We start from the raw sequence: 131,937 nt of genomic DNA on the forward strand, positions 1-131,937 counted from the left end.
AAAAACATCCATCGACTATTACCCTTTGCTTCCTGTCACTGAACCCATTTTGGATCCAATTTGCCACTTGCTGTTGGATCTCATGGGCTCTTACTTTTCTGACCAGTATGCCATGTGAGACTATGTCAAAAGCCTTGCTAAAATCCATGTAGGCTACATGCCCTCGTCGACCCTCTTGTACCACCTCAATAAATTCAATCGGAAAATGATATTGTGTATAACAGATGTATTTGTGTTCGTGATGACTTCCTCCTACTACCCTCCCACAAATCAAATGTCCTCCCTTCCTCTCTTGAAGACACTGGCTTGTGTTGGTGCAGTGTTCCATCGGCTTCACTTTGATACATCTTCCAAGATGCTATTTTTCATGTGAAAGCTGACAGCAATGCAGCAAATTTCCTGGGTGGTTGTCCTGATTGGCTGCCATAACTTCGGTGGAAGGTCAGCGGATACCTCGTCCAGGGTCCGTCCGGGTTTCCATCAATCTTCCATCAATCTTCCGCTCAAGTCACAGTGGATGAGGGAATTTCCAGCTCAAAGGCCGGCTATCTGATCCCTGGATCATCAAAGTCAGAAATTAATCTGTCCTCATATAATGTCTACCATGGAGACTTTCCAGAGAGAGTAAGAACTTTAGCTAATTTTCCCGCTCCCTAATCCAAAAGTATTGAGGCATATTATAGTACTTCCACTGCCTTGGCTAAGATCACCTACAGAATATTAAACCTGAGACCTTCCTGGTCTGATTATTCAGTTCCACACCAGGCATTATATTTACCAATTCAACCCTTGCAGGAGCTATTGCGGAGCAATAATTAATATTTAGAGATTGTACTGCAACAGTGTTTATATTTGCAACATAGCTAGCCTGTAATCCATAAGAGCGTTCTGGTCTGAAACTCCATGGTATAATAAACTATTGTGCAGCACCATATTTCTACTAAAGTGAACTTGCTAATGTAACAAATCCTGCATGTCACAGTCATAGAGTCATTTACAGCAGAGAAGGAGGCCATTCGGCCCATCGAACCCATGCTGGCTCTCCCCGGAGCAACCCAGTCGGTCCCACACCCCCACTCGATCCCCATAGCCCTGCAAGTTTATTTTCTTTAAGTGCCCATCCAATTTCTTTTTGAAATCATTTCTTATCTCTGCTTCCACCACCCTTGCGGGCAGCGAGTTCCAGGCCGCTGCATAAAAATGTATTTCCTCATGTTCCACTTACATCTCTTGCACAAAACCCTCAATCTGTGTCCCCGAGTCCTTGTACCATCAATTGATGGGAACAATTTTTCCTTGTCTAATTTTTCTAAGCCTGTTATAATCTTGTACACCTTTATCAAACTTCCCCTCAATCTCCTTTGCTCCAGGAAGAACGATCCCAGCTTTTCCAACCTAACCTTGTATTTGATGGTTTCTACAGCTGGAATATTCACATGTACAGGAAGATTTCTCCAGGTATAGAGCTGGAACTGTATTAGGACCTTTGTGTATTGGGAGGTTTTCTAGTTATCGAGCTAGCAGTGTTAGAATCAGTGCATAGTGGGTGGTTTCTACTGGTGAAAATTAGCATTATAACAGGGTCATTGTGTGTGGGAGGATAATCCTGGTGTAGCGCAGATACTATACTAGATCTGCTGTGTAGTGGGAGGATAACCCCGGTGTAGAGCTGATATTGTAACAGGGCCTGTCTGTGTAGTAGAGATTTCTACTGCTGCAGAGCTGGTATTGTTATGAGGCTTGTGACAAAGTCATTTCTCTCAGTCTAGAGCCAATGCTTTACCCTATTCAACACATACTCAGTGGCTTCTTTTTGACTTGTTGACTTCTTTATTTCTAACTCACTCAAAACACAACCTTAATGTTGAGCCTGGAAGCTGGTTTAACCAGTTAAGTGATGATTGTTAGACTCCCAAAGCTACACAGAACATAATGATCCCAGTATTTATTCATTCTAATCTGTTTTTTTAATCTGTTAACCTGTTTTTTGCGAAGATCATTAAGGCAGTATAAAGGGTCTGTCTGTGCTGGATAAGGCTGGCAGTATACGAGGTCTAGTTTTATGTGTGTGAGATCGTTCTCCTCCCTTCCTCCTGGCAGCTTGCCAGATTTTATTTACAATAGTGGCTGAATTTCTATGGAACATTGATATTGCTACTATTAGAATTTAAAGGGATAATTTCCTTTCAGTCAACTTAGACATCATGTGAGGAAGTATTTACTTTGGAAAAGACCAGGGATCTGCCACAAGACTCATGCTGCTTAAGAGATTCCCTTACGATGCCCCTCACCCCTTTTAAAGAAATCAGCATGGATACACTTTGGATGCCACGACACACAGTTTTATTCATCAGTGGCTGCCCAAACTATGACCCTGGACACCAACAACTGTGTGATGGATATGGGATCTGTCACGTCATGTTGTAAGATATTTCAATATCGTATCTTTTCAATTAAATTGTAATTATGACAGGGCATTAGGATCTAAAATTGGAGCCATGGCTGCTGTTTCTAAGATAGTCCTTATCCTTTGTCTTAAGGCCTGTAAGTAAAGTGAATGTGTAAAGGCTGGATAAGGCAAATGTGAGCTAATTGACTGTGAATGCTCAAGCCATTAAAAGAGGTATCAGATCAGATTTAATTCCAATGTCTTTATCTGTATCCTGACCTAGTAAGCAACTCACTCAAGATAGCATTCTATTTCTCATCTGCTTGTGCTGGCCAAAATAATTCATATTGTATTACCAGGCAGTGAGGAAAGGATTTTTGGATTTCCTCTACGACATTTGTCTATTGTTTTTCATCTGAACAAGAACAATAATAATTTGTAAATATAATTCCTTTAACATAGATTAACATCCCAAGTATTTCATGACTGTCAATAGAGGAGAAAATCTACAAAAGGCCAGAATTGAAGGAGCAGAGAACTTGAGGTGGTGGGTAGTACGGCTATAGATAGTTACAGAAATAGATAAGGGGAAAGGCCATGTAGGGATGAGAATTTCAAATTGGAGGCATCAGGAGACTGAGAGTCAATGTAGGTCAGCGAGGACAGCGCTAATGGGTGAGCAAATGGGACTAGAGATAACGCTAATCCATTTTAGAAGTTTCCGTTCATAGGAGGTGCAGGTCTACCAATCGGAATTGCACTGTTGCTGTCAGCAGGAATAAAGAGGCTGGAACTGTGACCCCCCTTGAATTTATGTGGTTTCATGGATACAAGAAAATGTGCGTGTGAGGTTTTTCACTGCCTAACTTCCTGACCTGAATTTCTCTTTCCCAAAGGGCCACCTAAAACTTCTCCTTCACCATCTGCCATATGTAAATGGTGATGAGGGGGCAGAGTTTTGGTCTTTTGCTACAATGGAAGAGTGGCACTGACCCAGGGAAACAATTATACCAGCCCTACAAGGAAAGTACTTTGTAGCAGTCTCCTCTACTTCCACCCAGCCCACATTTTTCTAATTTGTAGGTCTGAGTCCTTACCACTGGGGCTACTGATATTCTAGGTGATTCTGCACCTTTACCTGCCTGGCCACCTCTTCTGCTGCAGCAGGACTTGGTGGCCAGACAATGGTGGGCTGCAGATGGAATTCCTGCCACAGAGGCTGTTGCCAACATGAACGAGGATTCTCCTTCCAGCTGCAGGGTTCTAGGAATGCCAGATTCAGTGTCCTAGATCAGGGTTCATGTGATCTGCCCAATGAGCAGTGGGAAATCTTGGCCAGAATTGTAACACGTGGAGCCATAATTATTTGCAGTACACATGCACATCCAACAATTCTACTGGATGGGCATCGGCTGTTTTAGCTGGCTTCAACCTGCCTTAACCTCAGTGATCTCTGGCTACACATAAATCTTTCTGTTCCTTGATTTTAAAATTAAAGCCAGGAATGAAATCAAGAAGCATTTTTTCACACAAAGGGTAGTAGAAATCTAGAATTGTCTTCCCCAAAAGGCTATGGATGCTGGACTTTAGGACTGAGATTGAGTGTTTTTTTGGTTGATAAAGAGTATCAAATGATATGGTGCAAAAGTGGATAAATGGGATTGATGTACAGAGCAGCCATGATCTAGCTAATTGAATGGTAAAACAGGCTCAAGAGGTTAAATGGTCTACTCCTGGTTTAATGTTCCGCACAATGGAATCTACTGCTGGAATACTAAACTGATGCCAGGGATAAAGGATTTAAGCTCCAAGGAGAGACTTAAGATGCTTTTATACTGGCATTTATTTGGGTCAGATTCTGGGAAACTGGCAACTGTGAGCCAATTGATTAAGTCAGTGGCATAGTGGTAATGTCACTAAACTCGTAATCCAGAAACCCAGGCTAATAGCCTGGGGACACGGGTTTAAATCCCACCATGGCAGCTGGTGGAATTTAAATTAAATTAATTCAATTGGTTAATAAAAATCTAGAATTGAAAGATAGTCTCAGTAATGGTGCCACGAAACTATCATTGATTATTGCAAAAACTCACCTAGCTCACCAATTTCCTTCAGGAGAGGAAATCTGCCGTCCTTACCTGGTCTGGCCTATGTGTGACTCCAGACCCACAGCAATGTGGTTGACTCTTAACTGCCCCCTGAAATGACCATTCAGTGGTTAAGGGCAATTAGAGATGGGCAACACATGCTGGCCTTGCCAGTGATGTTCACATCCTGTGAAAGAATAAAAAAACAAGAAAAAGCATAGTTGTTATATTTTAATTTTTGGGAATGGCCAGATGGCCTTCACTGATCATTTTCAGTCCTATGTTCTATGTTCCTCCTAAAAACGATCATTTGTCAGCACAGGTAACCATTAACAGGTAAATCAAAAGTTTCCATTTAACAAGCTACTGGAGTAACTTTCTTATCAGTGTTAAGAGTGGGGAACCATTGTATTTGGTTAGTAGAAATGTAATTAATAGTATTGTTGCAAACTTCTGTGAGAACTATAAACCCCTCTCTCCAATGGAGATGGACAGCAGTAACACGACTAATGCATAAAATATATTTGCCTAGCTACACCCTGCACCATGTATCAGGAATTGCATCCTGAAAATAAGGAAATCAGTTTGAATTTAACAGCCTCATTATATCTCATTAAGCTGTATAAAAAGGTGTCTCAACACAGAAAATCAGCCAAAGAGCAGTTTATTATCTCTCAGCATTGCACAATACATCCACAGACCCTGGAATAGTAGCTGTGCTTAACCCTTTCTAATGCTAATACTCCATTCTCACCTTAAAATTGGGAAGACTCATTTGCCACACTTCTTGTGCATTAATCCCTTTACAGGTCATTATACAGAATCTGCTTTTTTGTTGTTCAATGATTTTTTTTATAAATAACTTTCTCTACTCAGCGTGAGTTGTGTGCTTAACAGTATCTATACTCCAGGGTCTTCTACTGTTTAGACAGCAGCTTACGATGGACTCCTAACTGATATGTGTAAAGCCCAATTTGGATTTCATTTGAGAACCAAATATAAAAGAATACAAGACTATATGGAAAGAGAAATTGTCTCACACCCGTTAATCATTAAAAAGTGCTGACCTCAGGGTTAGGCAGCCATCATGCTCAACCTTTATTTTATTTTTACAGAGCATTTGCATATATCCTATATTTTTTACAGCAATCACAAAGCGATGCCACAGACATCTCAACAATTTTCCTCTATATAACACCTCCTTTAGCTAGGCACGTTTCACGATGAGAGCTGAGCAGAATGGGACTGGGATCTGTACTAATGCTTTGTCTTTCAACACACCATTAACATATTGTTTGCAATACAAACAAGAAATGCTGGAACCATTCAGCAGGTCTGGCAGCATCTGTGGAAAGAGAAGCAGAGTTAACGTTTCGGGTCAGTGACCCTTCTTCGGAGCATATTGTTTGCCTTTGCTCCATGACCTTCTGGTCAGCTATTCTGTGACCTTGTCCTATCTACAGCTTCTCCTTTGTTATCTCTTGCCCCACCCCCGCTTTACTTGCTTAAAACTTTTCACACTTCTAATATCTGCTAGTTCTGAAGAAGGGTCATTGACCTGAAACGTTAACTCTGCTTCTCTCTCCACAGATGCTGCCAGACCTGCTGAGTATTTCCAGCATTTCTTGTTTTTATTTATTAATAGGGGCATAGAACAGAAAAGCAAGGAGGTTATGTTAAACTTGTATAGAACACTGGTTCAGCCTCAACTAGAGTATTGCATCCAGTTCTAGGCACTGCACTTTAAGAAAGATGTGAAGGCATTAGAGAGAGTGTAGAAAAGATTCATGAGAATGGTTCCAGGGATACATAGATAGATTGGGGAAGTTGGGACGGTTTTTCTTGGAGAAGAGAAGGTTGCGAGGAGATTTGATAGAGGTATTCAAAATCATGAGGGTCTGGTCAGAATAGAAAGGGAAAAACTGCTCCCATTGGTGGAAGGATCGAGAACCAGAGGACACAGATTTGAGGTAATTGTCAAAAGAAGCAAAAGCTTTTTCATGCAGCAAGTGATTAGGGTCTGGAATGCACTGCCTGAGAGTGTGGTGGAGGCAGGTTCAATTGAGGCTTTCAAGAGAGAATTTGATTGTTATCTGAAAAGGAGGAATGTACAGGGCTAAGGGGAGAAGGCAGGGGTGTGTCACTAGGTAAATTGCTCCTTCGGAGAGCCAGTGTAGACACAACGGGCCAAATGGCCTCCTTCTGTGCTTCGACAGTTCTGTGATTCTGTGATACTATCTTCCTGTAAAGACACCAATTTCAAGTCTTTGGCAAATGTTGCAGCAGAACCAGCCACTTTGCTGGTGCCAGGTTTGACTCCTCTTCCCCCACACCCAGTGAGCACCTCGGCAATGCTTTCCTGGCATAGATGCCTGCCAAAAATGTGCAAATTGCTGTACCCCAGAAAAATCAGCAGGGGCAGGCTGGAAGGTCACTGAGGGGGTCAGAATTCCCACTCTGCTGTAGTTGCAGTAGTGGTACTGAATTGTGCTGTTTCTGGGCCAGTGACTTTTAGTAACATGAAGTCTGATTGCAGATATGTTAGTGAAGAAGGCACTCTATAGTCTAGCTTAATATGTCACTGAATTGTAGGTTATTAATTTTCTGTACAAAATGCTCCCTTCAGATTGTTGGATCAACTTGTTACTTTTGATTTTTGGTATGTGATCATTCAATTGGATCTATTTACAGGAAACTAGAAGTTGTTTCCAATCACACTGAACTGAGTTCTGTATCTTATCAAACCAGAGACAAAGAGGGTCACACAGTAGAGGAAGGCAGGTAATGCATTTTGAAATACAAACAGAATATTCATTAGAAGTGGCCAGATTTCTACTGGAAAATCAAAGCATTTATTACTGCCTGCAATGTTATTTTGTTTATTCATGGGATGTGAGCATTGCTGGCAAGGCCAGCATTAATTGCCCATCCCCAATTGCCCTTGAGAAGGCAGTGGTGGACCACATTCTTGAACCACTGTAGTCCATGTGGTGCAGGGACACCAACAGTACTGTTAGGAAGGGAGTTCCAGGATTTTGACCCAGTGACAGCGAAGGAACAGCGATGTAGTTCCAAGTCAGGATGGTGTGTGGCTTGGAGGGGAACTTGCAGGTGATAGTGTTCCTATGCATCTGCTGTCCTTGGTTTTTCTAGGTGGTAGAAGTCATGGGTTTGGAAGGTGCTGTCGAAGAAGACTCAGTGAGTTGCTACAGTGCAGCCTGTACCTTGTGCTGGTAGTAAAAGGAGTGAATGTTAAAGGTGGTGGATGGGGTGCCGATCAAACGGGCTGCTGAGTCCTGGATGGTGCCAGTTTCTTGAGTGTTGTTGGAACTGCACTCATCCAGCAAGACAGTATTCCATCACACTCCTGACTTGTACCTTGTACATGGTGGACAGACTTTGGGGAATCAGGAGATGAGTTATTCACAGCAGAAGTCCCACCTCTGACCTGCTCTTTTAGCCATAATATATATATAGCTGGTCCAGTTAAGTTTCTGGTCAATGGTGAACCCCAGGATGTTGATGCTGGGGCTTCAGCAATGGTAATGTCATTGAACATGAGATGGTTAGGTTCGCTCTTGTTGAAGATGGTCATTGCCTGGCACTTCTGTGGCGTGAATGTTACTTGCCACTTATCAGCCCAAGCCTGGATATTGTCCAGGTCTTGCTGCATTTCTGCACGGACTGCTTTAATAACGGAGGAATGACGAATGGCACTGAACATTGTGCAATCATCAGTGAACATCCCCACTTCAGACCTTATGCTAGAGGGAAGGTCATTGATGAAGCAGCTAAAGATGGTTGGGCCTAGGACACTATCCTGAGGAACTCCTGCAGTGATGTCCTGGAGCTGAGATTATTGGTGTCCAACAACCACAACCATCTGCCTTTGCGCTAGGTATGACTCCGACCAGTGGAGAGTTTTCCCCCTGATTCCCATTGGCTTCAATTCTGCTAAGGCTCCTTGATGTCAAACGTTGTCTTGATGTCAATGGTAGTCACTCTCACCTCACCTCTTGAATTCAGAATTTTCTCCTCAGATTAAAACAGTGTGCCTTTAAAACAAGAGAGAGAAGCTTCTGGATTTCTGAAGCACAGTGTGCCAGCTGCACTTGTTACCTAGAGCACAGCAGAAGAGAGAGGGCACATAGTATAATGTTTTGATTTGACTGTGTGTAAAACTGACAAAAACTGGTCTGAACCAGACTCTCCAGTGAGGGGTGCTACTGAAGGAAAGAGCTGTCTATTTGCTCTCAGCAGAAATTCTACAAGGAGCTACAGACCATGTTAATTGCCTAAGGAGAATATAAGGCTTTATTTAAAGAGACCATTTGTATTGCTGAAGGTAGCAAAACTCATTTTCTTTACTTCCAAGCAGGAAGTAATTGCTTCAAGATTGAATCTCTCTTGACTGATTGACTGATTCGCTGGTGGTCTTGATGCCTGATGCAGCCAAAGTGTTTTGAATGCCTGTCTATTGAAGGACTATTTCATCAAATCCGTGTGAAGACTCAGAGAGGCATTTGATTATTTCCACACTAGGATACCTCATCCATCGGGAACGTAACCCATAAAGACTTATTTATTTATTCTTAAGAAACGGCTATTTTTTTTAAACACTACTTTTAAAACCATTTAATTGTTAGTTTTGAGTGTTTGTGTGTGAATGGGGAAGTTAGGTTAAAATAAGAAGTTATAAGGTCTTTAGACATGGGTGTTTAAGATTTAATTAAAAAAAAAATAAATAGTTAATTTATTGTTTTCTAAAGAGACCTGGTTTAGTCTGTTTTATTCTGGAGTTACTAGAGTGTTTAATTTGGCTGTTTACCGGTTGGGTGGGAAAACTTTAATAATATACTGCAACTTGTGGAATGCTAGGACTGAATTGACAGTGTGTTGCTCCCAACTTGGTAATATTGATATATTAATTGGGCGGCTCCTCCGGTATAAGAATCAGATTAACTGGGGGGCTTGCGTTTGGAATCATATTAATTGCTTGTCTCTGGGATAACATATAAATTGGGGTCTTGCATCTGGCATCATATTAATTGCTCTCGTGTCTGGGATCATATCAATTGGAGACTCGATTGTCGTAATCCAAATCTTACATCAATGACAAAAAAAATAAAAGGAATCAGGTTTCTTGGATAATGAGGTACAGTCTATATCATCAGAATGGCATTGGCAGTTGCAGCAGAGTTTCTGGGAAAGGAGAATGTTTCCCTCAGTGACTTGATAACTTTAGCTAAGAATAAACTAAAAGAATTGGTGGCAAAATTGGGATTAGAATTGAAATCAGGTGCCAAAAAAGCAGAGATATTTGATGTAATAGTCCACCATTTAAAATAAGAAGAGGAAGAAGAAGATAGTAAGTTAGAGAGTGATGCAGTGGAATTGTCTAGAATTCAGTTGGAAATGAAAAAGCTTGAGCAGGAGCAAGAAATGCATAAACTTAGACTTCAACAGGAAACAGAAAAAGAAATAGCAATAAGGAAACTTGAAATGGAAAAAGAGGAAAAGGAAAAAGAGAGAGAATTACAGAGAGAAAGTGAAAGAGACAAAGGAGAATTTCACAGTGGCGCAGTGGTTAGCACTGCAGCCTCACAGCTCCGGTGACCCGGGTTCAATTCTGGGTACTGCCATGTGCAGAGTTTGCAAGTTCTCCCTGTGACCGTGTGGGTTTTCACCGGGTGCTCTGGTTTCCTCCCACAGCCAAAGACTTGCAGGTTGATAGGTAAATTGGCCATTATAAATTGCCCCTAGTATAGGTAGGGGAATTGTGGGGATGTGGTAGGAATATGGGATTAATGTAGGATTAGTATAAATGGGTGGTTGATGGTTGGCACAGACTCAGTGGGCTGAAGGGCCTGTTTCAATGCTGTATCTCTAAATAAGTTGATGGAACTAAGACAAAGGGGTAGTCTTGACTCCAGGCAAAATTCTGGTTAGGAAGAATGTGAGTTCAGTGAAGGACCCAGCAAAAGTTGTTTATATTTATTCAAGCTCTTCCTAAGTTTGAGGAAAGGGACATAGAGGCATTTTCATATCTTTTGAAAAATTAGCCAAACAGATGAAATGGCCGAAGGAAAACTGGACACTACTTATGTAAAGCAGCTTGATAGGCAGAGCTCATGAAGTTTATGCCATGCTTCCTGAAGAGGCTTCTGCAGATTATGAGATGGCAAAAAAGACTATTCTCACTGCGTATGAGTTAGTCCCTGAAGTTTACCATCAGAAGTTTCGGAACTTATGGAGATTGGCTAGGCAGACATATGTAGAATTTGAGAGGGTGAAGCAAATTAATTTTGACCGTTGGATACAGGCATTAAAGATAAAAACCACATATGAGAACTTTGAGAGTTGATCCTCTTGGAAGAGTTTAAAAATTCCATTCCTTCAGTAGTGAGAACTCATGTTGATACCAATATTCCATGGACAGATGCATCTGCGACAGGTAGATTGGTAAGGGTGAGGTCAAGTAGGTTTTTCCCTCTTTGTTAGTTCTCTCACCACCTGCTGCAGGCTCAGTCTGGCAGATATGTCTTTCAAGACTTGGCCAGTTCTGTTAATAGTGGTGCTACCAAGCCACTCTTGATAATGGACCAAATCTAGAATATATTTTGTGCTCTTGCTACCATCAGTGCTTCTTCCAAGTGCTGTTTTACTGATTCATAGCTGAAGTAGGACAGTACGTGGTAATCAGAAGGAGGTTTCTTTGCCCATGTTTGATCTGATGCCATGAGACATTATGGGGTCTGAAGTCAATCTTGAGGACTCCCAGAGCCACACCCTTCCGATTGTATACTACTGTGCCATGCCAACACCTCTGGTGGGTCTGTCCTTCTGGTGGGGAGTGGAGGGATAGAGATGGGGGAGGGGGAAGGGGGAGGGGTGAGGGGGAGAGGGGTAAGGGTGAGGGGGGTGATGGAGGGAGTGGGGGAAGGGTGAGCGGGAGAGGGGGACGGGGGTATTGGAGGGGTAGGGGTAGGGGAGGGGGTGGGGGAGGTGGAGGGAGTGTGGGGGAGAGGGAGGGGGTTAGTGGGGAAGAGAGCAAAAGGGAAGGTGTTTGATAGGGCAGATAGCAGGAGAGATTAAATAACAAAACTGTCCTGGGACAAAGACAAAGAGTGTGTTAATGCTTGTGTTAGTTCAGAGAGAGTGTTAATAGCAGAATAGTGAACAGCTCTGTCTACATGAAAAACAGGCACATGGTTAAAAGATAAAACAAAATTAAATTAGAAATATAAAAATATATTTTAAAAAGTGCCAGTCATGCTCTGAGGTTATTGAACTCAATGTTCAGTCTGCAAGGCTGTAGAGTGCCTAATCGAAATATCAGGTGCTACTCCTCGAGCTTGTGTTAATGTTCACTGGAACAGGCCAAAGACAGAAATGTGGGCATGAGAGCAGCGGGGGTGGATGGGGGAGGGTGGTGGTGTTGAAATGGCAAGCAACCGGAAGCTCGGGGTTATGTTTTCAGACTGAGTGGAGGTGTTCCGCAAAGTGGTCACCCAGTCTGTGTTTGGTCTCCTCAATGTAGAGGCAACCACATTGAGAGCAGTGAATACAGTCTACTAAATTGAAGGAAGTACAAGCAAATTGCTGCTTCACCTGGAAAGAGTGTTTGGGGCCTTGGATGGTGAGGAGAGAGGAGGTAACAGGGCAGGTATTATACCTCCTGCGAGTCTATGGGAAGGTGCCGTGGGAAGGGGACAAGGTGTCGGGAGTGATGGAGGAGTGGGCCAGGGTGTCATGGAGGGAACGATCCCTTCAGAATGCTGACAGGAGAGGGGAAGGGAAGATGTGTTTGGTGGTGCCATCACGCTGGACATGGCGGAAATGGTGAAGGATGATCCTTTGGATGTGAAGGTTGGTGGGATGGAAAGTGAGGACAAGGGGAACCCTGTCGCGGTTCTGGGAGGGAGGGGAAGGGGTGAAGGCAGAAGTACAGGAAATGGGTCAGACACGGTCAAAGGCCCTGTCAACTACATTGGGTGAAATCCTCGGTTGAGGAAAAAGGAAGATATATCAGAAGCGCTGTTGTGGAAGGTTGCATCATCAGAACAGATGCGTCAGAGACAGAGAAACTTGGAGAATGGAATGGAGTCCTTACAGGAAACAGGGTGTAAGTATAGTCAAGGTACCCATGGGAGTCAGTGGGCTTATCATGAATATTATTAGACAGCCTATCCCCAGAGATGGAGACAGAGAAGTTGAGGAAGGGAAGGGAAGTGTCAGAAATAGACCCCATGTAAAGGTGAGAGAAGGGTAGAAATTGGAAGCAAGGTTTTCCAGTTTGGGGTGACAGCAGGATGCAGCCTGATACAATCATCAATAAACCAGAAAAAGAGGTGAGGGAGAGGGCCTGAGTAGGACTGCAACAAGGAATGTTCGACATATCCCACAAAAAGACAGGTGTAACTAGGACCCATGCAGGTACTCATAGCAACACCTTTTATTTGAAGGAAGCGAGTGGAGTTAAAGGAGAAGTTGTTTTATGTAAGAACAACGTCAGCCAGATGGAGGAGGGTGGTGGTGGATGGGGACTGGTTGGGCCTCTGTTCAAGGAAGAAGCGGAGAGCCCTCAGACCATCCTTGTGGGGGATGGAGGTGTAGACAGATTGGACATCCATAGTGAAGAGGAGGTGGTTAGGAACAGGAAACTGTTTATCAAAATGATGTAGGGTGTCCGAAGAGTCAGGGATGTAGGTAGAAAGAGACTGGACTAGGGGAGAAAAGATAGAGTCAAGATAGGAAGGAATAAGTTCAGTGGGGCAGGAACAAGCTGAAATGATGGGACTACCAGGACAATGCTGCTTGTGGATTTTGGGAAGGAGGTAGAAGCAGGCTGTCTGGGGTTGTGGGACTATGAGGTTGGAAGCTGTAGATGGAAGATCTCCGGAGGAGATGAGGTCAGTGACAGTCCTGGAGACAGTAGCTTGATGTTCGGTGGTGGGGTCATGGTGCAGGGGGAGGGGGGAAGAAGTGTCTGAGAGTTGGCGCTCAGCCTTTGCAAGGTAGAGAGGTCAGTATGCCAGACAACAACAACACCGCCCTTGTCAGCAGGTTTGATCACAACGTTGGGGATAGACCTGAGAGAACGGAGTGCATAAAGTGCGGGGGGAGAGAGGTTAGAGTGAGTGAGGGGAGTGGAGAAATTGAGACAGCCGGTGTCATGCCGACAGTTTTCAATGAAAAGATCAAGAGTGGGTAACAGGCCAGAGGGAGGGGTCCAGGTGGAGGGAAAATACTGGAGGCGGGTGAAAGGGTCTGCTGGTCGGGGGGAGGATTCCTGGTCAAGGAAGTGAGCCTGGAGGTGAAGACGACGGAAGAAGAGCTCAACGTCATGCCGAGTGCAAAATTCATTGAGGTGGGGGTGTAAGGTGATAAAACTGAGTCCTTTGTTAAGTACAGATCGTTCAGCGTCAGAGATGGGAAGGTCAGAGGGTATTGTGAATACACGCCAAGGGGTTAGATTAGGAGAAGGGATGGGGTCAGAGGGAAGTGAAAGGGAAGAAGGATCTGGAGGGGCGTTGGTACCCTGCTGGAGCTTGCGTTCCTTAACACCTGAAAGGAAGAGAAAAAGTTTTTTGTTAATGCATCAGATAAGACAAAGGATGAAATGAAACTGGGGAGCAGAACAGCTTTGAGATAAGGCGAAGCGGTGCTTCTGGAGAGAGAGGTCGAGTGTGTACATGTGGCGGCGCATGGCACTGAGTATGGATCTCAGGATGCGGTAAGAGCAGCAGTCCAAGGAACCTGGAATCCTGGGTGGATTCAAAACATGAAGGATAGAATTTCAGTTGGAATCCATGTGGTATAAGTCGGAGCCAGAGACAGTCACTGAGAAAGGAAATGTGGCTGTGAAGACAAGTTTTGGTAGACACCTTATCAAACACCAGGAGCGAAATAGAAAGCAATGAAGGTGAGCAAGGTAAAAGACCAAAGGAAATCCCAGTGGAGAGAAGAGCAGAACTTCTTCAAGGTAAGCATTCCTGGAAGAGAAGTGACAGTGAATTAAACACGAAGATAAAAGCAAAATACTGCAGATGCTGGAAATCTGAAATAAAAACAGAAAGTGCTGGAAATACTCAGCAGGCCAGGCAACATCTGTGGAGAGAGAAGCAGAGTTAACATTTCAGGTCTGTGACCTTTCAGGTAAGAAAATAATTAAGTTTTAAGCAAGTGAAGGGGGGGGGGGGGGGGGAGGCGCATTGGTGGGGCAGAGAACAAAAGGGAAGGTGTGTGATAGAGCAGAGGGCAGGAGGGATTAAATAACAAAGCTGTCCTGGGACAAAAGCAAAGAGAGAGTTAATGCTTGTGGTGAAAGACAACAGAAAATGTTGGAAATATAAAGCATGTCAGTAAACATCTGGCAGAGAATGACAAGTTAATATTTCAGCAGAGAAGAGACTCTTTGCAAATTCTTATGAAAGGTCCCTCCTAGACTTCTCTTTAGGATGCTAACTGACCTCTATGTGCTTCCAGCAGTTTTGATGTTAATTTCAGATTTACAGCATTCGTCCTTTTCTTTCTCCAGATCATGCTTTGTAAGAAATGACGAGACAATAATTTCAGTAGTCGTTCTGTAATTCTGCTGCTAAAAGTAACAAACCAAATGTCAACGGATTGAATATGTTTCTGTTCACTCAACACTAGTATTTCCTCTGTCCCAGACTCCGGTAGTGCCAACCCACCCAACCCAAAGACCCCTGTAGAGTTCAGACTTCCTTCCACAGGGCCAGCTCCAGTGCAGGTTAAAATAGTTAGTCACTGTTGGTTGTTTCTATGACTATTTCCTGTGCAAATCCCTTCCTGTACACTAAGACACTATACTGACAAATCAATTTTCCACAGTCTGAGTAAGTCATCACTGCTTTTTCGCAATCTGGAAATTCATCTATTTTACTAGCATCATACTCCATGTGTAGGTAGCGTAGGCTATACTGCTATTAACAGATATAATCACCACCATATCAATGTATTATTTGGTTCCATGCTATGGTGTATAAGACAAAAACCTTAAAACATGTCGAGAGCAGCTTGACTGGAAATCTCTGGAACTGTCAGCAGTGTAATGGTTAAGCTGTCTGCTATAAATTACATAATTAACTGCACCAAAAAACAAATTAGAGGAGATTCAAAGAAGTCACAGGAGCACTTAATCTATCCCTTCCCATCCAGTCTTGAAGCAACAGGGAGGGAATGCTATGTTATTCTGTTACTCAAATGATAAAGTAATGCAGACGGCATGATAATTATTATGCCAATGATGTACTTATATGAACCTTTAATGATATATTAGTGTAATGCCACACTGATGTATTGTGGCTTACACATGAGAAGTGTCACACTGATGCATTGCTCCAGCTCTTGAAGATTGATGATTTCAGGTATTGTTATGGAAAACATTGAAGAGTTATTTAGTTGGCAATACAACTAGTTAAGGCCATAAAAAGGAGGCTTAGAATACAAAAGCAAGATTTTGAACTTGGATAATACCTTACTTAGGCTTCAGTTGCAATATTATGTACAATTTTGTGCATCACATTGTCGAAAGAATATAAAAGCAATGGAAAAAGTGATCTGAATAAGGTTTGCAACTATGATCATAGGAACATAGGAATTGTTAGATGACAAAAACAAGGTTCTTCTAGTTCATTGTCTGCCATTCTGGTAGTCACATAATACGAATGTAGATGAGTTGTTAACTAATCATGACAATAATTCTTTATCAATTAGTTTACAACAGACACACACACAAAGCGAAGAAATCCTCAATGGTGGAAAGCTTTGGGAACCATAGATCCAAAGTCACCTGTTCCTCCCAAGCATGCCACACTTAGCACGTCATGTCTCAAAACTTAGATACTGTCCCCCAAAATATATTGCCTGAACGAAATCTATCTAATTTGTATTTCAGCTAATAAATACTACCCACTTCCACCATTTCCCTAGGAGCCTGTTCCACAGATGTACCCTCATTCACTGAAATAAGTGTTTCTGTAGATTAGTTTTGAATTTACTCTTCAAACGCAAGCTGTGTCCTCTTGTTCTACTGTTCTGGTGAAACAGCTTGTCATGGTCAAAATTATCTAGGTTCCTTTTGAATCCTAAAAAGCAGAAATCGTATGACCTCACAGCCATCTCCTTTCCAGTGAGAACACGGCCAATTTAGCACCACCCATCCCTCAATCATTCTGGTTGCTCTCTTTCTGTATCCTTTCATTAAAGAGAAACTTGAGAAGTTAGGGTTATGTCCACTGGGCTGAGAAGTTTAAGGGGGTGAGCTAATAGACATCTTCAAGCTTATGCAGTGTTATGATAGAGGTAAGTAAATTCTAGATTGTTCCCATTGGTCATCAAGGTGGCAATGAATGGGCATAGATTTAAGATAATCACAAAAGGAGTTAAAGGAGAAATTAATTTTTTTACATAGATGAATGTTAGAATGTTGTGGAAGCAGAGTCCATAAATTATTTTAAAAAGGCAATAGATGGTTGTTTGAACAGAGGAATATTAAAGGGAATGGGAAGCAAGTAGGAGATTGGGATTAAAACACATGGATTAGGCGAAGAAAAACTCTGCCACAGACTTGATGAATCAAATAGCCTATTTCTGTGCTCTGATTCTCTGTACAATTCACTGCAAGCAAATTAATCCCCAAAAACTGTACAAATATCTAATTAGGAATGGGAATGAAGGTCATAGGGATAAATATGGATAGCGATAACAAAATACACCACTGAACACTCTGTCCTTGTGCTGCTGGGACCAAGAAGATACCATCTGCAGACAGCAATATACAAACGTGAAAGAGTGGAGATGTGCTGATGAGTGGATTGCTTGGCCAGGGGCTGGAGCTTCTCCAGAACTTTCCATTAGAAGGAAAGAATTAGTAAAATAGAGACCATAATAATTGTAGCAAGAGAATTGGATCTGTACAACATCCTGCGATGAATCCTTTGAATTTCTTACTGTAATGAGGTAAATTTTCCTTTACAAATGGGTGTAAAATTTCAATGGAATTGAAAATTGGGCAGTTTCTGTGTAACAGGCGGTCGATCAGCAACATCAGTTTTATGCCTGGGCGCTAAGTTGAAAATCTACCCCAAAGCAATAGAATTTTTGTTTTTCCTAAGTACCTCAATTTTGCATAAAATGTCCGGGAATCAGTGAGAATGTTGAATGAAGACTTGCCCCAATGCTGGGATAAAGTTATATACAGTGCGTAAAAAGAATGGACTTAACTAGTCCAACATCCTTTCCTTGTCATGCATTTGTTAAAAAAAGCTTTTGTTATTAATAGACCAATAATTCTAGGCGAGGTGGGATGGTGGCAATGATTTAAAAGAAATGTCTTATTTTAGTTGAGCAATGACTCAGGGATGAGATGATATTTTGGCAGTGTAACAGTTCCAGAGATGGTTGTTATTTTAGTGATGTTCCGGACAGAGCTGAGAAAGGTAGCACTAATTTCTACTGCAAGTTCTATACTCGTGAATCACCCTGCTTCTCTAAGCACAAGTGACGCTTTTCCTCTTTGCTTTCTCAGTACAGAAACGCGGTCTAGAGAAAGGGGAAACGAAGACGCCTGAGAGAAGATGGAAATAGGTCTTATTCCCAAAGAAGTCTGCCTGAAAGGGATCACTTTTATTCGACTTCATTGAAGAAATTGCCCCAAAGTGAGACAGTTGGGCGCAGAGAGCTTCAGTAATAAGTTTGCAGCAAAGTCTACTTGTGGGAACTCCGGGATTTTATAACGGCAGTCGTTTCCAACCCCTGGATTTGCTCCCAACATTTTATAACGAAAAAGATGATTTTCTTCCAGCTGTATTGGTTGGTGTTTCCTTTTCCTATAACAGGTAAGACTTCCAGAGTCACTGAAAGAAAATTTCGTTTGTTTTTTTGTCAAGGAAATATATTTTTATCACATTCTTCCTGTAAAAAAAAAGTCTAATTATGTATCCGGAACGTATTTTAATTTAAAAAGGGGTTTTAAATATTCTACATGTATAATTCTCTTCCATCGCCCCCAGGTCTATTGTCAAAGTTGGCTGGGTGTTTGGATAAAACTCTTACAATTTGAAGATTAAAATATTCTAACAGTTTCTACATAGAGCTCTCACTCCCCAAACAGGAGTTTTCTTAATCACCGCAAGAGATTATAGGTACAGAAAACTGGGGGAGCAAGATGTAAGATAAATTTTATTCACAAGTGTTTCGTCTGGGAAAAAAAAAATTGGGCAGACTATGCATGCGAGTTCCCCCCACCCCGCTCCCCCGTCCAAGCATTAGTTCTGTAAATGTACAGATTTTTTGGACTGTGCCAGAGTAGACACCCATAGAGGAATGCACCCCCTGGAGGAAAAGGCCTTGATACTGCAGCCTCAGTGCGACATGTGCACTCTGCTCCAATAGCATGTGGGCATTTCTTTTTACTCCTGCTGAGTGATAGTTGTCCTTTGTCCACACTGGTTCGATAAAGCACAACTAGTGTAGATGCTAGCTGCATAGTTTGGAGACTATTTTGATCACCAACTTGCTGGCGCATGTCTGCCGATTTGGATAGCAGATGTCCACTTGCAGCAAACATGACCAAAGTGTCAACTGAGAGAAAATAAATGAGGAAGCAGTGCCTAATTCAGAAATAGTTTGTATTCGGAGGAAGCCCGTAAGAAGAATCCAGGATGAAGATTTGGAATTAGGGAGAATTAGGCTATTCAGAAAAAATATGATCCTTTTTTAAAAAATTGCATTTAGGTAGCACTTTTCATGACCTCTGGACATTCCTAAGTCCTTTACAGCCAATGAAGTACTTTGAAACTGTAGTTACTGTTGTAATGTAGGAAACACAGGAGCCAATTTGCACACAGCAACTCCCACAAACAGCATGGTGATAATGACCAAATTATCTGTTTTTAATGATGTTGATTGAGGGATAAATATTTGTCAGGACCCTGGGGACAATTTCCTGACTCTTTTTTGAAATATTGCCGTGGGATTTTTGAAGTCCACCTTAGAGAGCAGACAGGGCTTCCATTTAATGTCTCAACTAAAAGGCAGCACCTCCACAGTGCAGCACTCCCTCACTACTGCACTGGATTGTCAGTCCAGACTTTATGTGTTCAAGTCTCTGGAGTGGGACTTGAATCCACCGAGGCAAGAGTGCTACCAACTGAGCCATGGCTCTCTCACAAGGATCATTTCCACATAAAAAATGTCTGCAAATTGTTAGGGGAGGGTAGGTTGTACAGTTAAATCAGTTTAAGATGAAACCTTCACAGGATAGGACACAGAATGATGCTGTCCAGTATAGACACTTACTGCCGAAATGATATTTTCAAAGTTAAAGATGCCACATAAGTGCAAGTTGTTTTTGTGGAAAAAGTCTTACATTAAATAGTGATAGAATTTAATGAGAAAGCATTAATAAACTGGGCGTGTTTAGTATTCCTACTGTACAAAAATAGATTACTGAACATCAGTGACAAGTGAGTAATAAAGTTCTTATCTTAGCTTGTTAAGACCTCATAAACATTACTAAGGTGCCATCTGATTGATCCACAATCAAAGTGAAAAGTGAGTATTTTACTCCAAGTGATTTGGGATTATTGAGTTGAATGAACGGAAATATATTTAAGCAATATCACAAATATCGTGAGCAGGTTATGGCTCCACTCTTTTGGCCAGAAACAAACCCTGGGATGAAGCATTCTCTGTGGGAAAAGGGAAAAAAAAATCAAACAATAGATAAAAACATGTTGATGAACCTAGTTAGCAAACTCATGAGTGTTGTCCCTGTTTAAAAAGCATTGTCGTATGTTGATATTTCTGAAGGTTAAGTGAATGCTGAAGGTACAAGATTTATTTGTTATGATATTTTGGGGTCATGACCACCACCCCCCTCCCCCCCCCCCCCCATCCCCCGAAAAAGTTGATTTTGATTCTCTGCTTTCCAGCATTTTGCAGAAGTACTTTTAAAAATTGAGCAATTACATTATCGTACTGGATATTTATTTCTTTAGAGATACAGCACTGAAATAGGCTCTTCGGCCCACCAAGTCTGTGCCACCCAACAACCACCCATTTATACTAACCCTACAGTAATCCCATATTCCCTACCATCTACATACACTAGGGGCAACTTACAACAGCCAATTTATCTATCACCTGCAAGTCTTTGGCTGTGGGGGGAAACTGGAGTACCCGGCGAAAACCCACGCAGACACAAGGAGAACTTGCAAACTCTGCACAGACAGTACCCAGAATCGAACCCGGGTCCCTGGAGCTGTGAGGCTGCAGTGCTAACCACTGCACCACTGTGCCGCTCTGTGTTGTTGCCTTGAAGACCCATAACCACCCCACTGGTTAATCTGCACTGGTACATGAACACGATAGCCCTGAAACTATTTCAATTAATACAGGCTTCAAAATGTTTCCTGACAGCATTTTCACACAGAAAACCGCACTATAACTGTCCATGAATTCAGTCCATCAGCCTCTAAGCTATTCTTTCCACTTCACTCACCCACTTGAGTGGTTGCATTTGTTTTGATGAGACCCTGGTATAGCTAGGTTTCAAACTATAACTTAAGGCTTTAAACACCATCATCTAATAACCAACTTTAATTTATTATTCATTGTGAGTCCAGGTCCATTACAATTAAACTCAAAAATGGTCCTAATTTTGTCTACCAGGTATATTCACAAAAAAATACATTTGCTTGTACCAGTTACTGCTGTGAATACACTTTTAAGTATTTCGCCATGAATATGTATATTTATTTCTTGAACTGAGCATGTCCATCACACTCCCAAGAGTCATACTTAAAAGTATAATATTTAGTTATTGGAGATGCAAAATAATCTTAATAAAAGAAAGAAAGCCAGCCATTTCATGTCAGATTCCTCTACCTGAAGCCACAAATTCACAATTGATGTTAGCAGTTGACAAGTAAGTACCTACATTTGCCTAATTAGACCACTTTCCCATGGGAAATACTTGCGCAGTGGCTTTAAAGGAACAGACCAGGCAGAACAGAACTGCAATTTAGCAGCTAATTAGCACAACTGATACTTCATTCAAAGTATCAAGTTTTATACTCGCACCAATACCCTCAATTCAGGACTTCACCTCCACTATGCCACTATGCTGATGCTTGGCCCTGGAAAACCACACTACAGGCTGGTTAGTGACTTTTGATTTAGTACCTGAAGTCCAATGTCACCTTAGAAGTCTAGCAAAGAGAGTGTTCATGCCAGTGTGGCAGATGAATGACTATAGTAGTGCTTGAACTCATCTGCTCTGTACAAAAGACCTATTCTCCAACCAATCTGACCAAAACTGATGGGATCATGGGCTGGAGGTCACCAGCCTGGCAAAACTATTGGGATTGTGTTCCAAGCAGTTGCTGCATCTCACACACACAAATAGTAATTAATATATTAAGAACCAGAGGCAACATGAGGAAACAATTTTTCCTTTAAACGCAGCAGGTTTTTTGTGATCTGGAATGCACTGCCTGAAAGGGTGGTGGAAGAAGATTCAATAGTAACATTCAAAAAAGAGAATTGGAAAAATGCTTGAAGGGAAGAAAATGACAGGGCTATGGGGAAAGAGCAGGGGAGTGGGATTAATTGGATAGCTCTACCAAAGAGGCAGCACAGGCATGATGGGCTGAATGGCCTCCTTCTGTGCTGTGTCATTCTATGATTCTATGATTATAGCAAAGGCACAAGTCCAATGCTCATGCCTTTGGTTCTGTTGGGTTTTCAGAAGTGAATTCAGACCATTATTTCCATGAAAGGGTTAAAATATTCCTGAAACTTCAACCTTGCAGTACTTGCCCGATAAAAGCATTAACAAAGACAGATGATGTAAGCTAGATTGCACTTTTATCGCGCAATAAAATGATTCCCTTTATGTGCAATAAAACACTGTTAAATAAAAGAAATTGTGGCTCGGTGTAGAATGCCAATTATTCATGAGAACTTAAAAGATAAAAGGAATCAGAAGTAAGATTTCATTTTTCATATCTACTGCATGATTAGTTGTTCATTTTTTAAAAATATCTTACAAAAAACTATATATAAAATATGCATTTTAATAAAAGTCTTGCATATGCACACACTCCTTGTCAGTGTTACATGTTTTCTATCAGGCTTTTTTGACACTGTCATTTTGATCACACTATTGCTGTCACAGTTAAATTTTCCTTTTGATTTCAGTTGAGGTGATGAATGATTATTGTTTAATCTGCTGTACTGAACTAGGTGGACTTTTGGTGTCATTCTTTCCTGATACTTATCTCTGATTGGCTGGAGGGGGTCATGTTATATTATGGTCCCTCATGACACAATTCCCAAGTCTGTCAGGCCCGTCATTTCCTCACTGCCCTGACTGCTCCCCATTTCTCCCATAATCCTCCACCCCCACACTACTGCCACAGGCAGCCCTATTGAAATTTGGAGCCAATCTATAATCTCCAACCCCTCCAAACACACACACACACACACACTCTTCAGGTGTACCCCCATCTGACTCCTCTCCTTCCCCCTCTCCTTCCATTTGCTGCAGCCTCTGTCCAACTCTGTTGAATTTTCAGGCCTCAGACTAGCTAGACTATCTTTAAGACCTCCAACCTTTTGCCAACTACCTTTTCCCTACTATCCTCCACCCCCACCTACATTGTCAGAGTTCCAAGATGGCCTTACCCCACGTAATGTGACCCAGCCACACAGACTCTGGAGGCAGCCTTTAACCTTGCTGAACCCACCCTGGCCCCCAGGGTGGACTTTTTACATGACAAAGTGTTGACCCTGCACTTCAAAAGCCCTGTTCCTGACCATAACTGGAAGCCAGCTTCAAATACAGAAGCAGAATTTCCTAAATGGATTCTTAATGGCTTTGGGTAGCCCTTGGTAATTACAGTGCTTCCAGTTTAAGTAACTAGGGCTTTCTCCAAAGTTGAGGGGAATCCACCGAGAGAATGTCATCCCTACAGTTCAAAAATTGGCTTGCGGCTGGGGCCAGGGCAGGGGCAGAATCCCTTAATGGCTTCCACCCAACTTTGGGTAAGCTCCTGCTTTTTAAACTTCAAATGCATTAAGTAACAGGCACCATCAAACCGGAAACCAGAGGGGAATTAAAGACTTATGGCTTTCATTTACTTTCGCCCTCCTCACTCCTGCTCTCAAACTCTGGCCAGGATGACCAAGCCTTCCTTCATTCATTGCTCCTATCTCACCCTTCGACTTTCATTACTGCCTGTTACTGTCTCTCACCTTGAGGGCCCCATACATTCCATCCTTTTCACTCTTTCCTACCACCTGAAAACCCTTCCCTTGCCACCACAATACTGCCAGACTCCAGCACCTCCCAAATAATATCAAACCCTCAATCACATACAATTCTACCAAACTCATGGCCATTCCCCAGTGCCCCTACCCCAATTCTACCAAACCCAATAACATTCTCCAGGAATATCCAAGCTTATGACACATGCAATATTCTTCCTTGAACTCTCTCCCACCTCCCCACAATTGCTATCCAATGACTATCGACTGCAAATATCTTGCTACCATCTTCCTGTGTATCCTGTGCTTTAAAAATGATGAGATACACATTAAATGCGTAGGTGACAAATAATATAATTAAGACTATTTATAAGTTTCATGGAATGATATTCAGACTTGGTAAATTTGATGCCCAAAGTATTATGCAAGGAAAACAGAATGTCACCCAATCAATGATTCTGGTAATACATTATATGTTACATGTCACAAACCTCAGTTACCAGATAGCAACAGGTGGAAATTGATTTTGGCTCATTTTTATAGGGACCAGAGATCCTGTGCTCATCCAAAATTGGTGCTTGGGCCTTACTTTAATAACATGCACAAGCTGCCAGCATCAGCCCTCAAGCTGGCAGGAGGAAAAGAAAGGGAGGGGGTGATCTTATTCCAGCAGCGGTCCTCAGGTGTGGGGCGTCGCTGGAAGAGCACTCCAGTTCATCCCAGCTCCATAGGATAGTAAATAAAAGTGAAAATAGTAACTTTGACTGCAGCAATCCCACTAAAACCTCAACAGGCCCAACGACTGCTCCATTCAACACTGACTAATGTTGCTGAGGGGTCTTTAAGTAGATGTCAAGCCCCTCATTAACATATGCCAGGAACCTAATACCTGTTTAAGGCAGTTGCCTTGGATGCCTGAAAATTATCCAAGGCGAATATGATTTTGGATGTATTTCAATCATCCTTAGGGTGCAGAGTATAGCTATGTGAATTTGGTCATCTTTGCCCTCATTTTTCACCCAGAAAATGGGCACAATGAGGACCAATTTCTAACCTCATATCTTCTGACTCACCATGGAAAATACCATGGAAGATCTGAGAGTATATGTATGTTTGTCTGTATCCCATGTCTGTGTGCACTTCCTGTCTACAAAAACCTCACATCCCCTTAAAAATTCTGCTGTCCACATTTCTGATTGAAACTATCTGCGTAAATTTACCATGCTTTAATTATACCCTTCTGTCTGTGGTGGGACTATAGTGTCACAAGTTTTGTGTCTCCAGCTTCTCAGCCTGTTCTGCAGAGAAACACCTAAGTTCCAACCTACTCTACTTCTCTGCTTGCCAAATTACTTTAAGTTTTGATATATTTTTTTAAAACTTTAAAATCAAATAAAATCAAGGAATTATGCAACATAACAGAATGTATGACTTTAAAATGAGAACTGAATTGCATGTGTTCTTGTCTCCCCATGTGAAATGCCATGGGAACTTCACTAGTGTGTTTATATCTATATATAATATACACCTGTTCTATCTACCTCCAAGAATTTATAACTACAACCCTCCAATAACTCTGCATACCCCCAAATCTGGCCTCTTGTGCATCCTTGATTTCCTTCAACCCTGCATCGGCAATCATACCTTCAACTAAGCCCTAAGCTGTGCAATTCCGTCTGTCAACCTCTCCTCTACCTCTCTCTCCTTTTTTGACACTTCTCACTCAAAATCTACCTCTTTGACTAAGCTTTTGGTCACCTGCCCTAATGTCTCTTTCTTGGATCAGTGCTATTTTGTTTATTTATTTACAATCCAATGAAATATTTTGGTGCATTTTATGACATGAAAGGTGTGACATGCAGTTCCTTATGTATAATATGTGACAACTCTTACACTTGTTCATGTTTAATCTGTTAAAAATCTTACATGTGTTTATATATGCAATATGTTAATCTTCCTGTCAACCATTTCCACTCTAATTTTGTGTGGGAGAAATCCATTCATGTAGCACTGCTGCACAGACTCAAATCGATTTCCTGTGTCAGGCAGTGCCACAGGTGCCACAGGTAGCTAGAAGCAATGCTAGGTGAACAACTTCTCCCCCTTTATGTCCACATTTACAATGGAACAAACAACTGAAAATGCTGGAAATCTGAAACAAAATTAGAAAATGCTGGAAAAGCAGGTTAGTTCATATCGGTGGAGTGAGCAGACAAGTTCATATTTCAGCTGTGGTTCTATCTTCAGAAGAGTCCACACCTGTCACATATATTTTATTGGGTCCTGTTGGGCAAAATATTTAGGAGGAAAACCTTACCTGAAGAGAAGCAGCCTGCTGTCCATATTCTGTAAATGCTGTCTCATGACGGCAACGAATGGAGGTGGGATATGGTTTACAATTTGAGACAGCCCATTCATTCATTCACTGGTCACTGTCTAGCTGCTGCAGGAACAAATGAATGAATTCATGGTGCCGCACTGCAACTTTCAGATGTGTTAGGGTATCAAAGGCAATGCACTGGTATATCCATGGCTGGGATCATTGTCATCAGCTGCTACACGCGTAGACAATCACATCGCCAAGGCATTGATTAGCAGCCAGTAAATGTCTTCCCCGCTGGCTGGATTGCTTTTAGAATGGAATATAAGAGCCGCACTTCAGCCATTGAAGTTCACATATAGATGTTTGTAGGCCACTCCTGACCATGAGTAGGTACTCATAAAGTTATTCAGAAACAGGAAGTGTAGCAAGGAATTTGGGCAGCCCAGGGAAGGGGTAGTGGTGGCAAATATTACACCCTTTTCAAAAAAGAGTGAAAGGGATAATGCAGGTAACAATAGACAAGTTAGCCTCACATCAGAAATAGGAAATCTGTTAGAAACCATAAGAAGGGATAACAGTACCAAGCACTTCAAAAGGCATGAGCTGAACAGGAGCCGTCAATGGATTTGTAAACGGCATTCATTCTCCACTCATTTAATTGAATTCTTTCTGTATGTTAGTGAACAAATAGACAAAGGGAATGGAATGGATGTGATGTATTTTGTAAGTTAAAAAAAAAGCAGCACATAAGACATTTGTTTCAAAGATTAAAGCCCATGCTATTAAAGGTAAAGTTGAGGTTTGGCTAAAGGGATGACAGAAGGATTGACAACAGAGATTGGAAGTAAAAGATGTTTCTCCTATTAACGAGATAAAGCTGGTAGTGAGCCCAGGGTTCTGTGTTGGGTTCACTCTTGTTCTCTGTATAAATAAATAATTTGGATGGTCAGGTAGGGAATAATACCAAAATTTTCTGATGATAAGTTAGGGGGTGGGAAAATGCAGGAAACTGCAGGATTACATGAAAAACTCAGAAAAAATAGGAATATGTGTACCCTGGAAGATGAAGAGTAGAGAATTTGAGGGGTGCAGATAGGTGGTTCTTTAAATGGGGAATTGCAGGTGGAAAATGTCTTTAAAAAAAGGGCAAATTGGATTCTGGTTCTATGTGCGGGGCACTCAATATAGAAACAAGAAAGTGATGATGAATTCGTGTCGGACATTGATTAGTCACGCTTGAAGTACTGTTTGGCATTTTGAACATTTTGTGGAAAAGCTGCAGTGTGGATTCATTAGGGATGAGAGAATTTAGTTATGATGAGACAGATGGAAAAACTGGAGCTGCGTTCACCAGAGCAGTGAAGGTTAAAGGAAGATCTAACAGTCGTGTTCCAAAATGCTGGAAGGATAAATCATGAGTGAATATTTCCACTGGTTGGTGAATTAGTAACGAGCTGGTGTAGGATTAATTTCAAATGCAATGAGGTTGAGGTTTGAACACATGCTATCGCATTGAGAGTCATGGGGGAGCAATTGTTTTGCGTATCTTTCTGGCCCAGCATCAGAAACGCCAAATAGGTGTCCCAATAGAGTTCCCAACTCTGGTGGAAAATTTTCCTGGTGGTTTCATTACATGACTTCACAACGCAACTGTTGCTCTGAGTCAAAGTCTTTTTTCCCCCATTGCCAGTATTTTTATAACTACGAAACAAAAGTGTTCAAAGAACATGAAAATGCGCACAATTCTTTTTAATGCCCCTTTGATTTCTTTCCTGTGTTCCTTGCAGCAGTGTCCAGAAAATTAACCTTTAATACTTGAGGACTCCAGGACAATCCTGGAGGGTTGACAACCCAATGTTCTGGTGCAGCTCATCATTGGGATCTTACAAATTCCAGCCAGCTCCAACCCTAAGCAGCCCTCAGACAGATGCTGGGGTGGGGTTGGGGGTGGAATTAAAGGATAAACTGAGGGGGCAAGCCCCGATTTTTAGGGTAATGTGCAGTATTTTTGTGGAACTACAAGGCGCACCCTGGCCCCTTCTGAAGGCACTAAAATATAACTTTGAAGAGGTTTTGTGGCTGTTTTTTGCAGCGCTTCCTTTAAAGAACACTGACAAGTGCTCCCTTCAGCTCCATTGTAGCTTTGAAGATCAATGCCTGCACCCGTTCAGCCCCTTCCTCTCCTGATCACTGCGCTCCCTCTTCCAGCCAACCCTCCCACCACCCTCCCTCCCCCAACCTTCCTTCCCCAATCCAGAACCTACCTGAGGGTCACTGCTGGCAAATCAGAGACTTGAAATTGAAACAGTCCTTCCCAGTGAGATGCCTGAGGATGCCCAGCAGCAGTCTGCAGCTCTCTGCTTGCGTGTAAATGAAGCCCAAAACCCAATATTGGGTGGGCCTCACATCTACCCATTCCAGTGCAGGGATCATACTGCCAGTGCAAACAAATTTCAAGGCTGATATTTTAGCCCAGAGCTGTGACTCTAAATTGTTATTGGGCAATTGTTATTGCACTGTGCCTAATTTCCCCAGGCTGCTTCAGTATCATTGAGTATTAATACAATATTTGTCTTTAGTTCCAGCATTTTCTTTAAACAATTGAAACAAAAGAACAAATTTTAAAACTTCATTGAAGCAAATTTATATTGAGTTTTTTTTAAAGGCAGGCTTTGTCCATGTGTCTATGTGGGAGAGAATGAGATCAATGTTAGAATTCCAATGACACCTTCTGTAGCTTTTGTTTTCTGTTCTATTTACCTCATATGAAGAGCGAGACTTCAAGAAAACATTTGACTATTAAAACCAACTAATTATCAAGTTGTGTTTTGTTGTCAGTTCGAAAATCCTTACAATACCTGAGACAGAGGGGTAGAGCTTGACTTTGTGTAAGCAGGTGACAGCAAGTCAGTATCTCGCTTTAGATCGCTCCCCATTTTTACTTCCACTGAAGTTGCGACTTGCTATCACCCATTTTGCACTATCACTCAAAGTCAAGATTTACCCGAGAGTGAGCAAAAGAGAGGGATAGTGGGGAAGAGAAATGAAAAGAAAATAAATTAAGTTTTGAAAGCAAGCAAGTGTCTCTTTGAGGGAAATGAAGGGAGGACAAAGAGAGGGAAACAAGTTGACATTGATGGGTGCCTATCCTTCGCCACTCACTCTGGGGGGCAATAATGGATGAAGGATTACGGGTTGAAGGTGAAGCTAGTGACAGCAGAGCAAGAAGGAAGGATAGGATGCAGGATTGAACAGGTAATTCAAAGGGGAGAAGGTAGTGTTAGTGTTGGGAATGAGGAGGTGGTGGGAAGGTGAAGGGGTGGGAGACCTGATGGGATCGAGGGGGTGAGGAGAAGTGTTACTAACTGCAGAAAGGGTTGGAAAGAGATCCACTGAGATCATGTTTTTGCCACAGCTCCCACCGTTAAGAATATTTTTAAATTGTTTTAATATACAACGAAGACAGAACAGTTAATGTTGACAGACTGATTTAGGATCATGGATCTTATCTTTTCATCATAATGACACTGAGATAACATTGGAGAAAGATGAAACTTTAGACAATGGAACAGGATATGTGTTCATAAGGTTGTGTGTGTTCAGCAATCTCTATAATGACCTAAGGGTCATCAACTTCCCAACAAAGTTAGACTCTGCAGGAATTTGACAATGTATGCTTATTTTCGATATGCGTAAGTGAGATATAAAGCAAATAGTTAGGAACATTAGCTACCTTCAAGCAGCTACTACGAATGGCCTAGATAGTCAATCACTCCCAAATCCTGTGAAGCCATTTACATGTAATTTTCTAGTTGTGTGCTGTTCTGTAAGGAGTCTGAAGATGGATGTTTTGAGACAACAATAATTGAAATTAATCGTCAGACATTTGTTAGCAAGTTTCTTCCTTTCATGAATCTGTGATTAAAGGGATCAGGATTATTCAATACACACCCCAAATGCAGCCTGCAACCATTGATCACTCCTTTCTTTATGCACAACCTTGTATAATCCAGAATTGGATTCTGGTTGCAGTTCCTTCCACAGCAAAATCAGAACAAGCCCAAAGCTTCTGTCCTGTTCTAGGGAGTGAAGAACTGCTCAACACCCCTGCCAAGTGCAATTCTGTTTCAAAAGGACCACTTAGCAGCATCCCTCCCCCAACCCTCGCTAAATCATGGGACCTCTGTTTTTTGAAGACCCACTCACTTTCTCCATCCTCCCTCACCCCAGCCCCATTGAGCTGATTCTTGATGCTTCAGTTTGCTGCTTACTGGCAACACTCCCCCCCACCCACTCTCCTCTGCTTTCCCACTCCCCACCTCTCCCTTCACCGCACACACCTCCTCATCTCCTCTTCCCTTCCTCTTCTCCACCACAACCATAGAACCATAGAAAAATTACAGCACAGAAGGAGGCCATTCAGCCTGTCGTGTCCATGCCAGCCGAAAAAACTGGCCACCCAATCCCACCTTCCAGCACCTGGACCATAGTCTTGCCGGTTACAGCACTTCAGGTGCATGTCCAGGTACTTTTTAAAAGAATTGAGTGTTTCTGCCTCCATCACCGTTCCTGGCAGTGAATTCCAGACACCCACCACCCTCTGGGTGAAAAATTATTTCCTCATGTCCCCTCTAATCCTTCCACCAATCACCTTAAATCTGTGTCCCCTGGTATTTGACCTCTATGCTAGGGGAAGCAGGTCCTTTTCTGTCTATTCTATCTAGCCCCCTCATAATTTTGTACTCCTAAATTAAGTCACCCCTTAGCCTCCTCTTCTCAGGAAAACAACCCTAACCGATCCAATCTTTCCTCACAACAGCAACTTTTGAGCCCTGGCAACATTCTTGTAAATCTCCTCTGCACTCTCTGTACAGAGCAATTATGTCCATCCTGTAATGTGGTGACCAGAACTGTATGCAATACGCCAACTGTGGCCTAACCAGCGTTTTATACAGTTCCAGCATTACATCCCCGCTTTTGAATTCTATACCTTGGCCAATAAAGGAAAGCATTCCATATGCCTTCTTCACCACTCTATCTACCTGTCCTGCCACCTTCAGGGACCTGTGAACATGCACTCCAAGGTCTGTCACTTCTTCTACCCCTCTCAATGTCCTCCTGTTTATTGTGCATTCCCTCGCTTTATTTGCCCTCCCCAAATGCATTACCTCACACTTATCTGGATTGAATTCCATTCGCCACTTTTCTGCCCACTCAACCAAACAATTGATATCTTTCTGAAGTCTATGGCTATCCTCTTCACTATCAACTACACAGCCAATTTTTGTGTCATCGGCAAATTTCCCAATTATGCCTCCCACGTTTAAGTCCAAATCATTAATCTATACCACAAACAGCAGGCGACCCAACACTGAGCCCTGTGGAATGCCACTGGAAACAGATTTCCATTCACAAAAACATCTGTCGACTACTACCCTTTGTTTCCTGTCCCTGAGCCAATTCTGGATCCAACCTGCCACATTTCCCTGTATCCCATGGGCTTTCATTTTACTGACTAGTCTGCCATGTGGGACCTTGTCAAATGCCTTACTAAAATCCATGTAGACCACATCCACTGCACTACCCTCATCAATCCTTCTTGTTACTTCCTCAAAAAACTCAATTAAGTTAGTAAGACATGACCTTCCTTTAACAAATCCATGCTGACTATCCCAGATTAATCCATGCCTTTCTAAGTTGCAGTTTATCCTGTCCCTCAGAATAGATTCTAACAATTTACCCACCACCTCAGTCAGACTGACCGGCCTATAATTATTTGACCTATCTCTCGCACCCTTTTTAAACAATGGTACAACATTCGCAGACCTCCAATCGTCTGGTACCTCCCCTGGATCTAGTGAGGATTTGAAGATGATCCTCAGCGCATCTGCTATTTCCTCCCAGGCTTCCTTTAACAACCTGGGATGCAATACATCTGGTCCTGGCGATTTATCCACTTTCAAGGATGTCAGACCCTCTAGTACTTCCTCTCTCATTATTGTTGACCCTTTTTCTCTGTAGGGTATCAACTGACGTGACAGACAAAGATACACTAAAACCAAAGTCTGGTATAACTTCACTTTATTAGTACTAAAATCACTTAAAGCATACAAATGCTTACAACAGTTTTATTTAGACACCAAATAAGTACAAGTCTCACTTCCTGTACAAGATACTACCCGTCAACACAGAGGTGATCAGTCTCTTGTCACGGTTGCTCACTGAGCCTCCAGACCCAGGGTCCTGCCTTTGAGAGTTGTTCCCGGGTTCTCACCGAGAATACCCTCAAGTGTTAACCCTTATGTATTCTTTGAAGGCTCCTTGCTCAACCCATGACTCACACAATCTTGTTTTGCACAAATCTTCAAGCATTATCTCATCTTTGGCAAGCATTAGCCATTTAGCCACCTGGACAGAAGTCCAGACTTGTTTACGATAACCACCATTTGTTCCCCTATAACCATTCCACTTTTATCTATTCTTGTTCAACACTATAATCTAATGGTCACATATCCCTAACCACAAGTTTCAACATGCCTGTTAGCTTACTTTAGCAAGTTCTCCACTTATCTTTAGCTACCTTAGAGCATGCTGGGTATAAAGCATTACTTGACCAACTTTTCAGGGCCTACAGTCCCCCCTTTGGTCCTTATAAATTTTCTAATTTATTATGGATCACATTACTCATTCTTCTAAATCACGCTCTTGTACAATCATAATTTCATTTCTAAAGGGAAAGCATACATAACGCAATGTTGAAGAAAGCACAATTTCAGCATCACTATCACATAAACAATCACTTGTGCCAACATAATACAGTCGCAATTTTGTTTTAGAGTACATTGATCATTCATTAATTCATTTTAAGTATCCACTCATTGGTTATACAATTATGCTTGTGTTACATAATCATTTGTCTATCTTTTTATAGAGCAAGTTCGAATACTGATTGCCTTTAAGGTAGCTGTCCAACCTGTGTTCATACATCCTCTCACATTCCTCAATTGATTTTTTTTTAAGCTTCCAAATCAAGTGTGTCACATATAACACCATGATACCCAAAACCACTATCAGGACATGGGAGATAATTCTAAACCAGTTTGACCCCAGTTCCATAAGTCCTCCCACCAAGTAGAACCATTTATCTCGTCAATCTCATCTTGTAGCTTCTTCGACTGTTGTTCCAGTTTGTAGTACACTACAGCAATGGCTTCTAGCTGCTGTCTCTCTTCACCCAAATGTGTGGGCAATGGCTGAATAGTATATTTGTATTCCCAGAGGTAATTTATCAAGTCCTCCTTAATACGTTCTGTCACAGTTATCGTTTCTGTCTTCCATTTATGTATGTCTACCAACTCCATCTTCTCTACTCTAGTTGGTATTTGTGGGTTGAAACAAAACGTACTGTTGCTCACTGGGAAGTTCGGTTATGTCCACACTGGTATTCGTTCGCCATGGTGGTTAAGCAATATCTCCCCTTTCCCATATAGGCAACATGGGTTAGCCCTGATAATGCTTTCCTAGTTTCCATGGTGCAACATACAGTGGCATTAAATCCACCTTTTGACTCTGCTGTTTTCTATATAGGATGAGGACATATGACCACCTGGTATTCCAGACTACACTTAGACAATGTTGTCCCAATTATCTCTCTTCCAATTTCCACAGCATAGGGTAATATATCATAGTATTTTATGTAATTTCTTCCCCTTATATTTTCTACTTCGTATAATTGCATCCCTAACTTATCCCTTGGAATTACAGGTATTTCCAATACTACTCCAATTCTCATACATCCTGTATTTACACACTCCTGATCTTTCCATACCTTAACAAGTTTTCTGAGTTGGCACCTGGTAATTTTATCATTTGTGTGACTAGCCAGATCCTTCAACTGAGTATCGTTTATCCAAACCGACACCTGTCCTGCATCAATTTGCCTCAAGTTTTCCCAAGTTTGTTCTAACATCCATGAACACTATGTATACAACCCTTGTATCTTCTCAGGGCACCAGTCAGATAGCTGGATATCTGAGATATTTCATATTACCGGTACCAACTCATGCTGTATGTTATCATATACAACTTTATTAGTTTTTATGATCGCAAGTCCATTTCCTGGTCCTGCAGTTAAGGCAGGGCAAGGGAGATCAGTCATTTGTGGCTACTGGGTTGGTAATTCGGAAACAAGGGTAACCGTGGTAGTTGATGCTTCTTGCCCCTATACGCCCATGGTACAGAGCCATGGGGCATTGACGTTATCTTTTGCAACACAATAGAGCCAAGAGCCCCCAATGTTGAGTGGTTTCACACACGTTGATCAGTTTCTACAGACTTTATCATCACACTGCCATATGGGGAACTCGGGACCCCCATCTTTGCCAACTCATTGGCCCTCCTAGCTCCTTCGGGAGTCTCGGTTAAACTGTTTCACACATACATACTGTCAGAATATATATGTCAACCGGTGAGGGAAACATGTGTGGTTGTGACACCACAAAAATGACCACAGCTAGTTCTGCACCCTGCGCACATAGACACACCAGTAGCTGTAAGGCAAGGTCTTTAATAGATGTTCCACGATGATCCTGTACATGTAATCCACACCCTGTCTCTCTAATCCTGTTCTCCACTGCAGAGGAACCGTTAACAAAAAGTTTTTAGTGCTGGTTTGATTGCTGGCTCCTTCCCTTGTACGCCCCCCAATGATTTTGACACAAAAGGTCCCTTGAGGGCCTTTGCTGTCAAAACCTGACACTCATGGGGTTCATCCTGGTAGATTAAATTGTCTGCCCAGCACGTAGTAGTTCTTTTTCAGGAAATCATATAAAGGGGCTGTCTTTAATGCAAATCCATCAATGTGGTTCCTGCAATACCCAACAAAGCCTAAAAATGATCTCAGAGCCTTAATATCTTGCGGTAGGGGGAGTTCGAGGATTATCTGTACTCGCATTTGCTCTATGTCATGTTTTCCTGTGTTATTACTATTCCAAATAGGAAACCTTTTCTTTCAGTGTCTGTGCCTTTTTAGGGTTAACTTTCACTCCGACCTCCCAGCGAAGTCGAAGGAGCTCCTCCTTAATCTGTGCCAACCGCTGGTGGAATATCGACGGATTATTATGAAATCCTTGGGGGAGACACATTCAGGTGTATTGATGTCCCTGGAATGTAAACGCAAATTTATATTGACACTCTTGTGCCAGCGGTATGGACCATAACTCATTGCTAATGTCCAACACAGTAAACCACTTAGATTGTTTTTTGGGTTTTTTTGTGTTTTCTAAAACTTTTTTGTCCTCTTAAATGTCAGATAAATTTCCCTTTTTGAGTGCTTTAAATAACCACTCATATCAATTAAATTTTATTTATCAATTCCAATTTCTTATGCCCAGACTTGGAGGTACTGCATTTTTTTTTACATTAAAGACAGAAGTGCTTGCAACTATCTCTCCTTCTCCAGCACTTTGTCTCATAGATAACAGATGCTGTGACATCAGAATCCATTGTAAATCTGCCCCAAGGCCCAATGGGTTAATTTTACTCTCAGCAATGCAAAAATTGTGTGGTGGATTAAATGGCGAAACAATAGCTGCAGCGGGGTTAATTTCTGTGCTTGTTTCCAAGGGGGTGGAGCAAAACTTTCTCAGCTGCATCACTTTACGTAACTTTTTTTTGATCAAAAAGAACTACTCTCCATTTTAATCTGTATTTTTCCAAGTCTTTTGGTATCCTTAAGGTTTGAAAACAACAAAATCATTAGTAACATTATCAACTTCAAAGGAAAGCATCTCCATCAGGAAAGACAGCATTTTAGATTAAAGTCCAATAGTTACCAAACTTTTAACATCTTTTGTAAGAGTTTTCTAATCCAAGGATTTTTTTTTATACAACAAAGATAATTCCAAATTCCAATTCATGGCAATAAACAATTAAAAACCAAAACTGTCAATGTTATATGAGCGTATTTTATGTCCGGAATTAAAAAATCCCCCAAAACTTGACATCATAAACTTGAAAGTTCATTGTGGCCACAAATGAAATTTCCAGTTTTCTCAACTTAACAGGTCAGTTAACCTTAATAGTATAAACTTAATTCAAACTCATTAACTACACACAGAACAGAATAGCACGTGCTTATTTTTCAAGATAGGTAAATTACATCATTTTTCTTGTTCTTTCTTCAGGTGCCTTTTCAAAAGACTGTAATAAAACCAAAAACTAAAGAAAAAGTTATTTAACATTCTTAAAACAGAAGATTTAACACCAGCTTCTTAAACAAACTTTAAATAGGCAGAATCTTTCCCATATCTCCTTTGTTTATCCTTCTCTTCCTTAAACCAATATCCAATTCCTGACATTTGCTATTTAAAACAGTCAATAAAACATGTCTTTAATTTAAACTCCAAAAATAAAACAAGAACGAATTTTAAACTGGAGCTCCAATTAAAGCAGTGTTTTAAACTTCAAATTGGATTTCTGCCAGACATCTTCAGACCTTCAAGGCTGAAGCTTATCTCTTAGAAAATTGTTCATTGCCTTTTCACAGTTGCAAAGCCAATTTTTAAAATAAAAATAAAAACTTTAATTTAAAATATAATTCAATTTTATACCCCGCTCCTGGGTGCACAAGCTTAAATTGAAATGGACACACTCAATGATCACTTTTCACACTCATTCAATTCCAAATAACTTAGAAAATTGATTCCGTAATGATGAATTCAAAGTACCAAAATCTGTGTCAAATTCCCTGTCCCAACTGAAATGAACACACACTAGTTCACAACCAAAACGTGTCTCAAGATTCCCATAAAATATACATGTGTAAAAATAGAACAAGTAGCAGACTCATGCTTTCATCATTAAGGCCAGACAACAAAGAGTTCATGACTGTCAGTTTGACAGACCACAAGCTGCACATTCCAAGGACATTCATTTCATTCGTGGAGGCTTCCAACATTCACACTTTTGACTCAAAAGACACAGTAACTTCTTTTTACTCACTTGAAATTTCACTAAAACATAGTCTTTTTATGTCACTCTGCCATAAACTTAGTCATGGAGTCCTCTGGCCCGTGAGGATTCCCTGAATCCTTGACTAACAGTCTCTCTCGTTCACATAATTCTCTCATGCAACTAGCTATTGCAGTGGCCACTTGAAGTTTAGATGCGCGCTTTGCCTGGCTTAGCCGGGCTTCTTCCCAATGTTTCTGACCGATGGGTCCTGGACCCTCTAATGCCTTATTGGCATATTCGACCCATTCGGGCCATTTACAGTTTAAGTACTCTCTGAGTACTGTTTCCCATTCCGGCCGGTTATTTGTCATTTCCTACTCTCACAATTTAGTCAAAAGGCATGGGACGTGACCAGGTTTGGGGTCCGGTGACAGTGCCCCACGGAAGGGAGGTGTATTGACTGCCTCTTAAACCTTCCATGGTGGTCTGTTGTTCACTAAATTCCCGTCCGGTCCCTCCGCGTCAATGCTCAGGAGGTATGCAGAACAGCCCTCAAGGCTGACCTTCAGAGTTTACCCTTACCTATCAACTGCTTAACTTTAACTCTCTACTGTTATGATTTTTGTGATCCGGACACAGTGTGAATTTAAAGCAATCACTTAACTGTGCCCACCCAGGGACGCCAAAATGTTGACCCTTTTTCTCTGTAGGGTATCAACTGACGTGACAGACAAAGATACACTAAAACCAAAGTCTCGTATAACTTCACTTTATTAGTACTAAAATCACTTAAAGCATACAAATGCTTACAACAGTTTAGCTTTCGTCAGCAAGTTCAGTGCTTATCTTTAGCTGCCTTAGAGCTGTATTATGGCACTATGTTCAAAATGGTCACCCACTGTTACTTCCTCCACTTGCCCAGCTTCATTACTGAAGACTAAATCTAGAATTGCACCCCCTCTTGTTGGGGTTGTTACATGCTGGCTAAAAAAGTTCTTAAACGTAGTTCAAGAATTTTGTTCCCTCTGTGCCCTTCACACTGTTTGTATCCCAATTGATATTGGGGTAGTTGAAATCCGCAACTATTATTGCCCTATAGTTTTTGCACTCAGAAATTTGCCTACATATTTGTTCTTCTACCTCCCTGTCACTATTTGGGGGTCTATACTCCTGGTAGTGTGGCTGCCCCTTTTTTATTTCTGAGCTCAACCCATATGGCCTCAATTGATGATTCATTTAGCATATCATCCCTGCTCAAAGCTGTTATTGATTTCTTAACTAATAATGCTACACCCTCTCCTTTTTTCTCTCCCTCTCTATTCCACCTGAAAACTCTATATCCAGGGAGGTTGAGTTGCCATTTGTGCCCCTCCTTAAGCCAAGTTTCTATTATAGCAATGATATCGTGTTGCCATGCGTCTATCTGTGCCCTCAGCTCATTGGCTTTATTTACTATACTCCTTGCGTTTAAATAAATGCCCTTTAACACTGCCAAATTCCTGTTCTGCACACTTTTTAACCTTTGCTTCTAATGTCTTTCGGAGTCACTTGCTAATTTTCTGCCTCCTAATCCCTGCCCTGTAATCCTATCTAAGACTGTGCTCAGGTTCCCATCCCCCTACCAAGCCAATTTAAACCATCCCCAATAGCACTAGCAAACCTTCCTGCAAGGATATTTGTCCCAGTCCTGTTCAGCTTCACACCGTCTGACTTGTACAGGTCCCACCTTCCCCAGAAGCAGTCCCAATGCCCCAGAAATCTGAAGCCCTCCCTCCTGCACCATCTCTCCCACCACGCATTCATCTGGTGTATTTTCCTATTTCTATACTAACTAGCACGTGGCCTTGGGGGTAATCCAGAGATTACTACCTTGAGGTTCTGCTTGCTAATCTCATTCCTAACTCCCTAAACTCAGCCTGCAGGACCTCATCCCTCTTTCTTCCTATATCGTTGGTACCAATGTGGACCACAACCTCTGGCTGTGCACCCTCGTCCTCCAGAATGCCCTGTAGCCACTCGGTGATATCCATGACACCTGCACCAGGGAGGCAACATACCATCGTGGAATCACGTCTGCGACCACAGAAATGCCAGTTTCCCTAACTATAGAATCCCCTATTACTATTGCTTTCTTGTCTTTTCTCCTCCCTCCCTGCACAGCTGAGCCACCCATGGTGCTCTGGTCATGACTCTCGTTGCACTCGCCATAGGATCCCTCTCTCTCATCGGTACTTAGAACTAAATACTGGTTAGGAAGTAGGATACCCGCTGGGGTCTCCTGCATTACCTGCCTTGACCTTCTTGTCTGTCTGGCAGCCACCCAGTACCTCTCTGCCTGTACTCTCTTAAGTTCTGGGGTGACTACCTTCTGAAAGGTGCTATCCACGTAGTTCTCTGCCTCGTGGATGCACCTTCTTCTTCCTCCTTCCTTTTCCTCTTTTTTCTCCTTCCTGTTCCTCCTTCCCTTTCCTGAGCCCATTATCCCCCTGCTTTCTGATCATGCTTGACCTGAATACTGCACTTGGTCTTGAAGCCCCGTGTTTAACGCCACAGGGGATCCAATATCAGCTAGCCACTAAAGTGGGAATGTTAACGCTGTCTACAGCATCCTCACCACATATAATCTGTGTTTTGTAGTTTCAGCAATATCATTGTTGTAGCTATTGCCTACTTGAGTGTGAATATAGACTGAACCCATTTGTATTAATTTGATTTGAAGAAACATTTGTATCAGTTATCAATGAAATTAACATTAATAATAGTAAAATATTTGAAAACAACATATCTTGATTTATCTATATATCCAGTGCAAATCCTGATTACATCTATTATTCCATGTAATGGAAGAGGATTAAATTGCTGGCCATGGATTTATGTACTAGGAAGTAGATGGTCATTGAGATAGCACAAAATAAATATCAGTATTTTTGCTGCATACAACATTTAACAATTATTCCAAGAACATTTAACAATTATTCCAAGGGGAAATTGATGAAGGTCTTTAAAATTAGGCCTTATTTCAGCTAAGTGTTGCAGGTTCTTACAGAATCTGTCTCTAATAGGTGAGCAAGGTGCATCATTTGGCTCTGTCTCACGCACATAAAAATTCTGATTAGCTGCTATTTTTAATCAAGAAGATTGAGGAAATGGATTAGACATCTCTCCAGAATTGTGACAGCGTAGGAAATGAGAACACAGCTGCACCTCCTCCGTGAAATGTGTCAGAGTCTCCTTGTTCTGGAAGATTCTATTCCATTTTCTAAAAGCCAACTTGAAGATGAACATTCTAAAAGCCAAGCCCTCTGGATTGCAACAGCAGGCCCTGCCAATAGTTTTTACTGCCAATAGCAACCCATGTAACGCTGCTCATGGGAAGGCCCTGCAGTAATGAGAAGATGGGAACAACTGGGTGAAATAATGCAGGCAGGACATTCGAACCACTTGAAATATTGAGTGAGAGGGTTAGAAAGATGACAATTCAGAAGGGAATACTCAAGAAAAAAAGGAGTTCTTCTCATGTTAGGGCCTAGGGGGCCTAGTGGGCTGTAATATTCCTTCCGGGAGAGTGTGGTTTACCATATCCCCTCCATGTTTTGCACCGCATCATATCATTGGTAACCGTATAGTCCCATCTTTCAGTTTTTACAGTGATTTTGAATTGGGTTACTGTTCATGGTTTCTCAGGATAAATAAGCTGAACATCTGTTGCAAAAATAAAATACCAATCTTAATTATGTGTTTCCGTTGTAAGACAATAAAATAATACATAGTAATTGTTATACTAAAGAGTTTTCGATATTTGAGCAGAGAAGGAGGCTATTTCGCTCATTGTGCCTGAACCAGTAACCAGTTTCATATCAGAGCTATCTACTCAAGTTACAATTCCCTTCTCTTTCCCTGCAACCTTTAATATTTTTTTGATCTTCAATTATTTATCTAAATCCCATGGCCAGCTGCTTACCTAACAGCACTGTTGGTATACCTACACCCCAAAGTCGACAGCGGTTCAAGAAAGTAGTTCACCGCCACTTTCTCAAGCGCAATTATAGATAGGCAATAAATGCTAGCCTTGCCAGTGATGCCCACATCCCATGAATGAATACATTAAAAAAAGCTTCCATATTACAGAAACACTTTTCATGAGGAAAATTCTTCTAACCTCCAATTTATGCGTCTGGTATTAATCCTAAATTTACATTTCCATAAATACAGAGGCAAAAGCACTACCCTGCAGTATTCGCTGTATGACTATAGACTCATAAAGATGGACAACAACAAAAGTAACTTGTATTTATAAAGCACCTTTAATGTAATAAAGCATCCTAAGGTGCTTCACAGAGGCATTATAAAACCAAATATGACACTGAGCCACATAATGAGAGATTAGGCAAATGACTAAAGGATTGGTCAAAAAGGTAGGTTTTAAGGAGTGTCTTAAAGGAGGAATGTGAGGCAGAGAGGTTTAGGGAGGGAATTCCAGAGCTTAGATCTTAGGCAACTGAAGGTGTGGCCACCAGTGGGGGAGCGATTAAAATCAGGGATGCAAATAGCCCAGAATTAGAGGAGTGCAGGTATCTCAGAAGGTTGTGGAGATTACAGAGATAGGAAGGGGAGAGCTCATGGAGGGATTTGAAAACAAGGGTGAGAATTTTAAATTAGAAGTGTTGCTTAACCAAGAGCTATAGTAGTCCACAAGGGGGATGGGTGAATGAGATTTGGTGCGAGTTAGAATAAGTTTTGGATGACCTCTTACAGCACACACCATGAATTATCTAATTGTCTTGTAATTATGGTGGCTTCAGCTGCCTCAGCCCTAAGCTTTGGAATTCCCTCCCTAAACTTCTCCACCTCTCGACCCCTCTTTAGTTTAGAGATACAGCACTGAAACAGGCCCTTCGGCCCACCGAGTCTGTGCCGACCATCAACCACCCATTTATACTAATCCTACACTAATCCCATATTCCTACCACATCCCCACCTGTTCCTATATTTCCCTACCACCTACCTATACTAGGGGCAATTTTTATAATGGCCAATTTACCTACCAACCTGCAAGTCTTTTGGCTTGTGGGAGGAAACCGGAGCACCCGGAGAAAACCCACGCAGACACAGGGAGAACTTGCAAACTCCACACAGGCAGTACCCAGAATTGAACCCGGGTCGCTGGAGCTGTGAGGCTGCGGTGCTAACCGCTGCGGTGCTAACCACTGCGCCACTGTGCCGTCTCTCTACTCTTATATGAAGCTCCTTAAAACATAACTTTTTGGCCAAGCTTTTGATCACCTGTCCTAATATCTCCCTATGTGGCTTGGTCTCAACTTTAGTTTGATATTGCTCTTGTGAAGTACTTTTGGATGTTTTACTATGTTAAAGGCTCTATATAAGTGCAGACACCGGAAACATCAGAGGAATGTATGATGGCATTAAGAGTGCTTTTGGGCCAACCATCAAGAAGATCGCCCCCCTCAAATCTAAATCTGGGAACACAATCACTGACCAACGCAAGCAAATGGACCGCTGGGTTGAGCACTACCTAGAACTGTATTCCAGGGAGAATGTTGTCACTGAGACCGCCCTCAATGCAGCCCAGTCTCTGCCAGTCATGGATGAGCTGGACGTACAGCCAACAAAATCGGAACTCAGTGATGCTATTGATTCTCTAGCCAGCGGAAAAGCCCCTGGGAAGGACGGCATTACCCCTGAAATAATCAAGAGTGCTAAGCCTGCCATACTCTCAGCACTCCACGAACTGCTTTGCCTGTGCTGGGTCGAGGGAGCAGTACCACAGGACATGCGCGATGCCAATATCATCACCCTTTATAAAAACAAAGGTGACCGCGGTGACTGCAACAACTACCGTGGAATCTCCCTGCTCAGCATAGTGGGGAAAGTCTTCGCTCGATTCGCTTTAAACAGGCTCCAGAAGCTGGCCGAGCGTGTCTACCCTGAGGTACAGTGTGGCTTTCGAGCAGAGAGATCGACCATTGACATGCTGTTCTCCCTTCGTCAGCTATAGGAGAAATACCGCGAACAACAGATGCCCCTCTATGTTGCTTTCATTGATCTCACCAAAGCCTTTGACCTCGTCAGCAGACGTGGTCTCTTCAGACTACTAGAAAAGATCGGACGTCCACCAAAGCTACTAAGTATCATCACCTCATTCCATGACAATATGAAAGGCACAATTCAGCATAACGGCGCCTCATCAGACCCCTTTCCAATCCTGAGTGGCGTGAAACAGGGCTGTGTTCTCGCACCTACACTGTTTGGGATTTTCTTCTCCCTGCTGCTCTCACATGCGTTCAAGTCTTCAGAAGAAGGAATTTTCCTCCACACAAGATCAGGTGGCAGGTTATTCAACCTTGCCCACCTAAGAGCGAAGACCAAAGTACGGAAAGTCCTCATTAGGGAACTCCTCTTTGCTGACGATGCTGTATTAACATCTCATACTGAAGAGTGTCTGCAGAGTCTCATCGACAGGTTTGCGGCTGCCTGCAACGAATTTGGCCTAACCATCAGCCTCAAGAAAATGAACATCATTGGACAGGAAGTCAGAAATGCTCCATCCATCAATATTGGCGACCACGCTCTGGAAGTGGTTCAAGAGTTCACCTACCTAGGCTCAACTATCACCAGTAACCTGTCTCTCGATACAGAAATCAAAAGCGCATGGGAAAGGCTTCCACTGCTATGTCCAGACTGGCCAAGAGAGTGTGGGAAAATGGCACATTGACACGGAACACAAAAGTCTGAGTGTATCAAGCCTGTGTCCTCAGTACCTTGCTCTACGGCAGCGAGGCCTGGACAACGTATGTCAGCCAAGAGCGACGTCTCAATTCATTCCATCTTCGCTGCCTCCGGAGAATCCTTGGCATCAAGGACCGCATCTCCAACACAGAAATCCTTGAGGCGGCCAACATCCCCAGCTTATACACACTACTGAGTCAGCGGCGCTTGAGATGGCTTGGCCATGTGAGCCGCATGGAAGATGGCAGGATCCCTAAGGACACATTGTACAGCGAGCTCGCCACTGGTATCAGACCTACCGGCCGTCCATGTCTCCGCTTTAAAGACGTCTGCAAACGCGACATGAAGTCCTGTAACATTGATCACAAGTCGTGGGAGTCAGTTGCCAGCAATCGCCAGAGCTGGTGGACAGCCATAAAGGCGGGGCTAAAGTGTGGCGAGTCGAAGAGACTTAGCAGTTGGCAGGAGAAAAGACAGAAGCGCAAGGGGAGAGCCAACTGTGAAACAGCCCTGACAGCCAATTTTACCTGCAGCACCTGTGGAAGAGTCTGTCACTCTAGTATTGGCCTTTATAGCCACTCCAGGCGCTGTTCCACAAACCACTGACCACCTCCAGGCGCTTACCCATTGTCTCCCGAGACAAGGAGGCCAAAGAAGAAGAAGAAGAAGAATAAGTGCAAGTAGTTGTAACTGAAATACATAATTAAGATATTCATTTCATTTTTAATATAAAATTTACAAGAAACTTGCAGGTCATTTATCCTGGGGGAACCATGAATAATTCCATAATTATGATAAACTGGGTATTTTGTCAAGTTAAAGAATTTAAAATGCTCTAATTCCACTTCAGCGGTGAAGCATACCAGAGTTTTGAGATCAGGGACTTACACTTTCTGTTAGAATTGAAAGAAAATACTAGAGTTAAGCCATGGAACCTGTAAAATAATTTTTTTTTAAAAACAATTACTACAATTTCTGTACCTTCCAGGAGTTAAAAGCATTGTAACATTCAAGTTTTGTAGAATGCCAGACCTTAATCCCTCTTGAAATAGTGTTAGTATGAATATTTGAAAATAATTTCTGATGTGTGCTTCCAGCAGGTAAAGTTCGTCATAATATCCAGAATATGACTTAGCTGTGTAGTTTCAAAGTGTACTTTGTGAGGAAGCACTCCAACTACAAGGGATTTTCATTGTAAATTTTCAGATCCTGAAACTTTTTTGTTCTCAATTTTTTTTATACACAGGTGCAATTTTGGACCTCTACTTGATCACTGACCTCTATGCTTCCAACAAGTTTCCCCTTTCCTGTGTGTCTGGTGATCATCGCTCTGATGGACCGGAACTTAAAATGGAAAAGGACAGTAAAATATTTCAAGTGAAAAAACATTATTTCAATTATGTAAGAGACTCAAGCAGGCACAATGGTATACAGGCAACAGGCTCCAGTAAGGACTGGGAACAGGTGGGGATCTACTACTGTGAAGGAAGACGACAGACAGAGAAAACTCACATTGTGACAATTATTAACAGCAATACAGGTAATTTTTGGAACAACAGATGTGACACAAACAAAGCCCTTTGTCTAATTTGTAATTTGGTTCACTGGTGTCCTTTAGGGGAGGAAATCTGCCATCCTTACCTGGTCTGGCCTTTATGTGACTCCGGACCCACAGCAATGTGGTTGACTCTTAACTGCCCTCTGAAATGCTCTAGCAAGCCACTCAGTTGTCAAGGGCAATTAGGAATGGGAAACAAATGCTAGCCTTGCCAGCGACACCCACATCCCATGAATGAATAAAAAAAACTACTCTGTTCAGACCCCTCATGATTTTGAGCACCTCTATCAAACTTCCTCTTAATATCTTCTCCAAGGAGAACAAACCAACCTTCTACAACCTATCCACATAACAGAATATTCCTCATCTCTGGAACCATTCTCATGAATCTTTTCTGCACCTTGAATATTGCCTTAATATACTTCCAAAAGTGTGGTTCCCAGAACTGGACACAATACTCCAGTTGAGGCCGAACCAGTGTTTTATACAGGTATATAACTTTCTTGTTTTTGTACTCTATGCTCCTATTTATAAAGCCCAGGATCCCATATGCTTTATTAACCGCCTTCTAAACCTGCCCTGCAAAACCTTCAATGATGTGTGCACATATATCCCCAGGTCCCTCTGCTCCTGCGCCCCCTTTCGAATTGTACCCTTTAATTTATATTGCATCGTCTCATTCTTCCTACCAAAATGGATCACCACACTTTTCTGCATTAAATTTCATCTGCCACTTGTCCACCCATTCCACCAGCATGTCCATGTCCTTTTGAAGTTTATCACTATCTCCCTCACAGTTCACAATACTTCCAAGTTTTGTGTCATCCGCAAATTTTGAAATTGTGCCCTGCACACCCAAGTCTAGGTCATTAATATATATCAAGAAAAGCATGGGTCCCAACACTGACCCCTGGGGATCCCCACTATATACCTTCCTCCAGACCGAAAAGCAACCTTTCACAACTACTCTGTATTTCCTTTCACTCAGCCAATTTCATATCCATGCTGCTACTGTCCCTTTTATTCCATGGGCTCTAACTTTGTTGACAAGACTGATATGTGGCACTTTATCAAATGCCTTTTGGAAGTCCATGTACACCACATCAACCACATTACCCTCATCAACCCCTCCCCTCCCCCCCCCCCCCACCCCCGCTACCTCTTCAAAAAACTCAAGCATATCAGTTAAACATGATTTTCCCTTAACAAATCCATGCTGGTTTTCCTTAATTAAACCACATTTCTTCAAGTGACTATTTATTTTGCCCCGAATAATCGTTTCTAAAAGCTTTCCCACTGCTAAGGTTAAACTGACTGGCCTGTAGTTGCTGGACTTGTTCTTACATCCTTTTTTGAACAAGAGTGAACCATTTGCAGCTCTCCAGTCCTCTGGCACCACACCTATATATAAGGAGGATTGGAAGATTATGGCCAATGTCTTGACCATTTCCACCCTTACTTCCGTAAGACTCCTTGAATGCATCTCATCCGGTCCTGGTAACTTAACAACTTTAAGTAAAGCCAGCCTATCTAATACCTCCTCTTTATCAATTTTTAGCCCATTCAGTGTCTCAATTACCTCCTCTTTCACCATGACTTGGGTAGTATCTTTTTCCTCGGTAAAGACTCATCTGCTAGAGGAGTCTGAAACAGGGAGGCTAAAGATATCTAGAGTACAAAGGGTAAAAAAGGCTCAAAAATATAACAACTAGTCTATCCAAAATAAATGGGTTTGTTAGATTGTGATCAAATTGATCCATTACTGACCTCCAGACTGGCCTATGCTGAGCAATGTGCTTAAGAATGCAAGAAATGGGAGCAGGAGTAGGCCATACAACGACTCTAGCCTGCGCCACCATTTCTTTTTCATTCACAGGATATGAGTGTCTCCGGCAAGGGCAGCAATTATTGCCCATCCCTAATTACCCTTGAGAAGGTGGTGGTGAGCCACCTCCTTGAACTGCTGCAAGCATAGCAGTTTGGTACAACTGAGTGGCGTTCTAGACTATTTCATATAGAGTAGTTAAAGTAAACCACATTGCAGTGGGTCTGGAGTCAGATATCAACCAGACAAAGACAGTCGAGTTCCTTCCCTAAAGGACATTAGTGACAATCCAGTAGTTTCATGGTTGCCATTTTTCATTCCAGATTTAATTAAGTGAATACAAATTCCCCAGCTGTCAATGGTTAGGATTTGACCTGGCTATTTATGGGCCTTCGCCCGCCTCCACGAGGATTTTACGCGTGGCAAGCAGGCGTCCTGGAGCTGGGAGAAGCCGCCGAACAAAACCAGGCGGCTTTTCAGTGTCCCAGGGCTGCCCTCATGGTCGGGCACCCTGTGCCCATGGAGGGCTGCCCTCGCTACCCCAACCACCTCCACGACCCAACATGCCTCCCTTCCCCCCAAACGACCACGCCTGCCTCTCCGGGGCCCGACCGATTACTCCCGGTGAGGCAACCAAAACTTACCTTCCTTCCCGGCTCCCAGGCATCTTGTTTTCATACTGGGCTGCAGTCCCAGCAGTGGCCACCGCTGCCAGTGGGGCTGCTGGGACTAAGAGCTGCCAGCCCTCTGATTGGCCGGCAGCTCTATTAGGCAGGACTTCCTACCTCAAGCGAGTGGAAGTCCCGCCTCACACCAGTTGAAGCCCGGGGACCCGCAAAATATGGGTCAGGTCCCCAGGCAAGGCGGAAGCGGGTTTGCCACCAACTTTTCAGTCAGTGGCCGGCTCCCGTCCACCTAGGGTAAAACTCTGTCCCGTATCCCTTGATTGCCTTGGCACCCAAAAATCAATCAGTCTCAGCCTTGAATATGCTCATCAACTGAGCATCCACAGCCTGGTTACTACAGAGTTAAATTCAGTCTGACACATTGGAAGAACTTGCACTTATGCAGAACTCAATAACATCTCTCAGGATGTCCTAAAACACTTTAAATCCAAGGAATCCACTGTTATCTACTAAAATGCAGTAGCCATGTTGTACAGTTATTCCAAAAGCAGCTTTGAGGTGAAGTCTGGTTTTCTTTGATGCTGTTTATTGAGGAAGGACTTTTGCCTTTGGCCACCACATTAAACTGACCTCTAAGTTCCATCATTGTTCAAATACCTTTAGAATGCCATAAGTCAGACGAGCCATTGGGCATCATAGTTTGCTGTCAACAGCTTGTCTCATAAGGTTGCTAAAAGAACCCCTCGATATTATTTATCAAAGATGTGAACTGTAACACATGAGGATAGCGCCTGTGAAATTCCATTTATTTCTGTTCCCAGAGACAGCTTTTTCCATTCGTCATTATCTTCAGTGATTAATTAATAAACAGATTTTCAGTTCACATAGCTAATTTGTAATTAATTTTTGTGAGCTATCACTACCATTGACAAGCCTCACAACCAGTCTTTAATAAAGTTTCTTGCTGACAGTATTTCTAAAACCATGCTGATTGTCTTATGGCATCTGAGCTCATCAGATAGTAATTAATAACATCCTAAAAATGATACTGAAAACTTTCCAGATATGTGTATTATGCAAATTGGTTCTTAATGTTCTGATTAATCTATCACTCTGTTCCTATATAGCAGGTTACTTGAGCCTGCTCCAGTGTTCAGGTGCTGCTCCTGCAGTTACAGATCTCCTATATATGCACCAATCATAGTATCACTTGCCCTAACTCAGCTGCCCCTTTAAAGTTGTATCCAGTCCAAACAAGGTGATTCCTAGATATTTAAGATGATATTAACCATGTGTTGGTAAGTTATCTGCCTGATTTCTGCAAGGGCACCAGAGGAAACAGTTCCTCTCTCTCTCTCTCTGCCAGCTGTATCTGTGTTTGGTAACTTCTTTACCATCAACAGTAACATCTTCATGTGATAATTCCATGTTTGGTAAATGCTCTTCTATCAATATTAGTAATTCCTGTGCTTGACATCCTCTGTCACTAATAATGTCCACATTGTGTCTGTGTTATTCCTCTTACTCAATCACAAGCAGTGTATTTTCATTTGTGGGATTTATGACAGGCAAGGCCAACATTTATTGCCCATCCCTACTTGCCCTTGAGACAACTGAGTGGCTTGTTAGTCCATTTCAGAGGGCATTTAAGAGTCAACCACATTGCTATGGGTCTGGTAAGGATGGAAGATTTCCTTTCCTAAAGGGCATTTTCAACAATCCTGTAATTGTCATGGTCATCATTATTGATACTAGCCTTTTATTCCAGATTTATTTAATTTGATTTATCCTGAGGTGGGATTTGAATTTATGTCTTGTTAGTCCAGGCCTTAGGAGTACTAAATCCACTAACATAACCACTATGCTACTCTGCCCATATATGTGCTTGTCTGTGTTTGATCATTCTTCTTTAGCCATCACGAGGAGTGCCTGTGTTTGTTAACTCCCTAACCTCCATCACTAGCATTGGTTGTATTGGCAGCTCCTCCTCCACCATCACTAGCAATGTTTGTGTTTGGTAACTGCCTAATCTCCATTACAAGTAATGCTTGTGTTTTGTAACTCCTCCTCCATCGTCACTAGCTATGTCAGTGTTTGGTGAGTCCTGTTAAGCCCTCAATAGTCATTAGGTATGTCCTGTCTGCCATCGCTATTATTGTCTGTAACCTTTCCACCGCTGAGTCAGGCCCATATTGTTTCTATATTAAATATATTTTATGTTGAATTTCCAGCTGAATTCTACCCTAGCAAGCTCACAACAACAGTGAATAAGGGTGAAACAGCTTTGCTTGTAGTCCAGAGACTGAATGCAGTGAATGAGGATGTCATGTGGAAGTGTAACGGTGAGTAAAACAATCCTGTTCTTGAGCTCTTCCTTCAGTTGCTTGTCAGCTTCTCCTGCAGGAAACATGGCAATTGGATAGTGTGTTCCCATTTGCAGGGTTTTGAAGATGTTTAATGCAACTTAACATAATGTGCATGATGAGAAAAGAAGCAGTGTGGCCAAGAGGAGGAAATAAACGTGAGGTCAGCAGTAGGTAGGTGTTGCACATGGGCAATTTGAGACATGACATGTGGTAAGTGTAGCATGTTTAGAGGGAGCAGGTGACTCCAGGCCTATGGTTCCCAAAACTCCCCAACACTGGGTATGAGTCTGGAAGAGTTTCCTTGCATCATGGCTGAGTCTGTGGCAGACTAATTAATAGAGATCAATTGCTATGATTAGTCATCAACTCAGTTATTGTATCATGTGACTACAAGAAAGGTAGAAGGCAAACTAGATCCACCTTGGTCTTTTTCTTGTCAAGTTATTATAATGTTCCAATGCTGCTGAAAATTTGGCTGGACTTTTACGCCCCCCAAATGAGCTGGCTGGTAGCGGTGTGGGGGGAAGCGTAAAATTGAGTGGCAGGTGGGGGCATTCCCAACCCCCTCCTGCCCCCACTGCAATTTTACACAGAGCAGTGGCGGTGAGAAATGGCCTGCCCACCCCAGGCCAAACAAGGCCCTTAAGTGGCCAATTAAGTGGCAGTTAAGGGCCACCTCCTACCATCGCAAGTATTTTATCCTCGGCGGCCGGACGATAAAAGCTTCGAGAGCCCCGCCTGGTAAAACCAGGCAGCTTCCTTGCGGGCTGGGGGCCGAGGGCCCTCCTCATCAGGCACCCTGTGCCCCACAGAAGGCAGCCCCCGAAGCCCCAACCACTCCCAACGCACAACACTCCCCCCGCCTCCCCCCTAACTGACCCCCAACTGACCCCCCTTGCCTTGCTGGGGCCTGGCTGATTGTCCCTGGCGAAGCCCTAAAAACTTACCTATCTTCCAGGGCCATCCTTCATCTTGCTTGCAATGGCTGGGTGTTCTCCCAGCAGTGGTCACCCCTCCTGGTGGCGTTGCTGGGACTCAGAACTACCGGCCCGCTGATTGACTGGCATCTACATTAGGCGGGACTTCCTGCCTCAAGGAGATGGAAGCTCTGCCCAAGACCAATTAAAGGCCTGGGGAGCGACAAATCCTGGTCTGACTCCTTAGGCCTGGCAGAGGTGGGCTCGCCACTGACTTTTCAGCCAGTGGACATGGCCTCCCGGCCAACGAAAAATTTCCGCCTTTGTCTCTCTCCTTCTGTCTCATTGTTCCGATCTACCTCTTCCTCTTTTTGTTTGTCTTACTGAATCCTTGAAAGGCCCTGAGGATATGTAAAGGTCTGTCTTGTTTTCTTAGGTACCTACTTCAGTACAATTCACGTTAATGAAATAGAGAATGGGACTGTATCCTTGAAGATTGAAAATGCTACTCCTTCTCACACCTGTGTTTATAGCACATCAACGCTCAGTGGGATTTTTCTGAAAGGAGCTTTCTTCAGACTTATAGTCCGAGGTAAGACCCTGTTTGAATTTGGCAGAAGAATGGGATAGTTGCACACTTATAGAGACAAGCTACAGTATTAGACAAATAAACTAATTCAGCAGGGGGATGGGAACCTAAATTGTAGTTCCAGTGTACAGGATGTTGAGAGTAGTGAGGTCAGGGATAAGGTTACAAGGACGCAAGAGGGCACTGGCAAGCAAGAACTTGGTTTAAAGTGTGTCTACTTCAACGCCAGGAGCATCCGGAATAAGGTGGGTGAGCTTGCAGCGTGGGTTGGTACCTGGGATCTCGATGTTGTGGCCATTTCGGAGACATGGGTGGAGCAGGGACAGGAATGGATGTTGCAGGTTCCGGGATTTAGATGTTTCAGTAAGAACAGAGAAGATGGTAAAAGAGGGGGGGGTGTGGCATTGTTAATCAAGGAGAGTATTACGGCGGCAGAAAGGACGTTTGAGGACTCGTCTACTGAGGTAGTATGGGCCAAGGTTAGAAACAGGAGAGGAGAGGTCACCCTGTTGGGAGTTTTCTATAGATCTCCGAATAGTTCCAGAGATGTCGAGGAAAGGATAGCGAAGATGATTCTAGACAGGAGAGAGAGTAACAGGGTAGTTGTTATGGGGGACTTTAACTTTCCAAATATTGACTGGAAATACTATAGTTCGAGTACTTTAGATGGGTCAGTTTTTGTCCAGTGTGTGCAGGAGGGTTTTCTGACACAGTATGTAGACAGGCCAACCAGGGGCGATGCCACATTGGATTTGGTACTGGGTAATGAACCCGGCCAGGTGTTAGATTTAGATGTAGGTGAGCACTTTGGTGATAGTGATCACAATTCGGTTAGGTTTACCTTAGCGATGGGCAGGGACAGGTATATACCGCAGGGCAAGAATTATAGCTGAGGGAAAGGAAATGATGATGCGATTAGGGAAGATTTAGGATGCGTAGGATGGGGAAGGAAACTGCAGGGGATGGGCACAATCGAAATGTGGAGCTTATTCAAGGAGCAGCTACTGCGTGTCCTTGATAAGTATGTACCTGTGAGGCAGGGAGGAAGTTGTCGAGCGAGGGAGCCGTGGTTTACTAAAGAAGTTGAAGCGCTTGTCAAGAGGAAGAAGAAGGCTTATGTTAGGATGAGACGTGAAGGCTCAGTTAGGGCACTTGAGAGTTACAAGCTAGCCAGGAAGGATCTAAAGGGAGAGCTAAGAAGAGCAAGGAGAGGACACGAGAAGTCATTGGCGGATAGGATCAAGGAAAACCCTAAGGCTTTCTATAGGTATATCAGGAATAAAAGAATGACTAGAGTTAGATTAGGGCCAATCAAGGATAGTAGTGGGAAGTTGTGTGTGGAATCAGAGGAGATAGGGGAAGCGTTAAATGAATATTTTTCGTCAGTATTTACAGTAGAGAAAGAAAATGTTGTCGAGGAGAATACTGAGATTCAGACTACTAGGCTAGATGGGATTGAGGTTCACAAGGAGGAGGTGTTAGCAATTTTGGAAAGTGTGAAAATAGATAAGTCCCCTGGGCCAGATGGGATTTATCCTAGGATTCTCTGGGAAGCCAGGGAGGAGATTGCAGAGCCTTTGTCCTTGATCTTTATGTCATCATTGTCGACAGGAATAGTGCCGGAAGACTGGAGGATAGCAAATGTTGTCCCCTTGTTCAAGAAGGGGAGTAGAGACAGCCCTGGTAATTATAGACCTGTGAGCCTTACTTCGGTTGTGGGTAAAATGTTGGAAAAGGTTATAAGAGATAGGATTTATAATCATCTTGAAAAGGGGCGGCACAGTGGCGCAGTGGTTAGCACCGCAGCCTCACAGCTCCAGGGACCCGGGTTCGATTCTGGGTACTGCCTGTGCGGAGTTTGCAAGTTCTCCCTGTGTCTGCGTGGGTTTCCTCCGGGTGCTCCGGTTTCCTCCCACATGCCAAAGACTTGCAGGTTGATAGGTTAATTGGCCATTATAAATTGCCCCTAGTATAGGTAGGTGGTAGGGAAATATATAGGGACAGGTGGGGATGTGATAGGGATATGGGATTAGTGTAGGATTAGTATAAATGGGTGGTTGATGGTCGGCACAGACTCGGTGGGCCGAAGGGCCTGTTTCAGTGCTGTATCTCTAAACTAAACTAATAAGTTCATTAGAGATAGTCAGCACGGTTTTGTGAAGGGTAGGTCTTGCCTCACAAACCTTATTGAGTTTTTTGAGAAGGTGACCAAACAGGTGGATGAGGGTAAAGCCATGGATGTGGTGTATATGGATTTCAGTAAGGCGTTTGATAAGGTTCCCCACGGTAGGCTATTGCAGAAAATACGGAAGTATGGGATTGAAGGTGATTTAGAGCTTTGGATCAGAAATTGGCTAGCTGAAAGAAGACAGAGGGTGGTGGTTGATGGCAAATGTTCATCCTGGAGTTTAGTTACTAGTGGTGTACCGTAAGGATCTGTTTTGGGGCCACTGCTGTTTGTCATTTTTATAAATGACCTGGATGAGGGTGTAGAAGGGTGGGTTAGTAAATTTGCGGATGACACGAAGGTCGGTGGAGTTGTGGATAGTGCCGAAGGATGTTGTAGGTTACAGAGGGACATAGATAGGCTGCAGAGCTGGGCTGAGAGATGGCAAATGGAGTTTAATGCGGAAAAGTGTGAGGTGATTCACTTTGGAACGAGGAACAGGAATGCAGAGTACTGGGCTAATGGGAAGATTCTTGGTAGTGTAGATGAGCAGAGAGATCTTGGTGTCCACGTACATAAATCCCTGAAAGTTGCCACCCAGGTTAATAGGGCTGTTAAGAAGGCATATGGTGTGTTAGCTTTTATTAGTAGGGGGATCGAGTTTCGGAGCCACGAGGTCATGCTGCAGCTGTACAAAACTCTGGTGCGGCCGCACCTGGAGTATTGCGTGCAGTTCTGGTCACCGCATTATAGGAAGGATGTGGAAGCTTTGGAAAGGGTGCAGAGGAGATTTACTAGGATGTTGCCTGGTATGGAGGGAAGGTGTTACAAGGAAAGGCTGAGGGACTTGAGGTTGTTTTCGTTGGAGAGAAGGAGGAGGAGAGGTGACTTAATAGAGACATATAAGATAATCAGTGGGTTAGATAGGGTGGATAGTGAGAGTCTTTTTCCTCGGATGGTGATGGCAAACACGAGGGGACGTAGCTTTAAGTTGAGGGGTGATAGATATAGGACAGATGTTAGAGGTAGTTTCTTTACTCAGAGAGTAGTAGGGGCGTGGAACGCCCTGCCTGCAACAGTAGTAGACTCGCCAACTTTAAGGGCATTTAAGTGGTCATTGGATAGACATATGGATGAAAATGGAATAGTGTAGGTCAGATGGTTTCACAGGTCGGTGCAACATCGAGGGCCGAAGGGCCTGTACTGCGCTGTAATGTTCTATGTTCTATGTTCTATGTAAGTGGTAATTCACATAGTCCCAAATGTCCATTCCCCCAGATTTCTTTCACAGTGCAAGAATAGCACTGAGACTATAATATAGAAAGACATTGTGTTTAAATGAAAGGGTTGCTACTTTAATCTGATTTTTCAAAAACTTAAATGTGCAACAACATATGTACTGTACTCTAACAATGGCACGGTATTACATTCCTTTAAAAACTCAGGATTAAAACTTTTAAAATGCCAGAAGTTAAAAAAAATAAGATAAATTGTCAGATCATTAAAACAAATGAATTTGTCTCACAGCAAGTGATAAATAACAACTCAGCCTTGTCTCTCCACAATTCCATACAGTTTCACCAGCAGAGGCTGCTGGAGTCTGCAGTAAGAGCAAGTGTATGACCCAGGACTGAGCCACAAGTCAGTCTGCAGCTACAATACCACATTGCACCCATTTCTGCAGATGAGAAATTGTCTGCAAGCATCAGTATGAATTTCCCAATTTGCTAACAACTGTCCTACCATTTTCAGGTTATTTTGCTGCACTGAATTATTTGCCTTAATTCTAATGCAGATAAACACTCACGAATTGTAATAATTTCTCTTCCAAGTGAACGGTGTAAAACTCGGAGACTCATTATGGGCAAACAATTCCTAGAGTATTGGTGTTGGCCTTGAATTAATTACAAAGTGTTTGGTGCAAATTTCAGATCTGAACCTTAATTGAAATATGTCCTCAAATTTTAAATTTTCATTTGTGTGAGTTTGTGAGGCGGTTCTTAGTGCTGTTACGGTCACGTGGTGTGACGTGGGTGGTTCCCACTGTTCGATTCCTCACCTGATCGCAGCAAGTGTATTTGTATTAAAGTTTAGCCCCTTGGTGTTTTATTTCTCAAATAAACAGACAGTGACAGGTTTTCTTGTAGGTTTTAAAACAAAAAATCAATTGTTTATTGACTTATAAAGAAATTGTCACAACCGCATCCATTCACGCATTCATCCGTGCCCGCACACACGCATACATACAAGAAGAGACAGCTAGAGAAGGGAAAAGGAAGGTGGTTTACAGTGGGGGGGAAAGGTTACAATAAACCTGTTGAATTCTTTTAAGAATTAAGTTCGAGATGGCTGCAGCCCTGAGATGATTGTAGATTTCTCTCTTGATTGAAGGTTCTGTTGAAGATGGTGGGTTACTTCTAGCTCTCACTGCTGTATACTGTAGATGTCAGATTTTTTCAGCAGGGCACTGTGCTTCCTGGCTTGGCTGGAATTCAAGCTGTTATAAGTAGCTTCACCTTCTAGGTCAGTCTCTCCCTCTCTCTCTCTCTGGCTGCCTTTTTTAAGGTTAAACTGTGTCTCCTCTCACCTCCTGGTAGGAGACATTCTCCTCTTTTCCCCATGGTGATTGTACAATGGTCCAGGATGTGGCTACTTCACTCCTCCTTCATTTCAGAAGAAGACATTCAATTCTAGAATGTTTTTAGGATAGGTGTAAGATGGGTTTCATTAACACCTTTTGGCTTTGAAAATTTGTCCTCTGTCTTTGTCAGACTGTTTGAATACACAAAAGGTCAATCCCCTTTTCTTTGGTGGCCATTTTGAACCATTGTTCACCTTTCAAAACAAAGGTTCATTTTTAAAGACAAAGTCCATTTTTCATAACTCTTCAGAGTTAGTCCATGATTATTGCATCATCACACATTCGGTGTCCGTGACAGTGTTAAAAGAAATTAATTCACCCAGTCTGTTTTGAATGCTGCAGTATTAAGTACATATTATTGTACACAAGATATATATGAAAGGAATTCACTGAATGAATAGTTATTTGTTTTATACTCTCTAACCTATAAGTGAAATAACAGAACAAAGGAAACATGATGCATCCACAAGTTAAGGGTTGACGAAGAGCCTTGTTTATTGAGTGAAATGGAATTCTGAAATGTCACCAGGATAAATATCCAGAAAATGTTGTGTGAGCTTTAGCTGTGTTTGGCTCAGTAGTTACTGAATATTGATTTGATATTGTACTAAGACCATCATTTTATGTTACAGCTTGTCCTGATAAGAAATGGGGTACAGCGTGTGATAGAGACTGCCCTGATTGCCTGAATGGGGGAATCTGTCATGATGGTACTGGAGAATGTATCTGTGGACCAGGCTTCACCGGAGAAAACTGTGAGATTGGTGAGGACATAAAATTATTAATATTGCAGAACGTGACTTCGTAAATCAGTCATCCATGTCGAACTTATGTTCAGCATTCATATTAATTTATCACATTAAATCTATATATGATAAATAACTGACCTATTAATTTTAATATTTAGTACTGAAATTCACCTACTGTGAACCACAAGCCACCTACAGTCCTAAAGCTAAAACAGTGTTGTCCAATAGAAATCATAGACTGGCCATAGGTGTTGGCTACAGTGACAATGCTTTAGCCACATGCACTGATTTTTACTGGAAAAGGCCTTTCACACAAAATAGCTAAACACACGTCACACGTATAAATATGCTTAATAAACATCTACCATCATTCAATAACCAAGGAGTTGAAGCATTCTCAAGGATGAAAAAACAATCATACTTTGCTTTTCGTCTTATTAATTTACCAACAGATGTACAATAAGATTAAAATGGATACAAATTCCATGCAAATGAGTATTGAGATCACATGCCCGATGGTCTCAGTCAGTTATGTGTTATTTACTAATCAGAAATACAGTTTGGTGCATCTGGATTCCCAACTCACCACATGTGACTAATAGCTAACATTGTAAACAACACTGAACTAAAATACTAAAACTGCAGCGCTGGAATTAATATACTGTGCATTACTGCTTTATACTAACCAACTGCACATGACAGCCTTCCAACCCAACCTAGTTTACACTGTAGTGGTACAACCCAGCCCATTGTACACTAAACACCAACACCACACAACACAATAACAACTTATATAGTGCCTTCAATGTGGAGAAAACATCCCAAAATGCTTCACAATGATGCAAGAAAAAGAAAATGCTGAGCCAATGAAGGAGATATTAAGAGTAATGAGAAAATGCAAGGTGAAAGAGATGGGATTTAAGGAGGTTGGAGAGCCAGAGGGGTTTAAGGAAAGAATTCCAGAGTGTTGGCCCTGTATCGGTAAAAGCACAGCTGCCAATGGTGGGGCAAATGGAAGGGGGGGCGGGGGGAACAACAGGAGAGCAATGTCACAGGAATGGAGTGTTCTATGAGATTGGGGGGGGGGGGGAGAACTTGTTGGACTGGAGCAGGCTACAGAGATGGGAAGGGGCAAGGCCATGAAGAGATCTCAACACAAGGATGAGAATTTTAAATCTGAGGTGTTGGGGAACAGGGAGTCAGTGCACATCAGCATGGACTGGGGAGGTGAGTGAGTGTTATTTGGTGTGGGACAGGATATGGGCAGCAGAGTATTGAATGAGCTGAAATTTATGGAGAGTGGAGGATGGAGGGTCAGGCACAAAAGCACTGAAACAGTCAAGACTGAAGGTGACAAAGTAAATGAAAGTTTTCAGCAGAAAACAGACTGGGGCAGGGCAGAGGCAGATAAAGTTATGGAGTTGTGAATAGTCTAAATCAGCAGGAGACATTAGCCAGGAAGAGGAATAGAATGGGTGGCAAGGCTATAGATTTTGTGGTGGGGGCTGAACACGATGGCTTCAATTTTACCAATATTTACCTGAAGGGAAATGCTAGTCATCTAAGACTGGATGTCGGACAAACAGTGTGACAGCACACAGGCAGTGCAAGCTTCAAAAGTGCAGTGGAGAGGTAGAGCTGGATATTACCAACATACAGATGGAATCTAACCCCATGTCTGCAAATGGTGTCATCTAGGTACAGCATATGAAAAAGAGAAGTGAGCCAAAGCTAGATCCTTGGGGATTTCCAGAGGTCACAGTGGGTGGGTGAGAAATTAAGTAATTGTTGAAGGTACTGCTGCTAAAATCAGCCAAGACTGGAATCAAGTATGATAGTCCCACTGAGCTGTACTGCAGAGAGGCATTGGAGGAGGATTGTATGCTTGACTGTGTAAAAGGCTGCAGAGAGGTCAAGGAGAATGAGTAGGGAAAATATATCACAGTCATAATCATAAAGGATGTTAGCTGGAATTAGTGCCATTTCAGTGCTGTGGCAGGGCAAAAATCTGACTGGAGAGATTCAAACATGGAGTTGTGGAATAGATGGGCCTAGAAACATCCACAGACTTTGGAGAAGTAAATGAGGTTGGAGATGTTTTGGGAGTTTAGCAGAAGGGTCAAGGATGGGTTCTTTTGAGGAGGAGGTGATGATGGCAGTTTTGAAACGGATGGAGAGAATACCCAAAGATAGGGAACCATTTACAATGTCAGCTTACCTGGTCAGCAGTTTAGTGGGGATGAGGTCTTGGGAATCAGAGACAGGTCTCAGCGGCAAGGTGAGCTCTGAGAGGATATAGGGAAGATAGGAGCGAAACTACTTAGATACTCCAGTTCAGGACGAGGGCAGAAGGAGCCTGGAGGGACATTTAGTTTAGTGGGAAGGGAAAATGGAGGAAATCTGCAGAGGCAGCTGAACTGTGGGTCTCAAGTTTAGGAAGAAACAAGTCTATGAGCACTTTGCACTTTTTGTTGAAGGTAAGGGTGTAGTGGGCAGAGGAGAAGGGTGTAAAGAGATGGCTTTTAATGGTTAAAAAAAAGTTTAATGGAGAAAAGAAGTTGCATTATCATTGATCTTGGAATAGTGTGTTGTTTTCGCAGAGGTGAATGAAGCTCACTTGTACATGATGTGATCCAGTCAGATCTGATGATAGCTAAACCAGTTGTGTGCCAAATGTGTTCAAGTCTGCACCTCTAGAGCTTTAGGGAATGAATATGGGGGTTATAGCAGGGGGAGTGACCAGGATGGAGAGTGTTAAGGTTTTGCTGGGACTGAGTATCATAGGTGGAGGTGAGGGAGTGGTTAAATAAATCAACATCTGCAGAAGTATTGTGGGCAATTATTTAAAAAAAAAAGCTCATGTATTTGATGAGCAATTGTCTGTAAAATTTCCAGAATCTTAACAGATCATTCTCTTGTTTTTAGCCTGTAAAAGAGGAAAATTTGGTCACAATTGCCAGGAAGAATGTAAGCCTCGGAGCAGCTGCAGTGGATATAGGTTCTGTCTGCCTGATCCCTACGGGTGTTCATGCGCTTCAGGTTGGCATGGGAAGAAATGCAGTGAAGGTCTGTATATAAAACAATGCCCACTTTATCAAGGTGCCTTGAAGCCTTGTTATGTGATGGACAAAACTAAAAATTATCATTAAATCCTATGCCCTTGATCAGGAATGTGAAGTCCTGTGATTGGTTAGTTGCATCAGAGGAATGCTATCAGACAACAAATTCTGAGTTCAAGCACAGATATTACACTTGGCACTAATCTTGTTTTGTTCCTAGAATGCCAAAGGGTACATTTTCCCTTTCTCTGGCCTTCAAACCAGAGAAACTGAGTGTTCCCCAGGGTAGAGTTTGGGAAAGCCTACCCTCAAAACTCACTGCATTGGCTTTGGCATTGGAAGAGCCTTTAATCTATTATACAGCAGAAATCTACTACTACAAATGATGTTATCCACTATTTGTGTGGATGCAAAATGAATCAGTTGGCACAGCAAGTTTCATTGTCCGAATCCTCTATATAGGAACCATATCTCAAGAGAAAGTGTTAGCGAAAGCCAAAACTTCATTCAATGTAGAGCTTGACATGAATGATGGGGACACAGTCAATCAGAAACACTGCAGTCTGCTGCCCAATATCCAGCCAAATTTCATTGACAAGACTAGCAAACAAATGGTTGTCACCTTCAGGGTTTAAGCCTCCTAGTAAGTTGCTGTGAGGCAATAATTCATTTTCAATCTAGTTTCAAGGTCAGCTTACTCAGCTTCAGTAGGTTTCCCAGGCCCAGACATTAATTTTCCTCCTAAGCCACAGAGGGGTCAGGGGAAAGAGTATTTTATTCGTTTTATGTGATGTGGACATCACTGGCCAGGCCAGCATTTATTGCCTAGCCCTAATTGTCTATGAGAAGTTGGTGGTGAGCTGCTTTCTTGAACTGCTGCAGTCCATGTAGGGTAGGTACACCCACAGTACTATTAGGAAGGGAGTTACATGATTTTGACCCAGCAACAGTGAGGCCACCACGATATACTTCCAAGTCAGGATGCTGTGTGGCTTGGACAGGAACTTGCAGGTGGTGGTGTTCCCACGCATCTGCTGCCCTTGTCCTTCTCGGTGGTAGAGGTCGTGGGTTTGGAAGATGCTGCCTGAGTAGCCTTGGTGCGTTGCTGCAGTGCATCTTGTAGACGGTACACACTGCTGCCACTGTGCATCGGTGATGGAATGAGTGAATATTTGTAGATGGGTTGTCAGTCAAGCAGGGTGCTTTGTCCTGAATAGTGTGGACCTTCTTGAGTGTTGTTGGAGCTGCACCCATCCAGGCAAGTGGAAGGTATTCCATCACACTCCTGACTTGTGCCTTGTAGATGGTGGGCAGGCTTTGGGGAGTCAGGAGCTGAGTTGCTCACTGCAGGATTCCTAGCCTCTGACCTGCTCTTGTGGCCATGGTATTTATATGGCTACTCCAGTTCAGTTGCTGGTCAATGGTGACCCCTAGGATGTTGATAGTGGGGGATTCAGTTATCGTAATGCCATTGAATGTCGAGGGGAGATGGTTAGATTCTCTCTTGTTGGAGATGGTCATTGCCTGGCACTTGTGTGGCACGAATATTACTTTCCACTTATCAGCCCAAGCCTGGATATTGTCCAGGTCTTGTTACCCTGATAATTAAGTGTAGCAATATCATAGCTGCATTAAAAAGAATATATTAACTATGTCTCTACACTGAAAGCAATTTTTCCCTGCATATAAGTACAGATTGATCCATTGACCCATTGAAATGGAAAGACTTCACAGAGTCCCTGGTTCAATAGTTCGGAAACTATTTTGATTGAAGGACTTCTTTTCAAATGGATTAGTAATCATGGATTCCCCCCTCCATTCTAAATTAATAATACTATATAATACTTAGATTATGAAAGTGATGCATGTAAAGAGTGTTTTAATAATGCTTTTAAGAAAATAGATATTTATTTTTGCACCACTCTCCTCCATGCACATTCCCCTGCTAGGTGAAGCAATCATCCCAATCTGCATGGCACGTGTAGTGGGCACACTCTGCTCCCTTTCATATTATTTTGCGGACCCCCTGGAAAGTCTCTACAGATCCCCAGGCGTCCACAGACCCCAGTTTGAGAGCCAGCTCCCGAATTCAATCAGGAATGTCTTTCTATTTAACTCCCTCAGATTTGTTTATAAATTTCCTCTTTACAACAAAAGGCAGGAGTCAGCTGTCTTCCTCTGCCACCACCCTTAACAAATTCCAACGTAACAGGAAAAAACTGCATTTATATAATGCCTTTCACATCTTCAAGATGCTCCAAAATGCGGATGGTTGATTAATTACTTTTAAGGTTCAGTCATTGTTGCTTTGTAGGCAAACAGCAATAACTACAAGAAAGGGATGAACGAAGTGAGCTCTTTCCAAAGGCCTCATACAAGCTATCAGATTCATCAGGGAAAGCTCTATATATGCACATTCTAAGCCCCAAGGTAATCAAACAAAACTCCAAAATAATTATCCAACCCCAGAACTCTATCATTCAAACCAAGCCACAGTCCTTCACGAACAAAATGCACCCTTTCCCACCATTTCCATCATTTAACTTTCATGGAACACAACACCAGTTAGCTACCAATGACAGCTGGTTGCTGTACATTAAAGTCTCCAGTCCACTCACCAGCAACTTACATATCTGAGCAATGCAATGGGGCTGTCATCCCCACTATCAACATCCTGGGGGTTACCATTGACCAGAAACTGAACTTTTCAGCTTTGTTTTTGGTAGAATGCTGATTTTTATATTTGAAGTTTTCTTCCTAACTTGGTAACTGTTTTTAAAATATTCTTTGTGATCTGCCTCTGAATCTCTGCCTGGCTGAACAAAATGCCATCAGTTTAGTTAGCTGCTCCAGGTAACATTTCACTGTTCTGCTCAGCTACTGAAGGGACAACTGATCAGGAATTCAAAGGCGGAAAATCATCTAATCAGTGAAAGATGTTGTATTGTTTACTGTGTTCAGTCCCTGAGTGCCTGGTTACTGCCAAACATAAAGCCACCCTGTTTAGCGAGTTGCCACTTAGTACCTTGCTGTTTCACCCAGTTGACTGGTTAAATAACTGGGGGTTCAAAGGCTGACCAGTTTAAACAGCTTTTTAAACAGTTTACTTTATTCAGCCTTTGCAGAAAGATGTACAGCTTCCTAGCTGTACATTTTCTGGTAAATTTATTTTAGCAATCACTGCAACAGCCACTTCCTAAAATGATCATAAATAAATTCACAATTATAAGGTTCAAATTCATAAAGTAAGTGCAAACATGCAGCAGGATTCCCAACTGTGGCATCTTGTTCTAACTGCTACATTTTATTCCAGAATACACTACTAGCTGTGTGTTGTCCTGTATAAAATACACAACTAGCTACATGTTTTCTGGTATGTAGTAAATGGCTAGCTTTGTATTATCCAATATGTAATGTATGACTAGCTATCAGTTAACGCACCATTAGTTGCATGTTCTCCTATAAGTTATACCCTACTAGCTGTGTGTTATTCTACGATATTTTAGCAACATGTTATCCAACCTACATGGACTCCACTATTTGCTGAATTTTATCCTTCATGTAAAGTACTGAAAGCTACATGTTCTCCTACCTGTAATACACCAGCAGCTGCATGTGATTTTATCTATTCTGACTTAGAGATTATGATTTAAGTCACCTGATTATTTTATTGTTTAATGTAGATAGCTACCTGATTAAAACTATGTTCCCACAGAGTGTAACCCTGACACCTATGGACCAGAATGTAGGCTGAAGTGTCAGTGTCAAAACGGAGCACCATGCGATCGATTCCATGGCTGCAAATGCCCAGTGGGATGGCATGGCCAGTACTGTGAGAAATCAGGTACCGGACACTGTGATTTTGCATGTGAACCTGTATGTGTGTGTATCTGTGTGTGCCTGTGTGCTTGTTGGCATGTGTACATGTGTTTATTTTCCTGGGAGAAATGGTTGTTCCAAAATAAATAAGGAGTTTTATTTCCCTCTAATCGTGGGTTATTAACCAAAGTACAATGCTGCGTAACATTCAAATCATTGCTTCACCTGTCAATACTCACCATACTATGATTTACTCCAGCATTACTTACGAAAAATGAAAAAAGATTCACAGTGATGTGGTAGAAGTCCTCCTTAAAGGTTGCACATGAAGCCGGTGGTTGAGCAGATGAAACTTTACTCTGCTTCTATCTATGCTACAGCTGATCTGAGTGTGCTAGACACTGGGTTCAAAAGTGGAACTAATAACTCTCACCTTCATAAGAGTTCACCAAGATTAAAAATCTTACAGCCTATACAACTAGTGATGATGCTGATCATGTCAGTCGATAGTGACTGTGTTGGCTTGTAATATTGCTTATGATGGTAGTCACTGATAATACTTGTGGGAATGATGATATTAATAATCAGAGAGACGATAGATGGAGTGTTTTATTTTTATTACACTTATTTTCTTCCTACCCACTCGCAAGCCCCCCTCTCCCGAAGGCCTCTGGCTTTGATGTAGTGTTGTCCATTGATACCTTTTGACGGCAGGTGGCCATTTTTCATAGTGAGTCTTGACACTGAGTTACGGCAGGCGGTTCAACCATGGAAGGAATCAGATCCAACCCCAATTCTCGCCTCATGCTTGCATTTCCAGCAGGGGAGTTATCAGGAGATGGAACAATAGCTGCTTTCCCTGCTCCGTGACTTAGAGAACAGAGTCAAGTTTAGTGCACCCTCTGTCTCCTGGGTGAGATCAGGATAGACCAAAGTTAAAACCTGGGACCTTCCCAATGGTACAGCCCAGTCATTCCCTAGATAAATCCACTGAGCCATCAGGGAAGCTGGATGTTCAGGCGTTGATTGTTTTGGTGGAAGTGTTGATGGCTGTCAAGAGAGAAATAATGTGAATGGTAATAAAGATCTTGTGAAGTTACTGATGAAGATAGCCATGGCAACTTTACACATGATGTTAGGTGGGATAATTACAGGGGTAAAAGTTGATTAACGTTTTCTGCTGATTACACAATTTAATGTGGGACATGAATGCTTTGTGGTGATGGTAGTTGTGATAATGGCAGATCTGTTGATGAAGTGCAGTAATATAGTGGTTCTGTTACTGGAATAGTAATCCAGAGACCTGGACTAATAATTCAGTAGAATGTCAGCTCAAATCTCCTCACAGCAAATTGAGAATTTAAATTCAGTTTTTTTATAATCTGGAAATAAAAATCTAGTATCAGTAACAGTAGCGATGAAGCTACTGGAGTGCCCCTAAGTTCTTTAGCGAAGGAAACCTGCCATTCTTACACAGTCTGGCCTATGGGGATCGAACCAGGGAGTGGGAATGACTGGATTGCTCCACAGAGAGCCGGCATGGACTGGATGGGCCGAATGGCCTCCTTCTGTGCCATAAATGACTCTATGACTCTTTGACGTGGAACTTCATGGTTGACTCTTAACTAGCTTGGGAATTGACCTAGTGAGCCACACAGTTGTATCAAACCAGTTCAATGGTTCATGAAGAAGGTCCACCACCACCACTAGATCAGCGAGAGCTGGGAAACCAATGCCAGACTAGCCAGTGACACCCATATCCCAAGAAGAAATAATAAAGAGAAAAGCTTGTGACGGTTTTGGGAGGCAGTGATATTGGTGTTTGGAGCAGTATAGGGATTTTGGAATACTGATGAAATTGATGGTGATCGTCTCCACAATGATGTATTGTATACTTAATAGAATAGTCAGTACCTATTAAGCTACGCAGTAATATATTTAGTAACATTCATTAACATATAGTTGACTTGTTTCCCTTCAGTTCACATCCCTAAGATAGTGGACACATTTACAGAAGTTGAACTGAATCTTAACTCAAGCCCTATGATGAAATGCTCTGCCTCAGCAAAACCACTGCCCGTCAACACGGAAATTGAGATCCGCAAACCTAATGGAGAAATTGTAAAGGTGAGTCTGCCGTGGGATATTTCTTTAACTTGTGGATAGTGCACATTTAAATTAGGCTTCAGAACTTGATCTGCAGGCCAAGAGATTCTTACCAGAACATTTTTTATTTATAGACTCAATGGTTAAGGACATTATTCCAAACTTTTGCCATTAACAGGAATTCCTACATCCATATTATTACATAGAATTACATGGAATTTTACAGCACAGAAACAGGCTATTTGGCCCAATAGGTGTTCATGTTTTGAGACTCCTCTCACCTTACTTCATCCCACCCTATGAGCATATCTGTGACGTTGCAGGGCTATATGAGTTACAAGTATAGGGCTGGACTTGTGTAGGAGGTGTAGCCCCCGGTGTGAGCCGAAAAGGTGGGGGGAATCCCCACCTCGGCCTCTTTCTGCCCCCATGGAGCGATCCTCCAGTCTTTTTACATCTAAGTTTCACGAGTCAGGATCCCCATCCATTTAAAGGGGTGGGGATTCCGCCTCCAAGAGCTGCCAGCCAATCAGAGGGCTGGCAGCTCAGCAGTATTAGCAGCACCACTGGTATCAGTGGCCACTGCTGGTATTGCAGAAGCCTTGGACACAGGCCCAGCACTGGAACCCTGGATCACAAGTAAATGCGGCAGGGTTGCTGGAGCCAGTCTGGAAGGCCTGGGCAAGGGGGTGGTCGTGCAGTCACGGGGGACAGGGGTCCTGGGGGTGGGGGGGGGGGGCGGTGCGGTTACTCCGTGGGCCACAGATTTTCCACGAAGAAGTGACCCCCCCCCACCCCTCCCACAAGCTCGAGGCGCCCTGCCCATGTGGCAGAGGCACCTCCTGCCACTGTTAAAATCCCAGTGGTGGCGGGAAGAGGCCCTTAATTGGTCATTATAGGCTATTTAAGGGCCTCAATTGGCTTCTGGGCGGGAAGGCTGCCATCGGCCTATCCAACCCCCAGTAAGATCGTTTGACGATGGGGAGGCACCAGACCCTCTGCCTCCACCACCCATTGTGATTCTGTATGCCCCTCCCCCACCCCCACCTCCAGCTCCACCTCAGAGGGGCCCATAAAATCCAGCCCATACTAATATGTTCACAGGAGCAGAAATGATAGCTATGAACACAGAAGCATTGTCATAGGGGAGAGTCCTGTTATCTGTACCAACAGCAACATGATCATGGTACGGGTGTGGAGGCCTGTGATCTCTGCATACAGCAACCTGATTGTAGGGGAATGGCCTGTGAACTTTACATAGTAACGTGATGGTCAGGGAGGAGCCTGTGATCCATACAAACAGCAACATGATCCTGGGGGAATGGTTTGCGAGCTCTGAACACAGCAGCATGATCACCGGCTGAGACACACAACAGCTGTATACGCAGCTGAGTGATCACAGAGTGAAATATAAGAGCTGTACACACAGTAATAGGATGACAGGGTGAGAAGCAAAACAGTGTAGTCAGGTTTGCAGACTCATAATCTGATAATGTTTAATTTTATTCATTCATGGGATGTGGCATCGCTGGCTAGGCCAGCATAAATAAACACAACTTGGCCGTTCACGTTGCTCTGGTTTAATCACACCACCCATATTTATCAGTGAAGAAACAGTTCAAACATTTCAATGATTGATGTAAAATTTGAACATGCCTTCTCCAAGAGTTGAGATATTACTTGTTTTCTCATTAATCACTTACTGGCGTTGGTAAGAGTTCGTAAAATTGCAACCCTATATAAAACAATGACGCACAGTCTAAGTCAATGTGGGCATTAAGAGCATAGTAAAGTAGATTGGTGGACATGTGTAATTTTGCAGTCCTCTTTTAGTGTTATGGAATCATTGAATGGCACAACAGCAGCAAAAACCTTTATTTATATAACACCTCCAAGGAACTTCACAGGAGTGCTAACAAAATATGACGCCGAGCTATATAAGGAGATATTAAGCCGGATGACCAAAAGCTTGGTCAAAGAGGTAGGTTTTAAGGAGTGGCTTTAAAGAGGAAAGAGATAAAGAGGTGGAGAGATTTAGGGAGAGAATTCAAGAGCTTAGGTCCTAAGCAGTTGACAGCAGTCGCCAATGGCGGAGTGATTAAAATCGGGGATGTTCAACTAGAATTAGATGAACGCAGATCTCAGAGGGTTGTAGGACTGGAGCAGGTTACAGAGATAAGGACGGGATTTGAAAACAAGGTTGAGAATTTTGAAACTGAGGTGTTGAAACTGAGACCATTACCCTCTGTTTCCTGCCACTAAGCCAATTTTGTATCCAATTTGCCAAATTGCCCTGGATCCCATGAGCTCTTACCTTCTTAACCAATCTCTCATGCGGGACCTTATCAAAAGCCTTACTGAAGTCCATGTAGACTACATCAACTGCTTTACCCTCATCTACACATCTAGTCACCTCCTCGAAAAATCAATCAAGTTAGTTAGACACGATCTCCCCATGACAAAGTCATGCTGACGCTGACATCCCTGATTAATCCCTGCCTCTCCAAGTGGAGATTAATCCTGTCCCTCAGAATTTTTTCCAATAGTTTCCCAACCACTGATATTAGACTCACCGGCCTGTAATTACCTGGTTTATCCCTGCTACCTTTCTTGAATAATGGTACCACATTCACTGCTCTCCAGTCCTCTGGGACCTCTCCTGTGGCCAGAGAGGATTTGAAAATTTGTGTCAGTGCCCCTGCTATCTCCTGCCTTGCCTCACATAACAGCCTGGGATACATCTCATCTGGGCCTGGGGATTTATCCACTTTTAAGCCCGCTAAAACATCTAATACTTCCTCCCTTTCAATACTAATATGTTCAAGTATATCACAATCCCCCTCCCTGATCTCTGCAGCTACATCCTCCTTCTCCATAGTGAACACAGATGAAAAGTAATCATTTAAAACCTCACCTATATCCTCCGGCTCCACACACAGATTGCCACTTTGGTCCCTAATGGGCCCTACTCTTTCACTGCTTATCCTCTTGCCCTGAATATACTTATAAAATGCCTTAGGATTTTCCTTTATCTTGCCTGCCAGTGTTTTCTCATGTCCCCTCTTCGCTCTCCTAATTACTTTTTTTTGAAGTACCCATCTACACTTTCTATACTCCTGTAATGCCTCCGCTGTTTTCAGTGCTCCGAATTTCCTGATCCAATCCTCTATATCCCTTGACATCCAGGATTCCCTAGACTTGTTGGTCCTACCCTTCACCTTAACGGGTACATGTTGACTCTGAACTCTCACTATTTCCTCTTTGAATGACTGGTCTGATGTAGACTTTCCTACAGGTAGCTGCTCCCAGTTCACTTTGGCCAGATCCTGTTTTATCATACTGAAATCGGTCAACCCCAATTCAGTACCTTTATTTCCGGTCCGTCTTTGTCCTTTTCCATAACTACCTTAAATCTTACAGAGTTATGGTCACTATCCCCGAAATGCTCCCCCACTGACACTTTACCACTTGTCCAGCTTCATTCCCTAGGATTAGGTCCAGTACTGCCTCTTTTCTAGTCGGACTTTCTACGTATTGGCTCAAAAAGCTCTCCTGTATGCATTTTAAGAATTCCACCCCCCTTAAGCCTTTTGCACTAAGACTATCCCAGTTGATGTTAGGGAAGTTGAAATCCTCTAATATTATTACCCTATTATTTTTACACCTCTCTGAGATTTGCCTACATATCTGCTCCTCTATCTCTCCCTGACTGTTTGGAGGCCTGTAGTACACTCCCAGCCAAGTGATTGCCCCTTTTTGTTTTTAAGTTCTACCCATATGGCCTCATTTGAGGAACCTTCTAAGATATCATCCCTCCTTACTGCAGTATTTGACTCCTTGATCAACAGTACAATGCCACCTCCTCTTTTATCCCCTCCCCTGTCATGCCTGAAGATTCTATACCCTGGAATATTGAGCTGCCAGTCCTGCCCCTCCCTCAACCATGTCTCTGTAATAGCAATTAAATCATAATCCCATGTGCTAATCAATGCCCTCAATTCATCTGCCTCACTAGTAAGAATCCTTGCATTAAAATAGATGCAATCCAGCCTTGCATTTTTCACTTGTGCCTTAACAGGTCTATATTTGCTCTGCCTTTCAGACTGACTCTGTTTCTCTTCTATATGTGACTGAGCATTACCCCTTACTGTACCTCCACTTTGTATCCCATCCCCCTGCCAGATTAGTTTAAACCCCCCACAACAGCACTAGCAAACCTCCCAGCAAGGATGTGTGTCCCATTCAGGTTCAGATGCAACCCGTCCAACTTGTATTGGTCCCACCTTTGCCACAAACAGATCCAATGATCCAGGAAACTAAAGCCCTCCCTCCTGCACCATCTCCTCCGCTACATATTCATCTGCCCTATCCTTCTATTCCTATACTCACTAGTACGTGGCACCGGGACCAATCCAGAGATTACAATCTTTGAGGTCCCGCTTTTTAATCTCCTACCTAGCTCCCTAAATTCTTGTTTCAAGACCTCATCCCTCTTTCTACCTATGTCATTGATACCAATGTGCACCACGAACTCTGACTGTTCATCCTCCCCCTTCAGAATGTCCTGCAGCCGCTCCATGACATCCTTGACCCAAGCACCAGGGAGGCAACATACGATCCTAGGGTCACGTTTGCGGCCACAGAAACGCCTATCTGTACCCCTTACGATAGAATCCCCTATCACTATAGCCCTTCCACTCCTTTTCCTCCCCTCCTGTGCAGCTGAGCCACCCATGGTGCCACAGACTTGGCTCGCTGCATTTCCCTGAGAAGCTATCTCCCCCAACAGTATCCCAAGTGGAATATCTGTTAGAAAGGGAGCTGCACCCAGGGGACTCCTGCACTACCTGCCTAGTTCTTCTACTCTGCCTGGCGGTCACCCATGTCCTTTCTGCCTGAGCTGTCTTTACCTGTGGTGTGACCACGTCCCTGTACGTGCTATCCACAATTATCTCAGCCTCGCAGATGCTCCACAGTGTATCCCTACCTAAACCCCTCTATCTTCTGTCACATTCATTTTAACCTTCCTTCAAACCTACCTCTTTAACCAAGCTTTTGGTCATCCCCTTCTAGTCTTTCCTTCCTTGGCTTGGTACCTGTCGTTCCTCAAATCCTTTTGAGCGCCTTGAGGCATTTTTCTATGTTATAGGTGCTTTGTAGTTAGTGCAAGTTATTCTTGTGCCAAACCGCACCCTTCCACACAACACTCTCCTTTTGAAACGTGGCTTATCTGAAGACAGACAAAATTAATCAATCACAAGCCTCCTTAAAAGGTGCTGAAGTCATTCACTTGGGACTTTTCCTGAGCCACGAACAAGATAAAAGGAATACTATACAGTTTCACAGTGTATATTCCTTACATATAATGAGAGTAAACTGTCGAACTAACCCTGCGGTTTCCCCACCACAGAGGAAACATCTCTTTCTCCCCTCAACCACACACCGTCTTTTAGATGAGACGTTAAACCGACACTCCATCTGCCCTCTCAGGTGAACCTAAAAGATCGCATGGCACTATTTTGAAGAGGATCAGGAAAGTTCTCCCCAGTGTCCTGGCTAATACTTACCCGTCAACCAACATCATAATCACCTTTTAATTTGCTTTTTTTTTTAGTTTTTAGAGATACAGCACTGAAACAGGCCCTTCGGCCCACCGAGTCTGTGCCGACCATCAACCACCCATTTACACTAATCCTACATTAATCCCATATTCCTACCACATCCCCACCTGTCCCTATATTTCCCTACCACCTACCTATACTAGGGGCAATTTATAATGGCCAATTAACCTATCAACCTGCAAGTCTCCTGCAAGTCTTTGGCATGTGGGAGGAAACCGGAGCACCCGGAGGAAACCCACGCAGACACAGGGAGAACTTGCAAACTCCACACAGGCAGTACCCAGAATTGAACCCGGGTCGCTGGAGCTGTGAGGCTGCGGTGCGCGCCACTGCGCCACTGTGCGCAAATGCTGTGTTTCCTACATTACAACAGTGATTACACTTCAAAAAGTACTTCATTGACTTTGGGACATCCTGAGGTCACGGATGGTGCTATATAAATGCACGATTGTTTGTTTGTTCATTCTTTCTCTCCCACCTGCAATAAAAAGTGAAGGTCCCTTCCCTCCTGCTATTCCTGTACTATCGTTCTTCGTACTACACTGTGCCTGGTACCACAGTGCACTTCTTACCAGTGTCATGCACAGAAGGAGCCATGATAAAATAAACAATGAAATGGAAGAATTATGAAGTAAAACGTAAACTGTTAAATACAACCACAAGAACATGGATACTTGTACCACAATCAAAATGGAGTAGTGGTCACATGACCTCTCCTGTACTGGAAGTCAACAAACCTGTCTGCAGAGATAGAACTCATTAACCTCGTCTGAAATAGGTCTGGGGAGAACCCCTTTGAAATTGAAAAAAGGACTATCGCATATTAATGATTTTTATCAACATGAATGAATTAACAAAGGATTCTAGAGACAGACTGACTCACAGCCCAAACCCAGATGAATATGTATGAAATAAAACTATGTTACCAGAATGGTCCCCATTCAGACATCAATCAATAGCCATGGTTATCATATCCTAGCCCATTGAGTGTCACAACAGGGGAGAGGGCCATGTGTCTCCTAACAGAATCTTTAATGCAATGGATTTTTACCTAAAAAAAAGGTAGCCCTCTGGAGAGCGAGGGGTGATCAAGCCAACACCTCAGAATGTCAGTCCAATCTGAGGATGTGGAAGGGATCCAGCCAAGCAAAAAGAACCCTGCTGAACAATAACAACCACTACAGCAGAGACATCATACAGTGACTTTAAGACTCTCCATCTGTGAAGGTAACAACATAAACAGCATAAGCTTTGTGCAGAGTTATAACCACTAGAACTCTGCAACACCACAACAAGTTCAAGACTACAAACACCCAGGCCTGCACCTTTAAAAAGACTTGCCTCCTAAGAAGATTCAACAGGTTTACTGTAAACCACAAACACTTACCTCACTTTTGACTTTAAACTACTTCCTACCCTGTTCTCTCTATCTATTCTTGTGTATATGTGTGTGAGTGAATGGGTGCGTGGGTGAGGTTGTGACCATTTCGGGAATTGCGTAAAAAAAATGATAATCCTTTTTTAACCTACAAGAGAACCTGTCATTTGTCTGCTTATTTGACCCAAAAGACGCTCAGGGGCTAATGCATCATTTTTAACAAAACACAATTGTGGTCAGTTGGGAGGTGAACAGAAGGATCCACCCACACCCCTTTCTACCTGTCCGTAACACCAGCTTGACCCAAGGCAGATTGCAGGGTTGCTAGGCTGCTGCTTCAGGTGTTGCTCCCATCCCAGCCATGGCACAGCAGCACCAAGATGTTCACAGGGGATTGAAACCTTTAAACAATTTAGACTAACCAAAATGCAAATCGTTGCTTCTGGTATGGATACATTAATGTGAAGCTTATCATTCTTTATCAGAATGTGTTCACGTATAATTCCTGCAAAAAAGTCTTTCAGGCTCTCCCATTGTCATTTACTGTATCTGTTTCTTTAATGATATTGCTACCTTTAAGGCCTGAATTGCTCCTGATCTTCCTGAGACTGCAGCTATATAGTGCAGCTCCTGATGTGCCCAGAGTCAGCCCTAGGCAGTACAGGGGTGTGGTCAATAATGTGCTACCAGGTCACCATCATCGATGGTCCCAGCTTTCCACTAGGATGCACATTACTACAGTCCAGGGAGAGCATTCTGTCTGATGCTCTTCTCTACTTTCTTAAAGAAGATTCCTCGTCCTTGTTCAGGCCTCTTCCCATAGCGGTTCATTTAAGTAGGATACACAGTGGGTTGAGGATTGCAGATCTGGCTCTCCATGGTTCTGTGTGCCCTCAAATTAAGTAAGTAGCAGGTTACACAGCAGTACAGATTGATCCTGGTCGATTGAATGTTTATTCTCATTACATATAGGGAGAATGCACTGTATAACTGTATGGCATTCCTTACTATTTTGGAGAATAAGGTTATAGATATGCAAATCAAATAATTTGAAAGATTATCGAGAGATGCAGCACTGAAACAGGCCCTTCAGCCCACTGAGTCTGTGCCAACCAACAACCACCCATTTATACCAATCCTACATTAATCCCTACCACATCCCCACCATTCTCCTACCACCTACCTGCACTAGGGGCAATTTACAATGGCCAATTTACCTAACAACCTACTAGTCTTTGGCTGTGGGAGGAAACCAGAGCACCCGACAGAAACCCACATGGTCACAGGGAGAACTTGCAAACTCCACACAGGCAGTACCCAGAACCGAACCCGGGTTGCTGGAGCTGTGAAGCTGCAGTGCTAACCGCTGCGCCACTGTGCCGATTAATTACTATGTTATTGTGTGCTGGTCCATTTTATACCGCAAATAAGTGGGTCAGTAAGAGTTATCATATATTGTCAGAAATGATCTGAAATGAATTCCAATGTACTATGTATTTTCCTCTCAGGCAACTAAATCCATCATGCAAGGAAATATAACCACGTCAGAATTCAAATTGCCACAGATCAGTTTACGGGATGAAGGTGTATGGGAGTGCAGAGTCAGTACATCCACAGGCACTGACTCTCGGCGGTTCAAAGTCATTGTTAAAGGTAGGAGACTGCAAAGCCTTAATCCTTTGGGACTTGATTTTCACATTTGTGTTGATATATGGAGTCTTTTAAAATGTGATTATATGTGGCATCGTTATTGCAAACATGGTGCTTCTAATTCTGACAAATCCCACCACATCTGTAACATGCTGTTTAAGTTTCAATGTTAGCTACATATGAAGTGTAGGAGAGAACAGCTAATAGCTCTGTCGTGCACAATAGTTCTGAATTTGTGAGCTGCACTGAGGGGGAATGGGTTCTGTAGATGGAAAGGAGTTCCTCTTCCTTTTTAATGCCTTGTGATTTTATTTTCTAGAGATTTTCAATAGGTGAGGAGTAGCTGAGTTTCTTTGTTTAAGCAAAAGGTGATTAAATGGAACTGTGCCGGATCTGTGAAATTATTCTTGTCAAGGGGAGGTGGTGGTGTAGTGGTATTGTCACTGGGCTAGTAATTTGGGGGACATGGGTTTGAATCCCACCACAGCAGATGGTGAAATTTGAATCCAATTAATAAAAATGTGGAATTAAAACAAAAAGGCTAATCTAATGGTGATCACGAAAGTATTGAACTGCAGAGGTGATGGCCTAGTGGTATTGTCCCTGAACTAGTAATCTGAAAATCCAGGGTATTGATTTGGGGACATGCGTTCAAGACCCACGTGATCCAAATGTGTAATTTGGATTCAATTAATCGATCTGGAATTTTAGGGCGGCGCAGTGGTTAGCACCGCAGCCTCACAGCTCCAGCGACCCAGGTTTGGTTCTGGGTACAGCCCGTACGGAGTTTGCAAGTTCTCCCTGTGACCGTGTGGGTTTCCTCCCACATGCCAAAGACTTGCGGGTTGATAGGTAAATTAGCCATTGTAAACATTGCCCCTGGTGTAGGTAGGTGGTAGGAGAATTGAGGGAAGGTGGGGATGTGAGAGGGAAAAATGAGATTAATGTAGGATTAGTATAAATGGGTGGTTGATGGTCGGCGCTGACTAGTTGGGCTGAAGGGCCTGTTTTGGTGCTGTATCTCTCTATGACTGTAATGTGTGAGTTAGCAGACAAATCCTTGAATGACAAAAAAAAGGAGAAAAGCAGTGAGTGGAAACTCTGTCCCTGAACTTGGGATCCAATCAGACTGAGGTGCTGAAAGTCTCTTCGATCTGATGGTCTGAATTGGAATGAGTTTAATCAAATTTAGCTGAAATCTTAGTGGGAGTTCAAAATTATTCTTCATTGATCAACATGAGATTACCACCTTCCTTAATTGGGCATCCTTTCCCAAAGCTTTGCCTGTTCTGAGCAACTGCTCAGAGTTGTTGAACAGTCATCCATAGATGCCTTTTGTCACATTGTTTGTGGTTGCACCAATGAATCATCTGTCAGGTTTCTTTCCCTCATTTCAAAAACAAATGCTATTTTTTGTTCCAGTGCCTCCTACCCCAGTAAGCATACCAAGAATCCTGGAAAAGAAAAGCAAGCAACTAAAAGTGAATCCAAACAGTGTGAATTTTACTGGAGATGGACCAGTGAAATCAGTTAAACTTCTCTACAAGCCAAATGACAGTGGTGCTCAATGGTCTTCAATTGTAGGTAAAGTCATACAAAAGAAGTGCTGTTAACAAAGAACAGTAGGGGATAGGAGGTTATTTAAATCTTTGAGAACTTTATATGAAAGGGTATTAGCAGAGAAAACACTTGATTAGGTGTGCCCTCTAGTGGGCTGTTTCAGGTTTGCACTTAGTTCTTCCCTTAAAATGCACCTTTGTGCTATATGTGGTTAAACAGTGCAAATTCTGCCTGAGCAGTGATATGATAAATTCACTCTAACTTCCTAGGTCAGTTCATTTATATATTTATTCACAGATACATATTAAGGCAAGTGTAGGGAGTATACAAGCAATGTGTGAGAGAACATTAATGCGTAAGTGCAATTAAAGGGGTGGGGATAACTGGAGCCTCCGCATGCATTAAACCTAGTGTGGCTTTGCAGATGTGGCTTTGCAGGTATTGGCTGGTGGGTACAGAGCCCCTCTCATGCTGCACAGAACCTTTCCACTTCTTCCAAGTTCAGATGGGGAGTATTCTCCTTGAGCAAACCTAGTGATGTCAGTAATGGTGCTGTGGGCATTATTCTGCATTGTTGTTTGCACACAGGTTGTAACAGACTGCAACAGACTGCAGATTGGCAAAAAATAGAAATCAAATGTGACTATTGAGGCAAACGCTTCCCAGAGTGCCCACAAAAGACACTGCCATAGATTGGTTAATGGAACGTAATTACGTCTTGACTTAAACTAAGAAATGTTTTCTCTGCATTATTTCAGTTGATAATAATGAGCCAATCACACTGATGAATTTGAAACCTTCAACAAGTTATCTGGTTCGAGTACAGCTCACTCGGCCGGGAGAGGGAGGCGAGGGACCCCCAGGTCCTGATGCTATCTTAGAAACTGATTGCCCAGGTAAGTTTGACTGTTTAATGGAGTCTGTTACTAATCCATCTCACAAAATAATATCTCCCAGTGCAAATTCTGAAATATGTAAATTACACAGTAGCTAAAGTGGTCAGTTCATTCATTAGTCTGTAATCACTAATGGGTACAGCAGCCATATAATTAGCATGTCTCCTAGAGAGATAATGTCACGTTTCCACAAGATCTGCGTATTCGTGTCAGCTTTTGCGCAGTTTATACTATGCATCTGATGTAAATGTCCTTGCTATCTCTCCATTGGCACCACACCATCCTGGCCTTGTTTATTCTTATATCCATTTACAAAATACAGCAGAATTTCATTCCTTTCCCTTTTTTTAGAACCCACCACGGTAGTGAAGATTGATCGGGTCTTAGCTGAGAGCAGGGACACCATCTCCGTCAGCTGGAATATCTCTAAAGATCACGAGACTGGAAGCGGGTTCGTCGTCCGAGTGACTGGCACTAGGAATTCTATTAAGAGGGAGGTTCGAGTGCAGCCCCTCTCGGTGCGGTCCACACAGATAACCAATCTGCAACCTGGAAATGCATACAAGGTGGATGTCTTGGTGTACCATTGTGGCAGCCTAGGGCCACCGTCTGACTCCGTCATGGTGCAAGTGGATGGAGGTAATCTGGAACTCCGGACAGCTTTTTAGTTTTTCCATACAATAAAACCTGGAAAATAAGGGAGGGATTTCCAGTGGCTTTTAACGAATTGAGATCTGCAATATTCTATACAAAAGTTTTTAAAACTGTTAGAATGGCATGAAGACAAATGTAGGTCCCTTACAGTCAGAAACAGGGGAATTTATTATGGGGAACAAAGAAATGGCTGACCAACTAAATGCATACTTTGGTTCTGTCTTCACAAAGGAGGACACAAATAACATACCAGAAATGTTGGGGAACACAGGGTTTAGTGAGAGGGAGGAACTGAAGGAAATCAGTATTAATAGAGAAATGGTGTTGGGAAAATTGATGGGATTGAAGGCCGATAAATCCCCAGGGCCTGATAATCTACATCCCAGAGTACTTAAGGAAGTGGCCCTAGAAATAGTGGATGCATTGGTGGTCAACGTTCAAGATTCTATAGACCAGGGAACAATTCCTACAGATTGGAGGTAGCTAATGTAACCCCACTATTTGAAAAGGGAGATAGAGAGAAAACAGGGAATTATAGACCAGTCAGCCTGACGTCGGTAGTGGGGAAAATTCTAGAGTTCATTATCAAAGATTTTATAGCAGAGCACTTGGAGAACAGTGGTAGAATCGGCCAGAGCCAGCATGGGTTTACGAAAGGGAAATCATGCTTGACAAATCTACTAGAATTCTTCAAGGATGTAACTAGTAGAGTTGATAAAGGACAGCCAGTGGATATGGTTTATTTGGACTTTCAGAAGGCTTTCGACAAAGTTCCACATAAGAGGTTAGTGTGTAAAATTAAAGCGCATGGGATTGGGGGTAGTGTATTGCGATGGATAGAAAATTGTTTGGCAGACAGGAAACAAAGAGTAGGAATAAACGGGTCTTTTTCCAAATAGCAGGCAGTGACTAGTGGGGTACTGCAGGGATCGGTGCTAGGACCCCAGCTATTCACAACATATATTAATGATTTAGATGAGGGAACTAAATGTAATATCTCCAAATTTGCAGATGACACAAAACTGGGCGGGAGGGTGAGTTGTGAGGAGGATGCAGAGAGGCTTCAGGGTGATTTGGACAAGTTGAGTGAGTGGGCTAATGCATGGCAGATGCAGTATAATGTGGATAAATGTGAGGTTATCCACTTTGGTAGCAAAAACATAAAGGCAGATTATTATCTGAATGACTATTAACTGAGAGAGGGGAATATGCAACGAGACCTGGGTGTTCTCGTACACCGGTCACTGAAGATAAGCATGCAGGTGCAACAGGCGGTAAAAAGGGCAAATGGTATGTTGGCCTTCATAGCGAGAGGATTCGAGTACAGGAGCAGGGATATCTTGCTGCAATTATACAGGGCCTTGGTGAGGCCACACCTGGAATATTGTGTGCAGTTTTGGTCTCCTTATCTGAGGAAGGATGTTCTTGCTATAGAGGGAGTGCAGCGAAGGTTTACCAGATTGATTCCTGGGATGGCGGGACTGACGTATGAGGAGAGATTGAGTTGGTTAGGATTATATTCGCTGGAGTTCAGAAGAGTGAGGGGGGATCTCGTAGAAACCTATAAAATTCTAACAGGACTTGACAGGGTAGATGCAGGAAGGATGTTCCCGATGCTGGGGGAGTCCAGAACCAGAGGTCATAGTCTAAGGATACAGAGTAAGCCTTTCAGGACTGAGATGAGGAGAAATTTCTTCACCCAGAGAGTGGTGAGCCTGTGGAATTTGCTACCACAGAAAGCAGTTGAGGCCAAAACATTGTATGTTTTCAAGAAGGAGTTAGATATAGCTCTCGGGGCAAAAGGGATCAAAGAATATGGGGGGAAAGCGGGAACAGATTACTGAGTTGGATGATCAGCCATGATCATAATGAATGGTGGAGCAGGTTCGATGGGCCAAATGGCCTACTCCTGCTCCTATTTTCTATGTTTCTGTGTACGTTTCTATAATGACATCAGGGCACTGAATGAAAGCTCAACATCTCCTTATCATGGGGAAGGGACAAATCAGATAGGTGGTCATATTCTCTCATATTTCTTAACTTTATTTTTATTATCATGCTCATCAAGGTGAGAAATGTTAGCGTACTGGAAATGAAAATCTTCCCAAGCACTCACATTAAACCTTCACAGGTCAGATGTAACATTGCCAAATGCAGTGTAAAGCTTATTTAACACTACACCAACAACATGCCTTAGCCCCAGGCTCAGAAGGGTAGCCCCCATATGCACCATCCGATAGTCTCTTTGGCTGAGATTACCAAATATTGATGAATAAGGATAGTTTTATGCTGTGAGCCTATACCCACAAGGAGCTGCAGAGGGACTGCTCAAACTTGTTTCACATTGGCCAGCAAGTAGAGAAGCCTTTCATCTCATCAGTAGGAGTTGGATTTGAACCCAATGTCTAATCCACTACGCCACCCAATTCCCTAATTTTGTAACCAGCATGTTCCCCCATCTACCCAGGAAGATCACCTCTGCCATTGGCATCAGTTTCCAATTCCCTGTGTTGCGAACAAACTTGTCAAGTGCACTGCTCCATAGCCTGTCTCCAAACAATGCAGTTGAGTGATATACTTGTAAATTCAGGAATCAGCACCTGGCATTGCTGACCTAGGAGGCTTATAGGATATAAAGACAGCAACCTGAAAAAAAGTGAGTACACACACACACACACACGGAGAATAAATGAGGGGAAAGTTTAGAAAAAGAAATGAAGTAAAGGGAATTATTACTTTTATGAACATTTTGAAGAATTATTACAGTTTGCTCTTGCACATCAACATTGAACACTAGTGATCCCTATAGTTATTATTCTTTTCATAGAATATGTAAGGTCAAAATATAAATGGCAAAAAGCTTTCAATATATACCTGCTTATCCCTTTAAGGTATTTTCACTGAAACCATATGATCTATAGTTTTCTATTTTCCTGTTTAAAAGCCATATTTCTAGTCAAGGTTACCAATGAGAAGATAAAGAAGGTCAAATGGAAGATTTGAAACTAGGCTGTACAATACAATTCTGTCAATATACATAGAGCAGCTATTTTGGCCTCCCTCTGCCCTTTTGAAGGGAAACCTTTGGCAGAAGCTACGTATATGATCAGAGTCTGGCAAATTAGGATCTTTTTTAAAACCTCTCGTGTCGTATTGAAACCTGTAGATGCACAAAACTACTCAGTCTTGGTTTATAGCTATTGCTCACAATTGATAGACAGCAGCCCATATAGAAAAGTACCATTTTCATAACACATTTCCCCTTGAAGGTAGGGTGCATACATTTATGATTGACTAGTTTCCCTTAGTTGGTCTGCGCGCAGGGTGGATTTAAACCATGTCAAAATTGTTAAAATGGTGGCTGCCTTCCATCTAACCCAAGAAACACCATCTTTCAGCTACGACTCACATAAATCTGAAATGGAACAAAGGTTCTGTCTTGCAGATGTCTCTCTGTTGCTATGTTAACAGAAATAGCAATACTGGGAACCTTCCCTCAACTGATCAATATATATAGCACTTTGTGTGAATATTTTAACAAACAAAAACTATTCTGTGGTAGCAGATGCCATTTTACCATCTAACAAGGAGAAATTTCCCCTCTGTCCAACTAACAAAAGAGTGTCTATTAAATGGACTAACCTTTAATTCTCTGGAATGGGGTGACTTCTGCAGTTTGGCAGAGATATGCCAATCGCTGCCTTGGATGCAACGCAACCACTGGTTCCCAAAGAATTTTACAGCACCTCAAGGGCAAATTCTGTGGTATGGGCTGAATTTTTAGGCTCCATCTGGGGCGGGCAAGGAAACGGGCAGGCGCTAAAAATAGTGCCGCCAGCTGGCTGACGTACTGATTCCTGGTGCTATCCCACTCTCTGGGCCATTTACCCGGAGGCGGGATGGCAGGGGAGCAGGGCTACCCGCCCGCAAGTGGCAAGAAGCCAATTTACCCTGTTAATGGCCACTGTAGGCCAATTGTCGAACGCTGACTTGGATTTTCCATTCGACCTCTAGGTCCCCATAAGTGATGGGGGGACAGTACAGCTGCCAGAAGGTGGCGTCCTGGCAGCAGACTGAGGGGCCATTGCTCAAGGCAGGCTTAGAGGGCCCCTCCTGCCTGCCTAGGTTCAGGAGCAGCCACAGGCCACCCTGTGGAGGGATTCCCCCTCCCACCTCCAAGTGGTGGCCTGTCAGCTGGATCTTTTTTTATTTTAAATTTTAAAACGTTGGAGAGAGGGTGCCTCCATTTTGGGGCGCCCTCTCCCTCACTTACCTGCAATGGCATCCTGCTGTTGCTTCCAAGCTGGAAGGCCTCTGATTGGCCCTCCAGCTTCGAGAGCCTGTCTGCTATCCTTAATTGGACAGCAAGCCCGCCCTCTGGCCATTAATTGGCCCATTCGGGGAAAATCACAGATGAGTGACTGTTCCCTGCACAGTGCAGGCTTTTGACTTACATTTGAGCCTGAAGGCAGGGTCCTGAAGCTTACATGGAAAATTCTGCCCAATGAATTCCATGGCAAGTCTGTTCCAGGTTTGGACGCATCTCATTACAAACAAAATAAATATTTTTAAATGCCACAATGAATGGTGCTAAACTGGTCACTATTTTACTTAGAAATAATGTGCAGTCATCCTGTTTCTAAACACTTTATGACGAGTTTGAATCTCCACGTGCTGCATAGCTGTTCACATGAATCGCTGCTACTTAATAGCCAGCTGTCTCACCCTAACTTTTCACATGGTCAGGTAAAGCAGCGAGGTGTTAAGTAGCAGCTAGGTCATAAGCAGTAGATAATCAGTACCTGATTATTTGATTCAGAATGGCGTAATTTTACACCAATTTTCTAATCCAGTTCGATTTTCAATTTTTAAATCTCCTTGCACACTTAACTGCTAAACTAGACTCAAAGCTTCTGCAAACCATTAATGAATCGATATCAATGGGTTTACATAACCTTTATGCATTCATACTTTTATTCATTCAGGGGATGTGGGCGTCACTGGCAAAGCCAGCATTTATTGCCCATCCCTAATTCCCCTTGAAAAGGTCAACCGCTGCAGTCCGTGTGCTGAAGGTACTCCCACAGTGCTGATAGCAAGGGAATTTCAAGGATTTTGATCCAGCAATAATAAAGGAACTGCGATATATTTTCAAGTCAGGATGGTGTGTGACTTGGAGGGGAACTTGGGTGCGATAGTGTACCTATGTGTCTGCTGCTCTTATCCTTCTAGGCAGTAAAGCTTGCAGGTTTGGAAGGTGCTATCGAAGAGGTGCTACAGTGCATCTTGTCAATGGTACACACTGCTGCCAGTGGTGGAACGACTAAACATTTAAGATGGTGAATGGGGCATCAATCAAGCAGGCTACTTTGTCCTGAATGGTGTCGAGCTTCTTGAGTTGTTGTTCTTGAGATGCACTCATCCAGGCAAGTGGAAAGTATTCCATCACATGCCTGGCTTGCGCCTTGTAGGAGAGGCTCTGGGAGTCAGGAGATGAGTCACTAGCTGCAGAACACTGAGCCTTTGACCAGCTCTTGTAGCCACAGTATTTATATGGCTACTCCAGTTAAGCTTCTGGTCAATGGTGACACCGTCCCCCCCTTCCCAGGATGTTGATGGTGGGAGATTTGGTGATGGTAATGTCAACGGGAGGTAGTAATGCTCTCTCTTGTTGAAGATGGTCATTGTCTGGCACTTGTGTGATGCAAATGTTACTTGCCACTTATCAGCCCAAGCCTGAATGTTGTCCAGGTCTTGCTGCATGTGGGCATGGACTGCTTCATTATCTATGGAGTTGCAAATGGAACTGAACACTGTGCAATCATCAGTGAACATCCCCACTTCTGACCTTATGATGGAGGGAAGGTCATTGATGAAGCAGCTGGAGATGATTGGGCCTGGGACACTGTCCTGAGGAACTCCTGCAGCAATGTCCTGAGGCTAAGATGATTGGCCTCCAACAACCACAAATATCTTCCTTTGCACTAGGTATGACTCCAACCAGTGAAGAGTTTCCCCCTGATTCCCATTGACTTCAATTTTACTAGGGATCCTTGATGCCTTACTCGGTCAATGTTGTCTTGACGTCAGGGATAGTGACTCTCACCTTGCACATTTCAGGTGACGATGAGAAGATGGTGTTCCTTGGCACCATTTGGAATCAGAAGACTAGGTAAATACTTTTCCCAGTCACCCAATACCCCAAGACAGGCATTGATTCAGTAGCGACAATGTGGGAAAGTGGAATGCATATGCAAAGAATGGCAGAGAAGTTTATCTGTGCCAGGCACAAATTCAGCTGTGATTTTCATGGAGAACTCGGGACCCAGCATGTAATAAATTAGGATAAAAAGAAATGTTTTTTTTCTTCAAACAACTTCTGCTTATCAACTTGAGGGGTGTTAACACCCAGTATCAGCAACATAGAAAGTCTGTTTCATACAGGGTACAGTCCCATTCCCGCTCTGTGTTACACAGCAGGGTGTCCCATGGTATCTGTGTTACACAGAGTACAGGTCTATAGCATCTCCATGTTATACAGGGCACAGACTCATGTTATTCCTATGTTACACAGGATATGGTCCCATAGTATCTCCGTGTTTTGCAAGTTATTGTCCCATGGTACTTCCATGTTACACAGCGTATCCATATCAATTTATTACACTGATTATAGTGCCATGGTATTACACAACATGTATGTTATTGTGTTACATGAGGTATAATGCTATGATAACATTCTGTTGCACAGGGTCAGTGCAATGCTGTTAGTGTGGTATGCGGTGTGCATATTTTCATTTCACCCAAGATACAGTAGCAGAATATTCTGATTTACACAGGTGTTGGTAGCCGAGAGTTACACAAGGTTTCAGTATTGAGGCAGTGGCAAGGCTCACCCTTATTTCAGTACCATGAGGTCTCTTTGTTCAATTATGAATACACTTAGAGAGTCAGTGCAATGTAAATGAAGAAGTTGGTTCTGTCTGTGCAGGCCCACCATCTCCTAGAAACCTACAGGCCATACCCTTGTCCCTGACCAGCATACACTTGACGTGGCTCCCACCTCTCAGCACAAAGAAAATAAACAAATACACTATCGAGTACCAACAGATGGAACCACCCAGCAGGCCCACCTGGATCGATACAGCTGGAAATGAAACTCTCAAAGATCTGAGTCCCAGCACACAGTATCAGTTTCGTGTTCGTGCTCAGTCTAATGTTGCGGGTGAATGGAGCACTCCTGTCACATCTTGGACCTTCAGTGACTGTAAGTGAGACTTTTTGCCCATTTTGGAGTTGCCCTCTCTGGCGGTTTCTCTCTGTTGACCCCTTACTGTTTGCCTTCTTTTGCTACGGCCAATTTTTTTCTCATTCTCTGATGGGAAGAAAGAAAAGTCATAAAGATTTACCTTCTTCTAAATGATAAAAGTAGACGCAGGCTGTTCTGAAAATCTGCAGCCGTTTCAGAAACTAGGCCGGATGTACATGCCGGAATCGAGACTTGAACCCATTAATTTTTAATTCTTATTCTCAAGTAGCCCCCTTTATAAGGGGGTCTTGGGGTGTGGGGGAGGGGGAGTACCTGATTGCTTCTTCCAAGGAGGACCAGGCACTCCACACCCCTATTCCACCAACCCCCGGCTCAGCATTCTTCTGCTGAACTTTCCAACCTCATGTGGCTGCCCCAAGGCTGTCCCAGATGTGTTGCTAGTGGCGTGGATGCCTGTCATTGGAATGATAATTAAGGAGCATTCCCTTGACCTTTCTGATGTTGGTGGCCTTGGCAGCAGAGGTGTGGGGTGACTGCAGTTCAGCACTTACACCGAGATACGTGTCTCAGTGGATTTCCAGGGCCTGTACCTTTTTAAAATTGCTAACCAAACAGAGTTCCTATCTATTTGAAGCAAACTTATTCAGGTCTCCCTGTGTGCCTTCAAACTCAAGCACTCCTGAGTAAATCCAAACCAACTTCAGCATCCTTGAAGGTGTGACCTAATCTGCTCCAGATCAGTTTTTTTTTTCCATCAAAGTGCTGCTCCATTTGCTTTTAAACATTTTGCTATGTAGTTACCCTGTATATTGACAAAAGTTAAAGGCAGCCTGGAACAAAAGCATGTAACCAATACAAGTGTGCAATAAAAACAGAAAAAGCAGAAAATACTCAGCAGGTCTGGCAGCACCTGTGGAGAGAGAAACAGAGTTAACATTTCAATCTATGAACTATTTCCAGCGCTTTCTGTTTTTATTTCAGATTTCCAGCATCCGCAGCATTTTTCTTTTATACAATTGTGGTGCAACTGTTTTGCTGAATGGTGAATAAATTCTTCCTAAGAGCTTGCTATTTATTATTCCCAGTTATTTCATACTGAAGGAGCACCACCCAACCTCCTGATGCACAGTCCATTGTCCCCGAGCTGACAGGGTCAGATCTGTCAAGGCAGGACGGAGCTCGACTGACAGTGGGAGGATTGTTTTGACATAGACACAATTTTAAATTTATGCCAACCTCAATTTGCTTGTATCACAGGCATATCTATAACAGATAACCTGAACACAAGCACCAAAAATATACCGTAGCGTCATAAAATATCAAAGAGATGAATGTAAACTCTTAAAAATTCAATTAAAAAAACACCAGACTTTCTTGTACACACAGGAATCCTGTTATGAAGGAAGAAAGACTTCCAATTATATAATGCCTTTCACAACCTCAGGACATCCAAAAATCACTTTACAGCCAATGAAGTACTTTACTTGAAGTGTAATGTAGGAAACACAATAGCCAATTTAGCCACAGCAAGGTCGCAACGATGTGATAATTGCCAAATAATCTGTTTTTTAGTGATGTTGGTTGAGGGATAAATATTGGGCAAGATTCCCTTGCTCTTGTTTGAAGTAGTACCATGGGATCTTTTACATCCACCTGAGAGGGCAGACAAAGGCCTTGGTTTAATGTCACATCCAAGAGACAGGACTTTCAATAGTGTGTCACTCCCTCAGGACTGCACTGGATGGTCAGCCTAGAATTGTTGGTTAAGTACCTGGAATGGGACTTGAATCTACAGCCTTCTAAACGAGAGGCATGGGGGCCACCAACTGAGCTGCAGCTAACACCTGGAGTTGCGTATGTACCAGTAAACTGAGGTGACATGATCTATAATGGATGAGAACATGGAATCAAAGTGTTTATAAGTCCAGACTACTGGTATGACATTTTGTTCCCTTAGAGCTTTATCAATGAATGTGCTCCACTGCCCATCATAAACGTTGCACTCTGGGGAAGCCTGCGGGTACCCTTAAGAAACTAAATGAGTGAATATTCTCTTCCTTATTTTTAACTACAGCTATTCCTCCAGCACCTTATGATGTTAAGATATCAAACATTACTGACACATCTGCAGTGATCTCCTGGGTGTTACCAAAAAAACACGCCATCTCTTCTGTGGTTATAAGGTGTAAAGTCTACGGTGCTGCAACATATACTGAAGTCACACCGATCAATTTGGCGGAGATGCCAACGTCAGAGTATGTCTTGCAGGGGTTGCAGGCCGAGACCCCCTACCTAGTAGAGGTTCTAGCCAGGAACAATAAGGGAGAGAGCCAGCCAAACCCAATGAAAGAACTTCGAACAGCAGCAACTCCACCAGGTAAGAATTGTAAGAACTCAGCTAACTACAGTCTACATCTGGATTTGTTTATATGTGTGTACATGGGCATGTATTGCTAGTATTCACTCTGTATATGTGTTAAAGGGCATCAGGTCAATCCTTGCTTTTTTTCCTAACACAACTTGCACTTCTAAACTACCTTTAGTACAGTAAAATGTCCCAAAGCACTTCACAATAGTGTTATCAGGCAAAAATTGATATTGAGCCACATAAGGAGATATTAATTAGGTGACCAAAAGCATGGTCAAAGAGATGGGGTGTAAGGAGCATCTTAAAAAGAGAGAGAGGTAGAGAGATGGACAGATTTAGGGAGGGGATTGCAGAGTTTAGGGCTTAGACAACTGTAGGCACGGCCACCAATGGTGGTACAAAGGAAATTAGGATTGCACAAGAGGGCAGAATTGAAGGAATGCAGAGTTCTCAGAGGGTTGTAGGGCTGGAGGAGGTTACAGAGATAGGGAAGGATGTAGAGAGATTTGAACTCGAGAATGAAAATATTAAATTTGAGGCGTTGATGAACTGGGAGCCAATGTAAGTCAGTGAACCCAGAAGTGATGGATGAAAGGGACTTGGTGTGTGCCAGAATATGGGCAGAAGAGCTTTGTATGAGCCGTAGGAAATAATGGGAGGAGTGACCAAAAGCTTGTTCTAGGAGGTAGGTTTTATGCAAGGTCTTAAACGATGAAGGAGGCAGAACTATGGAGGGGGATAGGCAAGTAATTCCAGAGCCAGGGGCCTAGGAAGCTCTAGGCATGGCTGCTAAAGGTCGGGCATAAGGAGTGGGGGGATGCACAAAAGGCCAGACTCAAAGACCCCAAATTAATGCGAAATATCTTAAAGTCAGCTTACTTGACATTGAGTCGGTTCAATTTGTACTTCAACCAACTTTCGGGATCTCACCTGAGTGGAAAATCCAGGTAGAGCAATTGTATTTAAGGAATTACAGAGAGGCTAACCCCAAAATTTCAAGCCTCGGCTTCTGATACAGATTCTTGCAGCTTCAGAGCTGATAGTCATTGAGCGAGCTCTGTTCTACGATGGAGTTTTACAGAGGGTGCACTTGCACAGTCAGTAACATTCAGAATCCAGCACAGTGGTGCAGTGGTTAGCACCGCAGCCTCACAGCTCCAAGGACCTGGCTTCAATTCTGGTACTGCCTGTGCGGAGTTTGCAAGTTCTCCCTGTGACCGTGTGGGTTTTCGCCGAGTGCTCCAGTTTCCTCCCACCGCCAAAGACTTGCAGGTGATAGGTAAATTGGCCATTATAAATTGCCCCTAGTGTAGGTAGGTGGTAGGGAATATGGGATTACTGTAGTGTAGGATAAATGGGTGGTTCTTGGTCGGCACAGACTCGGTGGGCCGAAGGGCCTGTTTCAGTGCTGTATCTCTAAATAAAATAAAATAAGTCCAGCACTTAAGAAAAAAACAACTGTTCTACTTGCGTTTGCTTTGTGATTTAGTAGAGGATTTCCCTGTCATTTGCTTGTGTGGCTGATTGAAGAGACCCAAGGACCTATGAGGAATAAAAGAGAGATCTTTCCAAGTTACTAAAAAGGACTTTTGTTACCTCATGTTGTTCCTTTTCCTCAGCTACTTCTAGTGTGGTTCAAGTATCGGGGAATTTGGAGCAGGCCCCTGGTGGTGACCAGCAGCTCTTGATGGCCATTGTGGGCTCAGTGTCTGTCACCTGTCTGACCATTCTTCTTGCACTCCTGGGCCTTTTCTGCGTACGTAAATCCCTCTTTAAGCGACGCCGAACCTTCACTTACCAATCAGGATCTGTAAGTACCACTCAGGTTAAGTTAAATTCATAGTGTAATCTGCTGATTTTATTCAAATTAAAGTTTCATATTAAATGTTCCAGGGAGATCTCGCAATGCTGTTGCTTATGATCTTTTACTTGCCTATCAAAATGATATCATGAGAAACTTAACTTTGGCCATTTCACTGACCTGAAACGTTAACTCTGCTTCTCTCTCCACAGATGCTGCCAGACCTGCTGAGCATTTCCAGCATTTCTTGTTTTTATTTCAGATTTCCAGCATCTGCAGTATTTTGCTTTTATTTGGCCATTTTTGATTGGCCTTTATAATAACCAGTTCATAATCCTGCAAGTCCGTTCCTCTTAATCTTTCTTTCTCTTCTTTCTGTATTTCTTCCTGTTCCTTTTCAGTGATTCTTGCTTTTGGAGTTTGCTTTACACATTTTTCTCCAGCATGCAAAGTAGTAGAAACAAAAACACAGGGCGTTCAAAATGAGGCTGGATGTAATAAAGGGAAGTAGAAGGATGAGCTTTGATGGGCCAAGTAAATCTTTATTTATTCTTGACTTTTCTTACATTTTCTCCTTTCTGTCCCTGAAGTCTATCTTTTTTTTCCTTCTCATTTCTGCCTTTTGTGCTTCTGCATCTTTGTTGGCCATCAGGCTTCCAAACACAAAACAACGTTGAGGAAATGGGTACAAGTTGAACAAGCTGTAAAAGATTTCTGGCTGTTTGACAAAAGCTGTCTTACCCATTAACCTTAACATGTAAAGGGTCTTTCAGATGTCAGTCCATAAGTCTCATGACTTTTTTAAAACACAAACCTTCATCTTTTTTAAATGAATGGTGTCACATTTGCACTCTCGGGGTTGGCATTAAGAGTGAGTTTAGCTCTGTTATTGAGATTGATTCTTTGACACTGCATTAGTTCACACTAAGACTGATCCATAAAATCAGTGACGTTGGCACTTGCTGCGTGTAATCCATTGGTATTATGGAAACTAAGTTCTTCTGTAACAGCTCAAAGTTAGCTACAAAGTCATGATCCCATTTCTGTCAAGCAGAATGTCAGTGTAGGTCTGTGTTGTTTAAGGAAGGGATTCCTTGTTGAAATTCTTTCATATATTTAATTGTTATAACTCATTTTCCTGGTTTATAATCTGCATGAATCGTCGAATCATTTAGGTCTCTGCTGTTGCTACAAGATGCTGTTACAATCCCATATAGCCAAAGGGCAACAAGTAGGTAACCTTTAGTTTTGTTTGTTTGTTCTGAGGGTGAAGAGACAGTCCTTCAGTTTAATTCTGGAACTCTGACGCTCACACGCAGGCCCAAACCACAGCCCGAGCCTCTCACTTATCCCATCCTGGAATGGGATAACATCAAATTCGAGGATGTTATTGGAGAAGGAAATTTTGGGCAAGTCATCAAAGCCTTGATTAAAAAAGATGGACTGAAGATGAATGCTGCAATTAAAATGTTAAAAGGTATCTCTTCCTTTAAAATTTAGTATGGGGCCTTTGGCCTGGAGTTCCAGCATGATTGCACTGGTTTTCTCAAAGTAAAGGGTGCAAAAGATCACAGAATTTTAAGAGAAAATTGCATTCAACGCATTTCTGTGATCCTTTGCACTAGTTTTAAAAACATTGCACTAGAATCTAGCTCTGCCCACAAAACTGGCTACACCCCCGGGGTGAATTAATCACCATTGGGAATTTCCACAAATTGCACTTATTTGCAGGCCTTTGAAGAGGTGCCAAAAATTAAGCTGGAACGTTTGGGTGCAAAAATGCTGATAGGTACTTTCTGACAGGTTTTTTAAATGAAATTTTATTTTAAATTTACCAAGGAACTGTACCCCAATCTAACTAGAAAATGTTCTGTATATTTTTTAGAAGTCATTTTCAGTTTTTTAAGATCAGGCTACTCACAGGTGATGGATTGATACTGTGGTTTAAAATGTTTTTTTGTGATAAACCCATTTTCAGGTGCATTTAATCAAACTTTACAAAGATATCACTCTTAAACATATCACAGAATTGATATGCCAGATTGCTGTGGTTCATGGCAGATTTTGCTTTTGACAATATGCAATTGAGTTTGAGCTGAAACTCGGAGGAAATTTAAAATATCACCTTTCAAATCCAGTGCAATTTTGGGCATTTGCACGGGAATTGTCAATTGTGTAACATTCACTAGTGGAGATTTTCTGATTGGGTTTTAGTCTGACGGTCCTCATAATCTTCATTTACATCGTTTGAGTATTGTAATATTACTTGTTCTTTTGGTGTGTAAACTATTGTAAGATTCACAGGACTCCAAGTAATATGCAAAGAATCCATGGGTTTTTATTATAACTTAAACTAGAACAGATATATACACAGCTACTACTGGAGCACATCTACATGTGTCTTACTCTGTTGGGCTACACCCACATTACTCTTGTCATGTATTTTCGACATCACTTCCTTTGGTGACCTTCACTTACAGCCTCTTAAGGTGGTCCCACAACATCCCCCTTTTTTCCAAAGATAAAAACATATGTGCAATGTGCAATGATGTTGCAGTTCAAACTAACTACACGTGATTAAAACAAAACATTATTTACAAGTAAGCAAGTTTAACACTGTCTAGAACCTAAAGGAGGTTTGCTTATTCATCGCAATCTTGTTATCATAAACCTCTTCCCAGAGCTGAGCTCGTCTTGACGACTGTTCTGAGACTCTGGTAATTCAGAACTCTGGTTAGCATGTTCTTCCTGTGTGCTTGTAGCCTCTGTATCTTCACCTTCAGACTTTGTCTTTGAATGTGTCCGCGATGCCACACGATTGTTACATATAGTGCTGTCATATAGTTCTCTGAGTTGACTTCGGTTCTGTCTGAGAATTGCACCGTTGGGTGTCTGGACCTCGTACAATCTGGACTAGTCACATATCCTAGCATCATCTGCAGGATACCAAGTTCCAGATGCATGATTGCTCTCTGACCTTCTGTCCTACTCACAATCGAGCTAATTCTGGTCCTGCTTGCCTGTCATATAATGCCTTCATCTTCCCTTGTTCAGAAAGCTTAGAAAAATGATGACTGGCAACATCACCAATCACTGGCAGTCCCTCTGGCCTCTGGGTACTTGCTGCAATGAACTGAGGCCTGAGGATATATAACCTCTTTGTGTCATCCTTTACATAGACCAACCCGATACACACGACCTGGATATTTTACACCACCTTCGGTGCATCACTGACTTCATGTATTGTGACAATTCGTAGACCTCGGTATACTGGATGTCCTGCGACAGCTGGTCCAGTTGTGTCTACAATATAAAACATTTGTGGTAGCCATTCGGAGCTCCCATAGCTGCACTGCAAGGTTATCGTTTCAATGCACTTGATTAGAGAATCCATTGTAGGCAGTCAGCCTATAGTTGCACCATAGATTCCCATTTCTTTAAATACATGTCCTTCAGTATACAGCGGGGTAAAATATTTGCACTTTCTCCAGTGTCGATTTTTACTCTGAGCTTGTGCTTGCCACCCTGCTGTGCACATATAATCCTGATCATGGCAAATGCCTCAGATTGTGTGAAAGCTTTGACATGTTGATCCAAATTAACTATGTGAAATGCTTGCTCGCTGTTCGCATGAGTACATTCTTCACCTGTGTCCTCTTGGCAATCTGTTTCTCTGCTGACCTGATGTACTTCTTGGGTTTTGTTGTGTGTTAGCATACCTTTTGTTGTATTTGCGATCCTGTCTTCCAGACGTACCCTCTGCATGTGATCTCCCACCATTCCTGTGTGTAGTATCTGAGCTCAGCCTTCTGCACTGCCTTGCCCAATGTCCTTACATGCCACAAGCTTTGCACAAGTACTGGTATGCCAGACAACTGTGAATTGGGTGAATCAGGCCACATTTTCTACAAGGCTTAGCAGACTTCTGAGCCTTGGTTACCATGCCAATTGCCAACACTTGTAATTGTTGGCACCCAGCCATGATGGCTTCAAATTTTCTTCATTGAATAGTGCATCTATGGTGTGCCCATTCTTCTTTTCTTTCAGGTCTTTTTGAAAGGCTTCTAGTAGGGTAGACACTATTACTAGCTCGATAATCCATTCTGACAATTCAGTATCTGCAAAGTCGCATTCTTGAGCTTTGTCTTGGTACCTCACAACAACTGGTCAATGGACTCATCTTGCCTTTGCCAGTAGGTTGTAAGCTCAAGCCTATGTGCTCGGAAACTTTACCTTGAGTTGCTCCTCCAGGAATGTCCACAGCTCGCTAGGGTCATTCTGATCCTCAGCTGACAATCCTGATGCGTTGATCCATTGCAGGCCCTCATTGCGATCTTGATTTTCACAGCTTGTTTCTCTTGTTCACTCGCTTCTTTATCCAGAAAATAGAGTTCCATCCCCTGTTGAAACAGTTGAAATCCAGACGCTATGTCTGACGCCTTCCAATCCATAATTGGATACCTGAATGCCATTTTCTGGATGAACCTGCTATTTCACAAATATAGGCTTTTTCACCGGCACAATTCTTTTACAAACCCTCTGCTTTACTGCTTTTCCATCTCACAGGTACAGCTTTCTGTTGCCCTTTTTAAACAGGTTTGTTTTTGCAGACCTGTCCCTTTTAAGAGTGAGAGTCGACAGCTGCTTTCTTTGTTTTGTTACAACCAGGTGAGAAAGGGGTCTAGGGGTTCCCTCTCAGCCTTTGCCTGGTTTAACCATAATAGGGTTTAATTTTAAAAACACCCTGTTTTTAGCTCCCCCTCAGTGAATCCTTGTTCGCTGTTTTCCAATTGTAAAGCAAAGAAATTAATCAGACAGGTTTTCTTAGATTTAAACAAGAAAGGTGGAAGTATATTAATCTTAAACTCTAATTTGGTTAACGACTATGAATACATGATGCGACCATGCTATCTTGCATATGCGATAAACACACGTGCAGATAGAGACAGAAGTAGATAGAATAAAGGGGAAAAGTTTGAGGCAATAGCTGGGTTTTAGTTACAGTCCCTTTGAGTTCGATGTAGAGTCTTTGGTTGCCAATAATGCTTGCCATGTCGTTGGGGCCCAGTGCACGCTTTAAAACTTGTTTCAATGTAGAAATCTTTTCTCTCTTGAGGTTTAAGTGACTTAATTGGATCCAGAGGTTAGTGAAAGAGAGAGAGACAGACAGGAGAGAGGCTTTTGTTCCAAGTTCAGTTGTAATCTGCAGTCTGACCCAAACTGTTCTGTGAGCAGTTCAAAACCAGACCTGGGCCGGCAGGTTAGTCATGTGACTTGCTTTTTTAATAAACTCCTGCGTTTGTAGATTCCAAAGCTCTTGGTGAGGGGCGTGTAGGGCTGTCTCTTACACTGACAGGATGTGGATCACCATTGCCCAGACCAATCTCTGTTAATTGAATCAATGAGTAGTTCCCACTGTCTTTTCAAGCACTGCCTCTTAGTATGCAAATGCTTTCCAGCCACTGCTGATCTCTTTAAACAAGTCATCTCTTCACTCCAGCAACAGTTTAAAATTAATGTTCATGTGACAAAATTAATATGCCTCACTCTTGGCAGGTGGAGGTCTTCATGACAGTTTACACAGCTTCTCTTTTTTTAAAGGCTGCGTTTGCTGACAACACAGCCGCTAGGTGGCGCAGTTCTGGCACATGAGCAAATGCAGCCTCATCGACTGAAACATCACTGTCTGCAACGTCACAGGCAGCTGCCAATAATAAAGATGGCACTGTCAATTTGACACAAAAAAAATTGAACCCAAACCCCTCACTTGTCAATGGCCGCGATCCCCGCCTCCACCCCGTCAACAGTACCCCACTCCCTTCCGCGATCACCGCCTCAATCGCCACTTCTCTTTCCTGCAATCACCACATTCAGCTTCCCACTCACTCCTGCGCCCGACTGTTCACCACTCTTTCCTGCCTCTCCTGACTGCATGCTGCTAAATTCTGCCATGCTGCCTGCTCGCCGCTCCATCCCGCCATTCTCTCCCACTTATGACTGCTCACCGTTCGCCTCCTGCCTCGCCACTCGCCCCTCGCCCCTCATCACATCCCCCCCCCCCGCCACTCACACCCTGCTTGCTCACCCCCGCCGCTTCTCTGAGCAGCAAGTGGCGGGATGGAGCGGCGAGCAGGCAGGCATGGGAAGGAACGGCGAAGGGAAGCAGCAATGATGGGAGTAAGCGGGAAATTGAACGCTGTGATTGAGGTGGCAATCATTGGAGGGAGCAGGGAAGAGTAGCGGCAATTGAGGCAGCGATTGCGGGGGGCAGCAGGGCACTGTTGGGGGAGATGGAGGTGATGATCGCGGCCATTGAGGGGTGAGGCAACACTTGGATGTCATTACATTTGACATCATTACGTGATGACGTCATGTGCGCTTACATGGATTCATACTAGCAAGCCAGCAAATGTTTGGACGCACTGATGACATTGATGATCTGCATTGCCAAGAGAGATACTCTGTTTTTTAAGCTGAGAGCAGTTTTTTTTTTCTCTGCAGAGATCTGCAGCTTGCAGTACGGGCAGTTGTCACAACCAGCCTTTTACTTGGTGCTGGACCTCCAGTGGCGCTGTTGAACTCGTCTCATTCTTTTCAGCTTAGACCCCACCCACAGAGCAAAAAAATGGAAAACTAATGTAATAATGACTAGCTACTTCTTTTCAAATTTTTCGACCCATTGTCAGATTAGTTGAAAGCTACAGCCTCCTGGCAAATTGCCTGCTGTACTCACAGAGTTTCAAAACCTCCTGGTGTCCTGTCTGCAATCCTAGCTCACTGCACTGTTTGGGGGGTGGGGGGTGGGTGCAGTCTCCTGCCAACTGCTCTCCACCTGAAGCTATAGCCATTCCAGGTAGGCAAACAGCTGTTCTTTGTTCTCTCTTAGTGTTTTCTTCAGAAAAAATCAAATGTTGCCACAATGTAATATTTGGTGTTCTTCAGAAAAAATATATCCCAAAAGTTGCCACCATATAATATTACTTATTCCTTTGATTTGTGAACTATTGTAAGATTCACAGGACTCCAAGTAATATCCAAAGAATATGTGGGGTTTTATTATAACTTAAATTAGAACAGATATATACACAACTACTACAGGATACACCTACACACGATTCACTCTGTCGGACTACAGCCACAACCCCCTGGTCATGTGTGACATGACATCACCTCCTCTGGTGACCTTCACTTACAGCCTCTTAAGATGGTCCTCTTAAGATGGTCCTCTTAAGGTGCTCCCACAACAAGTATCTCATTCATACTGGGCCTTGCATTGGAACCTACTGGAGTGGGCTCATGTGAGCTGCTGGGGATGTTTAAAGGGATGTGGCCACCTATAAGTAAGTGACAAGATAGGGGGAAAATATATTGGTAGCTCTATTAAGACTTATAATATTTTTATATATATTCCAGTCTTTCCAAAGGCTGCGTGAGTGATAAAAATGGGAAATAATAAATCCAATGACTGCCACCATACACTACACAGATTGCAGCAGTTTAAGAAGGTGGCTCACCACCACCTTCTCAAGGACAATTAGGGATGGGCAATAAATGCTAACATTGCCAGTGATGTCCACATCCCATGAATGACTAAAATAGTGTAGAAGCAATATAAAAAGTCTTTGACCAAGTAATGGAGTAACACAACAATCAAGCCTGCTCTTTAATGGCTGGTGAAGTGGAAGTGATGTTGCATAAGGTGGGGTAGCGAGGAGTGTGGCCCTGTTTGCTATTCTATTGTATGGAATCCCTGAAGGAGGCAGAGAAAGATAATTTGGGGGCACAGCTGACCTTACTAATACCAGCAGTGACAACCCTATGATGCATATTAGCTGTCGAGGTCTTTCCAGCAATTGACGCAGTGTTAGGTAGGTCTGCCTCTGCCTGGAAATACAGGTGTGAGAGTACCACTGGATGTGTGCCTCTGGAGCAGCCTACCTGGCATTCCTCATTTGCTGCTCCTCTTCTTCCTCCAAATAACATAAGTGAAGTGGGATTCCCAAGGAGCAACCCATTGCATCAGTCTTGTGGATGTACCAAAAAAAAGGAAGTTGACAAATACCTAACAATGCTTCCTCAGTGCTAACAGAGATTGGGGATTGGGGGAAAAATAAAGATGCTGAAAAGCAGTCTCAATATACAACTATAGGTCTTATCATAGGCCTGTTTAAAAGCATTTCCATATAGAACACAGCCCATAGCACATCCATTTTATAGAGGTGGGTTCATGACTCCTCGTGCAATTCTGATGCAAAATCCAAGGTGTTATGTTGACATCTAAATAAAGTCATCAGGGCCACACTCAAACATTGCAACTGAGAACTGGTGTGTGGCTCTTAAGTCACTTGTAGACATAACTGGCAAAAGAACCACAGGTGACATGTAAATGTTTTTTAAACTGTGAGTTATGATCTGGAATTCACTCCCTGAAAAGGTGGGGGAAACAGGTTTAATATAACTTTCAAAAGGGAATTGGTTCAGTATTTGCAGAGGAACATTTTGCAGGGCTTTGGGGAAAGGGCAGGGGAGGAGGATGAACTGGATGACTCGTTCAAAGAGCCGACAGAGGCGTGATGGTCTGAGCGGCTTCTTTCTATGATTCTATATCCAGAAAATAAGCGCGGTGCTAAATGGGCAGCAATTGACCGAAGCAATTTCTAATCAGTTGCACGCTCTTTCTCTTTTTATTGAGTGCAATTGATTTGAAAATCGAGCCACCTTCATCTGCAGGTAGGAGGTAACTATGCAAACGCAATGTTATCCAATAAGTGAGCCACATGTTTCTATTAGAGATTCCAGATGCAGCTAATTGCATTTCTGATTAATAAATAATAAATCAGTAACATTTATTGGACAGGTGACCTCAGTACTCATATTTGCATCATGTTTGCATATATACCTTTGTGTGTGTTTGTTAATAAAATGGTAAAATAAAAAGCAGATTGCAAGTGTTTTTTGAACATTGTGCTTTATTTCCACAGTTACTGAAGACTGGCAGATGTTTGTTATGTAAATATACACATGTGATATCTTTATCTGTACTGTGTAGGTGAACACAAGGAGATATTTTACTAAAACTAGTGCATGTGGATAAAACAGTGTTGATGTAGCTGGACCTGTCATGTAATTTCTATTGAACAACACCATGCTAAAAGTACGTAACAACTATGTATTGTACTTTACACAGAATTTGCCTCTGAGAATGATCACAGAGACTTTGCAGGAGAGCTGGAGGTTTTGTGTAAACTTGGGCATCACCCCAATATCATCAATCTGCTGGGAGCCTGTGAGAACAGAGGTAAGAATTGAAACCAAACCAAATTCTACACAAAGGTCAAAAAAATAAGTATGTACCTGTGAGGCAGGGAGGAAGTTGTCGAGCGAGGGAGCCGTGGTTTACTAAAGAAGTTGAAGTGCTTGTCAAGAGGAAGAAGAAGGCTTATGTTAGGATGAGACGTGAAGGCTCAGTTAGGGCGCTTGAGAATTACAAGCTAGCCAGGAAGGATCTAAAGGGAGAGATAAGAAGAGCAAGGAGAGGACACGAGAAGTCATTGGCGGATAGGATCAGGGAAAACCCTAAGGCTTTCTATAGGTATATCAGGAATAAAAGAATGACTAGAGTTAGATTAGGGCCAATCAAGGATAGTAGTGGGAAGTTGTGTGTGGAATCAGAGGAGATAGGGGAAGTGTTAAATGAATATTTTGCGTCAGTATTTACAGTACAGAAAGAAAATGTTGTCGAGGAGAATACTGAGATTCAGGCGACTAGGCTAGATGGGATTGAGGTTCACAAGGAGGAGGTGTTATCAATTTTGGAAAGTGTGAAAATAGATAAGTCCCCTGGGCCAGATGGGATTTATCCTAGGATTCTCTGGGAAGCTAGGGAGGAGATTGCAGAGCCTTTGTCCTTGATCTTTATGTCGTCATTGTCGACAGGAATAGTTCCGGAAGACTGGAGGATAGCAAATGTTGTCCCCTTGTTCAAGAAGGGGAGTAGAGACAGCCCTGGTAATTATAGACCTGTGAGCCTTACTTCGGTTGTGGGTAAAATGTTGGAAAAGGTTATAGGAGACAGGATTTATAATCATCTTGAAAAGAATAAGTTCATTAGCGATAGTCAGCACGGTTTTGTGACGGGTAGGTCGTGCCTCACAAACCTTATTGAGTTTTTCGAGAAGGTGACCAAACAGGTGGATGAGGGTAAAGCAGTGGATGTGGTGTATATGGATTTCAGTAAGGCGTTTGATAAGGTTCCCCATGGTAGACTATTGCAGAAAATACGGAAGTATGGGGTTGAAGGTGATTTAGCGCTTTGGATCAGAAATTGGCTAGCTGAAAGAAGACAGAGGGTGGTGGTTGATGGCAAATGTTCATCCTGGAGTTTAGTTACTAGTGGTGTACCGCAAGGATCTGTTTTGGGGCCACTGCTGTTTGTCATTTTTATAAATGACCTGGAAGAGGGTGTAGAAGGGTGGGTTAGTAAATTTGCGGATGACACTAAGGTCGGTGGAGTTGTGGATAGTGCCGAAGGATGTTGTAGGTTACAGAGGGACATAGATAGGCTGCAGAGCTGGGCTGAGAGATGGCAAATGGAGTTTAATGCGGAAAAGTGCGAGGTGATTCACTTTGGAAGGAGTAACAGGAATGCAGAGTACTGGGCTAATGGGAAGATTCTTGGTAGTGTAGATGAACAGAGAGATCTTGGTGTCCAGGTGCACAAATCCCTGAAGGTTGCTACCCAGGTTAATAGGGCTGTTAAGAAGGCATATGGTGTGTTAGCTTTTATTAGTAGGGGGATCGAGTTTCGGAGCCACGATGTCATGCTGCAGCTGTACAAAACTCTGGTGAGACCGCACCTGGAGTATTGCGTGCAGTTCTGGTCACCGCATTATAGGAAGGATGTGGAAGCTATGGAAAGGGTGTAGAGGAGATTTACTAGGATGTTGCCTGGTATGGAGGGAAGGTCTTACGAGGAAAGGCTGAGGGACTTGAGGTTGTTTTCATTGGAGAGAAGGAGGAGGAGAGGTGACTTAATAGAGACATATAAGATAATCAGACGGTTAGATAGGGTGGATAGTGAGAGTCTTTTTCCTCGGATGGTGATGGCAAACACGAGGGGACATAGCTTTAAGTTGAGGGGTGATAGATATAGGACAGATGTGAGAGGTAGTTTCTTTACTCAGAGAGTAGTAGGGGCGTGGAACGCCCTGCCTGCAACAGTAGTAGACTCGCCAACTTTAAGGGCATTTAAGTGGTCATTGGATAGACATATGGATGAAAATGGAATAGTGTAGGTCAGATGGTTTCACAGGTCGGCGCAACATCGAGGGCCGAAGGGCCTGTACTGCGCTGCAATGTTCTAATTCTAAAATACAGAACTCAGCAATATGAAGAATATATCGAACTGTATTTTCAAATACAGGTCAAATGGGACTTGGTGCACAGATTTGCACACAGCTAGCATTCACAATCATAGCTAACTGCACAACACCTGGCAGTAAAACTCAAAAGACTTTCAGACTTGTGCATATCCTGTATCTGTATATTTATTTGAGATAATATCAAGGAATGAGTCAGAGTCAGAGGTTAGGTCGCGAATGAGCAGGAGTCAAGGATTAGGTCAGGTAGTAAAGAGGTGTTAGGAGATGGGTAAGAGAGATACATAGATTAATGGTCACATCAGGTGGTATACAGGGATTAAGAGTTAAGTGAGAGAATGTACAGGAGTCAGAGGTAGGTGAAGAAGTGGGCACAGGTTAAGGGATAGGTCAGAGAGTATGCAAGAATCAAGGGTCATGAAGCATGCAGGCAGTGTCAGTCACAGTAACTTTGTGGAGTTACCAGATTCTGATGTGCTGGCTTAGATATGTCTGTTGTATGACTGACCAGGTTATCTGTACATCGCTATTGAATATGCCCCATATGGAAACCTGCTGGATTTTTTACGGAAGAGCAGAGTTCTGGAAACAGACCCAACATTTGCAAGGGAGCATGGAACTGCATCAACGCTGACCTCTCAACAGCTGCTACAGTTTGCATCTGATGTGACAAAGGGAATGCAGTATCTGAGCGAGAAACAGGTGAGCAACAGTATTGAAGGTATTGATTCGGCATCATTGTGGTGTCAAATGATGAAGGTGAATGTCGTCCTAGTCATTGTGAGCATGCAAGTTAACTGTGCATGTGTGGTCCATATATTCACACGCATCTGTGTAATCAATATACATTGCTGTGCACTGGATGTGTGTGCACGTCAGTATACATCAGCTGTGTATGTGTCCACAGGTTATGTGGATGTGTGTGTGCTTGTACATGACTGTGTGTGTGTCTCCAGGACACAGCTAACTGTACTGAGCTTGGTGAAGGTTTTAACCTGGGTATACAAGTGTATGTACTGAAAATACTATATGTGTGAATACTAGGTATGTATAAAATAGTGTAATTAGCTGAACTCCTGTCGTCTACTCTATCACAGACCTACCCTTTTATTCTTTCCTATCCTTTTCACGCACCCCCCCAACACCCCTCACTTTCCCTGCCTATGTACTTGCTTAAAACTTGTCTCATCTTTAACTTTTTTTCAGTTCGGAGAAAATATCATTGACCTGAACCGTTAACTCTGTTTTTCTCCACAGATGCTGTCTGACCTGCGGAGTATTTCCAGCACTTTCTGTTTATATTTCTGCTTTCCAGCATCTGCAGTATTTTTCCTTCGTATTAGAGGACATACTGGTTATTTGTTGCTACTCAAAGCAGAATTAATCAGACACTCCTACTGATTGAAGTTGTCACTGTCTGTTATGTGCTTACACATCAACGCACAGAAACCTGCATGGACATCAGTGCATGGACTGCCAGACAAAGAAGCAGAACTAGTTCACAAAAATTACTGAACTATTTTCAAACCTCATTTCCTGCCACACTGTCAGATTATTCGACCGTTACTGAGCCTCAATCCCACAATGATTCGAGCCTTGATCCCTGTATATTGCTGAAATACTTTTCTGTTTCCAAATCTGATGTAAGATTTGTCTCAGTTCATTCACAGGGATCTCGCAGCCAGAAATGTATTAGTGGGAGAAAATCTTGTGGCTAAAATTGCAGACTTTGGGCTGTCCCGAGGGGAAGAGGTGTACGTAAAAAAGACGATGGTAAGATTGAATAAAACAGTAATTTATCCATCAGATTGTTATTGTATTTCTCCCTCATTGAAGCCTTCTGTGAATCATGTGACCATATTGCTCTGTACTGATAATGGCTCCAGCACGCTATCTAGGCTAACACTTAGGTGCACAACTGAGGAGTGCTGCATTGTCACGAGTGCCATCTGACGTAAAAGAGAGAGAGAACGGAACACCTGGCCAGCGTCAGCTCTCCCCTTTTTCGGGTATTATCCTTTGTTTTCTGTGTCTAGGTCAGGGAAAGGTCAGAGGAATCTAGTGGGTGTGCTTATTGATTCTAGCTCGCTTTGTTATTAACTGTATAACCCAGTGTGAGCTGCATGCTTTTGTCTAACCAAGTGTATAAGCCTTATTCTTACATTATACAACAATGTGAATAAAGTAAATTGATAGTTAAAGAAAGGACTGAGTTTCCTCCTCTTTGTACTAAGCCATTAACTGTAGCTGGTGGATTAGGTGGAGGGTGGCTCTCCTGTAACCCGATATCCCAAACACCCAGCCTGAGCCTGAATTAAGAGGACTTAGTCCCACGTGATGGCCAGGATCAATTGGGTGAAGGGAATAAAGGGGCCAAGGGGGAGTTGACTCCGCGCCACGATTTACACATCCTTCAGATGAGATGTTAAATTGAGGCCACATCTACTTGTTCCTGTGGTTCAGGTGGATGTTAATGATCCAATGGCACTGTTCAAAGGAGTGAAGGGAATTCTCTTGGTGTTCTGCTCATCATTGTTTTCTCAACAAACACAGATAGATTAATTGGCGATACAACTCATCTGTTTATGGAATCTTGCAAATTGACTGCGTGACACCAGTTCCTTGCTCTCATATAAATGTCAGGGGTTTTTTTCTTATCACAAAGAATCCATTACATTTTTGTACTCTGACCTGTAATCATTCTTCTGTAAGCAACCTTATTCAGGATACCATTTTTTTCTCTGTAAATTCTAATGTTCTAATGTTCTAAAAAAAAATTGTTTAGGGGCGGCTCCCAGTGCGATGGATGGCAATCGAGTCCTTGAACTACAGCGTCTATACAACAAAAAGTGATGTGTGAGTAACCAATAATTAGAAAGTGGATTTTGGGGTAGGTCCGTTCATGTCATTATAATATATTACTCACTAATGTGCTAATGCAGCCAATGACATCTCATCTGGGGTCAAGACTTCTAAGAGAAAACAGAAATGAATAATCCCCTAATGGAATCATGCATTCAAACATCTGGGGGCGAAATATTCAACTTTGTGTATGGTGTAGGTGGGTGAGGGGGCGCATTAAATAGGTACCCGTTATACACCCAATTTCCTTTCCACTGACCTAAATAGAAAGTAAGGTCATGTTTTAAGATACATGGTGTTGCCCACTATGTCCATACAGTCCTTTAAATGAGAATTAGGGTAAGAGTCTGCCTTCTTTACCACAGTTACTTTTCTAGAACCCATGCAAGTTTGAGCTGACCCACCAGGTTTAGACATCAAGAGCACCTGCGAATTCCAACTGTCCTGACTAGGTTCAACTAAGCTGCCCTTCAGCAGGCATTGTACCTCTGCTTCCACTTGGGCCTGTCTGTCTGGACCTAAGTGACAAGGATGTTGTTTTAAAGGAGTGGTTTCCCCCTATACCCACATCATATGTGGCTAAGGTTGTACATCCTGCTTATTCATACAAACTTTTTGAAACATTGTGAAAATCCTGGTTAGGACTTCACACTGTTTTGCCTCTAAGGCTAGGAAAATTAAACAAGTGTAAAAGCCTATTGTTTAATTTTCCTAGCCATTCTGTATTTGCTGATCGCATAGTTGGAGATTCCATCTGAGAATTTCCTAGGCTTGCTTCTGCCTTTTCCTTACTATCCTTTTCCTTCTCAACAGTCCCGATTACCTGACATACCTGTACTGACTTATCCTCCTCCCTGCGGTAATATTGTTTGAGCATATTAATGTGACAAAACCGGTTCTTCTTCCAGCGATCAAAGGTGTCAATCAAGTAATCTACCTTACCCACTCATTTGATCACTCTATATGGGCCACTGAACCATGCTTTTAACGGTTCTCCCTGCAATGGTAACAACATTAATACTTCATCCCCTGGTTTTATGGTAGGTTGTGGTTTTCCCACTGTTTGACAGGTATGGCACGTCCTATAAAATTGTCTCACATCCTTTGTAAGACCTGGCCTGTAATAATGTTGGCTTATGCGTAATTTGGTCTTCCGAATTCCCCTATATCCTGCAAAAGGAATGTGGTGTGCTAACCTTAATAATCCTTGTCGATATTTAGGTGGTACCACTATCTGTTCAACAACTGTCCAGTCTTCCTCTGCAGGTCTATGAGGCGGTCTCCATTTCCTCCTCAAAACCCCATTTGCCATATAATAGCCTTCCAGATCTCCTTTGGCTTCAGCTTCTGACAGAGCTGTCTGTGCCATTTGGTATATCTCTGGATCAGCTTGCTGTGTTGCAATGATAGATGATCTGTTAAACAACTCATTTGGATTATCTAAATCCCCAAATAAGGTTTCAGATGCTTGGCTATCTATTTGTGGTACCCCTTTTACCTCCCATTGCTCGGGTAACTACACATGCAGGAAATATTCCTACTTGCCTTACTTTCACTCTCCCACTTTCTATCCTTCTCGGATTTATGGGGGTGGCAGACAAAATTCACAAGCTCAAAATCATCAGCAATCTCTGCTGCTTGCCTAGCTTTCAGAACTTTCAGGTTATCTATATGACTTCTCACTACTGAAGGAATGGAGTTTTTAAACTCTTCGAAGAGAATCAATTCTCGAAGGTTCTCGTGTGGTTTCTGTCTTCAATGCCTGTATCCAATGGTCAAAAGTAATTTGCTTCACCCTCTCAAATTCTAAATATGTCTTCCCAGCCAATCTTCGTAAGTTCCTAAACTTCTGACGGTAAGCTTCAGAGACTAACTCATACGCAGCGAGAATAGTCTATTTTGCAATCTCATAATCTGTAGAATCTTCAGGAAGCAATTAATATGTTATGACTGACCGCTCAAGTCAAAGCCCCCAATCAAAATTTATGATTCTGATAGTGGTGGAAGAAATGCACTGTTGATTCAGTTCTGTCCCTCCACAGATCACCTAACATACCATTTTAGACTTTCCAAATTAAAGAAAGACCCAGCCAAATTGTGCCATCTATTAACCCCCGAATGAGGCTAACCAAGCCAGGTGTCTTTAGATCAACAAATTAACTGCTCAATTAGAAAAACCAAATTCTTAAACACTACTAAGATACAAACAACATCTAAAATAGAAAAAATAGTGTCCTTGTAGATTTACGCTCCTGCCAAAGTGGACTCTTCCAATGTGGAATGGTCTAAGGTTGCTTGAAGTCCTCACAGCCATCCGATGGGGCAAAAGGGTTCTTCAACAGTAGAACAGTCCGTGTTCTAGTTCAGCAGTTGAATTGATGCTCTTCTTTTCCAGCGATGAATTTCAGCAATTATAGTTCAGTAGTTAAAGGAATTTGGTTATTTTCTTTTCAGTACTTAATCTGGTTTGACATCAGAGTTCTAAGAGTATGATAAATAAGGTTCAAATAAACTGAAGGAGAGCTCTCATTTCCTTCAGTATATGCTGGTCCAGCTGTCTGTTTGTCTATCTGTCAACTGTGTCTCAAAGGCCAATTTTTCAGCTCGTTTCAAATGTCAATCTCCTTGGTCCTGAGTGGCTGTATCCTACGGCAATGAGAATGCATCCTTTGACTCAGTACCTGGAGCTTGCTGCCTTAAAGCAGTACTGCTCCTTTTCCAGCCTTAAAGGCATACCGCATTCTTCCTGAAAAAAAAACTACAAGATCATAACAGAGTGTATAATGGGCCAATCAGATACCACCCGCTTTTGCACAGAAATTGAATGCTGCACCCATGATTCTAAGAATGAACTTTCGTTAGTGAATCGTTAGTTGTAGAGAGAAGCAGCCTCCCAATTATTACTAAAGGAAGAATTCCCCTCCTGGTTCTTACTGATATCAAACTAACAAAAATAAACCATGATTTTTAATGCTGGGATAGCATTTTGTTTATTACTATTATGCATTACTAGATAGTCATGAGATTATTGATTATCCTATATTTATACAACGAGCAATTTCATTTTAAAATTTCACATAAATGCTATTGAAACCAATCCCCTGTCAGTATATGCATACAGATGAAAGAGAAAAAGAATTGTTTATGGCAGTGTGGCTGACTCAAGAGGCCGGATTTTGTGCTGGGGGCAGGGCTCCTGGTGCCAGGCCAAAAAGGTGGGGGGAACCCTGCCTCTGCCTTTTTGTGCCTCCGTCCACTGAGAACCATCATGTCTGAAATTACAGTAGCTGCTCCCGATAGAAGCAGAGTGATTTCTCCAGCAAAATGCAGTAAACGGAGAATAGTTACATAACATAAACTATGTGCGTAAAGTAAAACCCAGTCAATTACAGCAGTGCAATCTCCAGGTATGATTGACAAGGGAGTTACCTAATCATCTTCATTCTGGATGGGTATAGTAGTGTCAGTATATGCAACCATCCTTCTCGGTGTAGCACTGTCATTTGAGGACTCATTGGGTGGTTGTCCCTGCCCATTTGCGCGTCGCACAGGTGTAGATAAAGGTCCCATGCTCAGGATTATGAACCATGGCCAAAGGTGGAACCAGCGAATTTCCGGTGGTGATGATGGCAAAGCTAGAACCTTGAGGGACAACGGCTGCTTAGAGGAGGAGGATCCTTCGGGAAAGGGACTTGTGTTTCCTTTAAAGCACACATGAGGAAGGTAACAGGAAACCACCTCATGTACTTTCTCCCTTGTCACATTGCTCATTTCTCATGGAAGTTAAAAAATGGGAGGCTCTTACAAGCAACTGAAGAGGAAAGCACGGGACTGTGAAGCGTGGAGAAGTCAGCAGAGGAACCTGGGCAGGTCACCACTACTACCTTCTTGGTAACTTGATATAACTTGTGAAAGAGTTTCAGCTCCCTTCATCTCCATCCATCCAAGTCTGCTTCCAGGCTTAGCCATAAAAAGGGAGGATGGAACACAGATATATCATTACCATTAAGCCCCAGGGAGACAGATTCTGGCCATCCCAACTGCTAGACGGTAGCTTTGTTCTGGTCTCCATCATTGGACCACAGACAGGTTCTGTGCTCCACACAGGGTTTGCAAGCAGTTACTAATGGACCAATGATTACAAAATCATCTGATCATTACAGGTGAGAAAGGCCATTCAGTCCATCTTTATTGATTAATTTAGAAAGACCCCAGCTCCCTTAAATGATCCTGGGATTTTTACTTACTGCATCTGGGAGTTCATTCCATGTGCTGATCATTCTTTATGCAAAGAACTTCCCAATACCCATTTTACCTTTTCCTAATTTCACCCTAATGGTTGCCACCTTTCAGTTCTGGTAACATCGTTGCAAATATTTTCTGCGCCTTTTCCAGTGCTTTTTGTAGTATGCAGACTAAACCTACACACAGTGCTCCAAGTGCGCTCTAAGTAAGGTTCTGCATAAATTCAACATTTCCTCTCTAATTTTGAAATCTATTCCTCTAGAAATGAATCCAAATACTTTGCAATCCTTATGGCTTTACACCCTCATTTCCTAAAAAAAAAATTGGTAGTAAACCACAGAACATTACTTGCTTCCCCTATTTTTGAGTTTTGAGATAATTCTTGCGTATATGGCCTTGATGGTCCTATGATATTGCTCCCTCTCCCTATGTTGTTTACCCCTAGTTGTACTACTACCATTGTATCCCTTCCTGCCTCCTTCAGTTAACCTTCTAACCAATCCTCAATATGTACTGTTGTAGTTCCTGGTACACAGGCATCTGATAGGTGTCATCTTTACAGCATACATGATTGTCTACTTTCCTGATTTAAAAAAAAAAATCCCCAGAAACACACTCCGTCACTTACATCTTAGTCAAGGCTCTCCCATCTGATATGCTTATTTCCATTTTTTCTAAGACCTGTTTTCTTGATGATCACCATCTTATTAAGATATTGTTATTCTATTGAGTGGTCAATTTCCTTCACCCAAGGGCATCATTTATCTTTAGTTTTGTATTTCAGTGGGATATATATCTAAGATAGGTTGGAATGATCACTGCAATGATTAAATGCTGATGATGCAGAGTAGGTCTCCTCTCCTGAGGAGCAGTTTCTATATTTTGTTATCAAGCTGATTCTACAGGAAATGTGACTGTTCACTGATGCTCTCAGTCGGAACCATGCAAGTAAAGATAACTTTTCGCAGGAAGCAGCTGGCGTTCATTCAACCACAGTTTGCATCCAGTGGTGTGAGGCACAGATCCTCAAAAATAAAAACTAAGTGTCCCCTGGATATCTGTTGCTTCATATGGATCATTGTTTCAATGTAGGGAACACCCGAACCATGTGAGGAAAATTGCACACAGGTGAAAATAGGGTGACAAAAATTCAGGAAACCTTTGGAGACCCTCAGAAAGCATCTCAACCTATTAACAGCTCAAGCCAAGGCTGCAGTGCAGGGGACTAAGATGTAATGGCCATAAAATGAAGGGGAAAAAAACTGAGGTGGAAACATGAGCCTGCAGGCCAGTGATGGAGCCCCCAACTCCCTGTGGGATTGCGGCTGAATTGGAGGTGTTGCTGCATGATGCTACCTCTACAGGGTGTCATCCTCATGGGTCAGCACACACAGTGACACTTGCCATTCTAAGGGTGGTAACTCTGGTAAAAGGACCTGTTCCTTAAGTACATAGCACATTACATAGAAGACAACTTGCGACAAAATACTCAGTTTTTGTCACATGATTAGTTTCACTTACCGCTGAGAACCATCATGTTTAGTACAAACCACTGTCAATTCCCACTGACTGCTTGGAGCTGTCAGGATAGTTAACCCACTGTTAATGCTCAGTTACTACTTGGAGCTGTCAGGATAGTACACCCACTGTCAGCATCCAATTACTGCTTGGAGCTGTTGGATTACTGTCTGAGCTATTAGTGGTCACATGACATTCAAATTATATTTCTGTCAATCAAATTGCAAATGGTTCACATATGAATTTTATCTTTTCCTCAGCTGGTCATTTGGAGTGTTGTTGTGGGAGATTGTCAGCCTTGGTAAGTGATATCAGCCCCGTATTTCTGTAGTGTGCTGGAGAATTGGTTTCTTTTGCATGTGTGTGTCTCCTCTATTCTTCTCTCTGTTTCCAACTTCGCCATCTCTCATCATTTCACAATGTCTTTGTATTGACTTTTTAAATGATCAGTGTCATTACTGGGACGATACAGACACCACTATATATTTTTACTTGAACTGAATTCAGATTCTTAAACTGCCATGGTGGGATTTGAATCCATAGGGCTGAATTTTACCACAGGCTTCAAGACTCTGACATTGGGACCAAATGGGGGTTCCAAGCCCACTCTTGCCAGCAATAAGACTGGCTCCGCAATTTTAATGGAGGCGGCCTCTTAATTGGTCACCTCCGGACTTGTCGTTCAATTAAGGATGATGAGCGGGCTCCTTATGCTACTGGGCCAGCAGCTCTGAAGCCACAGCAGCACCACTGGGAGAGGTGGGCAGTGCTGAGGCAGGTAGGAGACCTCGAGGGTGCCTCAAAATGGAAGTGCCCTCAGACAGGAAAGTAGATATAATAAACTCAGGAGGGCCAACGGCAAAAGGCCCCACCGATCGAAAGGGAAACCCCCTCCAGGTGGATCATTGGGGCTGCGGGGGCTGTCTTTCCTGCCCACGGCCGCCCCCTCTTTGAGCTTCTGGCTTAAATGGCCCCCCTGGGCTGCCACAGGGAGGCCCCTCCATGAAGCTGACGGCCTCCCAGGTGGCGGGGGGGGGTGGGGGAGCAACCCTGCCATTGGCAAAATGCTGGCAGCCCCACTTAATGGCCCCATTAGGGGCCTTAATTATGCAAATCGGCTGCTGCACCCCAATACGCCTCCTTCCCACTGCTGGGATATTTCCCCAGGGGGAAGCAATCCCGAAGTGGCTCCCCGCTATTTTACGGACACCCTCCACCTCTGCCTCTGATCCCACCACCTCAGGGCCAGTAAAATTCAGGCCATATTCTCTGGATTAGGAGTCCAGTGACATCACAACCCATAGTCTTCTATCTTAATCTTTTCAAACTTTAGTGGTGGCCTGTATAATGGATCTTGATCCTTCACATAGGTTTCTTAATTTAAAAAAAGTTTGCCTCTTCTGTACTTATCTTGTGCTAATTACTGTCTGATCATTGTAGGTGGAACACCATATTGTGGAATGACCTGTGCAGAACTCTATGAGAAATTACCTCAGGGCTTCCGAATGGAGAAACCCCTCAACTGTGATGATGAAGTGTGAGTAACTACCTGCTAATCCTCTCATATTTACAGTTGCCACACTGACTCTGTAATCACAACCTGTGTTATAGTTTCAAAATATTGTCATTTTTACATTTTTATATCTTTGTTTTACACTTGTTTTCCACATTGGTGAGCATTTCATTCCATGTGCAGTACAACTTATCTATTCCTTTCAAATGTCTACACTCTCATCCTGATCAATCTAGATATGTTTTAATATTAAATCTGACAATTATCTGAGAACTTCCACTTTTTTAGGATTGTTTGTTTGTGTGTTTATATTTATACGCACATAAGGCTGCACACAAAGAATGAAAGGGAGAAGCCAATTCCAACACAACACCAAACCATTTAATCCTAATTTATCTGGAATTCATATCTAACATCTCTATAGTAGGGTATATACTCTCCAATGGGATATGCTCTCTCCTTGTCCTTAAATGCACTCTCCAATGGGGAATTCTCATTTTTTGATAGATTATTTTGAAACCCGTTGTGAAGAACAATTCTCCTTTACTTTGACACAATACTCTGTTGAATCAGCTTCTTTCCTCCTTTTTTCACCTTTTAATGGGAAATTCTTCATCAAATCAAAGTATCATGTATCTGAGTTCACACTTTTTATAAATTCACAATTAACTCAATGAGCAAAACTGGAGTTGACTTTCTGCTGTTCGATATTTCTTGCTGCATCACTTTAAAATTGAAGAAAATCTGAAGCATTTTTATGTAAATCAATGTAAATGTTCATCTTTATTTAAAATCTCCTTAGCTATGAATTCATGAGACAATGCTGGAGGGATCGGCCCTATGAACGACCGACCTTTGCACAGATTTCAGTGCAACTGAACCGAATGCTTGAAGCAAGGAAGGTAATTCATCTGATGTGAAACCTGTTGGAAAGTCATTGAGATTATTAACTAACCGTGAATAGTGCTCAATCATACAAAGAGCCCAAGAACAGCTGGTATTGACTTAAGAACATTCACTATCAGCCCGAAGGACACCTGTTGTGGGCTACACAGCAGCTGGTGTGAGTCCAGAGTGTTTGGTGTGCGCAAGTGTATAAAGGAGTGATGTGTGAAAACCACAACCAAATAAACAGTTAGATTTTCCCCAGATGTAAATTGAGGGATTTTTAAAAAATTATTTTTCCTTCCAGTCTTTTTTTCATCTCTGCAGATCTCCCTGAGTATGGTGTGTACAGAGGTCACAGTCTGTGTACTTCCCTCACTAGGAAGTCAATATTCCCTCTCTGTGGGGCCAGACACTGTTGCCCTGAAATTCACAGACGGTGACTCCACCGTGTGCCTCAGGATCATGTCCAGCGACTCCGTCCAACACTGAACTCCACCAGGGTTTGTAGGGTCAGTGTGAGGATATATTACAAGGGGTGCATCTTTGGTGTCTGCCTACCCCATACTCCAGAGTATGTGTGAGGAGAGGTTAATGCCCAGCCTCTGCTCCCATCTCCAAACACAGCAACGATTGTCCCCAGAGCAAAGTGGAGATCCCACCATGGGCATAGTGACCCTGCAGGCACTAAGGAAATTCAGGGGCCTCTGCATGTACCTTGGTGCTTGTTATGAAGCTAACACATTATATTGATGCTTATATTTGCTGTTTTTGAGACAGTGTAACAGTTCAATTTTCTAACCTTGCCTCTTAGCCAATAACTGGTGGAAATGATCACAGGTATGGCCAGTAAATTGGAGTATTAAATCCATGTCCCCTGAATTGGAAGGTGATGGCTGCAATGGTTCTACTCTGTGATTTCTTATAAGTTTATCTTTAATGGCAAAAGAGGGTAGTACGGTGGAGTAGAAAGTCAGCTCCAGAATCTGGGTTTGAATTGTACCCAAACTGCTGAGATGTAGTCTGCCCAGCGATGGTCCTGTGCAAAACAAAACTCCCAACTCAGACCCTAGCCCTGAGTGATTGTAAGTCTGTAGCAAAAACAATTCTTGCTTTGGCCACATTTGTCTCTAAATTAGTAATTTACTCAAAAAGGCCATTTTGCTTGTGGGAAATGGAAATATTGCACTTGTGCAATAGTAGGGTGTTTTCTTGTTGGTGCAGCGTAGAAAGTTTAGTTTAGAGATACAGCACTGAAACAGGCTCTTCGGCCCACCGAGTCTGTGCCGACCATCAACCACCCATTTATACTAATCCTACACTAATTCCATATTACTACCACATCCCCACCTGTCCCTATATTTCACTACCACCTACCTATACTAGGGGCAATTTATAATGGCCAATTAACCTATCAACCAGCAAGTCTTTGGCATGTGGGAGGAAACCGGAGCACCCGGAGGAAACCCACGCAGACACAGGGAGAACTTGCAAACTCCAAACAGGCAGTACCCAGAATTGAACCCGGGTCGCTGGAGCTGTGAGGCTGCGGTGCTAACCACTGCGCCACAGTAGCTGATGCACTGGCTTCATAAAAAGAGAGTGTTTTGCATTGTGCAAGCATCCCACAGCAAAAAAATAGACAAAAAAGCTTTCCTATTGAGTCGGTAAGTTAAGCAGTGAGGAGCTGAACAACAGCCTGGCTGGGCTATGCAGACCAAGAAAATCCCAGGATCAATCCCTGATACAGGCTGGCCTAGCTAATCTTAAATGGGGAGTTGGTAGAGACATGGGTCTATGTGGCTGTAAGCTAGGTTGGAAAGCAGTAAAGCTAGCTGGAGTATTCTTCTTTCTTCTTTTGGGCCTCCTTATCGTCTGCGGATTTCAGGTAAGGTCAAGATCAGCCCTCGCCATAATGCCTCATGCGGCCAAATAGTTCACCTTTACCCACTGCCACTTGGGCAAGGTACCAGAAAGCAATCATTGCCTGCAGCATCATACCCAGCTAGAAATCAGTGCTTTAAGAAGGCAGGGGAAGATAAATATACCTTTCATGAGTGTTTGAACTTGTTAATTTCTCCCCAGGCTTACGTGAACACAGCTTTGTTCGAAAACTTCACTTATGCTGGAATAGATGCTACAGCGGAAGAAGTGTGACATACGAGTTAACCCTTGGCTCATGCAGATAGAGACACTGCCCGAGCTCATGTAGTTCCTGCTAATGATGCTCACAGACTGTTCCACAGGAAGCAAGTTCCAATGACTGCAGTCCCTGTTCAAAGAGACAGCAAGAAGGCTGAAGTTGACTGCTTGCACCACAAGCCAACAACCTAGAGTAACGTGTGAAACAAGATGATTTCTGCAGCATTATAAAGAACTATGTGAGTTTAAGACCTGTGCCTGATCCCTATGACAGAGTGGTTGACCGTGTCTAATCCCAGTGATGGAATGGGGGTCTTCATACTATCTCAAGTTGTGGGATCGAGGCAGCCTGCCCACCTTTACCTGGACATCAGCTGTGGAAATGGTGTATTTACATCCCATGAACAATGTGACATTTCTCAAGTCAAATTTAAGAGCTGGACTCCCAGCAATGTGGCAATAGGAACATAAAGACTGAGTGAAACACAGGACTAGTGATGGAATCAATCAATTGGATGTGTGCACTTGAACTGTGCTTTCAATATAATTGGTCTTTTGCAGTATGTGCATATACACTCAAAACATACACAAAGTATTTCTTACTGTATAAACACTATATAAGCACAAAGGTTAAGCATATTGTGTCTGTGTGTGTATACATATTGTACAAATAATGACTCCAGTTGAGAACTGTAACAATGAACTATTATGGATTAGACCATTGACTTCTGGAGCACATGTGTGAAAACAATTTATTTGATTGGAAAGCAAACTTGACAACAATTGCCTGACTGAGAGCAACTGAAACCTGTGCCACTGAGTCAGTGACTCCATGTCAACAAGGTTCTTTACACCACAGAATGTGTCGGGGATTCCAGGAAAGATTTTTTTGTGATTTGTTGAATCCTAAAAGATAAAGCTTTAATGTGTCCTAGTCTGTCCAAGTTATGCTGGGCTTTAGAGCTGGTGTAAATACTCCTTTTCAGTAACATAACGCTTTTCAAAGTTCGGGCTCTAATTCAACTGTGTGCATCTCAGTTTTAATGTAAACAAAATTCAAATTCCTGATTTTTCAATAAATGCATTTATACGATCAACAGAATTCTATTTATGGAGATCCTGAAAGAAATAGCTCAAGGCTTATAAGATGATGCGCAAAAGTGCTGGCGTATGATAGTGTAAGGCTGAATGATATCATCAGTTTAAACTTGTATCAGGAACAAAGAAGGGAATGTGAGAAAAACGCTGCAATGCGGGACTAAATCTGACAGCTCTTTCAAAGAGATGGCACAGGCATAATGGGCTGAATGGCCTCCTTCAGCATTGTGAGATTCTATAGGCTGGACTTTATTGTGGCAGCGGGTGGTGGGGGATGTGGTGGATGGGGGCCGATAATGCATGGGAAACCTGGAAATATGTGAAGTGCATCTGTCAATGACATTTTAACACAGCTATCTCATTAACATATGATTTCCAGTTTCCCATCTAATTAGCGGCAGTGGGTGTGATGACACTTAATGCAACTTGAATTCCAGTATTTAAAGAGACGCACCAAACATTCGAGTTGAAGCCGTTGGAGGTAGGAAGGAGGTCAAAGAAGTGTTGCCAGAGAAAGTAGAAGGTCAAAGGTTGATGTCTCACTTCAGTGACTCCTCCCTGGAGGAGGGGGGGCTGTGACGATCCTCAGAGAGATACTGTTCCCTCACAACAGGAGGAAAAAGCCAGCTGGGGACACCAAGAAGGCATGGTTGCAGCAGGCATGTGGTGCCACCCTCCTGAATCCAATGCAGGAATTGGTTCAATTATGTAATCAGGGCAGGAAAGCTGAGAGCAATGGTACATTCATTTACTTCTTGATTGGCGTATCACCCCAACTCCCTCACTCTGCCTTCTCAAGCCTACTCCAACACATCAGTTCTCAATTTACCTTGCAAGTGCACCCATCACTCTCTGTCGATGCACTTTGCAACATCCCATCTGTCCATCCACTGCTGACACTCACCCTCATCCTTATGCGATGTCTTGCCTTTCCCTTATAGTCACTCTCAACAAATGCTCTCCAACCATCTGTTCAGCATAACTATTACTCTCATTCGTAGGTTCTTCCCTCCTTGCAGGAGAAGAGGGCTCAGAACACCAGAGAGAGGCAGAGAACCAGAGGTGGCCCTCCAGCCATCTCGATACCGACAGCTGCAGAGGACGAAGCGTAGGAGATCAACGGAGTCTCAGCGTGCCTGGCCATTGCAGAGGGAAAGAGGGGAGCCTCCCAGCTACTTGGTCTCAATATTAGACAGCCGCATAGTATTCAACAGTCAGTCATCTTGACTTGAAATCAACAGCGAATGAACTATGATCATGTGCATTATGATAACTTCAAACATTGTTACGTTGACAGTAGTTATTCTGGTCTTTTATCCACCACAGGGCCTTCACGGGTTTTGATGTAAGTAGTCCAGGTTGCCAAGCAATGGGAGCAGAGGGGGTGCTGTGAAATGAATGCTTCGTTGTTTGCAGGACTGCTTTGTGTTAGTAGCAATGTTGGGGTGGGGTGGGGTGGGGGAATGGGGGTCAAAAGTGGCTTTTTGCAGGTGATTGGCAGATGGGTGCACTGGTGGAATCTAAGCAAATCTCGCAATGTTGAGAGCATCCCAGGATTACCAGGCAGCAACATGTACTGCTGGTGCTGCATTGCAAGCATCACCTTCCGCCTTCTCTTCAGCCTTCTCCTCTGCCTCCTCCTCCCCGTCTTTGGAATCATCTGAAGATGCACTGTGCTCAGCGCCTTGCTCCTCCTGCAGGTCCAAACTTCATTGCACTCTAATGTTGTGCAGAGTACAGCACAGCACAACCATTCTGGAGACCCTGGCTGGTGCATACTGAAGGGTGACTCCAGATTTGTCCGGACACCTGAAGCATACCTTTGGCATGCTGATGGCTTGTTTGATGGCAATATGGCATTCATTGCCTCACTCTTGGGCTTTATTCCTTGGTTTCCTGAGAGGTATCATCAGCCACGTTTTAAGTGGATATCCCTTGTTACCAAGCAGGCTAGCCGGTAACTCTGCTTCAAGATGCAAAGAGCTGCATTGCTGCAGGATAAAAGCATCATGGCAGCTGCCTGGGAGTCATACGTACCATGCATCAACATCTTGTTTTGGTTGCAAACATTGATGGAGTGGAAGCCCTTGTGATTGACAAACACTGCTGGGTGATCTGGGGCTGCCTTAATTGTCATATGATGCCCTGTAGCTGTGGGAAGCCAGCCAGAGCTGCAAGCCCGAGCGTCCATTCATTCTGAATGGGATCATCAGGGGCAAAGTTGACATAATTGGTGGCCCCGGCAAAGGATTGTCCACAAAATGCATTTGTGGACCGTTGACTGTGAAATGATCCCTGGAGGGATCCAGAGGCAAAGAAGCTCAAGGCAGCGGTGACTTTTGACAGCCACTGGTAAAGCATTGCCACCGGGTCCAGTTGGCAGCAGGTTTCGTTTCAACAGGCTGCGATTGTCTACGCCCACCTGATACAAAACCCTCAGACACTGGTGTTCAGACATGTCAAGGAAGCTTATCATCTGCCTGTACATTCTGCGTGCTGGTATGGCCTCCTGTGAGCTGCACCTCTCTGCCGCTCACCTCTCTCCCAGGAAGCTGCAGGTCTGTGAACAGCAGACTACTGGAGCTGCTGTTGGTGCTGCTGCTCCTGCTGCAATTCCTGCTGCTGGTGCTCATCTGAGGTCCAAAGTAGCACAGCTTGAGCGGCATCCACGCTGATCTGATAGATCAGAGCATCAAAGTGTGGATGACACCTCCAAAGTGTGTAAAGTAAACTCTCACCACAAGTACAGTGAACAAACTCTTTTAAACAAGCAGGTAAAAAAGCAGCTGTGAGTACTGAGTACTTATTAGCCCAATTCCCTGTCATGGCTTCAGCCCCTCAATTGTCGCTGTCTTTTTGCTTTGTTTTCACTGGTAACTTCCAGGAAGCCGGGAATACTGTACAGCCAAAGTTAAACTACAAAACCCACATCAATATCCCTCTAACTGAGTGATTCAAACATTTAAATTGACAGGACTTTTCCCGACGGCGCGTTGCAAGTACAGCGTAATGGGTTAGAGTGAAATAGAGAAGTCATGGGGTTGGAGCCAGCTTCCCAATGTGCTCGCATTTTTGTCAGATTTAATCCTCCACCCATACCCAAACCCACATAGTCTTTCTTTTCTTTTGGGCCTCCTTATCTCGAGAGACATGGATACGCGCCTGGAGGTGGTCAGTGGTTTGTGAAGCAGCGCCTGGAGTGGCTATAAAGGCCAATTCTAGAGTGACAGGCTCTTCCACAGGTGCTGCAGAGAAATTTGTTTGTCGGGGCTGTTGCACAGTTGGCTCTTCCCTTGCGCCTCTGTCTTTTTTCCTGCCAACTACTAAGTCTCTTCGACTCGCCACATTTTAGCCCCGTCTTTATGGCTGCTCGCCAGCTCTTGCGAACGCTGGCAACTGACTCCCATGACTTGTGATCAATGTCACAGGATTTCATGTCGCGTTTGCAGACGTCTTTATAGCGGAGACATGGACGGTCGGTGGGTCTGATACCAGTGGCGAGCTCACTGTACAATGTGTCTTTGGGGATTCTGCCATCTTCCATGCGGCTCACATGTCCAAGCCATCTCAAGCGCCACTGGCTCAGTAGGGTGTACAAGCTGGGGATGTTGGCCACCTCAAGGACTTCTGTGTTGGAGATACGGTCCTGCCACCTGATGCCAAGTATTCTCCGGAGGCAGCGAAGATGGAATGAATTGAGACGTCGCTCTTGGCTGACATACGTTGTCCAGGCCTCGCTGCCATAGAGCAAGGTACTGAGGACACAGGCCTGATACACTCGGACTTTTGTGTTCCGTGTCAGTGCGCCATTTTCCCACACTCTCTTGGCCAGTCTGGACATAGCAGTGGAAGCCTTTCCCATGCGCTTGTTGATTTCTGCATCTAGAGACAGGTTACTGGTGATAGTTGAGCCTAGGTAGGTGAACTCTTGGACCACTTCCAGAGCGTGGTCGCCAATATTGATGGATGGAGCATTTCTGACATCCTGCCGCATGATGTTTGTTTTCTTGAGGCTGATGGTTAGGCCAAATTCATTGCAGGCAGCCGCAAACCTGTCGATGAGACTCTGCAGGCACTCTTCAGTGTGAGATGTTAAAGCAGCATCGTCAGCAAAGAGGAGTTCCCTGATGAGGACTTTCCGTACTTTGGACTTCGCTCTTAGACGGGCAAGGTTGAACAACCTGCCCCCTGATCTTTTGTGAAGGAAAATTCTTTCTTCAGAGGACTTGAACGCATGTGAAAGCAGCAGGGAGAAGAAAATCCCAAAAAGTGTGGGTGCGAGAACACAGCCCTGTTTCACGCCACTCAGGATAGGAAAGGGCTCTGAGGAGGAGCCACCATGTTGAATTGTGCCTTTCATATTGTCATGGAATGAGGTGATGATACTTAGTAGCTTTGGTGGGCATCCAATCTTTTCTAGTAGTCTGAAGAGACCACGTCTGCTGACGAGGTCAAAGGCTTTGGTCAGATCAATGAAAGCAATGTAGAGGGGCATCTGTTGTTCACGGCATTTCTCCTGTATCTGACGAAGGGAGAACAGCATGTCAACGGTCGATCTCTCTGCACGAAAGCCACACTGTGCCTCGGCCAGCTTCTGGAGCCTGTTCAGAGCGACTCGAGCAAAGACTTTCCCCACTATGCTGAGCAGGGAGATTCCACGGTAGTTGTTGCAGTCACCGCGGTCACCTTTGTTTATATAGAGGGGGATGATATTGGCATCGCGCATGTCCTGGGGTACTGCTCCCTCGTCCCAGCACAGGCATAGCAGTTCATGTAGTGCTGAGAGTATAGCAGGCTTGGCACTCTTGATTATTTCAGGGGTAATGCTGTCCTTCCCAGTGGCTTTTCCGCTGGCTAGAGAATCAATGGCATCACTGAGTTCCGATTTGGTTGGCTGTATGTCCAGCCCATCCATGACTGGTAGAGGCTGGGCTGCATTGAGGGCAGTCTCAGTGACAGCATTCTCCCTGGAGTACAGTTCTAGGTAGTGCTCAACCCAGCAGTCCATTTGTTTGCGTTGGTCAGTGATTATGTCCCCTGATTTAGATTTGAGGGGGGCGATCTTCTTGATGGTTGGCCCAAGAGCTCTCTTCATGCCATCATACATTCCTCTGATGTTTCCGGTGTCTGAGGCCAGCTGAATATGACTGCATAGGTGTTGCCAGTAGTCGTTTGCGCAGCGCCTGGCTGTTCTTTGTGCAGTGCTTCTGGCTGCTTTAAGTGCTGCGGATGTTAAATCGCTGGGGGCTTTCTTGTAGTTCAACAGTGCAATGTGCTTAGCGGCTATGACAGGTTCCAGCTCTTCATTATGAGATTGAAACCAGTCTGCATTTCTCTTCGCACTTTTGCCGTCTCTGATGTGGGCCCACTTGGTCTCAGCATCCCCTGTGGGAGTGTTTTGAAGGGCTGTTACAAGTGAATTTAGAAATTTTTGTAACAGCTGTGGGTGAGAAATTCTGCTAGTGTTGATGCGCGGGTGGCCCTTCTGCTTGGAATGATGCAACTTCTTTGGTCTGAGTCTAACCTTGCTGCACACCAGGGAGTGGTCGGTGTCGCAGTCCGCACTGGAAGCTGCGTGTGATTTGAACACTGTTTAAGGCGGCTCGCCTTGTGACATACCCAAATCCACATAGTCACCCACGTTAAAACACCCCCTCCTCGTGATTCTATGCTAGAAATGAGATGGGTTTTGGATCTCTGAATAACATCTAATTGAATAAGAAAACAGAGCACTGAACCAGAACTTGAGAACCAACTGGGGACAAATGGAAACAGATCTCACTCAGAGAGGTCACGAGATGAAGAGACAGGTTCACTGAGGATTGCTCTTCCGAGGTTAGGGCAGGATAGAGAGGGAGCTTTGCTTGCTGTGTTTCACTTAATCTTGGAGTTCTTAATTCTGACACCAGGTGCTCTAAATGGGAAGTCTCATTCCTCAGCATTAACCTCCCTTACCATAGTAAGCAAAATTTATTTTCAAATCCATTGTACCACATTAACGCAACCCAGATTTGATTTCCTAAGTTGTTCTTTGTGGACATCACTTCCTTACTGCAGTAAGGTACTGTCTTACTCTCTCACTGTGTCCCACGTGCTGACTCCCTCTTTGTCACTCCATGCCGCTTCTTCTGACTGTCAATTTGCTTATTTTCTTCACATGAGGGAAAGTAACACTGAAGCCATGAAAGGTGATTCTCCCCTACCCTGAACATGACAGAAAGTGCAATTTAACCAGTATAACATTTTCATCAAGGAGCAGAGATCTACGGACTTTGATAAAAAAAAAAGTCAAAATGGATTGTTAAGAAGAACATAAATGACAGGATGAGTTGTAAGGGATGAGTAGTTTCCTCCCACTCCAGCATTCTCATTACAAGCGAAAGATAAATTGTCAACACAAAATTGTAAGTCAGAGAGGGTATCAGTTATAAGATTAATGGCCTGTTTCCTGACAGTTTCCTTCTTCTGGTCACTGAGCTGTGAGGCCAGTTGCACAAATCTGTCATCTTAACTGAGTGGGCAGTCGAGCCGCAACACAATCCTTTCTTTTAAAGGAACAGGTACAGCAGAATTCAAAGTTATCTGAATTGCAGGACATTAGCTTTACCATGAATTGGCACAACTTTTTGTCTTTGTGGGTTGCATAGATGCTGCCACGGAAACTCAGAGGATGTGTCTGGGGTAAATGTTTGTCTTCACTGCATGGACGGTAATCTGACCCCCCATTAGAGAACCCATCCGATTTCCATCCCATTGATTTTACTGCTGGATATATTGAGCACATTTAAATTGGAATTGAGATGTCAGGAAAACAGCTGTGACATGACAATCCAGTTAGTCCTATGGCCATGCAGGTTCACAGCACCACCTCGTACAGCATTAAGCAGAAGGTTCCAGCTTCAAGGTTTCAGCCTGTGATATTAACCAGAGCTGTAGAAAGGAGCTACAATTGAGCTCAGCACTTTTGGGCTAGGCAGGTACCCCGGTCCTGATTGCTCTCTAATAAACAATCGGAAAGTACAGGGAGAATTTTAGCTCCACCCACCCCAGCAGAAACTGGTTGAGCGGGGAAGTCACAATGGAGCGAAACACTTAACTGTTGGCCTCCAGCCCTGATCCACCCAAAGCCAGTGCAGTCCTTGTTCAAATATGCAAGTCGGGCACCAACATGAGGCCTGAGTTGTGCTGCCTTTCACCCAGACCAAACCTATCAGGAAATCGATCCATGGCCAGAAGAGGTTGTTATTTCTCATTTTTTTATAGTTCCTTTGTAGGCCAGGAGGACCAGGAGTACTTCCCCAACTCTTTTTCCGGTACATTAATGATTGTATCGGTGCCACTTCCTGCTCTCACCCCAAACTGGAAAACTTCATCAACTTTGCTTCCCATTTCCACCCTTCTCTCACCTTCACATGGTCCATCTCTTACACTTCCCTTCCCTTCCTCGATTTCTTTGTCCCCATTTCTGCGGAGAGGCTGTCCACTAGTATTTATTATAGGCCCACCAACTCCCAAGGCTACCTTGACTACACTTCTTCACACCCAGTCTCCTGTAAGGACTCCATTCCATTCTCCCAGTTTCTCCATCTCCAACGCATTTGTTCCAATGATGCAACCTTCCACTACAGCGCCTCTGATATGTCTTCCTTTTTCCTCAACAGAGGATTCCCCCGCACTATGGTTGACAGGGCCCTCGACCGTGTCCGACCCATTTCCCGCACTTCTGCCCTCTCCCCTACCCCCGCCTCCCAGAACTGCAACAGGGGTCCCCTTGTCCTCACTTTCCACCCCACCAGCCGCCACATCCAAAGGATCATCTTCCGCCATTTCTGCTCCAGCTCCAGCGTGATGCCACCACCAAACACATCTACCCTTCGCCTTCCCTGTCAGCATTCTGAAGGGACTGTTCCCTCTGCCACACCCGGTCCACTCCTCCAACACCCTCAACACCTCTTACCTTTCCCACAGTACCTTCCCATGCAATCGCAGGAGGTGTAATATCTGCCCTTTTACCTCCTCTCTCCTCACCATCCAAGGCCCCAAACACTCCTTCCAAGTAAAGCAGCAATTTACTTGTACTTCTTTCAATTTAGTATACTGTATTCACTGCTCACAGTGTGGTCTCCTCTACACTGGGGAGACCAAACGTAGATTGGGTGACTGCTTTGCAGAATACCTCCACTCGGTCCGCAAGCATGCCCCTCTCTGATGCTGAATGGTCTATGCTTAGCTAAGGACTTAGTTTTATACCCTTACGCCCCCACCTCAATGAATTTCGTGCTCGACATGATGTTGAGCTTATCTTCCATTGGCTTAGCCTCCAGGCTCACTTCTTTAGCCAGGAGTCCTGCCCCTAACCAGCAGACCCATTCACTTACCTCCAGTACTCTCCCTCCACCTGGACCCCTCCCTCTTTCCACAGATGCTGCCAGACCTCCCTCACACAAGCACGATCCCGAGCTTCCGGTTGCTTGCTATTTTAATTCTCCACCCTGCTCTCATGCCACATTTCTGTCCTCGGCCTGCTGCAGTGTTCCAGTGAACATCAACGCAAGCTCGGGGAACAGCATCTCATTTTCCGACTGGGCACTGTACATCCTTCTGGACTCAATATTGAGTTCAATAGTTTCAGACCATGAGCCCCATTATTTTTGTTTATTATTTTATTGTTATTGATTTATTTATTTTTATATACTATTTTTAAATTTTCTTTTTATTGTTTTAACCATGTGCTAGTTTTAAACTTATTTTTCATGTTTTTGCTTTTGGACAGACCTGTTCATTATTCTGCCATTAGACTCTATCTGGACTCATGCTTTGTCTTTTGCTACAACTATTTAGCACTCCATTTGCATTCTGTTCTGTGTCATCTGCCATTTAACCTCCCCTCTCTCCATCCTATCACAGTCCTACCTTCTTGTTCTACTTCCCCCGCCCCCTCTCACTTGGTCAAAGATTGTTACATTTCTAACTTTTGCCAGTTCTAATGAAGGGTTGCAAACCTGAACTGTTAAATCTGTTTCTCTCTCCACAGTTCCTGCCAGACCTGCTGAGTATTTCCGGCACTTTCTGTTCTCATTTCAGAGTTCCAGCATCCGCAGTATTTTTCTCTTAAGTAAGGACCAACAGTATTCCTTGGTCGACAAGAATATTTAGTACCTCACCTTCCCTGGGCTTCATTCCACCTCTCCTGACTGTGATCCCCTCCCAGCTCCCCTCCTGACCACTTCCCTTAGTGTTGAGGACCATTTGTTCTGATCCCCGGCAGCAGCCTCCTGTTGCCTGACTTTAATGGCATGGATGTCGCTTCCCACCAACCTCCAGACCATTTTGACCGACTTTTTGGTCTGTGGACGGCTCCGCCGCTCCCCCCACCCCCCCCCCCCCCCCCCCCCCAAACACCCTAAAATTCCAGTCTCTGTATTTTCCCTATTCTAATACATTGTTGTCAACACATGATCACCCACAATTTGTGTAATTTTCGAAAAAAAATGTTAACTTTCACAATTCATGTGAAATTTTTACAAAAAGGCTTTGAATATTTTTACATTTTTTAGATTTTTTCCATGATTTGTGAGTATTAAAACGTTATATGAACATTGCAGGATTTACAACAGTTGCCAGTACTGTAACTTTTTAAAGGAAGTTTTCATAATTAGATATCGCACTCTGGCAAGGGCATAAGATATCCCCCAGAGGTGCCCAAAAGATGCTAAATGCATAAAAGGTGAGAGTGCCCCTGTTTGAGTACTTAAAGGGGCTTCTCCTTAAGTTTTGGCTGTGCTTCAGCCCCATGCTCCTGATCTTTGGGCACCTGGTGCGGAGGGGCGTGGGCCAGGAGGAGGATCTCCTCGTTGGTCTGCTCCTGGGCCTGGCCAAGGTGGCAATTCACAGGTCCAGGCTGCGGGCCGTCAGCGGGTCCATCTGCCTTGATTGCCTGCCCTTCTTGCGGGGTTACATTCGTGCCCGGGTGCCCCTGGAGAGGGAGCATGCGGTGTCCGCCAATACACTTGAGGCCTTCCACGACCCGTGGGCACCGCAGGGACTGGAGTGCATCTTTGACACCGAGAATGGCATTTTAATTTGAGTTTTGTTTTATTTATCTGTTTTAATAAAGTTATTTTACAAAATGTATATGAGGGGGGGCCTGAGGAATAAAGGCACCCTCGACATAAAATACATAAAAGGGGCCTGGGGTATAAAGGCCACCTTTAAACAAAAATGGGGTAGGCTAAAAAAATCTGTCCCCATCAAACACTTCCAGGGCAGGTACAGCATGGGGTTAGATACAGAGTAAAGCTCCCTCTACACTGTCCCCATTAAACACTCCCAGGGCAGATACAGCATGGGGTTAGATACAGAAAAAAAAGAAAAAAAAAAATGGGGTTAGATACAGAGTAAAGCTCTCTCTACACTGTCCCCATTAAACACTCCCACGACAGGTACAGTAGGGGTAAAAAAAAAAAGAAAAAAGGTAAGCGTGCCTGTCACTTTTGCCATTGAAATGGCTGTACTGGCCGCAGAACCAGGTACCAAGCCTCAAAACCAGGCGGAGGTCAAAAATGATTAATAAGCAAACTCTTCCTCAATATTGGTAACTTTGTGCATGCTGAGGCACCAAAACCTACAGAGGAGAACATCAACCTCATCTGCTACATTTCCCTGCTTCTGCAGCACATCAAAGAAATAAAATTCCCTGCTGTTTTCTTGCAAAGGCTCAAGAGTTGCAGCAGGTTTGCCTGTTTCTGTTTTCTTCATATTTGAAATTTGATTCAATCAGAGTTCACTGTTAGTCAATGAGCTAGCTGGTAAAACTTTGAAAAGTATGTATAGTGGGCCCTTAGATGCGTTTGTTTGGTCAAAAATAAATGCGCACATTTACAATGCACATGGAAAAACTATGCAACATACATGCTTACTTAAACTTTGTTTAAGCTTGTGTAAGCAGTTCCTGCCATCAGACCTTCAGATAGATGGTAAGGCTGATTCTGTAGTGGAACACTAGTGGCACTGTCCTGCTCCAGCTAAGCACACTGCCCACACAATCAAAAAGAGACAGGCCTCAGCACACTCAACACTGATCTCTCCTGCTGCAAAAGAAACATTCTTGAAGATTTGGTGGCAGCATTTTGTGTAGGCTCTGGCAGATTGAAAATTCACACAAATGGATTGCAAGTGTTCCTGCTCGGGATATCTCATCGCTTTTTACAGCAGTGTGCTTGATTCACTGAACGTCTGTTTAGAATAGATGGTGGGAGGTTCTGTAAAGAAAGGCTTGCATTATAAAAAGCTTTTTGTGACCTAAGGATGTCCAAAAAGCACTTTACAGTCAATGAGATACTTTTGAAGTGTAGTGATTGTTATAATGTAGCAAGTGTGGCAGAGCCAATTTACTCACAGCAAGCTCCTGCAAACAGAAATGTGATAATGACCAGATCATTTGTTTCTGTGATGTGGATTGAGGGATAAATAATGGTCAGGACACTAGAGCCTTAGTTTAACGTCTCATCAAAACAAAAAATACCTTGGACAGTGAAGTGGCTCAGTTGATAGCGCTCCTATCTCCGAGTCAGAGGATTGTGGGGTCAAGTCCCACTCCAGGTCTTGAGTGCAAAAAAAAGAATCAAGTTTGATGCTTGTGTATAGCAGTGAGGGTGTGCTGTGCTCTCAGTGGATGTAAAAGTTTCCATGGCACTATTTCAAAGAAGAGCAGTCCCTGGAGTTCACCACTATATAGATTACCTGATCATCATGACATTGCTGTTTGTGGGTGAACACTGTGCATAAATTGGCTGTCATGTATTCTGGCCAGATGAGAAAGAGGTCAAGGGTTCCCTTTCAGCCTTCACCTGGTCTTAACGTAACATGGTTTAATTTTAAACACACTGTGTTTTTAGCTCCCCCTTGGTGAATCCATTTTCACCGCTTTCTAATTATAAGGCAAAGAAACCAGCACAAACAGGCTTTCTCAGGTTTAAAGAGGAAAAGTTGAAATTTATTAAACTTAAACTTTAATTCGGTTGATGCCTACGGATACACAATGCACCCACGCTAGCATGTATACGCGATACACACATGCAAATATAGACAGAAAAGAGAAGAAAAATAAAGTGGAAAGGTTTGAGTCAATATCTGAAGAGTTGTTGTTATGTTTCTTTGAGTTCACTGTAGAGTCCTTGATTGGAGGTAGATCTTCCTTTTTGCTGGGGCCCAGTATTCTTCTTAAACCTTGTTCACTTTAGGAGATTTTTCTCTCTTGGAGTTCATGTATCTTCAATGGATTCAGAGGCTTGTGAGAAAGAAATGGGAGCAGACAGGAGAGAGATCTTCTCAGTCCAGGAGCAAACAGACTTTCTGCCTTCCAACTCTCTGTGGCCAGTTCAAAAGAAAACCCTGGAACAGCCAAGTATTCATGTGACCAGCTGGACTAACCAGGCCTGGCCCTTGGAGCCAGAGGAAATGGGCGAGGTACTAAATGAGTACTTTGCATCAGCATTCACCAAGAAGGAGAAGGACTTGGTGGATGATGAGCATAGGGAAGGGAGTGTAGATAGTCTCAGTCATCTCATTATCAAAAAGGAGGAAGTGTTGTGTGTTTTGCAAAGCATTAAGGTAGATAAGTCCCCAGGGCCTGATGGGATCTACCCTAGAATACTGAGGGAGGCAAGGGAAGAAATTGCTGGGGCCTTGACAGAAATCTTTGCATCCTCATTGGCTACAGGTGAGGTCCCAGAGGACTGGAGAATAGCCAATGTTGTTCCTTTGTTTAAGAAGGGTAGCAAGGATAATCCAGGAAATTATAGGCCGGTGAGCCTTACATCAGTGGTCGGGAAATTATTAGAGAGGATTCTTTGGGACAGGATTTACTCCCATTTGGAAACAAATGGACTTATTAGCAAGAGGCAGCATGGTTTTGTGATGGGGAGGTCGTGTCTCACTAATTTGATTGAGTTTTTTGAGGAAGTGACAAAGATGATTGATGAAGGAAGGGCAGTGGATATTATCTATATGGACTTCAGTAAAGCCTTTGACAAGGTCCCTCATGGCAGACTGGTACAAAAGGTGAAGTCACACGGGATCAGAGGGGAGCTGGCAAGATGGATACATAACTGGCTCAGTCATAGAAGACAGGGGGTAGCAGTGGAAGGGTGCTTTTCTGAATGGAGGGATGTGACTAGTGGTGTTCCGCAGGGATCTGTGCTGGGACCTTTGCTCTTTGTAGTATATATAAATGATTTGGAGGAAAATGTAGCTGGTCTGATTAGTAAGTTTGCGGACGACACAAAGGTTGGTGGAGTTGCGGATAGTGATGAGGATTGTCAGAGGATACAGCAGGATATAGATCGGTTGGAGACTTGGGCAGAGAAATGGCAGATGGAGTTTAATCCGGACAAATGTGAGGTAATGCATTTTGGAAGGTCTAATGCAGGTGGGAAGTATACAGTAAATGGCAGAACCCTTAGGAGTATTGACAGGCAGAGAGATCTGGCCGTACAGGTCCACAGGTCACTGAAAGTGGCAACGCAGGTGGATAAGGTAGTTAAGAAGGCATACGGCATGCTTGCCTTCATTGGTCGGGGCATAGAGTATAAAAATTGGCAAGTTATGCTGCAGCTGTACAGAACTTTAGGTAGGCCACACTTAGAATATTGCGTGCAATTCTGGTCGCCACACTACCAGAAGGACGTGGAGGCTTTGGAGAGGGTACAGAAGAGGTTTACTAGGATGTTGCCTGGTCTGGAGGGCATTAGCTATGAGGAGAGGTTGGATAAACTCAGATTGTTTTCACTGGAACGACGGAGGTGGAGGGGTGACATGATAGAAGTTTACAAAGTTATGAGTGGCATGGACAGAGTGGATAGTCAGAAGCTTTTTCCCAGGGTGGAAGAGTCAGTTACTAGGGGACATAGGTTTAAGGTGAGAGGGGCAAAGTTTAGAGGGGATGTGCCAGGCAAATTCTTTACACAGAGGGTGGTGAGTGCCTGGAACTTGATGCCAGGGGAGGTGGTGGAAGCAGGTACGATAGCGACGTTTAAGAGGCATCTTGACAAATACGTGAATAGGGTGGGAATAGAGGGATACGGTCCCTGGAAGTGCAGAAGGTTTTAGTTTAGGCAGGCATCAAGATCGGCGCAGGCTTGGAGGGCCAAATGGGCTGTTCCTGTGCTGTACTGTTCTTTGTTCTTTGTTTGTTCTTGTGGATTATATCCTCCGTAGCAGGCCCTGGAATGCACTTCCTCACCTTCAATGTCTGTTAGTATGTAAATGTTATTTTCCAGCCACAGCTGATCTGTTTAACAGCAGTGGTGGCACAGTGGTGCAGTGGTTAGCACCGCAGCCTCAGGGACCCGGGTTCAATTCTGGGTACTGCCTGTGCAGAGTTTGTAAGTTCTCCCTGTGACCGCATGGGTTTTCGCCGGGTGCTCCGGTTTCCTCCCACAGCCAAAGACTTGCAGGTGATAGGTAAATTGGCCATTGTAAATTGCCCCTAGTGTAGGTAGGTGGTAGGGAATACGGGATTACTGTAAGGTTAATATAAATGGGTGGTTGTTGGTCGCCACAGACTCGGTGGGCCGAAGGGCCTGTTTCAGTGCTGTAACGCTAAATAAATAAATAAGTCATTTCCTTGCTCCAACAACAGTTAAAAATCAATGTTCATGACAAAATTGATGTGCCTCATTCTTGGCAGGTGAGGGGCTAGCATGACACATGTTTCCTATGCTACAACAGTGACTACACTTCAAAAGTACTCCATTGGCTGTAAAGTGCTCTCAGATGACCAGTGTTCTGAAAGGTGCTATATACAGACAAGCTTTCCTTTATTCTTTCTTTTGGCTGTATGCCCTCTGTACTGCACTGCAGGGTCAGTCAGTCTGAATTTTTTGTGCTCAAGTCTCTGTAACGGGACTTCACCCCATGACCTTCTGACTCAGAAGCAAGAGTGCTACCAACTGAGCCACTCTTTGCAGAATTGCACCATTTAAAGCTAGGTCATTTTATTCATGCCAGTTGTACCTGACTACTGCTTTTGACTTTACAAACTGAAGTTTGAGTGCTTGAGCTAGTGGGCCAAGAAAACTGCAGGCCATCCACCCCAGCATAAATGACTGGAAGTACCCATTGATGACCTTCAGTCCTGACCCCACCAGAGTATGTGCAGTCAGGAGGAGGCCAGCCTGTTGGGATAATCTGGGCAAGTGACTGCACAACTGGGCACATCTCGGTTACCCCTTCAGTGAGGGATGCCGTCAAAATGTTGCAAAGGTTGCTACATCAAAGGGTGGTGGAGGGGAACAGAAGAGGCTCCTCTCGTTAATGTGCTTTATGAGGGGATCATTCCCACCGACCTGCTGTTTTTCTGTCAAGGTGGGGCGAAATAAATTCTGTGGCCATGACCCCTCTTATAAGGGTAGCCTTGTTAGAGCTCCCCTCCCCAAGGATAGCCCACAAAAACTGTCAGGAAAGGCTAGTACCTGGTGTAAAAACAGAAAGCGCTGGAAATACTCAGCAGGTCTGCAGCATCTGTGGAGAGAGATAAAAAAGAGTTCATGTTTAAAGTCGATGACTTTTCACCTGCTGAGTATTTCCAGCACTTACTGTTTTTATTTCAGATTTCCAGCATTAGCAGTATTTTGCTTTTGTTTCGCTGGTGTATTTATTTTCTGGCTTCATTTGAATTTCCTCTGCTGCAATCCTGCTAGTCTTCAGGCAGACGCGAGCTGGAGGAGCCATGGATGTTCAGCCCCAACATTCTTTTTTCTACCATTTCATGCTGGTTTCCTTCAATTCAGCATTTCTTTGGTGCATGTTTTCCATTGTAAAATGCCACAGCTGTAAGCAGAAACAAAACAAGAAGTGCTGGAAATACTCAGCGGTTCTGGCAGCATCTGTGGAGAGAGAAGCAAAGCTAATGTTTCAGGTCAGTGTTCTGATGAACAGGAAGAAGGAACCAATGGCTGCTGGGGGAGCAGGCCAGCCCCTGCTGCCGTGGATAATGACACCAGTCTGCAGCCCCCACACCAAGACTGAAAGAAAGAATAAGAGGCCCATTTCTGCGCCCAAGTTCTTGTGTTGTAAAGTTGAAGCAGTGCCTCCAAGGATTGGGCAGATGAGATGAGATCCTACTGTATAGCCCTGAGAAAGTTCTGAACTACTTTGTCGTCACAAGAGGAGAACTGCTGTAACCAGAAGGGATGAAAGGTGAGATGCACCCTTGCCCACAGAGAGGAAGAAGGAGAAAGACAGATGGAAGTGGACAAAGGAAAAGTGAGCCGGCTGATGCACACCCAAGTAGACTGATGCATCGAGGATTGATTGACCAGACTTTCCATTAAAACGAGAGCTGCAGCCCCTACACTTGCCCTGTACTAACATGCTGGGTCAAATTGCCAGCTCTCTCACCTCCACTGCCATCCAGAAATGCTCTCCCCATTACCAACAGTCATAGATCCCTCTAGCCAACAAACCATCACCAAATATTCCAAAGAAGATGCAATCATTTTATTTCTCCACTGCACATGTGTCTTTACACCAATGATTGTTTTGCCAGTGTCTGTCCTTGGTTGCAGTGTGTGGTCAGCCACGTCCTAATGTGTCTCAAAAATGGTCACCTTCCTTGGGGTCACCTTCTCCATTTACACCTCTGAGCTCTCTTCACTAAAAGGACAGTTACAACAGCTACTGTGGTCAGGCTGCCAATCAACTAACAGACCACAGAATTGGTCCTGCTACGTGCATATACAAACACAAACATGCTGATATGTTGCATGAGGATTTTAATTCTCTGGAGTATGGTTCCTTTTCTTCGAGGAACTCTGATTGGAAAGTCAAGTGCAGTAAGCTGTCCCTGTCAGATAAAGAGTGAAGTCCTAGAATTTTTAA

At 43.2% G+C, this 131,937-nt stretch overlaps 1 protein-coding gene across 3 annotated transcripts; it reads left to right on the plus strand.

Annotated features, from left to right (window-relative positions):
* The first annotated feature begins 17,867 nt into the window (after window positions 1-17,867).
* tie1 (tyrosine kinase with immunoglobulin-like and EGF-like domains 1) lies at window positions 17,868-115,046 on the plus strand. Of its 3 annotated transcripts, XM_068036890.1 has the most exons (25): window positions 17,868-17,942; window positions 18,032-18,341; window positions 45,045-45,338; window positions 50,039-50,149; window positions 51,527-51,682; window positions 57,120-57,251; window positions 60,162-60,302; window positions 64,011-64,139; window positions 66,096-66,241; window positions 74,728-74,872; window positions 76,292-76,453; window positions 77,188-77,325; window positions 77,677-77,964; window positions 84,968-85,243; window positions 87,321-87,623; window positions 89,234-89,424; window positions 90,682-90,892; window positions 98,603-98,713; window positions 101,305-101,495; window positions 102,453-102,566; window positions 103,579-103,649; window positions 109,679-109,719; window positions 110,859-110,955; window positions 111,734-111,833; window positions 113,902-115,046. In XM_068036890.1, exons 2-25 carry the CDS (start codon window positions 18,293-18,295, stop codon window positions 113,971-113,973), a joined length of 3,669 nt encoding a protein of 1,222 aa, XP_067892991.1. In that variant the 5' UTR covers window positions 17,868-17,942; window positions 18,032-18,292; the 3' UTR covers window positions 113,974-115,046. The 3 variants fall into 3 exon arrangements, with proteins under 3 accessions (XP_067892991.1, XP_067892990.1, XP_067892992.1); XM_068036889.1 differs by lacking the exon at window positions 17,868-17,942 and having other exon boundaries at window positions 17,991-18,341; XM_068036891.1 differs by lacking the exons at window positions 17,868-17,942; window positions 84,968-85,243 and having other exon boundaries at window positions 17,992-18,341.
* The last annotated feature ends 16,891 nt before the right edge of the window (window positions 115,047-131,937 follow it).

This window comes from Heterodontus francisci, chromosome 8 (assembly GCF_036365525.1).
Source record: "Heterodontus francisci isolate sHetFra1 chromosome 8, sHetFra1.hap1, whole genome shotgun sequence".
NCBI classification, from domain to species: domain Eukaryota; kingdom Metazoa; phylum Chordata; class Chondrichthyes; order Heterodontiformes; family Heterodontidae; genus Heterodontus; species Heterodontus francisci.

What these genes read in the sequence shown, in the direction of transcription:
- tie1 (XM_068036890.1), top strand. Translation starts at nt 18,293, where the DNA reads ATGATTTTCTTCCAGCTGTATTGGTTGGTGTTTCCTTTTCCTATAACA. An exon ending in CGGAGAAAACTGTGAGATTG is followed by an intron (nt 57,252 to 60,161) that starts GTGAGGACATAA and finishes TCTTGTTTTTAG; the next exon opens with CCTGTAAAAGAGGAAAATTT. An exon ending in CATGGTGCAAGTGGATGGAG is followed by an intron (nt 77,965 to 84,967) that starts GTAATCTGGAAC and finishes CTGTCTGTGCAG; the next exon opens with GCCCACCATCTCCTAGAAAC.